This window comes from Nelumbo nucifera, chromosome 2 (assembly GCF_055504915.1).
Source record: "Nelumbo nucifera cultivar China Antique chromosome 2, China Antique-T2T, whole genome shotgun sequence".
Classification (NCBI taxonomy): Eukaryota; Viridiplantae; Streptophyta; class Magnoliopsida; order Proteales; family Nelumbonaceae; genus Nelumbo; species Nelumbo nucifera.
The window spans coordinates 51968420-52112039 of NC_142650.1; the positions used below are offsets into that span (position 1 = coordinate 51968420).

Consider the following 143620-nt stretch of genomic DNA (forward strand, 5'->3'; position numbering starts at 1 on the left):
AATGTCAATGGAAGGCCCAATCTGCCCTCATCATGAACAGCTCTCTCTCACGGTGTTACTTGACATTCCACCGTGACAAACATTTTTTTAACCTAGCCAGTCAATTGCTTTCTTCCAGAAGAGCACGAGGTGCACGACTGATGGAGCCACCTAAAAGGAGAGAGAGAGAGAAACTCTTAGCGAGTCTATGCCGTTGTGGTACCGTACGTCATTGGATGTATAAATGACAATCACAATTGTAACTCTACGAAACCATGTACTCAATGCCAAATTGCCAATGGCCAACTCTTTGCAATCTCTATTCTTTATCGTTCCCATTCTCTTCCTCATCCCATACAAGGGGACATCTTTCGTTCATCACCAACACCACCACCAGCGGGGACTTAAAACCTTCCACTTCTCTCTATCAATAAGGGACGATCAACAAGACCGGATACGTCATCGTGAACGGAGTGGTTGGACCTGGTATCAGTCAGACCACCGCCTTTCGGCACCATATTCACCTTCTAGGATATCCTATGACTGTAACAGCAAACCGATCCTCTAAAGTCGTAGGGATCGCCGAAGGCACTTCCATTATATCATCCCTTGATGGCCTTTGGAGCATATCGATCGATTGCTAAGATCACTCTTGATCAGTATGAAACAAGGGGTCATCATTGTCTATTTTAGGGGGTACACAACATAACATGAAGCCTTCGGATCACCCAGTCGTCGGGCTCGGGGGCACTCGTGACTTCATGTTTGTTCAAGGATATGTGACATCATCACCATAGTTGTCAAGGGACAAACAGTTGTTTACAAGATTGAATTCCATCTATCTACTGCCCTCCATATGCAACCTAGGCATCTTCTTGAAGAGCGTCATCCCATTGAGCCTAGTAATTAGTGAGTTATTCCGCTTTTATATTTGGTTGCCTTTTAAGTAACTTTTGAGGCAGAAACCATGTCAAGTTAAGGATACTAAGTTTCAATACTAATTTGATACTATCCCCAATGTTCAAAGTATTTGATGGTGCGCGATCTGGCTACTCTTAGTTGAAAGGCGATTCGAACTTCAATTGAGCAGCGAGCTGGACCATTCTGCAAAATAGTGAATCATTAAACCCGATGTAGTTAACCCGGCAAGGTCGCTCCGATGCTTAAGTCAGTACTTATGCTGTGAATGCGAGTTGAATGCTTGAGAACTTGAGTGCTAGTGAGTAGAATAATCATGCGTACTTTTTCCTTGAGGTTTCATGTCTTTATATACTGGAATAGTCGTGGACTTTACGAAAGATCTTCGAGATCTCCGAGCTATGTAGATAAGGTTTGTTCCGTTTTTTAAGGAGAACAATATGTTGATAAGGTTTATCATTTTACCTCCGATTTAGGCGGAGCTAAGACGAGTCTTATCGTGATCTCGATAAATTCGGGGCCCATTGGAGAGGCTTTTGGAGTCGATCATGTGACGTTTTGGCTCTTTAGCCCCAGACTGCCATTTCGATTCTTTAGTCCCGAATTGGATTGGGTGTCGAGGTGCCTCTACATTGAGGTGGTTTTTTGGGCCAAGATGATTGAATACCCAAGCTTCGAATGTTGCAAATTGGGTTCACTTGGCTGAGTTGTCACCCCTCAATCAAATCACGCCTACGTATCCCCTTCTTGCTAGGTCGTGCCAAATCACCCTTCATCAGTATTAAAATGAAATTTTTCTATGAAAAGAAGAGGAAGTCAATTCAAATAGATTCTCATACAACGGTTGTAGGGGTGCTCGTCGTGTCCTTAAGAGGACATTCTCCTCTTTCTTCTTCCTTTCTCGACAAGCATCAACGCCACGCCCGGGCTACCGCGTAGGCCTGCGGTTTTTCTTTTTGCCGCTTCTCTTATCTTTCTTTTCAGTTATCGTTAGTTTATTTCGAGTCATTATTACAATTTGCAATGAGTTGGGCCAACAAAATACGTTGTTGAGGCCGTCGTGTATGTATAAGATGTACGGCTTATGTTGATAGTGTGTTGAAACATATTTTGTTGCTAGGTGATTCAATCTCATTTGCAACGGGCTCGGGGGTTCTAATTTAGGAATTTACATCTGCACCCCATAGAGCGCTCTCTAAAAACGCCCCACATGCACATCTCAGTGTGCATCGGGAATATTTTCCATATTTGTTATCATTGGGAGATGCTATCGATACATGTTTGGGATGTATTGTAGGACGTTTTTGGGGCACACTATATGGGGTGCATATATGAATTCCCCATTTAGAGGTCTTCATTAAATGGTCAAGAGTGTGAAATTAAATCGTATTTGGCGGTTTGCTTTGATTTGACCTCAAAATGGGTAGGCCTCATGGTTTTCAAAACTGGACCGGATTGGATGGTCAGACCAAAAAAACCAAGAACTGATCAGGTGATTAATTCCGTTTTACCCCAGAATCATTATTTCATCAAAAACTGTTTTTTTGGTCAACAAATCATTGACCCATATGGTCGAACCGTCCAATGGTTTGGCTGTTTTTTATTTTTTTTTAATTTTTTAATTTTTGGTTAGAACAAGTCGTCCGTTCGGTTCGAACGGTCGGACCCTTGACCAGTTCGTTGTCTGATTTAGTTTTGAAAACCTTGATTTATCTGATTTGAGAATTTCTCAAACCTTAATTTTTTTTGTTTGATTTAGTTTTCTAAATTTTAGAAACCAGATCAAATCGTAAGTGGTATTAAACTAAATTAATATATGTACATATTTAAACATATGCATGCATATATTCATTTTATATTTTATACATTATTGTTGTTTGTTTCAATTTTTAACTTATAATTTCATGCCCTAGGACATTTTTATGTTTGAGAAAGTGTAAATGTAAATTATATAGTAATAGTGTGATACTTGTTAACATTTCAATTTGATGTTTGTATTATATTTGTTATTTATGCAGATATGTATGTTGTTTGGACTTTCTAATTGGGTGAAGCCCAATAGAATGACCCAAACTGCATCATATTGTAATAGTTTGATTTGATTTATATATTAAAATGATTTGAATTGGTATAAGAATTTCTCAAATCATAATTTACTTCGAGATGTTCTTCAAACTGCACCACAAACACCCCTGTTCGCATTCGCATAAATGAAGAATAAAGGGAGCATTCGAAGGAAAAATAGAAGAAATGGAGAACAGGGCCCAGTTGAGGTTTTTGCTTTGTAACGTATGACTTTACTGAGTTGTGGGCTGACTAGTGGACCAGCAGGTCCAGCACCACTTAGATTGACATTGAATTAACCCAAGACATAAAAGATAGTGGGCTGAGTCTGAGACTGGGCCTGCATATCATTAGGAGAAGGTAACGAGGCTATATCATTATTCATTAAGAGATCGGCTCTATTGACTATCGCGTAGACCCTAATTCCAAATTATACGACCGTCTTTAATTTTTTTCGTTATGGCTCAGTTTGGAAAGGGTATAAATAAAAAAATGCACAATATAAATATATATAAAATATAAGGTTTTACATTCTAGATATTTGTATTTATACTTCTTCCAAACTGAGCCTACTAAAATTGGATTACAGCTGAACTAAAACAAAAAGAAGCTTGTCCAAACCAAACACCATAACTGTTGAAGTTCAAACTCTAAAACATTAAATTAAACTGATGCCTAATAAAGGAAAATAACAATATGTGCAAGTGTGTTCTGGTATCCATCAGGTAACCATTCCATCTCTAAGTGGCAGGTCTAGGGTCTTGTTAACAGATTCAGTCTATTTCTATATATTCAATCAATGGGCAATGTAATATATATATAGAGAGAGAGAGAGAGAGTGTAAAACCTTAATGTATTTATATTGTATATATTTGTAATTATATTCTTTACAAATTGAGTTTTTAATGATAAGGAAAATATTTTCAATGTGTGCCGTGTCGTGTCAGTAGGGATGTGGGAAGAATATGAGGGTAGAAGATGCCAGCAGAATTGCAGGATTTCTTATAGTCGAAAAAAATTATATTATTGAAAGCGATGCGAACTTCAAGTCTTCTTCAATTCCTTATGCAGCCAATTTCTTTTCTAATTCCTTAAAATAAAAATGGACTGTAACACTCTTTTTCATTCATTGATAGGGGCAATTATTGAAGAATTGAAAGGTGATAAAGTTGAACCAAAATTAGACTGAAACCAACCATTGATGTCCCTTGCATGTGCCTGCTTTGTATTTGTAACACATCAACAATGATCACCCCTGAAACTGTCTATTTTTTATTTTAATTTGTTAAAACTATTTAAATACAAACTGTGGTAACCGATTTGTCAAAGAGTAGAGTACAAGGTATTGCGTTCTACACATTTGTATTGGCACTCCTTCCAAATGGAGCCGCTTTACTTACTAAAATTACCCATGGTTGCACATGGGGTTTTTAAGATTTCTGTTAGAAAGTTAAATTCATGGAATTCTAGCTGGTCCCTCCAACTATGTCTGTGGCTAACACAGATTCAAACAAATATTTCCTGGCTTTTGCACTCGACTGTAATTAATACTAACAACCTCTATTATTAGAAAACCCTAACAAACCCCAAACAACATTTTTTCTTTGTTGTATGTCTTAGAAAAAATAAAATGGTCCTCTACTCCTCTTTTCTTACATCCTTGTCAATATGCCACGGCCAATTCTGTTCATCTTAAACGTTACTATCATACAACATGCATCTTATTGGAATGATCATCAAATTGACTAGGTCTCCACTTTTCCAAACAAATTCCTTTATATCCATTCTTATTAATATTCATTGAACTTTATTGTTGTTATCGTGTGCGAACAATTGGATTAAATTGGGTTTCTCTAGGGTTTTTTTGTTAGAGGCGCTCTCAAAGGGATTTCTTTGGGGGTGGCTCTCTTCAGGATTCTTTGAAGGGAGCTGCCCATCTGGTTTCTCCTTCCCCTTCCTCCTTTTGGTTTTCTCTCCTTCTGAGAGAACCTTCCTCTCAAGTTTTCTTGAGGCTTCTTCTTAAGCTTCTCAATGTTTTGTTTCTCTGTTCGTGGTTCTCGTTCAAGTTCATTGTTCGTCGGTAAAGGCAGTCTTTTGGTTTCCTCTTTTGCTGTTCATAGTGAGTCTTGTTTCTGGTTCTTTGGTTGATACTGTTCATGGTGAAATCCGTTCGATGTTCTTTGGTGATGACAATCTTTTAGAATCTTCCTCTGTTAGTTTCGTTCACCGTCAGTGATGGATTGGAGATGTGCTTATTTACTTCTATTGGTGATTTGACCTCACCGCTTCTCAATTGCAAAATATCTTTTGTTTCTCCTTTGTTTTCTTGAGAAATTGTTTGTGTTTTCTGATTGGCCTTATTAGGCTATGCAGGCCCCGGCACACCAAGCTGCTGTGACTGAAGAGTGGAGAGTGAAGAGAGAAGAGATACAACATTACCAGACTTAAAAACTATTGAAGTCATTCATTCCCTTGTGAGTTGTGATGAGCTCAAACTTATCCCGTTAGTGGTCCACGAAGAGATGAATATTCAAAGTGCTTTTTCATGGCTATCTATGTTTGGACTTGTCTACTTTTCTCTTTCTCCCAACTTTTTTCCAACAAAATTTCAACGAAGAATCAAATATTCAATTAAGGTTTCAGGTGTCCCCCCCCCCCCCCCCCCCCGTCCCAAAAATAAAAAATAAAACAAAATAAAAAACTAAAACAAACAAAATTACAATTCCGAATGGTTCACCAAACAAAACTGAACCGTGTCATTGCTTAATGAAATTAGAAATTTATAGCTCATGATTATAAACCATTACAAAAGAATAATATTAATTGGTCACACTAGAGTTGTAGTGGTACACCTCAGCCACCCCATTAGAAGACAAGGAGAAAAACAAAGACCAGATTATAATAATCAGAAAGCTTTGATAAGATCCCATTTACTATTGGAAAACAAGTTGTTTCATGGCTGAATTGGGGATAAAGATATGATGGAGATGCTACGACGACTGGTATATATAATATATAACAGATAACGATCGATCAAGCTAACTAACAAAAATCATGATTGCTTCCAAGAAAAAATTGTTTATAGCTAGCTAGTAAAGCAAAAGATGAGTCGTGACATAAATTGTAGACTTCCCTTGAAAGAAAAACAGATTAAGGGGTGCACAATTATATATTGTAAGACCCAAGCCCTTACTACTTTACTAGCTTTGGCTCTTGTTGATTGAGACATTTATGCAAACATGTCTCTCGCTCTCAATCACAGGAATATATTCCCACTTAGCCTGAATCTGAAGCCTTTTACATCTTTCAATAATATATTTCCCTTCTGCTAGTTGGTAAGATATTGACAAAACTGCAAGTCTGAGTGTCTTTGATCTTTATCTTCTTAATCACCAGTTTCATTTAATTTCTAGATTCTTCTTCTATTCATACATTCTATTCTATAGTACTCCTCTCATGGGGTTCCAGTAACCAGCCCTATTAACAATAACCCAAATCATGTAATTATATATGGGTGTATTAGTTTTTAAGTGGGTTGAATTGGTACAATATTTGGAGCTGATCATATATAGCTAGGGTGGTATTCTGCTAGCATTCAATCGGACGTTCAGGATTGATCGGTCATCAGGATATCTTTGGACCACAGAATATTAAGCCCAGCAACCTAATGGCCTATGTGTCTGCAACCCAAGCCACAACCGTAGGTCTTACTCAATACTGGTGGTCAGTAGTCACGGGTCTGATAAGAACTTCATTTGTCACTGTTGGCAGAGTACAACTTAACGACACTCTGATTTGTTCAAGTAACCAAGAGATAGAGAGTATATAAGACTCCAAAGTTTAATATTTTTAGAGGATTCTCATTTATTACACCTTAGTCTTACATGAGAAAACATCAAAGAAGATATGATCCTTCTTGTATATGTTTTAATTTTGTCAGTAAAAGTAAACAACTACAATGATTTAACTCCTTTGGATCGATCTGGGTGGGTGGGTGCGTGCTTCAATATATGTATCGTCCATGCATCGAGATTATGACTGCTTTATAGTCTCAAAGCTGATGGGCTTCAACTTTAATAAAACTAAGGAGGCAGAAGAAAAGAGAGTCTATGGAGACAAAGATGCAAGAGTATCGTCTCTCAGGCCCACAGAAAGCTCTTGCCTCTTGGTCCATATACACTGACATAGTCCAAAGCTGTAAGGACTTCTCATGGGCAGAATTTTGGGCCTCATTCTATATAAAGTAGTAAACGATTTGGAAATCAAGTATGGTACCATCTTCCACTTTAGTTTGTATTTTTCCTGGAGAGAAAGAGGGCAAGTAGGGCCCAGCAGAGGTCCAGATCCATGTGAGCTATTAGGTGGTGTTTGTGGGGTGTGGGATGGGCAATGTCCCCAAGGCATTAGGCAAAGGCAATTAAGCAACGCATGACATGAACAACTGAACAATTGAACGTGGCCTACTGTCCTCCATACTTAATACACAAATGCCAGTACTTGCCATGTGGGTTTGCATGCTTCTTTAGGTTTGGGGGCCCATCATTCAATGATCCACCTTTCATACTTTCTACTACAAACTTAACCCATTATCATTTCCTGTTTTTCTCCTTTGGGTGTGGTAAAATCGTTGGGCACAGAATTAATGATATATTACTACACATTGTCACCATTGATCTGTGTATGATCGATCATGCATGGTGGGCATTCAATGAGATAGATTTGACCGACCCAATCCCATACACAGAATCCAGGTAGGTCTGCAATCTGCACCTTGAGTTCTGATTATTAATAAGGTCTTGACTCCATGTCTGCATTTTGAGTTCAGGCTCTGGACTGATTCTATCTGTTCGGCCGTTCCCATCCAATTAAGCAACACATTGTTTATATGTTAACACGTAACAAAAGATACCCGTAATGTTTAATGCATCCTTCTCATAATTTATCTGCAGTAACTCAATATAAGATATATATATATATATATATATATATATAAAGCCATTATTTTATAAAGGATATATTAGATAGTTTGAAAATAGAAAATAAGAGAATTAATAGGTTTATTATTATTATTATTATTATTATTATTATTATTATTATTATTATTATTATTATTATTATTATTATTATTATTCCATTTAGTGTAAGAATACATAATATGTTATGCATGTGTATAAATATTAATTATATATGATATTTGGATTTAATTTTCATACTCAAAGGCAAATATATATTTGGTTTTTATAATAATATAGATAGATGCTAGGTAATCAAGCTGCTCATTCAATTGTTCAATTTATTGGTATTTTGGGAAGAAACACTTCCAGCCTAGTTTAGTCATCTCTTGAACTTGTATTCTGTAAATGGTTGCTTTTAGTGTATGTACATTCTACCACTTCACAAGGGGATTAGTTATTAGTGTCCAGTCCTACATATACACTCTACCACTTAGGTCTTGTTTAAATTTAGCCTCTACCCTATTCTCCTAAAAAAGGCCTGACAAACTTTTAATAGTATTTTATTATTTAGGAGAGCTTCACAAAAGAACAAGTATTTTATTGTTTTATTTTTATTTCATACTTTTACTTTTCATTTATTTAATCATTTTGTGTGGGTTTTGGACAATAGATAATTTTAAAAGACCAAGCTCCACTCCTAATAACGGGAGAAAGAATATAACCGGGCATTCCTTTTTTATTTTCGTTCATTAGTGATAAAAAAAATTGAACACAAAATAAAAGAGATTTATATAGATCTAGGACTTAATGGATATAATTTTAGACATAAGGCCAACTAGTGCAAAGAGTTTATGTATCATCCTTAATTGATTAGTGATGAAGGAAGATTTGGCCCGACCTTGTAACCACTCAACACGTGGTAAAGGCAACGGCTCGGCACAATAGCATGCTAAGGCACGAGTTCCGGAAGGAGGAACCAGTGGTCCGAACTCCTTGCAAGGAGCCCGAACTCCCCGTAAGGAGCCCGAGCTCTCCCTTAGGCCCCGAGCCTTACGAACACAAAGGGCAACAACTCGAATTGGCCTGCCCCATGGCAGTTCGGGCCGATCTTAACTCGGCCCGAGGAGGGCGGGGTCTTGGAACTGTACCTCTTGGCAAGCGATGAGGTGGTCAGTTCGGTACTAATAAAAGAAGTAGATCGGGTCCAACGACCCATCTATTATGTCAGTAAAATTTTGCAAGGAGGAGAGACGAGGTACCCGCAGATAGAAAAGCTAGCATACGCACTGGTAATTGCAGCTCGGAAACTCCGCCCATATTTCCAGGCTCATATTGTCATCGTCTTGAGTGACAAACCTCAGAGGCAAGTCTTACTCAAGCCCGAGGTTTCCGGTCGGTTGACGAAGTGGGTCATCGAGCTCAGCGAGCTCGAAGCCACGAACTGCTATCAAGGCCCAAGCCTTAGTAGATTTTATCGCCGAGTGCACGTTCAGCCTCGAAGTCCCTAGGCCGGTTAAGCCCGAGATCCCCAGTTCATGTGAGCACGGAGCTCCCAAGCCAATAGAGTCTAAACCCCGTGAAGTAGCAACCAGTATGGCATCTCTCCTGGTTAGGACAAACGCGAACTGGGATGAGGAGCCCTGGATCCTTCATGTAAATGGCTCCTCGAATCAGCAGGGCAGTGGGGCTGGAATAGTGCTACACGGCCCAGGTGGCACGAAATTGGAATACGCACTACACTTTGAGTTCACGGCATCCAACAACGAGGTGGAGTATGAGGCACTGATAGCCGGACTGAGCCTAGCGCAAAAAGTAAGAGCAAAACACATAGTTATCTGCAGCGATTCCCAGCTTATGGTCAACCAAGTTATGGGCGAATACGAAGCACGCGAGCTGACTATGATCGCCTATTTGGCAAAAGTAAATGAGGCTCTGCTCAACTTCCAGTCACACTTTATCAGGCAAATACCGATGTCAGAGAACACTGAGGTCGACGCCCTGTCCAGGTTAGCCAGCACGAGTCACAACACCATGAGAACTGTGTACATAGAGGACTTACCTCGGCCTAGCATTCTCGGTGGGGCAGAGGAGGTCGCTTCCGTCCTTGAAGCAAAGCCGAGCTGGATCGACCCACTCGCGAGCTTCTTGCTAGATGGAACCCTCCCTACGGACCGCAATGCAGCCAAGCGGGTGCAGCGCCAGGCAGCCAAATACGTCATAATAGACGAACGGCTGTACCGACGGTCCTACACGCTGCCCTACCTGCGTTGCTTGCGACCTACCAAAGCCGAGCTCGTACTCCGCGACACTCATGAAGGTCTGTGCGGTGGACACTTGGGAGGCAGGGCCCTCGCTCAAAAGGCACTTCGACAAGGGTATTACTGGCCAACGATGAAGGCAAAGGCCGTCGAGCTCGTTAGGAAATGCGACAAGTGTCAGAAGCAAGCCAATATCCACCATCAGCCTGCCGCCGACCTCAAGTACCTCACCAGTCCATGGCCCTTTGCGCAATGGGGCATCGACCTCCTGGGGCCATTCCCGCCAGCAACAGGTGGGAGGAAGTTCCTAGTGGTGGCGGTAGATTACTTCACAAAGTGGATAGAAGCTGAACCTCTGGCAACAGTTACAGCCCGAAACATACAGAACTTCTTTTGGAAGAACATAGTATGTCGTTTCGGGTTACCTCGGGTACTGATCTCCAACAACGGTAAGCAGTTCGAGGATATTAAGTTCCAGGAATGGTGCCAAGATATGGGAATTCGTCAGAACTTCACATCGGTTGCACACCCGCAGGCAAACAGTCAGACAAAAGTAATGAATAGAGCCATCCTCCGCAGACTGAAAGCGCGACTAGACCGAGCTAAAGGGTTATCGGCGGACGAGCTACCAAGTGTTCTGTGGGCTCACCAAACTACGAAAAAAACCGCCACAGGAGAGACCCCCTTTAACCTCACCTACGGCACTGAAGCGGTAATCCCGGCGGAGATCGAAATACCTACACTGCGGCTAGAAGCATACGACAATCAAACAAACGGAGATGAGTTACGTACCAACCTTGACCTACTGGACGAGGTAAGAGACCTCGCGTACATCCGGACCGCAGCTTACCAGCAAAAGGTAGCTCGGTACTACAACGCCAGAGTAAAAAAGTGGAACTTCCGCGTCAGCGACCTGGTTCTCTGTAAGATCATGGAACCTGAGCCCGGCGTGGGCAAACTTGGACCGAATTGGGAAGGGCCCTACCGAGTAAAGAGAGCGCTCGGGGGGGCATACGAGCTCGAAACTTTAGAGGGCAAACAAGTACCCCGAGCTTGGAACATCGTTAACTTGAGACGATACTACCAATAGATCACCAAGCGAAGTGGACTAAGTCACTACCAGAGCCAAAAAGCTAGGATGCCGAACTAACAAGGACCTCGGCATGGACAAGCAAAGGCAAAAGATGCAAACTAAAAGCTCAGGCAAAGTGCCAATAACGAACTAATAGGGGCATCGACATATGGTCAGTTCGGCAATACGGCCAGTTCGGAGGAAAGAGCGACCAACACTTAATCAAAAGAAAAATCATTCCATTGCAAAATACTTTGCGTACATTTCAAAAGAAAATAACAGGCCCAGAGGTACTTCTTCACCATCAGAAGGCACTTCAACGATACCCGAAGGTCCTGCCTCGCCCTCAGAATCCGGCTCACCGTCAGCGGCGTCGGCCATCTCCTGAGTAATGCGCGAAGTGGATATGGCACTAATATCGAGCTCGGGGTACGTATTCCGAATCATCCACCGGCTTAGTTTAAAGCCCCTTCTGTACGAGTCCACCATCAGGTCATCAAAGTGTGACGAGGCGATGTATTCATTGACGACCTTCTTCTTGGCATCCTCAATGCCTTGAGAAAAGATCTGTGTCCTCTCCCTGATATCCTCTTGAAGGTATTCAACCTGATGCTGCAAATCCAGCCTCAGGTCCGCCATATGCTTCACTACAACTCCCATGGCCTCGGCATCTCTCTGAGACCTCGCCTGCCTAGCCTATGCAGCGCGAGCAGCCGCCTCAGCAGCTCGGGGAGCCGCCTCGGCAGCACGGAAAGCCTCTTCGACAGCTCACGCTTGCCTTGAGCTCCTTTCCACTTGGGCCGCCAAGGTATGGATAGAAGAATTCACCTACCAAAAGGAAAGAACAAATGATCAAAAGAACGACAACAAGAAAGACAAAAGCAAAGAGCCCGACAAGAAATCTAACTTACCACCATGGCAAGAGTGGCAGCACGACAAGCTACCCGGTTCAAAGGAAGCTCGGTCTAGGTCGCGACCTCCTCAGGATAGATGGCCTCCCTACTCTTTTGAAGAGCGTGGTTCGGCGAAAACACGCTCTTGAACTCGCCTTGGGCTCTCGAGCCTGAGGGCGCAGCTCGCGTATAAGCAGACTCAGAGTAAGCGGGAGCCCCTGTGTAAGTAGCCTCGGCATAAGGGGCCCCTGCCACTTCATGTACTGGAGGGGCCATCTTGGGCTCCCTGGGCGGATCCACTGACGAGTAGTCTGGTACCTCGGGCTCTGCATCTCGGGGCAGCTCGGCACGAGTTCGTTTGGCGACTCGCTTCCTCCTCTTCATGCCGTGAAACAGGTGCCCACCACGAGTGCTCTCTAATTCCATCACACCTGCAAAATGAGCTCGGCATAAAAAAAACGAAAGAACAGAGCAAAACAAAAGACAAACCTCTGAGTAAGGAATCTACCCGAACTCAGACCGGCCTCAATGAGCTTGGCCTCTGTCAGATAATGATGGCATTTTAGCCCAAGCCGTGCCCATTGCCAGAGGCCCTTCGCCATGTCCTTATCAAGCGTAACACCGGCGTCAGGGGCGGCCATCCCCCACCCGGTTTGGAATGGCCACCCCAATGCACTTCACACCCCGAAGTAGTCCCGTTTCCACGTCGGGACCTTGTTGGGAAGTTCGTGTAAAAGCTTAAAACCCGGGCGAGGAGACAGGTAATACACCCGCCTACGCCCGGGAAGGGGACCCGCTTGCTTCTTAAGCATTAAAATGGAAGAGAAGATCTCCAGGTCTAAAGGCAAGACCTGTTCGCAAAATAGGGAGATTGTCCCCACCAAGTTACGAATGGAGTTCGGGTGAAGCTGGCCGACAGTAACGCCGAAGTGATTCATAACCTCGACAATGAGGGGGTGGAAAGGCAGGCGCAACCCTGCAACGAGCTCCTCCCAGAATATTACGATCTCATCAGGACCGTATTCCCAAGGGAAACTGCTTGAGGGTATGAAGTAGGTGTACTCCCTAGGCAAGTTGAACTAGGTAATAAGAGAGTGAAGCCCCTCAGGCATCATGGTTGAGAGCCCAAATTTGTCTAACGTTCGACCTCGACGAGAGGACGCCAAACTACCCGAGGCGACCCGGCCTACGGATTCGAACTCTTTCTCGAGTTCTACCTCAGGTTCACTAGGACTGTCGGGGGATGCAACTCGGTTCGTAGAACCTACATCCGACCCCCTTGAAGAACCGTCTGAACTATCCGAGCTAGACATCGGAAGGAGAAGGATTCCAGGAAAGTACTCACCCGAAAAAAAGCAAACGGACTACCGGAATGTGAACGCGAGCTAAAGGCTTGAACGCGAGCTGAAACTTGGACGCGAGCTCAAGAAGCAAAATGCATGATAATGACAGCGACTGGGGTCCCCCACTATTTATACCCACAATAACCGATAATCAACGGCTCAGATCAAAGCCAATCCAATGGCCCGCAGTCGCACTGACCGCACATCTCCTGGGACCGAGACGTGACTGGCCACATGTCTCTTGAAACTGAAAAGAGCGCTAGAGCACGTCTCCTCGCATTAAAGGCGGCAGCAGCGCGTTTTTTAAATTTGAAAAGATGCCCGCTGTCACGTCTCCCAGCGGCGCGCTTTTTGAATTTTGAAATAAGGCGCGCGCTGTCACGTCTGTCAGTATTTATAGGCAGATTGGCGCATTTCCCATCTTTTTGGCGCTCGAGAAACCCGAAAAAATCCTGACGACGCGCACCTCGCGCTATCAGTCGACCAATTCGAAGTACGGGACAAATCCACTCGCGAACTCCCCGTGCCAGGGCAAGACCCTTAGCACGAGGAGTGGGGGGCAATTGATGAAGGAAGATTTGGCCCGACCTCGTAACCACTCAACATGTGGCAAAGGCAACGGCTCGGCACAACAGCACGCCAAGGCGCGAGCTCCGGAAGGAGGAACCAGCGGTCCGAACTCCCTGCAAGGAGCCCGAACTCCCCGTAAGGAGCCCGAGCTCTCCCTTAGGCCCCGAGCCTTACGAACACAAAGGGCAACAACCCGAACTGGCCTGCCCCATGGCAGTTCGAGCCACACCTCTATCCGAACTCAAGACTTCACCTTGCACACCACTCCAGCACTTTGCCTCCAGGACGCCAAACTAAACAAACCACACCGTACCTGACACCGAAGGAGTCCGTATCCAGGGGCGGTGCACCTGACTGACTTGGGATCTGACGCTTTACAGCCGCACTTCAACGGCCACCTGCCACTGCCATCTCCAGTTACAGAGATGGCTCCGACAAAGAGAGCAGTGGCGGTTCTACCCCAGCAGAGGTGATGACACCCAAACTGGCAGAAGCACAGAAGTAATCATACCCGACCTGACAGAAGCTTAGGAGTGAGTGCGCGAGCGAGGTGGTTATAAAAGGCTCTCTACCCCCCAAGAACAAGGTATGTGAACTTTGCGCCATTTGGTTTTATCTTGCCTTTGACAGAATACTAACTTGAGCTTCGGAGCAATCTCACTGGGTTCCTCCCCGGAGATTCCACACTTCCTTCTCCGTTTCAAGCCCCCTGTTGCTCCGGTCAGAGGCAAAGTCGTTGATAGGTAGGACCGGTCGAATTGCGCACCATCAATTAGCATGGGAAATCAAATCAAAATCATGTCTAGTGTTTTCGTGCAAGCAACTTCTGGCTTTGTAAGGTGGGTGTCTCATACAGGGGTAGAACCTAGAAACTATGTTTGGTAAAAAAATATCTAAAAGCCAAAATGTGCTTTAATTGAGCTAATAAATTGACTTTTCAATGAAATTAATTTCAATAATTTCTTCAACGTAGTTCAATCAATGCAGCTCTTTGAAAGTTTAAGCCCTCCCAAATGGGCTTTTAGGATCTCTCTCTTTGTCAGGCTGAGAGAATAGTTACATAGGGTTCAACTATGATATCAGAAAAAAAAAAAAAAACTTTAACCAATCATCAGTATTATAGAATGGTATTTATCAATATTGGTCCCATATCATCTCTTTCCGGCAGCATAGATTTTCCCTAGTTAATTAAATAAGCAACACAAAAAACTTATTTAAAAATATTTCACATCTTTCCACCGTATTTAAGACCACAAATTTCACATATAAAATTTTATACGCATTAAAACCACGAACTACTCTGCAAATCTTACAGAAAATTTTCAACCCACATTTTATACCAAATTGTATAGAATTCTACGTCTGCTCAAATTGCAAAAGACCTTCATCCGATTTTCAAAAATGAAGGTTCACACTTCAGAATATTGAATATTTATGTTTTTTTGAGTGTGTGTTTAATATAAATGTTGAATAATTTATATTTAGCTTGTTAATATTTGTTCAGTTTCCTTGCTAATTAAATATAATAGAAGAGATTAATTGTCCAAGGCTTCAACCGTAACCGTAGTGCCCAAGCCAATGTTGTTAGGAACCCAATCCTTTCTGGATGGGCCAATCAGGTTCCAGCTAAGCTTCATCATGATTCATGCAATGCAAGCTGCAATCTAATAAACGGTGGTCCAGACCCACACACAATTTTGGCTGCTCCATTCTGTAGTCCCCCTCCCCCATTCGCACCGGACTCGGGTCAGTCGGAGCATTGTGGTTGGTTTGTTTAACTAATATCCATAAAGGAAAGCGGTTTAGGAAAGCAAACCTACTCCACTCCATCATACCAATACCGTTTATAAAAGTAATTCTCACATGATTGTGCTTCTCTTCACGTGCATTTGTATATATTGCCAATTGCTATAACAGAGTCAAACACTGGTAACTAACTGGACCGTCCAGTTCGGTTTCTCCTGTTTCTGGGCCTTCTAGCCCCCGTGTCCTATGCTCACCTGCTTGTTCCAACCTAGGTTAATTGTAATTACGATGGCAAGTTGATGGCATTTTCGGAAGGCAGGATGAGTAAATTGGGTTAAAAAATAAAGTCAGTGTAGGAAAGTAGGAAACCAAAGTGAGCAGAGGCTCAGTTAAAACGGGCATCTCACAGTAAGATTTTTGGATGATTCTAAAAAATAATAATAATTTTGTATTGAATTTGTTTTTTTCCAAATTAATAGAAGATACAGTCATACAGATGGTGGTAGGAAATTTTGTCGTGTATCTTGTTTTTATCCCTAAAATAAAAAAAAAAAGGTTTCTCAACGTCAGGTACAGGATTAAATCTTTTTAATCAGACGGTTTTGGCCAAACCAATAGCCACTGCTGTGCTATGTGCCATCCCACTACATCTACAACCCAACGGAAAAAAGAAAAGGACAAAGGAGAAGTTCGAAAACCCTCCGACTCCAACTCCGAAGCACCCAGGCTCCAAACAACCGAGTGAGATCACATTGGCGCCCCACATAGCGTTCATTGGAAGAATCTCCCGTATTTATCATGGGAGATGCTCCCAATACACGGGTGGGAGGTGCTGTGGGGCGCCCTCTCATCACCTTAGAGTAGAGCCTTATTAGAGAAGTCGGAAGGGGGCAGGCATAGCGCCCTCGAAAGGCTAAAAAGCAAAATCGGACGGTCTCGGTCTCGTCTCGTGACGTAACCCAAACCAGGTGGGGCTCATTATTCCCAGCATTGCTTTGGAAAACCCGTTAATCAACAGTACAGGACCTCAACCTCAAGTGGGTCCCATGCCCAATTTCCCGCGTCTTTAACCGATGATACTCACCATCCGCACCCCTATTACTCTCCCTCCCGCTTTTTGCCCTCTCTATCTCTACTCTACTACTCTACCTTATGAGTCATGACAACGAAAGCGCTCGTCCTTCACCCCCTCTCTCTCCCTCTCTCTCTCTCTGAGAAGTAATCAAATCAGGAACCCACACCCACACCCGCTGTTCGACTGCCGACGACAAATCCATCCCGGAAAACCCTCTCCCACTTCTCCCTCTCTTTCTTCCTTCTGCTTCGGCTTGGGATGAAACGCATCCGCGTTTCGCGATGATCTTGTTGTCTTCTTTGTGTCTCTGCAAATTCTTTTCTTTGCCTTTAGACTACATTCATCCTAGCAGCTTCCCCTGAGTTGATGTGCCCAAACGCACCGGATCTTCTTGGAGACCCTCGACTTCCAAACAATGGTGGCCCCTACTACTGCATTTCTTCGATGCCATTCGGTATGCATTTTTGCTTCTTTTTTCCATTCAATAGAGAAACCTTGGTAACAATGTTTTTGTACAACTGTTGTTTCTTCTGCGCTTATAACCATTTTCAAGACCAGGGCATTTTTTTTCTTTGCGGGGGGTGGGTAATTCTAGTTCGTAGATCTATGGAATTCTGAGAGGTTTGTTTCAGTCCTAAGCATTTGCCTGATTTGGGAGAAGAGGATTTCAATTGTCTAAGAGGTTTAACAAATGTTATGCTGTAACAGAACATCTAGATTTACGATATTGCCCCCACCGCGAAATGATGAAATATCTATGCATGTACAATTCAAAAATGGGAAAATTCAAGACAAAAATCGCGCATTTTCTTCGAAATTCCCTTGCACCCTCCCGAAAAATTTATAAAAAAAAATCATGATCCAATCTCTTAGGTCCTTTCTCTGCTCGTGAATAGACTACAAAATCTTGTCTCGTCCGGCATTCGTAGGATACTAGAAGCCGTAGAAACTAAGGTGAGGATCGCCAGACAATTTTATCATCTTGAGAACTTCTGAAATTGGGTTATAATGGACCATTCAATTTCTTCATGTTCACTAGCCTTCTGTCTTGGTGTTTTGTCCGTATCGTCGTCTTTTATCTACTCGCTTCTTCAATTAGTCGATGCCAATGTAACAACCACAAGCTGGCAAAATTTCTAACAGTTGGTGGTTACTAATCAGCGAAACGTTCTAATTCTAACACCTGATGTCTTCACCAGTGGTTGGCAGTTTCTCAGGTCTACTTGATCGCCCTTTTCGTTTCCTTTCTCTCTTCCCTATTTTCCAAAATAAAGCCGAGGGGGGGATAAGTTTAAGTTGGCCATTAGTTTGCTGAACAGTTCGCAACTTTAGGGGGTATTCAGGAGTTTAACTCATGGGTGAGCATGCTTGCTTTCGTCAGGAGAAGACCAATTCCAAGAACTGTCAACAAAGATTTAGCCACATTATCTTGAGTTTAATGAAACTCAAGTACTACCACTTTTAGCCCGCTTAAACATAAGGCATACTCCTTGAATTCTCAAGAAGTAGTGCCCGTGGAATACAGTCCACTATTAAGGCATCATCTATTATCTTCTTAACGGAAATGAAATTAGTCATTGCAATGTCTCTCCATGGAAATGTAAAATTGCACTGTATTTGTTCCAAAATGCAGAATTTCACATCCAATCATATAATCAACTCACCCAGTAAATGAGAAGAATTGGCTGAATGAACAGTTAGAAACTCCAGCTGAGCTCCTTGTCTTGAACATATGACAATCATGGTCTATACAGTTGATATAGTGTTGAAAGAATCCTAGTTAAGTAGACATATTATACACCGTAGATAGAGCCTTGAACAGTGTGGCTATTTTAGGATTCTAAGGTTTTTTAACCTAATGATTGGAATGATTAGCATTGCCTAGGTGCTTGTAATAGAAATGTTTCAACTCTGTGGACTTTTTTTTCATTCTTTCCACTAAACCTTTTCAATATAGTTTTGCACTTTATATCGATTTGTATGAGGGTTATAGAATTCAATTGTTAGCAGAGACACATTTTCCCGGTTTTGATAGATTGCACTCTGTTTTGCTTCTTATCTACAAAATGCACATACCTCTATGGTACATATCAGAATGTCAGATTGAGAGAAATGACCCATCTTCTTTCATTATGCACTGGTTTAGCAGGAAATAGATGCTGGTGAAAGGTGAGAATATTTGGCTCTATGCTAGCAAATCTGTAATCAAGTAATGTGGAGTACTGAGAAAGTCTAAGGGTATACAATATGGAGATGAAAACAAGTTCAAGGCATCATCAGAATGATCAGATGTCAAGAACCGTAAAGGAGGTCTTGTCACCTGAAGAGAACAGAAGTCTAGACCTTCAAGACAGGTTGAAAGCTGAACAGTCTAGCAGTCAGTCAAACATTGAGGAAGCAAAGGGAGATAGAGAAGGTGATGAGACCTTCGTCCTACCTAAAACTTCCAGGAATCCACAAAAACAAGGGAGTGACAGAAAGGCAATTGAACATGACGAGCTTGTCAAACATATGTCAAATTTGCCTTGCTATCTACAACACATAGAGAGGGGAGAAAACATCCAAGAGAAGGCTTTGAATTTTGGAGTTCTTGACTGGAGGCGTCTAGAAAAATGGAAGTTTAACCAAAAGTGTGGCTCTGAGGGAAGTTCAACATCCACTAGTAACACTTCCTCATCTCTCTCAACTGTTGAATCCTTAGACGGCAGAATTTGCAATGGCTCTCCTGCTCATCAAAGGGTGCAATCGCCTTCCCTGTGTTCTCAGAATTCATCTTCCACAGATGGCCATTCTCAATGTTTGAAATCCTATGGAGCAAATTCCGTGGGCCTTCAAAGATTCAAAGCTCTCTCTCAGAATACCTCAGCTGGGCAGCAAAAGCTTCCTAGAACTGGTCTGCCTTTTGGCAGGATCTATTTCGAGACTAAGCTAGAAAAGAGTAAGAGGAAAGATTTAGATCCAAAGATCACTCCAGTAAGGTGGGTTTCATCATTAAATTTGAAAGATTGTGAGGTCCCCTTATCTTCAAAGGGAAAGTTGAAAGCTCCAGATGGTGAGTTTGAAAATAGAACAGAGCAGTTGCCTGCACTGGGCCTCGATCATCCTGACCAGCACAGCCCTGGCAGCCCCAAAAACATCATAGTCCTTTTCCCTAAAGGCTCTAGTAGTTGCTCAGGGATCTACCAGCAGTCTTGGTCTACATTACCAACAGAAGCAGGTCGCAAGAGTTTTTCTCCTGAAAAGGAGGTTCACTTTGCAGAGCTCTACTCTGACATCCCACACTCTTGCCCGCTTCCTTGTGGAGTTGAAACTAGCAAACAATCGGATATGAAGTTACCACATTCTGTAGATTACCAGGTTACAAGAGTTCCCTCTCAAGCATTTTCTTTGTTTCCAAGTTCACATGGAAGAGAAAAACGGCAATCCAAAAATGAAGATGCAGAGAGAAACAAGTCAACCACAAATCCTGCACATTCAGTTGTTATTGAACCTTCTGATAAACTGGGTTCACAATCAGCAAAAGTGGCAGCTTCTAAAGTAAGATATCCATCTCCTAGTAATCAGCCCAGCACCGGTCGGATGATAAGAAGTTTCAGTTATAAAGAGGGTTCAGTTGTACCACAGTTGAGCCCAACATATGTCACTGCAAAGTCTGGCCCAGTGAGATCAGATGCTTCTGTTTGTTCAGATAATACAAATAGAGATAAAACAAATACTAATGGCAGAGGCAGGTCCAGCCCATTGAGAAGGCTACTGGACCCACTACTGAAGCCCAAGTCAGCAAACCGTCTTCAATTTTCTCAATCATTAGAATCATCATCATCAACACGGAGGGCTTCTAGATCATCTGATGGACCATTAGATTCTACTACTCTTCAGTCAGTGAAAAGAAACCTTACTTTCTCAAATTGTGGCCCATCCAATGCCGATGATTCACATCAGGAGAAACTTCTGGCATCAACAATGCAAGCTCTTTTACACATCACAATTAAGAATGGACACCCTTTGTTTACATTTGCAGTTGACAACAATAGTGACGTTCTAGCCGCCACAATGAAAAAAGTATATTCATCTGTGAAGGATGAATTTAGCTGGAATTATACATTCTATTCCATTAGTGAAACTAAGAAGAAGAGTGGGGGATGGATAAATCAAGGAAGTAAAGGTAAAAGTCATGGTTATGTCTCAAATGTTGTTGGTCAAATGAAGGTTTCCACCTCTCATAGTCCTAAGTTGACCACACATGATTCCAAGGATCATTTTTTGGTGAATGAGTTTGTCTTGTTTGGTGTAGAACTAAGACGCACAGATCAGGGAACCCCTGACCTCCAACCAAACAGTGAACTCGCTGCTATTGTTGTCAAAGTACCAAAAGAAGGCACAGGATATTTTAGAAATGGACAGCAAAGCATTGATGAGGATGGCTCAGATACTGGTTTTGCCAATCCTTTCCCAGAAGATACATGGTCATGCAACTCTGGTGGACACATACAGAATGGGTCTACTGTTGGAACTCAAAGCCTTCCTAGTGCAGTAGTCATACTTCCAAGTGGTGTTCATGGTTTGCCTAGTACAGGAGTACCTTCACCTCTTATTGACAGATGGAAATCAGGTGGATCATGCGACTGTGGAGGTTGGGATATGGGTTGCAAACTCAATATACTAGCCAATGAAAATCAGTGCAATAAGTTAAGTTCATCTGAAGCTTCTCTCACACCAGATCGATTTGATCTTTTTGTTCAGGTACAAATTTTGTTTGGAACTGGAAGTCCTGCATTAGTACAAACTCTTTTGTGCACATCCTGTTAACTGACAATCTTTCCCCCCTTTTACTCAGGGAGGAGCTCAACAGAAGAGGCCCGTCTTCAGCTTGGCATCATTCAAGAAAGGAATCTACTCAATTGATTTCAATGGCTCAATCTCGTTGCTACAAGCATTCTCTATCTGTATAGCAGTCCTAAACTATAAGAAGCAATACAACCTTGCTGAAGCAAATAATCTGTATGAAGCAAAAACTTTATATGAGTCCGTGTCATTAGAAAACGACAGAATAAAAGCTCCTGCGGGAGCTGAACCTGGAAAATATGTCTCATACCCGCCCCTATCTCCAGTTGGGAGGGTTTAGTTCATAGGAACTATCTTTAGGTCCATCATTTTTAGTTATATCGGATATGCATAAGGCAGGAAGTGAACCACTTAAGAAGGGGCCTTATCTATGTATTTGGTAGTATTGACCTCTGCAGACTCGATGCATAAATTATTGAACAAGAAGGCACTCTGCAACCAGTCCTTTTTGTATTAGTTGTAGGGAGACTTGGGATCAAATCTTGTTATCACCAGGGTTGGTGGGGTTATGGGTAGAGGGACGAGCTACTCCCTTGTATGCAGGAAATAGTATTTGTATTCAATACAAATGTGCATTTTAAGCCCAACAAAATAAAAAAAATTGTCCATGATTATAATAATATTATTCCTTTTATTCAAGCCATCTTTAGTAACAGATGCTCTTGTTTGGAATGGGCTTGAGATGTTTTCCTGATAGTAGCAGCAACATATAGGTAATGTTGAATTTAGATAACGAGGTGGGTGGATAATGGCAACAAAAACTTGAAAGGATCAGTTTGAGGAGAGTGCAAATGCCAGTTCAATGCATAAATGCATTCTGGTTCAGTTTTGTTGGTGTTTGGTAAGAATGTATTTATGTATTGAAAGTGACAGTTTTCGTAAATTTCAAGACATTTGCATCCAAAATGAGAGCAAATTGTGCGTCCTTTCTTAAATTTTGTATTCAAAGTTTATCAATGTTAAAACGGTATATTTCAATCTCTCTGCATTCATTACAATTAAAAATCATTTGACATGAAAGCAAATTTATCAATGCAAAACCAAACTAACTTTACATTTACATGGAGCAGAATGCACCCTACATATTGTATTTTCACTTTTCCTAAACGGAGCCAAAGCAAAATGCATAGGCACATCTCATCAGTTCTTTTGAAACATGTTTGTGGTGAGTATTCACAATTTTTGGAATTTTCTGTTAATTTCTTTAAGGGTAAATTTCTTAAACTGCCCTTATGATTTAGCTAATTGACCAAGTGTACCCTTACTGTTTTAAAATTGACTAATGCTACCCCTACTGTTTCAGACAATTGACTAAGTCTATCCTTACCATTAACATCCCTTAACTTTGCGTTACATATGATATCATGTATTAATATATTTATCAAAAATTCTGAAAATACCCTTCCCACCTCCATTCCTAAAAAAAAAACCCTTTAACCTCTGCCCACCGGTTCACCCCAATGTTGCTCATCTTTCTCTCTCTTATCCCCAAGTGAAGCGTGAAAAAAAAAAGAAAAAGAAAAAACAAATAAAAGAAGATGATAAAAAGCGAAAGAATGAACAGGGTCCAGCAGACATTGAGCCTCAAAGAAAGAGAGGAAAAAAAGGGGGTCCAAGCATCTTGCTCGGTGGCAAGTAGCTTCAGAGGGTCCAGATGCTGCTCTTCACCCTCTCTTTGGCTTGGCGGCAACCATTTTATTCATCTCTCTCTCTCTCTCTCCCAATTGTTTTCAATTCTCAGACATTCTAAGTGAACGGTGAATGGTGAAACCTTCACTAGAGTGAATGTGAACGAGCAAAGAGAGGTGATCTGTCTTGTTTCATTGTAGCTGACTCAATATCTAGCTCGTCGGCGAATTAACGATGATTTCTTCATGGGCTTAGAAGAAATCGTCATCAAACTAAGGGGTTTATCACCAATTGTGGGACCCGCCAATTGTCGATGATCTGTCTTGTTTCATTGTAGTTGGTTCAATATCTAGCTCATCGGTAGATAAACAACATTTTGAATGGCATTGAGGGAAATGGTTTGCATTATCTCTAATCTTAGTTGTTCTTGCGAAGATCCAATTGGGATGCAGATAGATTTAGAGTTTCAGATAACAAGGGTTGTGGGTTCACAAATCAGACATGCCAATCTCTTGGCCTAGATTCCTCCTACAGACGATCACAAGTGGGGTTTGGGTTTGGTTGAGTGTGATATTGGTGTTGCAATAACGATAGAGCACACGTCACTCTCTCACAGTCGCTCAAATAATAAGAACAACATGAGAATGCAAAACAGAACACAATCAGTCGATGCTGACAGAGCTGTAGAGGAGATTGGTAATAACTAAGGGGTTTATCACCAATCGTCGTCGTTTCATTGGCAAGTCCCACTCAATCTTAGCTAGTTCAGTATCTGGCTCATCGATGGATACTCTGACGTCGAACTAAGGGGTTACCCCTGATCCTAGATGGGAATTGATGAGGGTAGATTTGACCCTCCATTGACATCATGACACGTGGCATCTCAAAATAGCTGGATGACACCCCGGCAGCACGTAGGTGATGACTTGCCTTAGCCAAAATGATGGAAACCTACCTCCAAAGACCTACTGGAGACTTACCTCCAGAGACCAACTGGAGACCTGGCAACCTACCTCTAAAAACCTACTGGAGACCTGGAAACCTACCTCCAAAGACCTACTAGAGACTTGGAGACCTACCTCCAGAGACCTACTGGGGACCTGAAGACCTACCTCTAGAAACCTACTAGAGACCTGGCGACCTACCTTCGCCGACCTACTAGAGACCTATTGGAGACTTGGAGACCTACCTCCGAAGACCTACTAGAGACCTGGAGACCTATCTCTAGAGACACATGGCATCCATGTAACACCTCGACATTGAGTAAGTAGATCACCCCAATAGGTTGGCTAGTAGCACCTCACCTATGGCCGACCTAAAGCACCTCGGCATGGCCAACCTAAAGAACATCCGCTTGAGGAGCGACCTCCTTTGGAGATCGGCTGAGCTAAGTAGGGTATAAGTGATGACCTACAAGGCGTGCTCGCCGACTTATTACACAGATATGTTATCAAGACCAAGTTCTCCAGAGTAATAATGCTCGATCGTTAGGCCAACCTACCCGCGCCAGAGTTATTCGGGCAAGTCGTAACGCCCGCACAGCTCCGCGAGAAGATGGGACCCGTTACAAGAGGTCTTTAATCCCTCACACCTATATAAAGGCACCATTTTCTAAGAGAAGCTATGCGCGATTACAAGCTCTCAAGCTCTCTCACTTTCTAAAATACTTTCAAAACACTCTTTGACTTAAGCATCGGAGTGCCCTCCCTAGGTAAAGACACCTGGGCACTCTAACTTTGTCTCTCTTGTAGAACAAAACATTTCAGCCATCTCTAACTCGGCCCAGCACAGCTCAGCCAATATTGTTTTTTTGTCGGTCTCTCAGAAAATTACATAGTTCTCCATTATATAGCTCGACCCAACACAGCTCGGCTAATATTGTTTCCCTGCATGTCTCTCAAAAAATTACACAGCTCTCTGTTATATAGCTCGAACATCTCCAGCTCGGCCTAGCACAACTCGGCCTAGACAAGGGAACCATCCAAATCAGCTTTTGAATCATCAACTAGTAAGGGAGCTGCCAAATTGCACATCATCAGGAATAGAGCAGAAGATGCTCGTTGATGGTCTTTAACACTATGCATAGAGGTCGCCAACGTTTTCTCAATCCGAGTCCTAATCAAAGAAGTCAGAGCACTCAAAAACGAGGGGTCATCGGGCTCTTAGAGAAATATACTTGGCTTTCCCAATCACCTGAATTAGCGGAGCAATTGGGCATGAACTAGAATATTCCACCCCACTGTATATGCCATCGGTGGGTGGCTTTAGATGGTTTAGACTTCAGCAATCTAAAGCTACTAGTTCTACCGTTGTCATTCCCGAAAAACATATCTAAAGCCAATAGTTCCATCTATATGCCTATTAGCATCATCTTATCGAACCAAAAGGGCTAAAATAGGCCCCAAACTCAAATAGAGTAATAGATACCTAATCTGGCTCGTGTTTTTGCTTCTGATTCATCTTTTTTTGTTGATCAAAGATTATTCTAATGATTTTTTTTTTACTAATCAATAGTATAAAATTTTTTGAGAGATTTCAATATGGAGATAAACCTCGGTAATCTGAGAAAGGTGTCAAAAGTTTTATTTTGAAAATTTAAAGAAGAATGATGGGCAAAATAGTCTTTTTAATCCTTCGTTAATAGACACTGACGATAAGAAAAATATTAATCAATTGTTAAAAACAATAGGGATAATGTTAGTCAATTTTCAAACAGTAAGAATACACTTAATCAATTATGGATAGTTTAAGAAATGTACCCTTTCTTTAACCATCACTTTCCATTTGAGAAACAAGATTGCATGATTGCATCCATCCCTCGATCTAAGGATTAGACCAGTCAAAAAGGAGAATCGTGCATCCAAAGAACCATGGACCATAACTTCAACGTTATTTTCCCACTGGTGGGCAATTAGGGTAGCAACCATTGTTGGGCAATAAGCATGACATCAATATCAATGCAGGGTTAGATCCTGACTAGGAGATTACAAGTCCAAACTACAAGAACATATAAGCACAAACATTACATATTCATATTGTTGATAATAAGAAATATCAGATTAATATATCACTACAAATATTTGGAAAGGTTATTATAAGAAACTTACAGAAATACAAAATGCACCACGATTAAAGTTTTTTTATAGTAGTATTTCCTCTCCTAGAAATAGAGCACATCCTCTAGCAACGCTGACCCATACTTCAAAAAGGTAACCATCCCCAGGTATAATCTCAGAAATCCAAGACAGACTCCCTTCCCACATACCTACTGTACAGATTTGGCACTCAAGGCACTTATCACGTGGCATAGCTTACATTTTATCTGTCTCACAAATCAATATGTGATGCATGGTGGATACAAATAAACCAACGACCATCAATCCTCTCAAACACATTCGTGGCAAACTGTTTACCCCAATTGCTACCTTTCGTCTTAACTACTTCTGTGCATGTTACATACCCAACATCACCTCTAACATGAACTTGAACATTTTTCAGCTCGATCTCAAGTGGGAATTCATAATCTGCCCACACAAATTCCCAGCTCCCCATGACAAGATCATAACCAGATATTCCAGACACACCAGGGTGTACGCAGCAGACATGCTCCCCCTTTGCCCAGAGGGATTGCATTGTAGCCAGATCTCCAGTTCTGAATGAATTGTAGAACCGCGCATTTGCTGCTAGAACTGAGGCCCTGCTATCCTCATGGAGAAGCCGAAGGCTATCTCTTATTTTTGCTGCTTGGGCATAGTCCTCCTCCTTGATGGCTATTTGCAAGTCCCGCTCTAAGGTTTGCTCATCCAGAACAATGCCTTCGCTGCTTAAAGTTCCCTCTGAATCCCCACTTTTAACTTGGGAGGGTCTCCATGAATGTGAGCGAGTTCGGCCATGGAGTACTGCACTGAATAAGAGCAGAATTAGAACTGTAATGGTGGAGCAAGGAAAAGTGAAAAACTACATGATGGTCAGCAACCAAGAGGATGGTTGCTAGGATAATAGGATTACATGTGTACTGATTTAGAAATACAAGCAATCTATTTGGTAGGTCACAATTTTGACAGGAAGTAACAGATACCAGCACAATGTGCAATTTGCTATTTGAATCGTATATGTATTACAATGCATACAGCAGGATAGAATGTCATCTTTTTTTTTTTGATCAGTAACATAGAATGTTTTCCTAATTTACCATCAATACCTGGTATGATGGACTCAAAATCATGAACCGTATCCTTTCAAACTTGGTGAATTGGGATATGGTTGAACACGTTATTTTCACCATATAGCAAGGTTAACTTTCATGCAGTTTTTTTTTTTTTTATGAACAGAAACTGATTCATTAAAATATTAAAAAAAAAGATGTACAAAGAGGATAGAGGGAGAGAAAATCTTTCTTAGCTCTCCCCCACCCAGATAACATGAACACAAGATTACAAAACAGCCCAAAACAAATGATCCCTTCCCACCCCCTGTTTTGCGAAAGTATCAGCAAAAGAGTTAGCATTCCTTTTCACCATTGCACATTGATTTCCATTCCTTGAGACAGCCATTTACTCCTCTCATTAATATAGTTCCACCATCCAGCCTCCTCTTCCTTTTGCAGCCACTCAATAACTAACTTTTAGTCCCCCTTAATTAGTAGTTATGAATATGCAGCTCTTTAGCCCTTTGGAAGCCTCCCAACACAGCCATTATTTCAGCCCTCAGAGAGTTTCCCACACCATTCAGACCTGAGTAGATGGCAATGGTTAACTTTCACACTTTCCTGTCTTTCTTCAAGAGGTTTTTGTGTCTACTTCTCACTTTGAATCATATTGTGTTTTAACTTGTAAGACCAAAAATCCTATTTTGACATGTGATAAGTTACTCTGTTTCTACTCAGGACACGATTATTTTTTGTTTTTTGATTGTTATTCAGGACATGATTCTGCCTTCTCCATTATTTTCTACATTCACAGAAGGTCATGTTGACACAGGTTTGAGAAGTTTTGATCAGGACTTTCCTTTGGAGAAGAAGATAATCTTTCTTGAAAAAGTACCTAACTTCTTAAAACCCAAATCCTATGGTACAGAAATATGCTTCTTGGTACAGGTACTGATAAACACTGTAAATCTGTGAGTGTTACACAACCAAGGTTGCAATTATGCATCCTGTATTTTGGTAGAAGATGGACCAACATAGTCCACATAACTGACAAAACCACTGTTAATATCAGTTAGAAGTTTGGATGTTGCACAATCAAAACTACACCCCTCCTTGCGCAAGATCCCAGAGCTATATAATATTTCTCAGTACTGGCACTAGCACCAAAGACAAGTACTCTTTAACATTGGAATACTCTTTCCAAAATCTATTTTCTTTTTCCTCTGTTTCTTTCTTTCAACTTTACACCTCTAGGTGAAAATACAAAAGGAATCAAAACATCCTCTGGGAACATCAAAAAGAAATGTTTTCTTGTAGAACCATTTTGTTGGAAATCTATTTTCTGATTTTAACTTCACTTTCTGAAGAAAATTTATTATTGCAGACTTGTAGTGTAATTATTGTTAAGTATCTTTCAATGAAGCAGCATTTTGAACATACAAAAGGAAATGTAAAGTCTTCAGAACCCTTCATGTATATAATGAGAATGAAATGAAGTATAAGCAACAAGATATTTAAATCAGAGGGCTTAGATTTGTCAGTCTACAGTTCAGCTTTTGCATTCAAAATACAACTATATCATCTTTTCATCTAGAGAAAGTTCATCCTTTACCACTATGAGATATTAGTATTTTTGGATCAGGACTTAAGAAAGTGAGATTTTATGAAATGAGAAATAGATTTCTCAGGAGTCGGGACAAATTATAAATAAAGACACCAAGCACACACCCATCTGAAATTCCCTATTGAGTCTAGCCAGTCTATTACAATTTTTTTTATTAAGACTTTAAGTGGGATGATGCTTTGTCATCTCTGAACACATCAGATCAAATGGTGGTCAAGACTTGTTTCTATGCCTTGATTTGTTAGTGTGGAAAATCAGATACTTGGGTGGCAACAAAAGGTGATTCCAATTATATGAAAGCAGGAGAATTGCCTATGAAGAGGTTGATTTAGGCATCATGTGCATAAAGTTGTATAGACAATACATTATGTCGATGTACTTATCAAAAAAAAAAAAAAAACATTATGCTGATGGAAACTACAAATCAACCTAGTCATGCCAAAACCATTAAATCATTTGCACAATGTTGTTAATGAGGCTTGCAAACAAGTATTGGGTCCTGAACTTCATGCAGTCTAAGACCGGAAGTAGAGAGTCAGCAACATTGATATGTGCCCCTTCAGAGACATCTGATAAAGTTGGAATAACACAGGAAGATAGCATGACCTCTGCACAAGCACAAATAGAGATATGTCTACCAACCTACTTTCTTACATCCACAAGTTTCAACAACAGAATTGTGGTGATATAGGACCATAGTACTGATACCAATTTTGTTTTTAACTCTAACCCAGACCCTTGTGCTTCTATTGTTTTTGTAAACAGGTCAGTGGCAAGTGTATAAGGTGTTATCAGATAAAAATCATTGCCTGATGGCAGCCAAAGCCCAAAGAAGGTAAAATGAATTTCACCTAGATCTGTTACCCATATAGGGTTTCATGTTTGTAGTAACAAAGAAGAATTTGGAAGGTGTATTCAATAGAATAGCCCCACTCCTAAAGAGCATGTTTTATTAAATAGGGCAAGATACACACATTTACATAAATGCCCCTTATGGTAGGCAAATAACAAGAAAGCCTATATACATCCTATTGCAATACAATAAGACCCTCCAAAGATTAAAGGAAATAAAATGAATACATACAACCCTATCTACAAGCTCAGGGTGATTGAAGGCCAATATTGAAGGTTGTTTTTGGAAAGAAAGAAGAGTATCCTTTGGGGTTGTTTTTCGTGATCATGTGGGTGCTTTGGTTATTATAAAAGGAGGTCCATGACCTGCTATATCAGCTCAGTTTTCTGAATCCTGGGCCATGAGATAATGTGTTTTGCTTGCAAGAGGAAAGGGCTTTAGAAGAATTATTACTGAGTTATTGTAAGCTTTTAGTGTCTTGTCTTGGTAAAGTGTCAGGGCAGTGTGAAAAGAGCTCTTGGTTTGTTATCAAAGATATTTTGAAATTGTTGGAAGGAGTCTCATATCGTGTGTCATTTGTGTCAAAGTCCAGCAATATGGTTGCTCAGTTTTTCGCTAGACATGGTCTTGTTGGTGAAGTTTTTTGTTTAGAGTTTTGTCCAATCTGCGCAGGGCAGGTCCTGGCTGCAGTGTTGAGAGAGGATATGTGTTAGTCGTTGTTGGTTGTGTTTATTGTTTGGTCCGTGTTGTTAGTGGTGTTCTTTGTTGTTACTGTATTTTCTTTTCATTGTTAGTGAAGCTACCTATATGATTTTAAGACTAAAGGGAAGAGTTGAGAGGGGTTAGAAAGCCAATTGGGTGGCATTTTCAATGAAACTTTATAATGATATTTAATACGAGGGAATTAATTCAAAAGCATTTTTAGCAAGCTATCCACAAAATGACCAAAAATTGCCTCCATAAGAAAAATTACCAAAATTGTAGAGACTGGTTTTAGATGAAATTTGGAAAGACAAAATGGGATTAAGATCTATGGAGAGTTACCAAATATGAGAGCAATCAGAGATGGTTTGACACAAAGAGGTGAAAATGAATAAAACAGGAAATACTTCAAGAATGCCTATGGCTGTAATAGGTGCTTGCAATAGAAAGATAGATAGATGTAATCACTCAATGCTCTTAGCATAAGCTATAAGAACTCAAACAAACTCAATTTGTTTATTCTCCCATGTCTTTTCATGTAGAAAATTACACTAATGCAATTATCATACTTTGACTCAAACTCAAAAATCCTTAACTAATTGAATTAATTATTAAAATTTTAACTATAATATACAAATTAGATGATTAGAACGGACTAGGGGTGAGCAGAAAAAACCGAAAAACCGAACTGACCGAGAAAACCGACTGAAACCGAACCGAAAAATCGGTTAATATAACCGGTTGGTTCGGTTTCGGTTCGATATTCTTAAAAAACCGACAGTTTCGGTTCGGTTTCGGTTAACCATTTAAAGAAAAATGGCAGTAAACCGAACCGACCAATATATATACAATAATATATATTTATATAATATAATATATATATTATATATTTTATTTTATTTTTGAAAATCGAATTGAAAAGTTCCAAGAAAAAAGGCTAAAAGTCTCAAACTGCTGACTGCCAGACTGGTGACTGCTAGTCTGTCTCTTCAAAAATCTAAACATTCAGCCTTTCTCTTTTTCTCTCAGTTCTCACTTTGTCTTTTCAACTTCAAATTCGAAACCCAGTTCTCAGTTCTCTACTTCTCTTCTCGGCTTCTCGCATGTCATCTCCGTCGCACAGCCCGCACCAACCACCAACACCAAGCGGCATGCTGGTCGGCGCCTCGCCGGCAAGCAAGCACCAACACAACACCATCTTTGTATCTCTCTTCTCTCTCTCTCATCTCTCCTCTTTGCGGCTCTTCCAGGAGCCACCTCTCAAGCTCTCACCGCGACAGCCGACAGAAACCTCTCTCTCATCTCTCTTCTCAAGCACTCAATGCAAGATCTGAACTAGGCTATGATGTTCCCCCTTTAAAAATGAGGTCATTTCTAAACCCTCCAAAGCTCCCAGTAGATGACGGCAATGATCGGGTGTGTATCTTGCATCACCAAATAAGTTAGAGATCCAGCACCCGACTTGTAATTTGTAAAGGCCTAAAACCAGCAGATCTGAAATTCAGGGGGCTAGCCAGCTAAACAATTCTCGCAAATAAACAGAAGAGTAACAGATGGTCGGCACCGATAGCAACCACTGGTCCACCGACCGTTTTAATTTTTTTTATTTTAAGTGCATAAAAAAACTGAACCGCGGTTAACCGGTTGCATCGGTTCAGTTTCGGTTTGGGTATTTAAAAAACCGATCAGTTCGGTTTGAAAAAATACCCCACGGTTTGGTTAACCGAACCGTGACCACCCCTAGAACGGACCACATAGATAACCTATAAAATGACTAAGAGATCCTTACCATCTAACGGTTGTTCAATGTTGGTCCTAGTTATCTGGGGTCTTGAGAGGGGTGGATTGAATACAAACCTTATGCTTTGCACAGAGTGGCTGCTCTCAAACTAAAATCTACATTCCCATGCTTGTTAAGCCTAGGATCTTACCAATGCACTAAGCAATAACTAGTAACCCCACTATCTAAATAAAAAAAAGAAAAAAAAAAGCGGGAAGTTTCATATCTGACCAGGATTGAACATCATATGGTTTGAAAGGTATACACAATTCACAACAATGCATTTTCATATGGGAAACAATGGTACAGGAATTCAAAGAAAAAAACAATGGTACAGGACTTGAAGGTCATTATGTGAGAGAGATCAATTTTTAGTTTTTTTTTTTGGATATGTCACATAAAATGATTTTATTATTTGAGATGGGCATAAAGTTCACAAGATAGACATCCCAAAGGATATGATGGGCTGCATAAAAAAAAAATTGCCAAGATTTGGAGAAACATAAGGTACTGTACAAGCCAATTTTGGAGTTTGGACATAATAGAACCCCCATTACCATCTACAGCTTCATGAACCACTGCATGCAACACCCAGTGTTTTAACAGGCGAGATGCATTTTGATCTCACTTGAACCAAAAGGCACCCGCACAATAGCTGAGTTTCAAGGCAAGCATGTGCCTTTTTATACTTATGGTTTTTTGCCAATAGTTCTTTATATATTTGTAACGGTCTACTAACTTAAAAAATAAAATCTCTTTTGTTGCTTGTTACTAGTTATCGTGTATGTGGGAGAACAGATGGAAAAGATTGTTGGCAAATGTTAATTGTTGATCATATGAAAAAGGTTGTAGCTCCTTGGGAGCAGGGGCTGATTACAATGTGGACCAAGGAGGTGGTCTCCTTCAAACAAAAAAAGAGCTTGATTTGGGAGCACTTCTCTTTATTTGGTGTAGGTGACTACCCCCCTGGCAGACGTTGAAAGCTTGTTCAAGAACCAATTATTTTCGATAAATACATAAGAATTAGAAAACCATATATTTGATTCATTAGCTCCTTCATTAGACCTCTCATAATCATAACTTAAGGAACTGTTAAATCTCAAACAGCAGAAGAAACACAAGTGACCATTGACAATGCAGAAAGCAATAGACTGAAAAAGCCTACACTGACTTTAGACAAGAGGAGTTAGATTATGTATAAAAGATTATCTTTATCTGTATTACGTATAGAAGATCCATAGAGAAGTCTGATTGTTACTTGTCATTCATATCTTGCTTTGAACATGTTTAAAAGTGTACTGAATATCTTAAGAGCAAATTCAAAGAAACAAAGGGAAGAATACTTACTTACTTCGGCACCAGCATTTGATCGCAGGCTGGGAAGATGATGATCCGGCTTGCACCAGAACACTCCTCGACCTCCAGAAGAGATTGCTGACACTGCATTGCATTGTTTAGAGAAAGGCCGAGTTTGGTGCCTAAAGGGCCCAGAATTATTCATGAACGAACATGGCATATTGAATTCCTGGATATCAAAAATACATGTCTAGAAAATAAAATCTCGAAATAAACATATATACATAATAATAAGGGAATCTTAAATAGGCCATTTTTCCAATTAAATTTAATAAAGAAAAGAAAACTCTCAGTTGAGAATAAACTACTGAATTAGCTCATTAACCATTACGGCAATATAAACCACAGAAAGCCCCACATAAGATGCGGAATAAAATCTACTGAACCCACGATTAGACAATAAACTACTAATTGGTGAATATATGGATATTAAAACTAATAAATGAGCCAGAAACCCCCAAAAAATAAAGAAAGAATAGAAGTTTTAAGTGCGCACGCAGGGGGCGGATGGGGGATTAGAAATTGTCGCGAAAAGGGGAAAATATAGAGGACTTGCGTTGCTGCATAATCTGGACAAGTAATGTGTCGAAAGCTGCAGGGGACTAGAAGAAAGACGAGAATTCGGTGAAAGTGCAGAGACGTTCGGAATCGCCATGGTTTACTACGAAAATTAGGAAACCATGAACTGCAAAAGACTAAAAACAAAAAATAAATGAGCAGTAAGAAAGGAAACGCAGAAGAAATATATGTAGAAATAAGAATAGAAACCGTTAGATGAAACACATTGATATCTAGTCTAGAAACTAAAAACAAGAAAGCAAAAATGCGTGAATAATTAAACTATTAAACTAGAAGGATAATTGTTGAACAATAGAGTCAAAAAAAAACGAAAAGAAATTAGCTGAGAACAAGCGAAGAAGTAGGGTTAGGGCTTACCAGACACCAGTTATGGATTTCGAACACTGCTCAAGCCTCCGTGCTGCTCAGATTCTCTTTTGGGCATTTTGCTAGAGTAGAAGATTATCGGCGGCAGGAAAGATTAAATGGGTGAGGCCCCATGTTAGTTGAGCCTTGAGAGGCCAACCAATTTGGACTGAAAATTCAGAAATGATGTGTAGATGGACCAGGGAAGAACAGGCACAACAACCTAATGGACCTATTAAGCTTGTCGGGCGACTCGGACTTGGACCTAACCAAGAAAAGCCCAGAACATGAGGCCCAATAACGAGTGGGGAAAAAAAATTTAAGGGAGTGCAGATTAGATGAGATCAAATCAGCAGCCCCCTAACTCGGATTTTTAGATACACTTATGGTGGTTGATGTGGGGCATCATTATTCGTTAAACAGCTCCTAGCACATCCATCATCAAGTGCTGCAGCTAATGCAGGCAGGTTCTTGTCAATGTGTGTGATTTTGTTTTTCAAAACAAAAACAATCGTCGAATCAGCAAAAATATACTGATATTTTGTTAGTCAGTGTGGAAGCTGTTTCTTTGTTTTTGGAAAACAAAATTCCCAACTGTCCATATCTCCATGCCCAAAAACCCCTTATGGATCAAGACCATGTTTAGAATCAATGTCGTTTCTTGAGAGGTGTTTTATAAGAAAATAGTTCTGCATTGGTATGCCATTTTCTTAGAAGATTTTTTTTTGCTGTAAATTGTTATCGATGTAAAAGTACATCCATGAAGTTCAATGCCAATGGTTTTAAATTAGTGAACTCTTGGAATGTATAAAATTGGCGTAGTATTTACATCGACCATAGATGTAAAACTCAACCGTGCATGATGTAACATCGATGCCTCACACTCCAACCAAATGCGCATGAAAATACAGACCAGAAGTGGAGTTTTATACTGGTCCGTATTTACTGATGATAGAATTTTTAGTCAATCAACATTTACACCGCAAACAAAGGCAGCATTTGGAATCATGGTTTTTAAAACCGATTCAGAGATCGAACCGGTTAGGGGTCTGGTTATTGAGTCGAACGGTTCAAACGTTGTTGACCAAAATCAATAATTTTTGGGGAAAACAGAACCAATCACCTGACCGGTTCCCGGTTTTTTCCGATCCGACCATCCGGTCCAGTTCGATTTTAGAAACCATGTTTAGAACTGTTGCTATTAACAATAAAAATAAGAAAACCATATTAACGGCATAGGTTACAAACACTGGCCACAAGATGTTTGCACAAACTTTCCTCGAGTATGAACTTCAGCTATGTCCGCAAGAAAACAAGAGAAAAACAGAAAGTGTGAAATTTTTTATGAACTTTCCCTCAGTTTTTTTTTTTTTGATATCTTATGAAGGCTACACAATGGGGTAGCCCATACCCCTCGGACACTTCTAAGTTCCAACCTAGGTGTAGGCAGGATTTGATCCCAAGTCTCCACTACAACCAACAGGCCTTATCAACCAGCTCGTTGTCATTTCTATTTCTCTTATTTTCACCAAACCTTAGCTTTTGTAATAAGGGAAAATTTAATTTTAGTACCCTGAACTTTGGGAGTAGTGTCAAATTAGTATTCAAACTTTCAAACATTTCACTGTAGTACCTAAACTTTCAAAAAGTGTCAAATTGGTCTCAACTGTCGGTTGTTTATTGAAAATGTCAAAACTACCCTTATAAAGAATACACTATTCATTGATTGAACCTGTTATCAAAGAGAAGAAAAAATGAAGTATAATAGAGGGAATAATAACTGAAAGCAAAGAAATAAATAGACAAGAATGTATTTTAGATATAAAAGTAGAAAACAATGACTTTATTAATCTAGAATTTCAAACGCCTTATCCAATTCAGTCTCAAGGTAGATAATAAGCAGTGTCTTTCTTTTAAGGGTTTTAACGTTTTTAAACAGATAATTGACGGTCGATACTACAGTGACAAGTTTGAAAGTTCCAATATTAACTTTTAACACTACCCAAAATTCAGGGTACTAAAGTAGAATTTGCCCTTGTAATAAGTAGGTCCTATTTCCAATTGAAGTTCAAACTCTTCCTTTGCTTTTGCAAGATCATCATGTCATCTACTTTTTTCTGCGTAGAAGATCAGTTCCTTTGCAAAACAACATCATTGTTGTCTGAATTTTAGAGCGATGAATGCATGGTAGCGACTAGCGAGAGGTTCTCACGAGATATTACATATTTAATGAGAGCCTCCTCGTTGAACCATCACCACTCCCTTTATTATTTTTCTTTTCATCTTCAACAGTATAGTATAGTTACAGTAGACAACAGCCTATGCCTGGGTGTTTGTTCTTCAATCTGGTGGTCTATACTCTGCAACTAATTAATGGGTGGAATTCATCAAATACCGATGAAACTCAGCATGTAATAGTACTCTTAAGGATCGATCAATAAGTGAAGATGCCGTATATACAAAACAAAAAAGAAGGATGTTTTACAATTTACTCTTCTTCATCTGTGGAGTCTGAATCGTCGACATCGACTGCAACTATCCTTGAAGAACCAACCCTGACACAGGCAGATCGAGGCTTGAGCGGAACACGGACATCAGTGGCCACGATGTCATAGCCTTCCTGCTGCTCTTTCTTCAAGTCGCCAGGTGGCAAGAAACAGTCCTTTGACAACCCCCGAATGTTAAAGTCAACCTCTTCGATTGTCCAAACCTCTTCCATTCGCGTCCTTGAGTGGGTTTCCGAGCTCTCCCCAAACCTAAACAATGAAACGGCAGTCCGGCCGGCATGAGCGATGTTTATGCCATCTATAGGCCGGTAGTCCTTGGTAAAAGACTGCATGGTGGTCTCCCAGTAAACGCTATCATCACTGCTGGGAGTTTTGATCCTGAGAAGGTGTGAGTCTTCCAGCTCAACAAGAAGCCCAGTTCTCTGGCTAAAGTAGCCCCACACAGTGTGGCGGATAATCTCCATGCTGTTACTACTTCTAGCTCTCAATGATGAGGGTTCCGCTTCCAGCTTTAGCACAAAACAGTCTTCACCCTCGATTGTCCTCTCGCCTATGCATACTGAATTTGAGAATAAATTGGCAGTAGCGGTTGGATCAAGACCCTGCACGTAGAGTATAAGAATAAATTACCAGCTGTTGCCTGGAAATGGAGAAGAGAAGGGAAAACAAACGAAGAAGAAAATTTTAGTTGATTCTTTGCATCAGGCGGTAACGAGGGCACCCTACTTATTATTACAAACTTTTTATGTGTAATAAGTAATAACCACCGTCCACCGTTTTCAGAAAACCACCGCTCATCCTTTTGGAAAGGAGGGAATGCTCCTTTTCATGGTGGATAGCATAGCGCAAGACCAGGTCTCCGTCTCCCATGCATGTTTCAAAAAATCTTCTACTTTCATGATAACATCGATGATGTGGTTTTAACATCGACTGTGAAAAGGAGCTTTCCCTCCCTTCTAAAAGGAGGGAAATTAACTCCTCCTTTGGATTTTTTCACTCTAAGAAAGTCTTGATTAATTATTAAAATAATGCAATCTAAGAACCATCAATCCGTTGATGGAGGCGAAACAAAATGTTGGATCGACAGACCAATGATCTTAACCTGAACTTGGTCAACTAAATACAAAAATATATCGATTATTTAGGGTTCTTTTGATCAGAAAAACCAGAATAAGTTGGTAAGAGTATGACTTTTTTTATTAAAATTAAGTTGTTTCTCTTTTCAAACGAAGAATAATGCAAACTCTGAAAACCAGGAATAAAGGAGTATTTTGAATGGACTTTTAACGACCCGGCTAAGCTAATTCGACAGATTTGAGTCCTCTGTCCTCTGCTAGAACTATATTCAACCCATGGAAATCAATGAAAAATAAAAGTCAAGTCACTGTCTGGAATCTCTTTTCTTCAAGGATTCCTCACCCTCATGCGCCATATCATCGGACTTCAATTTATTCCGTTCACTGGGAAAATGAAATTCTATTCTAGACCTGGTTTATAGAAAAGCTGTAAACTTTAATGAATCGAAGAACATGGCTGATAAGCTGTAAAGAGAGACTCCTTCTGTCATCTCCAGATACCAACATGAATAGAAACTTTATTTCTCTCTGCTATGGATCGTATTACTGCATTTCAGTTAAGACCCTTCTTTTTGGTGACAACCAAGTGAACCTTTTTCTTTTTTTAGTACTTAGGCGAAGAAATTTAAAAAAGGAAATCTGGTTTTATTTATTATCTACTATGAAAATTCATCTCCACCGAATCACTAGTTCACTACCCTCAGATCCTGATCCTGAAGTAATATAACGGCTAGCTAGATAGTGCCTTGAATACTGCCATTAAAGCAGTTATTTAGTTCAAGTTTTTCTGTATATACAAAAGCCATTATCGGTCTAAAGTCTAAACCCTATTGTTGAATCTCGACGATTGTGTGGAGCTCGAGCCTCGAGAGAGTGGGAGGGAAAAGGAAATACCTGCAAAGAACGACGAAGCGGTCTCGGAGGACCTCGAGATGCGTGTGAGCTATGCCATGGGGTCTGCCTCCATGCTACCTTACCATCACTCCCTGCGCTCATCTTGCATCCAGATACCAGGAGCTCCAGGCACCAGAGTTCGGGCTTCTTCTGCCACAACACGAACCCCCCCACCTCCCCTCCATGTCCTTTACTCTTAACCTTGACCGTCTTCTTGCCGTTTCCTCTGTTATTATTGTTGCTGTCACCTGTAGAGAATTCCAAAGCCATCATCTTCACCTTCCCCACGGCGTACATACTATCTATAGAGTTCAAAGCCTTCTCTCCTCCTGTGGCCGCTATGTATTGCTGAACTATATACTTAGCCATGGAAGTTTCCTGCGTATGACAAGACGGGCTTCTAACTTGGAATCGTAATTTCAATCTAAATCCTTATCAGATGAAGAATGGGTTTTACTTACAATGGGGTGATCTTTGATGTTTCCATTGATGGACTGATCGCTACGGACAGGAAGAGGGACTAAAGGGGCACCAACAACTCCCAACAAGAGCTGTAGCTCAGTGCTTCGACCTCCGACGAGAGCCGCCGTCGATGGTGCTGATCTTTGAGAATGTGATCTCATCCATGACTTCATGTTCTGCCATGATCTGCCGCTGTGTTTAGTGTTGGATACGAACATCTCTTCTGGAATTGGAACTTCAAGCACGGTGTCAAGTCCATCTTCACGATCGAAGTTGGGGCAAAGCCTCCTCATGAGAAAGATAGAGATACACGACTAGCAGCTAGCTATGTCCAAAAACCCAGAAGGCAATCCCTTCTCCTTTTGAATTTCTACTTTAAAGTGTCTTAGAAAAAGAGGAGACTTAGACTCTAAGGGACGGTCGCAGCTGGTGGCTGGTGGAGGAATTTACCAACCAACCGTGGCCCATGCTAACGTGCTCTTCTTTGTCGCCGTCGTGATCGCACGCCTCTCTCTCTCTCTCTCTCTTCCTTCAAACTTGAAAAGAACTTTAATCTTTAAAGCAGATTAGAAAACGAACCTACACTGTACTAAACTGACTTTAATTAATTCCTGTAATCTCTAATTCTCTAATTAGTGATGTTGGTTTGTCTCGGCGACACGTGCCGGATGTCGGTCTTAGTAACTTAAAAACCGATGGAAATGTGGAAAAGAACATGGTGGGGTGGATTCGATGCTGGGGATCTAGTGTGACCTAAAGTGTCTCGACTCTCGACCAAGGTTGATACTGTAATGTCTGGTTCTGTGTATTATATCCCATATATCTGACCAGTAGAGAAAATGGTGTGGGTATTATCAGCTTTGGGCCACGACGACCCTCCGAGTCCGAGGGATATATTTTAATTTTTAAGAGAGATTGTTTGTCTCCAATCATGTCTTGCACGTTCAGACCAATTAATCTATAATTCACGTTGGCATAATTAGCTCATTTCGGCCTCTTATTACCAATTCTTAATTGTTAATTAGTACTCTGATCTTTGATTAAAGAACTCATGGCCTCATGGGTTGGTAATTATGGTAGTTTTTTTATGCGACCCGCCAATCCATCCAATTAGGCTATGTTTGGTTTGAAGGAAAATATAGGGAAAGGGAGGGAGAAATAGAGAAACCAATACAAAATTTGTAAAGATTTTCTTACTATTCCCTTTCTTTCCCTACATTTTCCTTCAAACCAAACATAACCTTAATTCACTCATGTTAGTTTTAAGGTCTCAATTAATGTAATAATTTCATCTACAGAAAATTGACGGCGGTCTAATATTGGCCTTAAACCTGTCTAAAGTCAAAAACCAACCCACCAACTGTACGTAGAACTTGAAAAGATCATTTTTCCTTAGCTTGGTACAAGATTTTCAAAGCAAATTTCAAACCAATGACATATATAGTAGACAAAGAGGATCAAAATAATCTGCTTTTGCAAGTATAAGTTTGGAATCTTGATCAACAATAATGAATCCTAGGCATTCCTTAACTATTATGAAACCCACGTATATAAGTTGAACATAATAATGTAAGAGACGACATCATAAAAATAATAAAAAAAAGGTTTCTTATTGTTATGAAAAGATAAATCCAATGCATTCTTCTGTAATCTTCATATTTGATAAATAAATCAAACAGATAAGCCAAAATGTTTTAATGTCTCCGCTATGTATAGTCATTGAGTGGCCTCGCCACGAGCTCTCTCTCTCTCTCTCTCTGAAGGTTAGACTGTCAGCGATAATTGCGGCTTGACAATAGCAACAACACATGCAATAATCCGATTCAACGATGTTATCTAATCCAACTCCAACTACTGCTGTATTCCATCACTCAAATTCACTTCCCTCTACTGAACACATGAGATGAGAGAGAGATGAATCCAAGTGTAACCACCGCGCACCCCACCCCCCCAACTCTGTTTTCTCCGGATTGTGTTCCCGGCAATAGATCCATGTGGCTGTCACAAAATCCTGCTTTGCTTTAGAGAAAGCAAAAATTAAAAATGAAAAGATAAAGGCAAAGATTCGAGTCAGAGACACTAAATCATAGGAGCCTGGGCTTCTATCGATGGTGTGGTAAATAAATCCTTATACCGTTAAACGACAACACTACATTATCTGGATTCATAAACATAAATATAAGGCCCTGAAATCCAAGTTCCACAATCAATCAGCAACTTTTGGAATTAACTAACGCCATCACACTAACCACCTCGGATCCTTATTCCTACTTTTAACGTTTCATGGATGGAAATCGATAGAAAAGGTTCTTCACACAGACCCTCCATATCACCTGATCACTATACCTTAATAAATCTCTGCATGATGTTTCCAGCTGCACAGGCACAGCACATGTAAGATTCCTGGGTCCTTTTACATAGGAGACTTTAGTAGATGGTTAGTCCGGTATATTCTTCTTTCTTAACGGAGTGGTGAATTGTAAATAGGGATGGCAGTTTTTCCTATGTCTCCTATGCCCATGGAGATCCACCCTGATAATGGAATAAGGATGCGAAATGATTTTTCCTTGCAGGGATGAGGATGGAGAAATTTTTGCCCTCCATTGACAGGGATAAGATCACATCTCCTCCCCACAAGGGGACACTCCACAATGCCCCACAGCACATCCCCACCATGTATTAGGAACATCTCCCAATGATAATACCAGAACCGATGATGTTATCATCAGGAGATATTCTCAATACATAGTGGAGATGTGCTGTGGGGCGGCCCCCCGTGGAGAGGAGATGTGAACTCGGTAGGGATGGGGAGAAGACTCCCCACCCCACAGGGTCCCCAATCCAATCTCTGACCCATGGGATCAAGGACCATATATAATTTCAAACCATAGCTATTTAGGTTTTTAATAAATAATAACTAGGTTGTAAGGCTTTGAGGCTCAAAACTTGGGATTTATATTAAGTAATTGTGTTTTTCTTATAAATTACCCAATGAATTTGTCTTAATATTGTTATAAACTATGATTGGATATATTTGAGCACACTTAATTATTTTGATAGAATTGTAAATTGTAAATATTTTATTTTTATTTTTTTGAAATAAAAGATGAAATGAAATCGACATTATATAAAAAAATGGTTAGGAGTGGGGATCCCAGCCCATGGAAGACATTAGACAGGGATGAGATGAGTTTTTTCACGGTGATGGAAATGGAGAGTGGCAAACCATCCCAACCCCTAAACCCGCTCCATTGCCATTCCTAATTGTGAGCGGCGTATTATGCATTTAGAAAAATAGACCATGAAAATATATTTGAATATAAAAATATCCCATACTTTGATCCATAGTGATTTTAAAAATTCAAACCATTCACTTGTTATGTTTTATGCATTATTATTTACATATTTTTATATTTTTTAAAGCTTCATGGTATGGTATTTTCTTAGGCAAGCTGCAAACTCTGAGTATTTTCTTCACATACGATTTTAATTCTTAGTTATTTTCAAAACACATGTTTCTATTCAAGACTTTTTACATTGGGTGACGATTCTTGTTATGTTCATCTTTTTATACCATTAATTTCTTTCCATTTCTAGCCGCAAATACATAAAAGTAGAAGAAAAACATAAGTGAAAACATTATCATGCTTTTGCTTTAGAAAATTCATTTATCCAATGCAATAAGCAACCAAGCAAACTTTCCAATTATTTCCTTTTCTGTTTTTTTTCCCCCTTTGCTGGCTTTTCATCTTTTTTGACTTGAAGTGTGATAGTTTACCTGAGAATTAAAGTGAACTTGGTTTCACATCAGCGCTGCCAAATGGGGCAAGCTTGTTCCACAAACCCTCTTTTTCAAACAGTTGGACACCCCTCTATTTTTTTTTCCAAGGGATCGATACAAATGTTTTGCTGCCAAATCAGTAGTAAAGTACCGAAAAAGAAAGATTTCACAATGTTCCATTGCTTCGGTTGCAAGCTGTTCAACTCTTTGGATCAAGGTGCACCATACTTTTCCACGCTGCTTCCATTTGTTTGCAATGCAATTTCTTATTTGCATGCATCCTGATATTTTTGGCACTAATGCAAATGAAATTGCATTGCAAATAAACCAGGCCTTATGGTTTTTCTTAAATTGTCAATAATGGTTTGTTCTCTTGGACTGTCACGCTCTTTGTTCTTCTTTTCATCTCATTCATTCTTCAATATTTTTTTACCCTTTGTATTTCAGCTATGTTTGGATCGGGAGGATAAAGGACCATACGAAAAGGCACAGTTTCTTTTTTTTTTCTGAGTTCTGACTAAATACTAAACCTATTACAAAGCATTTTTAGGATCTGAACTCTTTCTTTTACACTCTACACAAGCCATGTTTTAAATTAATCTCAGTTAAATTTTACGAAATTTTCGTTTCAAATAAAAACCATCAATGTGACATGAAATACATCATGCAAATTTAGTTCCACAGAAATTTCGGAATTTCATCCAAAACTTTGGGATTTGGCCATCTATTTTAACCAAAATGTTGGAGTGCTATAAAAATAATAAAAGAAACAATGGCGTTGATATAAAATTTAACAAAATATAACATACATTTTCCCATAGCGGGTTTCACTATGATACCAGAAAGATATCACCCAAAAAAAAATTTACAGCCAATCAACCAATATCATATAAAAGGTGACCAATCATAGTTTTTCCCATAACATGTCTTGATTGGTCAAATCTCTTCCAATAACATGTCTTTCTAGTATCATAGTTTTTCCCATAACAAAATTAATAGAACAATTACAATTATCAAAAACATTCAGCCAAGATTCTGAACTTATGAAAATTTTCATTATGGACCAAGTGTCCGAAATGTCACGTTTGAGGAGGTATCGAGCTAAAGCTTTGACCCAATCACCCAACCCATCAAACTTGGGTTTACTAGTCGGATAGCACAATTTTAAGAATTTCAACATCGGAACCCGCCTCCACATGGGTTGGGGGATGGGCTTGGCTACCCTTGTGTAGCCCTTCAAAAGAAACATAAAAAAAATAATAAAAAAAAATAAAAAAAGAAAAAGAACAATTACATGGGCCTTGAGCTAGGGTTTGGGCAATCGGGCCCATTTAAAGGGGATATTTGGAACCATGGCCGTTTTTCAAAAAAACGGTACCACGTTGGATCCACATAGGTGTTTTAACAAATGCCCATGTATTTCATTGTTTGGTTCAGCCGATTATTAAAAAATCGGGCATGCCTCGAAAATCAGGACCCCACCAATGCATGAAACACCAAATTTGGCATTTCATGCATCGGTGAACCGTTTCCCCCAACGGTTGACTGATGTGTATCCTATGTGGTGCTTACCTGTCAGCATATACATAAAAAACGGTGATAAAAATCACCTTACTGAATAGTATAATATTGCTCACTTTCTACGTGGCAGAAGCGTTTTTTTTGTAAAAAACAAATCTTGAAAGCATGAACGTTTTTTCTTGAAAATCGGTCCCAAAAAATACCCACGCTTCCAAACACCATGAAAATTTAATAAATTCCAACTCAACCCGATCCAAGTTGCACCCCTAAGTAAACCCTCCCACCAGGCTTGTGAAAAAACTTTCTAAGTTTCAAGTCCAAGGCTAGTTGCAGGGCTTCAAGTAATACCTTGGCCTCACACTCCACCTGAGAGCACAATGGAAGAGGAACAGCCCTAGCAACCACCACGGAGCCAACATGATTTCTGATCACTAAACCAGCACCAGCTCTATCAGCAGAGACCGCACCACCGAAATTAACTTTCAGCGAGTTAACAGGAGGTCTCAACCAACAACTCTCATGGCGAAGAGCAGGTAATGATCTTCCAGAGAGAATGCAAAACCATCCCTTGCAAATCAATAACCTGGGCTTCAATATATGACTGAACTTTTGACACGACCAGATGACACAAAGGCCTGACGTAAGGTTATAATGGACCTGGGCCTAGGTTTTAGCACCATGGCCTAGACTGAGCCATACCATCTACTTCTTAACTCTTTCAGCCAAGTTACTATAAGCCCGATCTAAGCTTATGATGGGCCTGAGTTAAGGCCCTGTTATATATGCCCTCTGCTTCTTTCAGTAAAGTTACCAGAGAGGTCAGATGTTTTCATTTGCACTCTCATGCATTGCACTAGTGCAAATAAAATTGCATTGCAACTATTTTAGCAATGGGACAAACAAGGAGCCCATGAAAACATTTTTTTTTCATCTGTTGCCCCAACATGGGAAAATCTATAATGTCGAAAGGTATATATATATATATATATATAAAATAAAAAGAGAAAAGTTTTCTAAAAAAAAATAGAAAGAGAAAAGAAGGGAGGTGATGGTCCTCTCACCACAGAGCTCACGCGTACCATCTCCCCTTAATAGTCAATGCTTGTAACATCTCCCCTGCCCATTAAATCCTTATTTTCCTCTTAAATATCTCTTAATCCCTTTTGTCTCTGTCTAATAAAGTAGGGTGTAAATTAAATGGGTTGAGTTAGGTTAAGGGTCAAACTTATAAATACGAACCTTAGCTTGGACCCATATTAATGTCTAAAAACCCAAATTTGCCCACCAATATATGGGGTGAAGCAATCTAAACAAATCATTGCTCCTTTTGGGTTATCAGGTTTTTCCTTCGATTTTGAATTTTTCCCTCTTTGTTTTTTATTAATTTTAATTTAACATAGATTTGTTTAATGAATTGTTCTGTTTCAATAATAAAATGTAGTAAGAAAGAACTAAACGCGAGTTTTTGATTATCTTCATTAGTTCAATTTTGAAATTGTTTTTTTCTTTTTTAACTTGTTTATTAATCTCATATTAAGCACATTTTTTTGGCTTTATAGAATTATAAAATGGGAGATAACCCATTACCCCAACCCAGGTCTCTGCTACAACTAATTAAATAAGGTATCAACTATCAACTGAGTCACCATCAGTTGGTTTATGTGCTTCTTATAATAAATAAGCTATACAAAAAGAAAAATTGAAGCTAGAAATACAATATCGCATGCATTGCTCAGGTCACCATTAGCAATATTGAAAGAACATTGACCAATAAACATCCCGTCAGTTCTGATGAAAACCACCCTAATTGGTTACCACTTTGATGATACTAATTGATTGGTTATAAGTATTTCTAGTATCAAATTAATCCAACTTGACTACATTGATTAATTTTGATGAATAATGTGATCTATCATTGGGCCGGCAATTGGGTAGATTTGTTGATCATCTGCACATCCCATTGGATTTGCTTCACTTCGTAGGAAATTGACTAGTCGATTTGCCATTATTACTGCATTTGTATGTTGACGACGAATATCGTGGTCCCCCGCTTAGAAACAACAATTGAAAGGAAGCAACTAGCAATGGAGGGTCTAATAGATCCAAAGGCGAACAATTGGTTTAAGATTACCCTCGCCCGTCTCCACCACATGGTGTGCTCCAGGGTGAAAGCCATATGACTATATGAGATGGTTTTGGATGCAGAAGGAAATAAAGGATATAAATAAACAATTGAAGAAGTAAAAATGAAAGTAACGAAACTTAGCTTCAATTCGTCTCCTCTAAAAAAAGGGTTTGATTTTACGAGGACTCCTACAGCTTCTGGCCTTCTGCATTATTGATGGGTACTCTTCCTATGATGAGTTAATTGAACATCTTGTCAGTCTTCACGTTGCACACAGCCCACTGCAATTTAAAGAGAACAGCATTTATTTCTTTTGCAGATGGTGTTTGGGTACGCCTACCTTTTGCCTACCTTATTTTTATTATTGCATGGGCTTTGTACAATTAATTAACAAGCATGCGTGAGATGTAGGTTTTCTCTTTTCTTCTTCCTCGATCGTCAAGTGTTTTCTCCCTCGTGTTTTGAATGGCGGATGATTCTACAATACAAGAGCTCTCTCGCCTCCTTCTCCCTTCCTCTTCTTCTCCACTTTTAGCAAACTGAGATGATATTTCTCCGGTGGATGACTGGCAACGAAGTTTGGTCTGTAGAGTAATAACTGACAGACAATTGCGTGTTACAAGTCTTAAGAGAGATGCTGGTTAAATCCTGGAAGACTGCTCTTCACAGTGGTATATTAGATTTCACCGATAACTCATTTCTTGTCCGATTCCCAAGCAGCTATGAGCGTGACCAAGTATTTGAAAAGGGCCCGTCCGTGGTTATTTAATAATGATCTCGTTGCCGTGCAAAATTAAAAGTTGTTCCACATAAGCCACCAGAAACTTACACTTTTCGTCATGCAGATTTTTATGTTCCATCTACTGGGGTTACCGGTAGACTATCTGAATATTAATGCGGCCATGCATATTGGTTCTAGTATTGGTCGGCCGTATCGCCCTTCTGGGAACGAGACAACAAATTAAATGGAGCAGATTTATCAGGTTGAAGATTTCCATCGATATTTCCTCCCCTTTAGATCAACAGGTTCCTTATACACTTCTGGATGGGAAGACCATTAATGTTAGGGTGCAACATGGTTGTTTAACCTCAGCTGAAGCCTACAAATTCCTATCCTCTTCTCAAGAAGCTCACTCTTCCTCATCGAATTTTGCTTTTGGAGAAGTAGCTTGGAACCAATTTTGGAAGATCAAGCACCTTCCACCTCGTGTCCATGTATTCCTTTGGAGATGTTTAGTGGGTGCATTACTTGTTGAAGCATCATTGGTGAGACATAGTCAGCATATCAGTCCCATTATATTTGTTGCCTATGCGAACAGGAGGAGGAAATCCTCCCCCATTTATTCTTTATCTGCCCTACTGTCCAGCGGGTCTGGTTTGCCTCTAATTTATCTTTCCGGGTTGATTGTAACTCTCACTAGACGTTGCAAGAGTGGTTGATGAATTGCTGGTATCATGTAGATGTTCAAACATCTTCGGCTGAACTGTCTATTTTTGCTCAAGCTACAATCTACATGTGGAACATTTGGAAAACACATTGCAAAACTGTTATGAAAGGTGAGACTTTTAACCCTAATTCAGTGATTTTGGCCTCTCAATCCCAGTTAAAGTTTGAAAGATAGAAACCTAAAAGAATGGGTGATCGAATTTCATTAGACAATTAAGAGCTTGTACAAGGCTATATACGTATAAGAAGAATAATGAAAGAATTAGAAACAATTACAAGAATAGAAATTACAAATTAAGGCAAGAGCTTCATTAGGAAACTTCCAAAGAGGAGAGTTTCCTTTTTGCTTTGATTGGTCTGTCTATGGTAGGAATTCTCTCAATAGTAGCTGGTCAATTTTTAGCAGGAAGAATAGAGCTCTCTTTGGTAGGGGATCTAGAGCTCTCTTTGGTAGGAGGAAGCCAAGGGCTGGTCGACTCCTCAATATGCCCCCTCAAGTGAAAATGGGCAGGAAACACATGAAGCTTGGACCTAAGCCAGTCAAACCGGTGAGATGACAAAGGCTTAGTCAAAATATCCGCAACTTGGTCTTCAGTAGGAAGGAATCGCACCACCAAGGACTTTTTAAGAATAAGATCACGAAGAAAGTGAAAATCGACCTCAATGTGTTTAGTGTGAGCACGAAAAATGGGATGAGTCGCAAGGAAAGTGGCCCCATTATTGTCACAATAGAGAACCGGTGGCGATTGAGTTTTGACACCCAGATCAAAGAGAAGAGAGTTCAGCCACAATAGTTCCGTAGTAGCACTAGCTAGAGCTCGAAATTCAGCCTCTGTGCTAGACCGAGCTTTTGTAGGCTGCTTCTTAGTGCTCCACGAAACCAAATGAGAACCAAGAAAAATACTATATCTGCTAGTAGAATGTCTGTCATCAAGGCAACCAGCCCAATTGGCATTGGAGTATGCTATCAAGGTGTTCGATGAATGTGCCAAGAAAAACAAACCGGAGTCAATGGTTCCATTGGGATACCTCATAATCCTCTTTACTGCACCCCAGTGTTCATCAATAGGAGCTTGTAAAAATTGTCAAACTTTATTCACTGCAAAGGCGACATTTGGCCTTGTCAGAGTGACATACTAAAGGACACCTACAATGCTCCGGTACTGAGTGGGATCAGATAGCGGTTCACCATTAAATCGAGAGAGCCAGAATGAGGTGGCCATTGGACAAGAAACAGGTTTGGCCGCAGCAACGTTAGTCTTCAACAGAAGATCCAAAATATACTTACGCTGAGAAAGAAACAATCCGGTTGCATCACGATGAGATTAAATACCAAAAAAGTAGTGCAACGACCCCAAGTCTTTTAGAGCAAAGGTCTGAGATAAATTGTCAATAAGGTGAGAAACATGAGCAGAGGAGGATCCAGTAATAATAAAATCATCAACATAAACAAGAATGTAAATGGTAATTGGTTTTTGGCTATAAATGAACAGAGAGGGGTCACACTAGGAACCCCGAAAACCGGCATCATATAGACCATTGCTCAACCGGAAAAACCAAGCCCGATGAGCCTGTTTGAGCCCATAGAGAGCCTTATGAAGTTTGTAGACATGATGGGGGTAATTGCTGTCCTCAAAGCCTTTCGATTGACGCATAAAAATAGTCTCGGTAATAAATCCGTTAAGAAAGGCACTATGAACATCCAACTAGCGAATATCCCAACCACGGGAAGCTGCAAGAGCAAGAACAGTGCGCACAGTAGCAGGTTTGACTACAAGACTGAAAGTCTCAGTGAAGTTGATGCCCGAAACCTAAGTGAAGCCTTATGCAACAAGACAAGCTTGGTAACGATCAATGGAACCGTCAAGGTGCCATTTGATTTTGAAAACCCATTTAGAGCTAACCACATTCATAGAAGCATCATAGGGAACCAATTCCCAAGTACCATTCTGAAGCAAGGCATGAAATTCGGCAGCCATGGTAGCCCGCTAATGAGGAGACTTGGAAGCCTATCCATAATTGGAAGGTTCCTCCTCATGAATATGAACATCATGTAGTAAAGAAGTTGGGAGATGATGGCAAGTGGCAATTAGTGCCTGAGCCGACCTAGACATCATAGACCTTGTCATCATTGTTTGAGTGTGCAATAGAGGATCTACAATAGGAGTTCTGTCCAATAATTCCTGAATAGGGCGGGTATGCAGAATTGGTAGGGAATCAGCATTGAGAGAAACTTCCTGGTCTAGCTCAAAGGAAGAAGTAGCAGATGCCTCATTAGTAATAGATATAGATGGCAGGGGAGAAGATGATACCTTAGGAGAAGGAAGAGTTGGACATGTGTCATCACTAATGGTGCCTAAATAAAGAAGAAGAACTCCAGTGGGAGTAATAGGGATGGAAGGTGGCGATGACTGTGCTAATCCAGGAAAGGAGTGCTCATCAAAGATAACATGTCTAGAAATTATTTCTTTGCCAATAGCAAGATTGTAATAACGGTACCCTTTGTGACTATTGCTGTAGCCAATAAAGATATAGGGAGCAAAGTGAAAAACCATCTTGTGTGCATTATAAGGCCGAAGAAGAGGGTAACACTTACAACCAAACAATTTCTCATAAGGAGAGAGATTACCAAGGCTCGGAGTTGGCAGTCGATTGACGAGGAAGATGATAGTTTCAATAGCATCTATCCAGAAGGACTGGGGGAGAAAGGAGGACGCAAGTAGAGACAACGTGGACTCAATAATGTGCCGATGTTTACACTCAACACTGCCATTCTGCTCATGCATAAAAGAACAACCGAGGCGGTGAATAATACTAGCATTATCAAGATAACGAGAGAGATTGCGAAATTTGCAACCCCAATCACTCTAAAACATCTTAATTTTTGTAGAGAAAAGGTTTTCCACATGATTCTTAAGGTTAATAAAAGCATTAAACACATTCGACTTCCGTTCAAGAGGAAAAATCCATGAAAATCAGGAATATGCATCCACAAAGAAAACATAGTATTTAAATCCCTTATTGGAGAAAGTTGGGGCAAGTCCCCATACATCAGAAAAAACTAGTTCAAGAGGAGCAGAAAAAGTGGTAGTTGAAGATGGTAGATTTAAACGATGGGTTTTACCTATTTGGCAAGCTTTACACACAAAATGACAACTGAAAAAGCCAGAATAAAATAAACCAAATTTAGAAATAATATTTTTCACAACTCGAAGAGATGCATGACCAAGTCATTAATGCCATTCTTCCATATAAGTTTTCTTGCCTACAAAAGTTGTCAAATTCTCTATTTGTTTTGAACTACTCTAGGAAACTGATAGAGTCCGTCTCTACTAGGTCCTCGGAGTAAAACTCTCCCAGTATGGTCCTTTAAGACAAAGAAATCTGGATAAAATTCAAAAATCATATTATTATCCTTGGTAAATCTACTCACATATAGAAAATTTTTAGTAAGAGAAGGAACATGAAAGATATTCTTCAAGGCAAACTGATTATGATTGCAAACTAGAGAAACCGATCATGTATTATTTATAGTCAAGCATGTTCCATTACCAATCTTGACTTGATCAGAACCTTGGTATTCAGTTTGGACTTGTAGGTTATCAGCATTTGGTGTCATGTGATGAGTGGTGCCACTATCTGGATACTAGATTGGATCAAATCCGGTTCCATACGTAGAGCTGTTGTGTGAGATGCCGCTGTGAAAGGCTGTAGGATCTGCCGGATGTTCTCTCCTTGATACAAGAGATCAAATCTCTTGTAACACGTCAGTGCTCCATGCCCTGGCTTGTTACAAAGATGACAAATAATACTATTTCCTCTTCGACGACCTTGTCCACGGCTTGAGGGCTGACCACCACGCCCTTGCCTCTGCCACAATTGTTGCCACCCCTGCCTTGATTGTAAAAACTCTGAGAAGGCTAAAAACTGTTAGTCGAATTTTTATTATTATTCATTGCAAGATTTGCATTAGGACTTTCATTGGAAAATTTGTGTTGTAAAAGCCAGGCTTCATGACTTAGAAGTAACCTAAGAGCATCACTAATATTGAGCTTATCTGCATCAGCTCGATTTGTAATGGTTGTAATAAGGGATTCATACTCACTGCCCAAGCTGAATAGAATGTATAAAACCATATATGCTTTTGCTTCTGGTTCTGAGACTATAGAAAGATTGTCTGCAATTATTTTGGCTTTCTGAACATAATCGCTGATGGACAAATTCCCTTTCTTGATGTTTTAAAGTTGACGCCTGAGTTGAAGTACCTGGATCGAAAATGAGAAGAGAAAGATCTCTCCAAAGCACTCCAAACTTTGGCGGCTGTAGAGAGTCCAATGACTTGTGCTAGGACTTCTTCAGTTAAAAAAGCTACAAGCTAGCTTAGGACCAGCTTATCTAACTGCACCCAGGTGGAAAATTCTAGGTTCAGAATTCTCTTACTGTTATCAATAGGATCTGGAATCACTTCTGAGGGAGGTTTAGCCAATCCATCAATGAGCCCTGCCCATCAAATTGTGGGCTCGAAGTACTGGAAGCAATTGAGCTTTCCAGAGAAGAAAAGTTTCGCCATTGAGTTTGATTGTCAGATAATGAGAAATACTAGGAATGGAACTGATGTTCATTGGTAGGGAAGAATTCTGGGAAGAGGTTGAGCTCGAGCTCATTATCTCAGAAGCAATGGAGGTGTTGTAGGCCATGGCTCTGATACCAAGTTAAAGCTTGAAAGATAGAAATCTAAAAGAATGGGTCAAATTTCATTAGACAATTAAAAACTTGTACAAGGTTGTATATATACAAGAAGAATAACGAAACAATTAGAAACAATTACAAGAATAAAAATAACAAGTTAAGGCAAGAGCTTCATTAGGAAACTTCCAAAGAGGAGAGCTTCCTTTTTGCTTTGATTGGTCTCTCTATGGTAGGAATTCTCTAAATAGTAGCTGGTCCATTTTTAGCAAGAAGACTAGAGCTCTCTTTGGTAAGGGATCTAGAGCTCTCTTTGGTAAGAGGAGGAAGCCTAGGCTGGTCGACTCCTCAATAATCCTAAATAAACTTGATCTCGTTCAATCTCCCTTCTGCCTTGGGTACTACGTCATCTCGACTCTCTACAATTCATTCAAGGTGTTGGGAAGCTCCTCCCCCAAACTTTCTCAAGCTTCATTTTGATGGGGTTTCTAATCATTTGGTGGGTGGAGTTGGTTTCATTTTACGAGACTATGTTGGATTCTTTTGTTATGCACGTTCTATTGGAAACCCACTTCTACTCGAAGCTCAGGTAGCCCACTTAGCTCTCCTTTTTGTAGTAGAATTGGGAGCCACTTTTATCATTCTCAAGGGAGATTCTCTTACAGTTGTTGAGAGTTTGTTAACACTGATTCTCCGTCTCTGTGGAAGATCAAACGTCTTATTGAAGATAGAAAACTCCTTATGTTGAGCATCCCTCACTGTTTGGTTCGTTGGATCCCTCGTGGGGCTAACCATGCAGCGCACAAATTGGCCAAACATATGCTTAGAGGTGTAAAGTGTGTTGTGCCGGGCCGGCATGGCACAGCTCGCGGGTGGCCCACCCAAAGTGCGAGCTGTCACGGACCGTGTCGCCCTCCCCGGTGAAAAATTTGGGGGTCAGCCTAGCATGACCCAGGTCCATGCGGTCTCGTGCCATGCCATGCCGCGGGCCGGGCTGGCCCGTGGGCCAAGCCTTGGTCCAAGTCATGCCATGGACCGAGTCAAAGCTATTTTTGCCTATTTATTTAAAAAATTGAAAAAAACTTAAATTTTTAATTTTATATGAATTTTGATGTATACAATTGCTTATATATACAATAGTTAAATAAATTAGTATATAAAATTGAAAATTATTTATTTTATTAATATATTATATACTATATATTATTATATAATTATAATTTATAAAAATATAATATATAAATATATATAAATAGTACATATGGGCCTTGCTAGGCTGTGCCGGCACGCGGGCCATAGGCGGCACAACCCACTTGGTCGTGTCATGCCGTGCTAACCCATGGACTTTGAACCCCAAGCCAGCATGGCACAGGCCAACATGCCAAACTTGACACACCCCATGGGTTGTCATGCCATGCCGGGCCAGGCGATACTGCGGGGCGGCACGACCCGATTTACACCTCTACATGCGCTTTCTGTTTCTTCTCTTTTTACTTGGTCTTTGCCCACTGAATTTCATATTTGATACTTTGTCTTCAGATTGTAATACCGAGCAGGTTTTTTAATGAAAGTAAGCTGTCATCACTCTGATGACAGGCTTGTTTGCCTTCAAAAAAATAAATAAATTTTAATAAAACTATTATATATACAAGACACAATGAAGAGGAAATCTGTTCAAATGGGATGTCTTTTCTCTATGATTTGTTAGTAAAATCTCATAAACGCTGTGTTTGTTTGTAATGCAAACATTGAACTCGTGAAAATATGCATTATAGTTTGCATGGGTTTGCATCTATTTGTTTGACATAGAAAAATCCTTCCAAGAGGTTGCAAAGTTGCATTTACAATGATAACTTTCTCTTCTCTCTTTATAAGTTGTCATTTAGCCGAACAAATGAAAGAAAAAATATATACCATATATATCTATATAAGAACATAACTTTCTTTTCTCTCTTTATAAGTTGTCATTTAGCCGAACAAATGAAAGAAAAAATATACCATATAAGAAAGAGGAGTGTAGGGGAGGTGAAGGATCTCTCACCACAAGCTAGGCTCAGATGGAGCCTCCTGTTCTCTCCTCAATATATGTGTAAAATTAAAAATAGAGTTTATTAAAATGACAAAAGTAAATTTTTAAATCAAGAATCTTAATTTCCTATCGTAAAATCTCATAAATCTTAAGGTACAGACATGTCTCCTCATAAAAGATCTCCTAATTTTCTTTATTAAAATTTATACTTACTCTATTCTAATAAAAGCATTCTCAAAATTTTCTCACTTGGGTGGGGTTAATTAAGGGCCAATCCAAAATTAACCCTATACAAGACCTAAATTTTCCAATCCAAAACCTAACCAAATTTCTATTCAACCTGATTCATCTGCATGAATTTAGTTATTAATTCGCCCTATTTAACAAAGATAAATACAAAAAACAAATGCGCAGTTGAATCAAGTTTGCACCTATAACGTAATATATTCATCTATTCACGCTTAATTAGCACGATGCATGCATTAAGCCATTAATGCTTTGCACCCCAAGCTTATGGTAGAGAGGTCCCCAACGATGTACACGTGAACGTTGGTCCTGATGACCATTCACAGATACCCAGTTGAAATTACACATAGAATGTGCTTAACACGGTGTGCGTGTGCGGTGCATTTAAATTTTTACACTTAGCATTACTCTTTTTGAAATGGAAGTGGTCGGGATTTTGGCTGTTGAGTTTTGCGTGGCGACAAGTTTCTTTATTTTGGTAAGGGCACAAGGGGGCCGGGACGAGTCACTCTGCTCATTACCCACGTGGCTTAACACTGCAGCGACCAGAACCTTGTTTGTTATTAAAGCAGAAAGATCAGATCGACTGTACGCTCTAGTAGGGTGGCAAAGCTCTGTCCAACCTGGCACTCGGCTCGACCTGTCCTACTCAAAAATCCCAACGATCAGATTCTGTGCTGTGAGTCTGAATATTTTGTTTTTTCTCCTTCTCCCATAATTAAAAGAATTTTTTTCTATTATATTATGATTTTCATTTAAGACATTGTCATCGGTATTGTCCCACTTCAAATTCGGACTCAATCACTTGATCCAAATTCGATCTGTATATGATTGGATGAGATAGGTTTGAATTTCAGATAAGTTATTTTAATTTCATTTTATTTACGATATGCAATATTTAGTTCAATTTATTAATATTTTGATCGTTTTTATCTTAAATGTACTAATCTTTTACATATATAGATGCTCTCTCCGTGCAGCAAATGGAATCTACTCGTGCGAGTAGATTCCCCCGTGAGAGCTCACAATCCAGTAATTACAGTAATTAATGAATAATTAATGGAATCTACTGATTATTACAGTAATTTAATAAATATATAATTAGTGATTATAATTAATAACTATTGTTATTAAAAATATTTTTAATAAATAGATATTTACTTTAAATTAAAATTATAAATATTGTTATTAATAAATTTAGTAATTATGGTTATACTAAAAATAATTAAAAATGTTATTAAAAGTATTGTTATTGATTATTTAATAAAATATTATAACTACTGACTATTACTAATAAATACTATTAATTTAATTTAATTTTGGTAATTATTAATTTAATGAATATTGTTAATAAATCCTATTCATAAATTTAATATTTACTGTTATATTAAAAATAACTAAATAATATTATTAAAACTATCATTAATGATTATTTAATTAAATAGTATAATTATTTACTATTATTGATAAATGTTGTTAATAACATTTTGACAATCAACGGTTCGACCGTTCAGTTCGAATGGATGGCCCATTCTAACAACAAAAATTATAAGCAAAAAATTACAAAACTGTTCTGGCCACTGGTTTTCGGATCAACGGTTCGAACGGATGGTCCATTCTGACAACAAAAATTATAGGCAAAAAATAGAGTTTGTGAGGTCAATTAAGTAGTATCATACGTGTTCTGTCATTCGAGCATGTGACTCATACGACTAAAAATGGAACCGTTCTGGCCACCATTTTTTTGGGTTGACGGTTCGAACGGACGACCCGTTCTAGCAACAAAAAATTACAGAACTATTCTAGCCACTAGTTTTTTGGTCAACGGTTCGATCGTCCGATTTGAACAGATGATTCATTCTAACAACAAAAATTACAAGCAAAAAATTGAAATGTGTGAGGTCCATTAAGCAATATCATATGTGTTATGTCATTCGAGCGTGTGACTCATACGACTCGAAAATGGAATCGTTCTGGCCACCGATTTTTGGGTTGATGGTTTGATCATCCGGTTCAAACTGATAGCCCGTTCTGACAACAAAAATTAAAAAAAGAAAAAAAAATGGCCAAAAACCATCGAACGGGCCAATAGGTTAATGGTTTGACCACTCGGGTTAATGGCTCGTTGACCGGTTCAACAGTTTTTAGCCAAGGACCGGGATTGGGGTAAAACAGAACTGGTTGCCTGGACGGTTCCCAATTAAAAAAAATGGATGACCCGTTCTAACAGTACTATACGTGTTATGTCATTCAAGTTTGTGATTCATACGACTTGAAAACGGAACCATTATGTCCACTGGTTTTTGAGTCAATGGTTTGATTATCCAGTTCAAACGGATGGCCCGTTCTAATAACAAAAATTAAAAAAAAATAAAAAAATAACTAAAAACTATTAAACGGATTAATAATTTGATCAAATGAGTAAAGAATCATTAACGAATTCAACAATTTTTGGGTAAGAAGCGGATCGATGAATCAACGGGTCGACGGTTCCATTGCCTTGTGCTATCTTATAATTAAAAGTAGCTATACAATCTATGTGCTTCAAAAGCATATACATTTTGTCGATCCATTTGCAACCCTAATAAAGAGGGTCTTTGTCTCTATAGCCTCAGAACAGTTTCCATCAATTCAAATTATTAGGGCTGCGTATTTGGATAAAAAAAGGAAGGTCCAAAATAGTTCCCCTATTTAATGTTTTAACTGTCTATTGCAACCGTTTTTTCCGTTACTTACCGTGTTCTTCAGTGAATGGTACCACCGTACAATACTGGCAACAGTTGCAGCCTGCAGGTTAGTCATTAGTGAACTGGAACTCCGGCCATGGTTATTTGATGCTAGCGTCACGGAAATGTAATAAATGAAGAGGTAAAATCTCCGTGAGGAGGCTATTATTATTGGGATGGTGACGTGGATTGTGGAATAATGGCATGGCTAACCCTAAGCATGCACACCGCGCATGATATATTTGGTCATTGGACTCATCCCAGTGACTAGATGATAGATAGATCGTGTAATATTTATTGGCAATTTCACCGAGTTGGTATCACAATGTTGTAAAAAGATTATAATATTGTGACCTAACTCTCCAATGTAAATTATTCTAACGCTCTTTTGTCAATACCATTTTCAGTTTGGTTTTCTTTTTCTTTTTTTATTTATATTTTATTTTCAGCATAGCAATAAAAACTTCATTCGCCAATTAATGGTGATTCAGTTGGTAGGTTTTCTGATTTATTAGAGTAGAGACCTGGGATCAAATCTCGCTGCCATCAGGGATTGGGATGGTTAAGGGAAAGGGGATGGGCTACCTCATGAAACTTAAAAAAAAAAAAAAAAAAAGAAAACAGAAACATCATTCCATAATAAGGGTGGACCACCCCCTTGTGTAACTCCGTTAAGCAGGAAAAAAAAAACAAAGATAAATGGGATCAAATCTTGCTGCCACGGGATTGGGAGGGTTAAGGGAAAGGGAATGGGCTACCCTCTGTTGTGTAGCCCCATGAAACTTAAAAAAAAAAAAAAGAAAAGAAAACAGAAACGTCATTCCATAATAAGGGTGGACCACCCCCTTATGTAACTCGTTAAGCAGGAAAAAAAAATAAAGATAAATGGGATCAAATCTTACTACCACCAGGGATTGGGAGGGTTAAGGGAAAGGGGATGGGCCACCCCTGTTGTGTAGCCCTATGAAGCAAAAAAAAAAACAGAAACGTCATTCCATAATAAGGGTGGGCCACCCCCTTGTGTAACTCCGTTAAGCGGGAAAATAAAACAAAGATAAAAAAAGTAATTGCCCGGCCCCATAGTCTTTATATTGCCAGCATCAGCCTTGATTTTTTTTTTTAAGGTAAATCTATCTAGTTAACCTACCTATGTAGGGAGATGATTATTGGCATTTTCTAGGAGTATCGTTGTTATATTATAAATAATAAAAATTAAGATAACTTATGTTTTCTGAATTTATTTATGTCACAAGTCCTCAAAAGACCCTTGGGATGAATTTGGGTATCTAAAACTAAAAGTCAGTAGAGGTAGCGGTGGATTCAAGTCGAGCCAAGTTTTATTTAAGTATATAAAAATTTTATATATAATATTTGTATATTTATTATTTTTATATGTATATGCATATATATATATATATAATTTCAATTAAGTTTACAAGCCAAATTTTATTAAACTCGAATTTGGCTTATAATTCAATTTAGATTAAATTGAACTGAGCTTTTGACAAGCTGAATTCATAACCACCCCTAAATAGAGGTTTATATTCTCAAAAAATAGGAAGAGGCCAAAATAACTTTTTTTTCTACTGTGTCCAAGTTCTAGCCAAGGCTTGGGGAAATGGCAATCTAACTTTCTTTGTCTTCATCCATGTTTAATGCATATTTTAACCCTAAAAAATAAGGCAACCTCACGGTCCTCACCTTTCTAATTGGAGAAAAATATAAAAGTAAAAACAAACCGTTGGATCGGAATCGCATGTGATGTAGCGCCCACGCATTGGCATCAACACTAGCGTCAACCACCTGAGCATTTATTAATAATAATAACTAATAAGTAATAACTGATAACCTCTCACCCACATGGGATGAGGATGATGATGATTATGGGAGTATATCGGATGGGACTTCGTGATACTAAAGTCTTGTAATTGCCAACATGTGCGGGTGCAGCCAGCATTCCCGTAAGCTGTAATTGCGCCGCAAGGATGGGACTTCGTGATACCAAAGTCGCCACCTCCCAACGCGGCAAGCCCTAATGTCAATTCTCACTTGTCAAAAAGATGAGGGGATGATAAATCGCCTCACAACATTTGAAGACCTTGACTTCCATTTCAAATATTGGGGATGATAAATCGCCTCACCCCATGAACCAAACCATCCCTAACCGGCCAATATAACTGTCACTTCTAATTTACAAAAGTACCCTCAACTGCCAGTAACGACCCGCAAGGACTCTTTTCGTTTAGTCCATTAAAAACTTATTAAATGCGGATTACAGGTTAGGACAGTGCAGGCCAGTAATGATCCGTGCACTGGTGCAAAAAACACAGTAGCTTGTTGGCTTTACTCAGCTTCAGCATCCTCTCACTGAACAAGAAAACTAGGAACTTGGAATTTGGAAAGGGACTTCCAAAAGAAAAAAAAAAAGGTTGACAGGTAGGGTAAGGCTGTCAATGTCTCTCGGATCCTGATCTCGATCCACTTGGTTCGTTAAAGTGAGATTCTAACCCTAAATTCCCAAATGATGAATCCATTTATAAAATTAGAAAAATCATGTTAAGAATTAAAATTTAAAACTCCACGCAATAAAGTACGCCCGCTTTATATTTCTATAATAGAACATCTTTTTATATATAATTATAAATTAAATCTTTGGACTAGAAAAATAAAGGAATAAACTTTCGATATTGTCCAATCCCCAACCCGGGATTGTGAGTCCTGTCCCGTGTTTAGTCTAATCTTAGGGCAAAGCAATTTAGTGTTAATGTTTAGTCTAATCAGGTCAGAGATCAAGTTTTACTTGGGTCGGGCCCAAACTGTACTAAACCCAATCTGTTTTCGTGCCTTGAGGGTTGGTAGCATGATTAGATGTTGTTAAAGAAAATGCGAGGCCAGTCACGAGGGACATCACCTAAGACCTGCCACGAGCCTCTCAGACTGTGTCTCGGCCTCGGGATTGATACACTGTAAATTCTAATCCGGAGATCACTTTCACTGCAGTGTGAACAAATCAAAATTGATCAGAATGCTTTATGCTCCCACACTTTATTAGTGTCGAGTTTAAAAAGTCTGGTACATAAGTGCTGTAAACCAAAGAACTGCTACAAAATTTTGAGGGAAATAATCAACTCTTTTTATTAAGGTCCCATTCGTTTTAATTTAACTTAATAAGTGAGTTTATGGTGGCAATTAAATTCAGTTTGGAAGGAGTATAAATACAAATATTTATTATATAAATACATATAATATGAAATACAAGATTTTGCACTCTACAAATTTGTATTTGTACTTCTTCTGAATTAAGCCTTAAAAAAATTTGTCTCAGCAAGTTTGGTAATAGTATTTTTCTGTAATATAACTTACCCTAGTAAACAGAAAGGTGGAGGAAGATTGTTTATCAGCGAATGTGTAATCTGTCCATCCTTCAGGATGGTATTAGTTATCCCAATAATTGATACTCTAAAAAATTTTCTTACAATGGGATCCATTATAACAGCATACGTATACATGGTCAATTACCCTGTTGACCAATTTACCCCCACAGGATTATGACAAACAAATGGGGCCCAAATACTCGGGGCAATTATATTCTGCCATCCACAAAGTAAAGTTTAGTTAGGTTGAGTTTTTATTTGATTTAGGAGAGGCTTAGATGCAAATACACCAACCTTAAGATAATGGTGTTGAAAGAAAAAGAACCAAACAAAGAATAAACCAAAAAAAAAAAAGAAAAAACTCCGTCTTCTGTAAATTGGATATATTGGGATAAAAAAAAAGTTCATTAGATCAGTGAAATAGGAGCTTCCCTACACAATCCCTTGGAAGTTCTTTCTTTTTTCGATGAATAAAACAATCACTTGGGGCGCCAGCCCCAAAGCTAATTTGCCACCTGTAAAAAAAAAAATGAGCGCGGATTCACCTACCAGCAAAATTGCCGCATGTAAAACCGATTTTGAGGAGGTAGGCAGGGCTTAAACTTTTAAGAGCAGCCATGAGGGAACTTGGACCGACAGCGCAAATATCCCGCACGCCACGTTTTGAGAAGAAGACAGCCTATAGACAAAGTCCATGACAAAAAACAACACAATGTTCTTCGCTACACTCCGTAGTTTGTACATTAGATGTGACCAGCTATCTCATTGATCCATAATTAGTAAACAATTACGTACCCAACACAATCAGTTCATTAGCCATGAAAGGACAAATTTACTGAATCACCTTCTCTTGGGTGGGCTTGCCACATACTTAGAAATTCATTTAATTTGTTCATGTCTAAGTAGTTTACAAAATTCGACCAATCAATCATGTCATTAATTTTCTCAAATATAACAAAACTTTTTTCCTACCTTGTAGGCGCCCTTCTGCCTACCTAATAAATTTTTCCGGTGGTAGGACATCAGTAAAACCAATCTTGACCATTTCAGTCCTCTTAATTTGTCTATGGAGAAAATCTTCTCAACTGTTGAAATTCTAAACAACTTTTTAATAATATTCTAACATTCAAGGAGAAGATAGATGCCAAAATAGTATAGTACATATTTGAGTACTTTTTTACTGATCTGGTAAGTATCAACTTGCTCATATTCAACCACATGAGATCACCTAACATGTTTCGTTGTCACTTGGAATGAACTGGTCCGTATTGCATGAAGAGTCCCTTTGGTAAGGGGTCTGAAATCGGTCCGTTCTGATTCAGGGTTTGGTTGGATGACATTAGGATCCAATGTGGAATGACATTCTCTCAAATCTCTCACTTGGCAATGAGAATTCATTCCAATCAATTCCAATTCCCATATGAATGAAAAAGCTAACAGGTGATTCAGACTCATTTCGGGACTACCATCTTAGCTGAATCTTTAGTGTACTGTAACTAAAACGGCATAATTGGCTGGTGAAAAAGCTAGCAGGAATTGGTTTGGGTAAAGTAAAGGGATAAATAGACTGCATTCCACCTCAGAAATCTGAAATTACAGCCCCTCAAAGTCTACTAGTAGCCCCCCTTATAAACTGCATCCTTCCCGTGAATTTGGCATCAATCTATCCATGGTCAGAATTCATCCCACCTGTACATAGGGCTAAGATTTTCTGAGGTGGACTGAATAATGAAATCCCATGTCTCTCTAGTCTCTAGTTACTGTAGAATAAAAATAAAAGGCCATGTATTGCTTTCCTAGCTTTGACAAGCCAAAACTCCTCCAAGGTCATTCCCATGTTTATCATAAATGATCTAATTTTTTCCTTTTCTCCTGTGAGCTCTATCATGTGTTCGACAAAATGTCACTCAATAAATGATCTAATGCTCCGATTGCTCCCGACTCCTGTTAATCAACAGCTGGTTGAAAGCTATTTCCATAACCGCTCTTGGGCTGCTGGGCCTTCTGGAATGGTCCCTTCAAAAAGGGTAAGACCCTAAAAGTGGGAAAGGAAAAAGTAGAAGAAAGAATGCTACAATAAGTTCTAACCACTACATGGTAGTTATGTCTGGTAAGCACTTATATACAAGTATAGAAACGTTTGTTCTAATAAATTCAAAGTCACGCATGCAAAGATGAAATGTTTTGAGCAAGTCCAAAGGTATTGTTGTGTTCTTGTCTTTTGGATCCGAAACGATGTTCTTTTAACTTCTAAGCCATGTGTATAGTTGACATGACATATCTTGGCCATGAAAAAAAGGAAAATAGAAAAGATCTTACTATGTCTCACATGTTTCGAAAATTCTTCAAATTCTATGATGATAATCAAAGAATGACCATAACTATATTTATGTATTATTGTGTGTTCGAGATTTACTATTATATGACATACTAGCGGGGCAGGTGCGGTGCATGGAATGGGACATCCTTCCTTGTTCCTCGTCCCCATAAGTGAAGACACTCTATTCCATCTCGAGGCAATCACCTAAAAAATCTAATTTATGGATATTTTACAAATAGGATTATGAGAATTTGGAGGTATTTTAGGAATTGAATTATGAAAATTTGGGGGTATTTTATAAATAAAATTATAGGATCCTAGGATTAAAAGAATATGAAAAAAACTTAAAATATTTTAAAAATCAATATAAATCTATGGATATTTTACTAATTTACCATCGAGTTCGGGGAATTATATGTAAACCCCATCCCTAATTTGGGACAAAAATATTATCCCCTATCCCCACCCATAGATTTAAATCGAGTTATTTATTTAAAAAAAATATATTAAATTTAAATTGTAATTGATAAATTATTTTATTTAAAAGAATAAAACTCACGTCACATCACTAAAAATTTTTATAATGAATCTTTTATTTGAATTATGAAATTGAACCAAATATATTAATATATATAGGTCTCAGATTTTTGTAAGCAAATAATCATTTTTAGGGTTCAGCTATGATCTTGGAAAAACTTATAACAAATCAATTGACATCATGATATATAGTGGTAACCAAATACCAATCAGGTGGATTTTCATTAAAATTCGGGGGGGGGGGGGTGTAATTGGTAAAAGCTTTTTTGATAATATATATTTCCAACATCATAAATAACCACATGTTTTAGAAAATTAGCTATTATTATTATTTTCATTTTTAAGTTAAGTAACAATTCACTCACTCCCTAAATGCTCTTTCTTGGAAAAATAAAATGCCACTTGTCTAATAAAAAAAATCTCTGGTCTGAAGGCTTTGTTTTAAGCAACTTTTAACAATTCCCTCCTCTTTGAAATGAGCCGAAGTAAACTTATGGATGACCTAGTTTGGATCTCTTTTTCAGCAAGGTTAAAATGTGGGCAAAGGGGGCAAAGGGTGATTAATATGTTTAATAATTGGCAAGTGGGTAGATAATGATGTGGAGATTCACATTGCAATTTTTTTTTGATAAATCTAAACAGTGCTACACAAGCCTGGGGTAGCACGTCCCCAAGAATCACTATTACATATAAAACCTAGAGGGGGAGGGTGATCCTGGATATTAAAATTTAAAGAGTTTGAAGGACTGAATTGGGCCTGATGAGCAAGCCAATCAGCAGCTTGATTCGCCTCACGAAAGACATGCCGGTACTCTAAACCAAACTCGAACTGGGTCTTCAAAGCAGCGCAGTCTTCAATGATGTTTTGTATGCTCCACGGCGGTTGAGTTTCTCCACGAAGACAGGAAATGATGAGCTTGGAGTCCCCTTCTATGATTATGTGACAATCTTTGAAGTTTAAAGCCAGATTATGGGCTTCTCATGCAGCCCAGGGCCATATTAATTGTGGCTTTACCTAGATAATATGCCTTCATATCTAAAACTTTCCCACCATAATTTTTAGCAATGGTCCCCACAGCACAATTGAAACCATTCATACAAGATGCATCAAAATTAATTTTGATTGTGTTGCATTCTGGGGACTTCCAAATAATCGGTTGCCACTTCTTTGATACTTCTCTATCGGGTTCATTTTGATAAACTCTTACATTCTCATAAAAGGCCATTCTTGCTTTCTCTAAAACCTGAGGAGGGGGAGTCTCCACCTTTTCAAAAATCTTTTTGTTTCTACTCTTCCAGATGAACCATAATATAAAAGCTGTTTTTTTTAATTTGTATTCTTGTCCGTAGTTCGAAATTCTCTCCCACCAAACCATCATATTTCTCATTCATCTTTTGGACTGTCTATGTTAGGGCAGACTGATGAGGGCGGATTTGGCCTTCCAATGATATTGTGACACATGGCAGCCTGGCCCTGGAGCGACCTGGTCCTGGCGCGAACTGGCAGTCTGGCACAGGCGCCGACCTGGCGGCCTGACAGCTTGGCACAGGCGCCAACCTAGCGACCTGGCACATGCGCCGACTGGTGACTTGCAAGACGTGCTCACTGATAAATTCGGCATGCATATCCTAACACTCCCACGATCCTTGGAAGTTGGCCCACGTGCCAAACGATCCGGAGGGTGGTCAACGTGCATGGCGATTACCTCAGGGAATCTCAGACCACTTAGACGACTTCTCGGATATGGTGCGTGAAGCCCACGCCAAACAATGCCTATATAAAGGCACCAACGCCAATGACATGGGAGGGGGGGGCAAGTAAGCATATTCTAGCTCTCATACTTTGTGATTTTTAGCTCACAGTCTGCTATGAGAGAACTGACTTAAGCATCGGAGCGACCTCGCTGGGTTAGCCACCCCGGGTCCTCTGACATTGATTCTTTGCAGGTCTCTAAAGAGTTACGAAGCTCAACAATCAATCCAGCTCACCACCAGGCAGCTCGGCCCTCTAGTTAGCTCGTCACCTAACCTGCCTAGCTCGGCCCAGTCAGCTCGTCACCTAATCTGCCCCCAGCTCGGCATCCAGGTCCTCATCCAGCAAAAGTTCACTTCGGCCACTTGGAAGCAGACTGAATGACAAGGTACTTAGCACAAAAAAATTGATACATCACCAAAAAGATGATTCATCACAGACCATCATCCAAATCTGTTTAGAATAAGTGCACTAGTAAAAAATTTGATTGATATCCTCTAACTCATCACATCTATCACAAGTGTCCTCTAGGTTAAACCCCTTTTTCTTCAAAAACTCCCTAGAGGGAAACCTACCCCTTAAAAGAAGAAGAAAAATTTTAAGGGGCCGTTTGGTTTGCAGCTGGAATCGGAATCAGAATCCTCCGGAATCAGAATCGGAATGGTTCATTCCTGGCAACTGTTTGGTTCAGTCAGGAATCGGAATCGGAATCAGCCAAAGTTTCCAATTCTGCCCCCAATTCGTATAGTCTCTGCAAAGAGAAAAAATTGCAATTGGAGCTAGACCTTTTGCTTCATTTTCACTCAACTGTAAGGTGCTGCAATGAGAAAAAAATGCAATTCATTAATGGGACAATGGCACATCGTCAGATTTCCAAGATAACACAAATTTCTATTCTAACATCAAGTACTGTAATCAATTGATCCTTCAAATCAGTAGAAGTAATGTCATGCAAATATGCCAAATATGCACTGTAATTTACAAGGGTTTTTCTTCTCAATTTCTTCCTGGTGTAATTTCAACACACCAGCTTCAGAATTCCTTCAAGCCTTACACGTTAACAACAAAAAATATAGCAAACTGAGTTTGTACAATAAAATCTAGTATGCTCCCTTGGTTGGCAAAGCTATGACCCATTTATCAAGTTTTTTTGTCTGTTCTTCTATTCAAATGTGGTGCTTTTTGATCCGGAGGTTGAGAAGGAACCCTGCTGAAGAGCCACACCAAAGCTACACCAACCAGAGCACCAGAAAGACGAGCAATGTGGTTGACATTCTGCAAGTGACCCCCGCTAAAACTGCCTGACATTCCAGTTGAAGCTTGTGCTGCTTCCATCACCTAATTACCATTGATGACAATAGAAAAAGCTGATCAACATAGATTAGAAGCAAAAATTTGAAGTTAACAATACTGAATCCAACATATAGAACCCAAAGGGGCTAGAAGGGCCAGGGGCAGACAAAAATGGCTTGGTTTGAAGTAGTAATAAATGATTTAAGTGTTCATAATTTAACAATAGAGTTTTGGCTTTATTTGGGGTGGATCTGAGCCATCCCTAACATTGAATAATGCTTCTCAACTAATTGGAGTATTACTTTTCTCCATCAGTTCACAGTCATAATCTTCTCTACAACAATTAATTTACCTTCATTAGGAGGTGGGTGGGGGAGGGTAAAGCTTGAGCTGATGGGGATAATGGCATCTTTGGCTTCCTTGGCAAAGAACTTGAAAGAGAAGTTTTGGGGAAGAAAACATACCCATGCAGACAGAAAATCTGATGAGCAAATGTTCACAAGCATCTAATGTAGATAAAACAGAAAAAATCGGAGACACAAGTTCCCCCATACTTTGGCTGGATTGAATTGTAGGAGACGGCCTAGGTGCAGAGGAACCATGCTTTACTGTTGGAGAAAAAGGAGCCCGGATAGGAGAGATAGATGGACCTGCCAAATGTCTGTAGGATGCATGGCAAGTTATAGGGAACTGTTTCAGGGGGTCAGGGGGTCTTGTTGTCTAACTAGGGCCTGGAGGAAAAGCAGAAATGTTGTGTTTGGTTTTTTTTGTCTAATGTGATTAGTGTTGTATTAAACCAATGTCTTTCATTTGTTTGTATTAAACCATGTATACTAGTGTTGTCTAACTAGTGTTGTATCAGTGATCACCAAAACTTCTTCTTTGCATCTGAGTTGTTCAAAACTCATAGCAGAGGTTTAGATACCATGTATTAAACCAAACACCAGTTTGTATTTAGAAGCAGCAAGAAGAGGTTTTCCATCACCCTCTCCTAAAAGGAAACACAGCTTGGTTCAGATTCTTATTCCGCATTGGGAAATTGCCTCTCCAACCCTCCACCCCTTCTATATCTCCTCACAAATTCCAAATCCAGCCGGGCTCGATTCTTTCTTAATTTTCAGATCAGTGATCGACCCTTTTGCTTTTCATTCTTCCAATTCATTCTCATAGTCTGTAATTCTGCTCTCTTGCCTGCAAAGTACAAACCATCTCTCATACTCTATGAAGGTTGTAAGGGAGAGAAGGTATGCTTTACTTCTAGCTGCAAATGACTCTTGTGCTAACTTGATTGATTCAATAAATTTGTGTCCTCTACCAATCATTCTCCCCAAAGCCAAATCCTGAAACACACAAGTGTTGGGGGAAAAGGTTATTAAACAATTCAAGGACTTTGTAATGCAACTAATATAGAGAAGACTGATGGACATCTTGAGAACATGGTAAACATCAGATAAGCAAAGGCCCATTGGTAGGGAGATAACTTCCTACTTGGTAATAGTAGGAAAGAATCCATCAACAAGTTTAGCTTTATCTCTGAAAAGGGAAGACTCACTAGTCATGTGGTTTGTGGACCCTGCTCCAAAGATCCACTGTGATTGAGAAGTGAAGTTGAGACATAAAGAGCATGGTACTTAGAAGACCATGTTCAACCTATTTGAGAACATGCCCAAACTGTTTAAATTGATCATGTGTGGTACTTAGAAGACCTTTAGATATAGAGCCCATAGGTTGAACTAGAGAGGAGATACTTTGATTTGGTTGCTGCTGACTTTCTTGCTTAGTTGCAGAGGAGGCAATAATAGCTGCATTAGGCCTTTTACTTTGCTTCCCTTGGAACTTCTTAGGCTTACCGGTCATGTTCAAACAAAACTCTTTTGTGTGTCTAGGCATCTTAAAATGGTGCCACCAAAGCTGATCCATATCATTTTCACCCTTCTTTTGCACTTCACCCTTCTTGCCTTCACCTTTAAATAATAAGGCCACCTGCTCCTCCTCAGTGGAATAAATAGCAGTCTTCCTACTTTCCTGGGACTGAATCAATGCAAAAACTTCTTCAAGACCTGGAAGCACTTGACCATCCAAAATCTGAACACAGATAGGTTTATAAATAGAATTCAGATCTGCTAGAAGCCAAAAAAAATTCTTTCTTGGGAAATCAACTCTTTATAGGCTGGAGCATCCTTCTCACCCTACCAGTTAATAGTCTTGTAATAGTCCAAGTGTCCACCTCCTTCCACATGCAAGCCGTGCCGTGACTCAATTTGGAGGTGGTAAATCCAAACAAAATGTATTTGTTCTGAATATGTTGATTTTGCTTGGTCCCAAATCTTCTTGGCTATTTCTACCCACGTAAAATTCTAAGAGTAGGCTGAATTGAAGATGTAAGTCATGACATAATCATATAATTTTTTTGCTCCCACTTCTCATAATCAGCCCCTTCACTAGCAAGTTTCTTAGCATTCCCAATGAGATACCCCAACTTTTCCTTATCTCCAGCAATCATCTTCACACTCTTGGACCTTTCCTAGTAGTTTAGTCCATCAAGAAGAACAATGGACACAGGTAAACCCATGCCTGCCCATTCCACCACCAGAAGCAACTTGCCCTCCAGAACAATGGACACTCTTGGACCTTTTCAGGTCACATAGTCACATGACTGTAACAATTGAAGAAAATAGCACCACTGCTATACTAGGAGAGTCAAAACTGATCCAAAGATACTTACGACATGTTAACACTTGCACCATGCAACCACAGCCACTGTAACTCATTTAGTACACCATATAAAACCCTTGATGAAGCTCACCTTTTTGACTGCAGAAACCTATCGTTCTTATGTGACTGCAGAAACCTATCATTTAATACACTTTGGGTGAAAGTCTAGCAATGTGGCATGCAATCAAGGTAAGGTTTGTTTCTATTAGGGACCCAGGAGAAGATGATGCCAACCCAGAATCAAAATTTGATTTAGGAAAGGAAGACACATCTCATACATCCATATCAAAGCACAACTTCCTTCTAAAAGTGAGTGAGTGGTTTGTTTGGTTCAACCTCCTTGGGGTGCTACAGAGAGCTGGTCATTGCCTAAAACAACCACCCATGAACCCTTAACATTATATATATATATATATATATTCATCACATAACAAGCATAACAGATTGTCCATCTTATATAAATTACTCCCTCATCTCTGCAAGAATAGAAGCTACTAATCCTGAGAACTTGTTATTAGCTTTGCCACAGACCTGATGCATGTTTTTTGCCCTATTTCAGCATTTTTACTACCCTTGCACTACTTGCCTAGAGAAGCTTCTGTTTATGTTTGGTCTCCCCTTACTAATCTCAGATTGTCCATCTCATATAAATTCACTTCAATTGGGGGCATCTGTGCATGTCAGCTCAGTATCCTCTACCATGTCTTGACTCTTCCCTCATGGCGTCTAGGGCTGCTAATGGCATCTGTTTGTCCAAATTCCAGTTCGATTCCATCCCATTAACGTTATCTGAATTTGATTGTACTAAATATAGATTCAATACCCCAATCTGATCTCATATACATACGTCTGCATGGAACTAATTATTCATATTTAACAGATGAAATTCTGATAATTGAACTAATTAACATGGGTATTTCCCAATTGAACAAAAAGTGGGTATTACCCAAAAAAACAAGCAGAATACAAAATTGATCCATTATATAATCAGCAAAAAGAATAGGAACATGCTGCAAGTCCCAAGACAAATTTTCTGGTGAAAAGAAGACAGCTGAAACATAGAAAACCTGATCTTCCCACCATACAGGAAGAAAATTAGATCCATCTTTATTCCCTCGGTGAATAAGGATGATGAACTTATTTGGCCAACTAGCAAATTTGGCTTTAACTTCAAGGCCTAACAGCACCGCCTTGGTTGGGGAATTGGGATTTACTCCCTCAGAGAATTCTTCACACTGACTTTATAGACTCGGATCTGTTACCACAGTTGTTCCTACATTTCTACCCATAAGTAATTACAATTGAACATTGGGAATATCTACATTATCATTCATGAGAGATGTTCACAACGCACGGCGGAGAGATGTTCACCATGCGGGTAGGACATGCTGTGAGATTGGTGTGAGGAATAGATCCGAACTCTGGCGGGTCTGGACAAGTGGACAGATAGATTTGAAAGGAGGGATTAGTGATCCGTTAGTCTCGAGGCCTGGATGGGCCCCTATACATTTTGGTAATTGACCTGAGACAATGGGGATACTTTTGGGATATAGGTTTTCATTTTTTTAACTTTTTTAACCGCCCAAGCACGGGGTCAGTCAGACCAGAACCAACTTCGTTAATTATTAAAATCAAATTATTTCCCCCATTGGGTTTAGTGTGCTTTTTCTTTTATAATTTTCATGTACTTGAGCCAGTTTTGCAGGAGAATTCGAATAGCGTTAATGGCCTCTTCTAAAATGCTCTGATCTGTAACACTACACTCCTCCTCTCTCACTTACAGAGAAGAATATTTGCCTTTCCCCCCTCGTTTTCTTGATTTTATGTTTCCATTTTTGAATTTAATTAGAAAAAACATTAATTTTCATTTAAATTTTTATTATTTTTAGAATATTTGCTGGATTTCTTATTTTTCGAGTCCCTCTCGTCACACCCTTCCTCCTCTTTTCCTACGGGGGTCGCGTAGAGCCGATCCTTCTTTTCTCTTTCAATGTTCTTCTTCTTCTTCTTCTTCCAACTGTCGATCCGTGTTGAACCTGCGTTCGTGTAGACAAACAGAAAAGAGAACGAGGGGATATATCTTCTCTTTTTATTTATAGACGAAAGAAGCCTCTCGATCTTCCGCCATTGAAGCCGTTTTCTTGCTCCGATCGCGAATCTGATCATTAGATTCGAACTTTATAACTTGTCTTCGAGACATTTTTCTGCTTTAGATTGGAGAAAACTGGTTAGGCGATTGGACTTCTAGAGAAATATTGGTCTCGATTCTGCTTCGCGGTTTGTTTCGTTTGAAAATTTTCAGTGGTCTTTTCTTTTTTATTTTGCTGTAAATAGAGGACTTCGATTGAAGAAACAAGGACGAGGAGGTTGCCTTTTGGAGGCGATTGGGGGATTTAATTTTCAATTTCTGAAGGACCGGTTTCTGTGCAGTCGTTGATGAGTTACTTCTGATATTGTTTTTAATGATGTCGACCTTAATCCTCTGGTTGTGAAGTAATATGGAACTGATTGCAAGATACAAAAATGACGCTTTATATTGCTCCCGAGGCTTCAAAGGTTCATTTCTTCTCCTTTTAATTTTTGCTTTTTTAACATCCGTTTCACTCTATTTCTATTACCCTCTTCTGTGCCTTTTGACTAATATCTATTGTTCTTCCTTTTGAAGCTATGGAGAAGATTTTATGCGGAATTGTTGATAGAGATCAAAATTCTTGCAGAGAAGTGGAAGCTTCTTCTTGCTGGATTGATTTTTCAGGTTTTTCTTTGCTTTCTGACAGTAACCTTTTATGAGTTCCGTTGTTTGTTGCTTTGCTTTGCTTTTCTCCATATTTCTCTTCGATAAAATGAGAAAATTTTGTCAAAGCTCTCGGATGCAGAAATCATTAGGTTAATAGGTTCTGTTTTAAAGTTCAGTTCCTCTGGGACATGCTTTCGTTTGAATTCAGGGCCTTTAAGTGCTAGCTTTGCTGCTCCATTTTATTTATTTATTTATTTATTTGTTTGTTTGGTTTTTAGGGGGAGGGGTCTGAAAAATTTTAATCTCAATTGAGAGGTACCTTTTATGGAGAATTGTTTCTTTGATGGTTAGTGCATATTGCATCATTTTTTGTCCACTTGCCTTGTTATCAAATTACTCTCCTTTAAATGCATCTGAAGAAAATGTTCAGATGCATTTCCTGGGATGGCTGGCTTTACTATATGTTCCATTTGTTTAATCAAAAAGCAAGGATAAATTTTCCTGGGATGGCTTTAAATTCGAAGTTATTCCTATGATAGTTAACCTCACTTCTACCAATCTCATTATAAATCTCACAGAGCAACTCAAAGTTGTAGCGTACTTACTCTACTGCCGCCTAATACTTAATTGCATCAATATTTTCTTTTTTCAACAGGGGAATTATGTTGGTTTTTGTCCATTTGATGTAAATTTAACAACTTGAAATGCATGTTCCAAATTAAAATAAAAAATCTTCCGTATATATGATGTGGTTTCTTATATCAAAAAGTTTGTTACAGTTTTCTCTTCTATTTTTCCTTTTCTCTGGACTTGGTTTTCTTGTTTTTTATTTCTTACACCTTGCTAAATGTTTAAGGTGGGATTTTTTGGACACTCAAACTTTATATATTTGCTTCTGTCCATAGTACATTCATGGGTTGGCTGCACGAGGAGTTCATTACTTACATCGACCAGGACCAATGCTTCAGGATGTTGGGTTCTTTCTTCTACCGGTGTGTGTTTTTATTCATTGTGGGATTTGGGTCGTGATCTTTGTTGATTTACTAATGGTAGGAGAATATGCTTTCTTACATTTGTGTCTTTTAGGAGCTTGGGCAAGATAAAGCTTACATCAGTGAAGTTTTTTTCTCCTTCATCTTCTTATCCTTCTTCTTGGTAAGGTTCTTCTTTTTTTGTTTCATTTATTTTCTTTTTTTAGAATCCACCAGTTGTTTTTGGTTCATAAAAATCTAATGTTGGAGCCTCCATAAAAGAATTCTATGGAGGCTCTAATTTTCAGGTAACTCTCTTAGAATTCTTCTTCTATATGTGAAGACATTTAGAGCATCTATATATAATGCTTTTTTGGAGGCTGTTGCGTCCATTCAAATTTGTTATATTTGACTTAATTTGCTATACTGAAAGTTCATGAGATTCTAAATACTAGAAATTTAGATAATACCAGTAAATGAAATTGCATTTATATAAAAAAAGCATTGAATTTCTATGATTCTATCATTCTTTCTGCTGACTGCACAAATTTGTCCCTTTTTAGCCAGTTTAATTGGAAGTTAAATGGCACATGGACTTTGAATCATTGGAATACCGAAATGGCAGGGTCATTGGAAATCTCAAATTTCATGAACGTCATTCATCTCTGTATTTGACCTCATTTGTAGGTTTTTTGTTGCATGTCCTAGTAATGTATATTTTCACCCAGTCAAATTCTTTACTTTTTAATATGACATGTGGATCAGTGGTTATTTGCTAGAAGATGAAGACTTGTAGATCTTCAGCCTTCACCTAGCCTTTTTGCATTTGATTGGCAAGCAGATCACTGGTTGGTTGTTAGAGGATAAAGACAGGTTTCGGGCTACGTTCGTAGATTACAAACCTTCACAAGCTTTTAGCAACCTCCAATCTTTGAACTTCAAGTCAATTTTTCTTTCTATAGGAAAAAACAGAGGCAGTTACTAGACAACATTTATTGCTCAAGGAACAGAAATACTCAGAAATTGTTAAAATTTATCTGTTGTTTAAATATATTAAGATTTTAATCATGATCGGCCATTCCTTTTGGAATTCTTTTGAGCCATGTGGTTATCAAACTTCTGTTGGAATTTCCTTAAATCTTTTATTTTCTGAATGTTTGAGGGAATGATCTTCTAAAGTTTGAGGAGAGAGGAGCTTTTTTGTGAGGCAACAAAATACTTCCTCGTTGGTGAGGTGCAAAAATTTGAAACTGTGTGAATGAACAAAATAACTGCAACTTAATATAAACTCTGAAGTTACTTGCAAAAATGTAAAGTAGGACTATCTTCTATAGAACTATCAGGTGAACTGTAAATGGTAGGCAGTTTTCTCAAACCTAGTGTTCCAAAAATTTTCATTAGAAAGATCTGCTGACAAGGGAGTTGCATGTGGGTGCCAACCATTCATCTGCTTGCACCCTTTTTTAGGTTATAATCTGCTTGCACCCTGGCACATGTAACTGCCTACCCCTACATGTCTGGTACCCATTGGATCTAATATAGAAAGGATTCACAACTGTTTTGTCTGATTTTTTTTATAGGAAATGGTAATTTTCATTAATTAAATTAAAATGAGTACAGGGGTTCAGTCCTCAAAAGATAGGGAAACTAACCCCCCATACTCTTCATTGTTACAGTTCAGCTGAAAAGAGTTCACCCCTGTTGTTTGGGTAAAGTATCTGCTAAACCATTTTCTGATCTTCACACCCATCTAACAGTTACACCCAACTCCCTTCTCTCATGGCCTGCCTGTGAATCCAAGTCCCCATACTACCTGTTTGCAACCACACTGTAAGCAGTTACGAATCTCCCCCCACTTCAATCTGTTGTAGATGTAGTTGTCTTGCCAATCTCAGCCCTTGTAGGAGTGCTATCACTTCAACTCTCAGAGAATCACCCTCTCCTATTAGGTTCAGAACATAATGCCACAATCTACCCTTCACCATCCCTTATCACTCTACCTATGCTGGAAGGACCTGGATTGCCTGCCATAAGAACTATCAAAATTCAGCTTCAATCTTTGACATATAGATGGGAACCAAACCTCCTGAATAATATACCTTGAGGATGAGGAAACCACCATTGCATTCCAATTCCTTAAATATCATCAACAGAAAAATCCTTGAACAGGTCCAGTGTTTTAAGCCAATGAGCCACTCTGAAAGAAATGCTGTCAATTAACTCTTCTACATAGAGGCTGTGTGTGCATATTCATTAATTATTGTATATTGTTCATTTATGATCTGTTATTTTGCAACTATATGCTATACTCTGTAAGAAGCCTATCTTGCCATAGTGCAAATTACTAGCTTTGGGTGCTAGAATGAAAAGAAGACACAGAAAACATTTTTCAAAAGTTGGGCATAAGTTCAAGGTATACATTTGCTAAAATTAGTATATATATTCTGTTGACCATATTTGTTAATCTCTATTTTCTTTTTCATTATTCAATGAAGTTTTTGTTACTCATACAGGAACTAAACTCTATTCTGAGTCATTGTTTTTTCCTTCTATTATTTTAAATTCTTAATATGGGTTCTATTTTGTTGCAGTGGAGTTTTCACCCTTTCGCTTGTCACAGTAAGAAGATATATACAGTTCTAATATGGCGAAGGGTTCTAGCATTCCTAGTTGTAAGTTCAAATTATTGCATGTACAATCAATGTTTTCTGCTATTTGGAGGTTCTCCTAATCTAAGTTTACTCTTTAGGTTTTTCTCTTATTTTCGTTGAGTTCATTTTGCTCTTGTAAGTGGTCACCTTTGTCATGAACCACAGGTGAATTCTTTGCCTGTGGAAATCCTTGATTTCACTGCTAGTGAAACATGACCCTCAATATATTTTGGGCTAAACTCTATCAGTATCTGATAGGATAATTATCTACCAAAACCTGGGCCTTGGCCTATTTGTGTATGTGGCTCTGCCGAAGTGTCTAACATCTTAATAAAACCTGTCAAGAGTATCAGTACTAAATGTTTTTTATTCATGTCATATCATCCAACATCAATGTAACAATATGTTTATTTCCTGCAGGCTTCTCAAATTCTCCGTATCATTACATTTTATTCAACACAGCTTCCTGGACCAAACTACCACTGTCGTGAGGTAAAACATTGAAAAATATATACTATGTATGTTATTGTGGGCTTTATGGCTAATGTTTTAGTTTAGTTATGCATAGCTTATTTGATTCTCCAAGTGCTACCCTCTCCAGGGGATATTTTTTAAGTCTGGTACTTCACTTTTTCACTTGCAGGGTTCGAAGCTTGCCAGGCTACCTCATCCAGACAGTGTACTTGAAGTGTTATTAATTAACTGTAAATAACCTTGTACTATCGTTTCTTTGGTTTCTCTCTTATTGCTCAAAAAAAATTATTTTTATGGTTTCATCTCATATTTCAAGAAGTAATTTTGATATTCATTTGTTCTATCCTGACTTATGATGCAGTCCCTCATGGTGTAATATATGGTTGTGGTGATTTGATTTTTTCATCTCATATGATCTTTACTCTAGTTTTCGTGCTCACATATCAGAAATATGGCACACGAAGGTAGGTCCTTTTCTGTCTCCTTTTAAAATTTTCTTGACTTTCTATGTGTGATCTATATATATGGAAGCACATCATGTGGAGGGAAGATTTGGATAGTCCAGGTTATCTAACTCTGAACTCCCTGGATTGGCTTCCTTGACATGCTACAGTTCATGTCATCTCTATATCCTATGCACTGTATTCGTTCCCTGGTTTAAACCAGCTCATGAAGTTTTAAATACGAGACAAAAATTGCCCAGAAAAAGGGGGCTTTCTTGTTGCCATGTGGTACGGAGCTGTTGGCACGAAACATGCTACAGCCTTGTGGAGCCCATCTGGGCTGACAACTAAGACCGTGCTGTTTAAATATCCCTTCTCTATTTGATTGGTAATAATAAAACAATCCATATATAAAATGTTCCACCCATTTAGTTGTTGGTGTATAATGTTCTAATTTTGGTTGTATTATGTTGATATATGAGTTTAGGTGCATCAAGCAACTTGCTTGGTTATTTGCTGTTGTTCAGAGCCTCCTTATTATAGCATCCCGCAAGCATTACACAGTTGATGTTGTTGTTGCATGGTAGTTGCTCTCTTTCTATTATCTTTTCCGGAAGGTTACAAATTTTGTTATTATTAAGATTGACCTGTTCATTCTTCTGCAGGTATACGGTAAATTTGGTGGTATTCTTTGTGGATAAGAAGTTGCCAGGTGCAAAGTTGATACCTTTTTTGGCCATTCCTTCAATTTTTACCTTCATTGCTCAATGCTGAAGATTTTAGGCACTGTAATGATTTTTAAGTTGTAACCTCCATGCAGAACTCCCTGACCGTAGCAATGGAACCTCATCCCCGTTGCTTCCATTGAGTACCAAAGACAAAGACGAACACCACAAACTCCTGAATGGCAATTCTGGGGACACCGCAGACTGGGTATGCCAGATCAATTCCTAATCATTTTGTTGCATCTTTCTCTCTCTCTCTCTCTCTCTCTCTCTCTCGCTGAGCCTTTATATTTGTCATTTCTATTCCTCCTGAGACAGAGAGCACAAGTCAATGGCAAGATTCTAGAAAATGGAAATATGGTCCATGCTGAAACAGTGACAAATGGCACGTAGATGTTGTTAGGCACTAGGCACTGAGATTAGTTGCAAGTAACACTGCAGTTACGAGTGTTACAATGGACGCTGCTTTTTAAACCCATACGACCTTGACTAGCTCAGCTCAACTGTGTGGTTGTGGTTGGGCCAGTGACAGACATTGTGTAAACCTGATCGGTATTCTTGAATTGATGGAAGTTTATGGGTTTTTGTTTTTCTAACAGTTTTGCTCCTTTTATGGCTAATTCCATCCATTGTCACCATGTAAACATGGAGTTCCATATGTTTCTAATTGCATCATTTCACCAAGCAAATAGGGTGCATCTGCATCAATCTGTTATCCGTTGAACGATTGTTATTTTTTCCTAGCTGACATGGAATATACCTGTGTTGTCCATGTCAGCACCCCTCTCTATCATTTCTCATTATTTTTCTTTTTTTCTTTTCTTTTTTATGATGTTTTTAACATAATCTTTATAGCAAAATGCTATCTCACGTTTCTCATTACTTAAAAACTTTTTCCTAAAATATTTTGTAAATTGTTCACTCCCAATTACATAACATTTTTACCTGAAAACTCTCTCTCTCTCTCTATCCACCTTCCAAATACATGCGTTTTATTCCCATTAATTTAAACCACGCTGAAGCACCTAGTGGAAATTCATCTAGGCTGCATTTGGATGCGATGTAAATTTTACATCAGTTTGGCTTTGTATGCATTTGGGAAAAGGGTGTAATTATTATCAATGTAAAACTATGCTTTAGTTCAGTTTTGTGTGCATTTAGATGGAATGTAGTTTTACGTCGATAATCGATGTAAAATCTCATCAATCCTAAAGTTTTACATCGATTTTACACTTTCACCCATCACTATTCTCAAAAAAAGCAACTGGTTCAGTGTAAAACGTCATAGTGTATTTTTACACCGATTCCAAACGCAGCCTTAAGTTCAATTTAAAATTTATACAAATTCATAAACCTATTAAAAATATTAATTTTATATTGGTTCGACTATGATATGAAAAAAATATGATATCTGAAAAACATCTTACCAGTCAACTAGAATCATAAATTTGGTTAGCCAATCAGGTGTTATTAAATCTCATGGATGGGTTTTGATTGGTTAAAACTTTTTCGATACCATGCCTTTTCTGCATTATAGATTTTCCTAATCAAGTACATTAATAAAATTTTGATTTGATTTTAATTTTTCTTAATAGAAGGTCATTAAAATTAAAATATTAATAAAAATAATAATTAATATAAGTTCAAAGTTATAATTCATTTTTATTAATTTAAAATTAATACAACAATTGGCCATTTTGACTAAGACATAACTCAAAAAAATAAATAAATAAAATAATGTTTGAGTTGTACTTGAACTGATTTGGCTCAATCCAAAATGTCATAGGACTCCCTTCGCCTCAATTTTGTTTAACAAAGTCAGTGCATCGTAAAGGTCCCAGCTAATGATATATATCTAGCTAAAAGGATGGAATTAATGCTGAAACACAAAATAATGGCACACAGAAATTTCAATAGCTTCTATTCTCAAAATCAGTTTTATGGATATAAAAAGAAGTCGCTGCACATAAGTTGAATACAAGAGGGACCTAGTGGGCAAAAATTCCTATTTGAGGAACTTTTCTGCAAAGATTTTGATCTACATTCCCCAGGTATAAGAGAAAATTTAGAAGTGCCCCTATTACTAATTCTTCCAATCACTCGAAAAGAGGGTCAAGACAAGAGAGTTAAATCCAAGACTTGGCATGGGTAATTGATATGATTGATTAATCATAATTAATCTATATCCAGCCTGCTGAGATGAGCATTCTCTGCAGATTGCACAGGCCACTAGGAAGGATCCTTTCCAGTTTTGATATGCCTGCTGTAGTAATCAAGGGGAATATGGTCTTGCAGGGTTGAAGGCTGTTGGACAAAGTAATTTGTGTATCTACCAAAATACGCTTGAAGGTCTTCTATCTGGATAAATGTAACGCGACAGATCACATAGCTGATCTATGTTACCTCCTGCTGGCTGCTGCTTCCTGCTTGATGTCCAACCTCTACACCCCTTTCAATCCCATTCAAGGTTTAGATCATTGGAAACACAAGTATCAGAAATGCAATTTTAAGAGCTTCATCTGGATATGCTTGATATGCACGGATACAGTGAAAAATGTAGGATACACATTAGGAAAACTCAAGGCATGTTCCAAAAGTTAAATAAATCCAGGCTAGGAAACAATTGGAAAATGTTGAAAAATGATAGAATAGCTAAGATATGCATGTATATCTTAATTATTAGGAAACCAATATAACTATGGTTAATGTTTAGAAATATTTAAATTTTTAATCAATTGTTTCTTAAAATTTGGTAATAAGCATGCATAAAGAAGAAAAAACATAACTTCAAGTTTAAACTCATATTGTTATAACAAGTGATTGAAGCATAGGAAGGTGGTAGATTTGTTTACTCTCCCCATGTAAATACTTAGGTTCAACTTTCTTTGCTTGTAACCTTTTGCAACTATAGTATTTATTGAGTTTAGTTAAGGAACTTAATGGAGTTATTGAGAGGAGAGAGAGAGAGTTACTGACATGACATAATGAGGAGAGAGAATGGGAGTTAACCAAAGAAACAAAGGGATATGAATTTGAGTTAATAGCTTAAATATAGAAGCTACTGAGGTGAATATATAGGAGTTCATGAGAAACAAATTTCAATTTGAGAAGTCTTAAAAATTAGAAGCAGCCATTGCATATCAGTAAGCTTGAAGGGAACTCATCCGCATTAAATACTTTGAAGTTTTACAGTTGTATTGATTTTGGCTCCATAGATCTTTTTGGTGGGACTGGCTGAATAGTGAATGTTGGATTGTTGTCTCATTATATGTAAGCCCAACACTTAACTCCGGGCCCATAGGACATGGAAGCAGTCTGGGGCTCCATAAATTGTCATGTGTTCACACTTTCAGGTGATTAGGTTTAGGACCCATCATCAATGGCCTCACATTCATGGCAAAATTGGAATGAAACATTATCACATGCAGTTGCATAAATTTGGAACAAGGAGGAAACTTCTACCATAATTCATCAAAAAGCTCGAAAAGATAAGGCGTGGATTAGATTATGGACGAAATTCATCTTATTATGCTGGTCTTGATGCGGCATCAGTCCTTTACCCCCTGACCAAAGACGTCCACATCTAAACAATTTTATTTAAAAACAGTTTTATTTTCAAATTTAATACGAAATTAAGGTATAGGGAAAATCTATGATATCGGAAAGACATGGTACCCAAACAACTTTGACCAATCAAAACAATAGCTTGAATTTTGATGAATACAGAATACCATCCGATCAATCACCTCTATTATGATATTGGTTGATTGCTTGTATATTTTTCCGGTATCATAGTTGAACCATAACTCCATAAGTATATCTGTATAAGTAATTGTTTCTTAAATCAAATCTTAGGGTTACAATTTGGGCAGGTTCGAATTGGGATTTTGTCAAAATTTTAATGGGCTTAGCCCAAAGGCTTTAGCCCGAGAAACTGTAAAGTGCTAATTGGGGCCAATCCAAGTTACTTTAACTCATGGAGCTGAAGAAAAAAAAAAAACACGAACTGCTCCTATCAGCAATTCAGCATAGTTGTTTGCGTAGGATGGCAATTCAAGGAACTCCAATCCACTCCACTGGCAACACTACTTTTGCCTTCGTATGAGGAGGGGGCTTTTAACCACGTCTCTCAGCTTCCAGGTCATTTCAAAATCTTAGGCTCCGTTTGGAAGGAGTATAAATGCGGATATGTAAAATGCAAAACCTTATATTTTATATTATTTCATATGTATTTATATTTGTATTCTTTCTAAATTGAGCTTTAGGGACTGTTTGACAATATGGTTGGTTTTATTTTTGAAAATAAAACCAACTGTTACATCAGCAGAAACAACCGTATTGCTAAACAAAACACCCCATAGTTTTTGAAGATGTTATGTCAGTCCCCCTGTTTTGTTCTTTGGGTTTGGGACAAATAGGCTATGTTCTTCCTATCTTTTTACACCGTTTTCCATAATGATTAATAAAATTTTAAGGTGATTACCACTCCACCTGAAGTAAAATTTGGGATATTAAAATAATATATGGATCAATGTGGACTCTATTCAGAATGTAAAAGGTTCAATCAGGGGGTGGCCGAGTGGAGCCCATCCCCCAATCCATGTTTCATTAGCTTTTGAGCCCCAACATAAAACCCTGGCTCCGCCCTGGGTTCAATGCTAATAACAGGTTCGTTCTGGTTGTTAAATGAGCCAAAACACATTAAAGAGGCAAATTTTGCTAATAACAGGGAGAGGCAAACTTCTCCCTGGGTTCAATGCTAATAACAGGTCCATGTTCACCCCTCTCACTCTTTGACATAAAACCTTGTTTATTTGGGCCCCCGGTCTTGGTCCTGGTAATCCAACTATTTTACAATTTATGCTGGAGACCCTTCATCATGTGCTTTTCTCTCCCATAGATAGGGAGGAGGCGGGCTGCTTGATCACATGGGCTTTATCCCAACTGTTCAGCTGAGGAAAGGGGAATAAAGTATAGTGGGTTTGAGGCCCATCCTATTGTTTGGGACTTGAGACTGTACATGGTGCGTAAAGCTCCAAACGGAATTAGGGGTGGCCACCAGCCGAGTTATTTATGAATTATTCGAGTTTAGCTCGGTTTAGTTTCAACTGAACTTTGAGTCGAATTTAATTTAGAGGCTTATTTATTAATTGAGCCGAATTCGAATGATAATAAAAATAATAAGGGTAAATCTTTTAAACTATTTCTACTGTTTGCGAAATTAACTAATTATATCCTTATTATTTGAATATTCTCTAACGTACCCTTACTGTTTAGAAAATTATCATTGCTGTTAAAATATTAACTATTCCTACTGTTTTTCGGAGGTGAATGCTTTGCATACGGAGGACCTAAATCTTCGGCGTTGCAGATGACGGAGACGTGGAGTTGATCAAGCTTGTCAGAATCGCCGACGGTGATGGAAAATTAGATGGAAAACTTGTCCGCTCCTTCACTGTCCTTTTAGCAGCGGCAAACCCAGTGGCGGCGAGTTGGTGAACGTCGCCATTGCTTGGATATTTTAGAGGATTAATTACTGACCTCAAGCCGCCGGATGCTGACGGAGTTAATGCCTACAAGTGTTTGACGGGTGAATTCGTCGTCTCTTAACCAAGCAAACTTGTCCCCTACAAGTTCAAGTTGGAGGGATGTAGTAGATGTTATCCTTTGAACGACAGCACAAGGAGCCTTGTGATCATGATTTTAACATCAAATTCCAGTAACCAATTAATGAAAACTCAAATCATCAGCACTGTGTATTAATATTTTGATCATGACTGATATTGGACAAGGGAAGAAGCAATCAATTAATAATAAATGAATGGAATGGGGGTTGGGTCACGGGTTTGCTCATTGGAAACGATAGTGGGAGGATGAAGATGAAGCGGAAGAGGAAGAGGATGAAAAGGAAGACGAAGAAGCAAGTGTGCAGCGTATTGCAGAAGAAGCGGATGAAGATGAAAATGATGTCGAGGATGACGATGGAGAGAGAGACAATTACCGGAGGAGGGTTGAAGTTAAGGATGAGTCTGAGAGTCACGGAAAGAAGCGAAAGCTTAAGAATTTAGGTTACGAGTTTGCTCCTCAGGTAGCAGCACCCTCTGTTGCTGTCACTCTGTTACTACTGTGCCAAAGCCATCCTTCAGTGGCCGGAATTCCCCAGCTGATTGAACAGAGCATGAAACTTTTGTTCTCCTAGATGCTTGAGGTGATCGGTTTCTTCAGGTTGGGAGGAAGAGTCCTCGATCTGATGAATGGCATAAAGTTGCAAACAAGGTTTCTCCAGGTTTGTCTTCTCTTCTTATGGCACTCAAATTGCCTTTGTGAGCAAAGCTACCTTCAGGCCTCAGCTGTCTAGTGAGCAATGTAGAGGCGCTGGCACCAGGTGAGCTTTGACTACCTGCAAGGATGGAGACCCTCAATAAAAAAGAAAAACCTCAATGAAACTGGGAATTGCAAATCTTGAAGAACAAACAGAGTTGGTGGAAAATTAGATGGGAGAAGGATCGTGGTGGTGAATCTTTTGAAAGAAAGATTTGTCGGAATTGCCGGTAGTGATGAATAAGGGGAGAGAGAGGTTCTCTTCTTTGGCTTGGTAATAAGCTCTGATCCTTACTTACTGGTCACCGTTGTCTTGCCGACGTCAAGTCATCCCCCTTCCCAGCATCTCTATAGGTTAAGAGGAGAGATTGTTAGAAATAGTAAGAGTAGAGTTAGTCAATTGTTAGAAACAGTAGGGGTACCAATAGAATAGACAATAATGAAACAGTAAGGGTATATTTAGTTAATTTCACAAACAGTAGTGGTAATTTAAGAGATTTATCTTAATAATAATAATAATATAGATATAATATTTTTATTTTTATAATAACTAATTATTATAATTCTTAATTTTTTTATTTTTATAAAATATTTTTCTCAAATCAAACTCCAACTTACTAGCTTTTGACTCAAACCGAGTTCAAGCTCAAAGTTCTAACTCGAGCCCCGTACTACCTTGACAAGCCAAACTCGAATAACTAGCTATTCGGCTCAGCTCAACTCGACTCAAATCCACCCCTAAACGAAACAATTTAGAAGCAAAAGGCACATGAAAATGGATCAAGCTATGCACCACCACAACCCAAAATTATATCTCCCTGATCTGATGGCATGATGAATGCTTCTTTACACCCTTTTATCATCATGGAGGCATGTCTAAGTCTAACAACCTCATTCCCTTTTTCATTCTGTTTCAAGAAAAGAAAAGAACGTACTCCCTTCACCCATGAAATGAAAGTTTAAAACACAGAGTGTGCGTGTTGGGTGTCATTATTACTCCCATACAAATTTACTGTAAACTGATGCATAATGATGCCTATTTATTCTACTTCTCTCTTGTTCAAGGCCCAAGTCTTTTCTTGGATGTTAATTAAATGAAGGTGGTGATAAAAAGAAAAGAAAATCATTCAGTCAGTTTGCCGGGCGTGAGTCTCTCTGTCTCTTCTATCCAAATGCTAGGCTTTAATTGAAGCTAAAGACATTGCCACCGGTTCGGATATTACTTCGTACAAAGGGCGTTGATGGGTCAACCGGTTGGATTAATTCCAACCCCCCAAAAAGCAGCGAACCCCCAACACAATAAATTAATTCCGAATCTCCTACCCACAAGAATTCTACTCATGACTACCCACATTACACTATCTCGTGCATTGGAAACATCTCTGCGTTCATAATAATGTGTAAGAGGATTATGTGGGTAGAATGGTCGTGGATAGGAAATTTGGATTTGATTTAAAAAAGCCTGATAAACCCATAAGAAAAGCTCGACCCTTTTATTTGTATTTGCTTATTGGAATTATTTGGTGTATTTTGAACAAAAAATAGGAAAATTCTCAATTAGTATCTTGTACTTTGGACCTAGTGTCACTTTGGTCCTCCAACTTTAAAATACGATAATTCAGTATTTGAACTTTTGAAATGTGACAATCTAGTACCTATTGTTAACTAACCGTTAGGTGGCAATTAAAAAAGACACAGATGCCCTTCAACTGTCATTTAATTTGTTTATCAACCATTCAAACATTGATAAAAAATTAACAGTCTCAAATCCTTACTTCTTCTATTCATGAAAGTTGGAGTCACATTTGAATGGGCACTCTGGTGACCTCAACTTTCTTGAATAGAAGAGTCAAGGATTTAGGACTTAATTTTTTGTCAATGTTTAGATGATTGATAAAGAAATTTATATAACATTTGAAGGGCATTTGTGTCTTTTTCAAATTTCACTTAACGGCTGGTTAACAATAGGTATTGGATTGTCACGCTTTGAAAATTCGGGTAACTGAATTTCTTTCTCTCTTAGATTGCCTTATTAGATGCTGCTATGATCATGTGTAGTATCTTTGATTTGGAAGTCAAAAGTCACAGCAAAGTCCTCATTGACATCATGCATGAAAGGTACGTAGGTAATATTACCACCCCTTGGGAGGTCGCTTATTCTATGAGATGGATTCAATCTCTCCTCGCGTCTAGGTTAATGGTTTTTCACACCCTCACCTTAAGACTGTGTTTGGTTTAAAGGAAAAGGTAGCTAGGAAAAGAAAAGGAAATTTGTACAAATAACACAGCCCAAGAGAAAGAATCAAATGCGCTGATATTCATATAACGAAGCAGGGTTTCCTGCCATATAAACTCACTTCAACACTGTCCAACAATCCAAGGGCATTGCGTATTCCCGTATAGCTGTCGCTTGTCTACCTCCAAGCCTGCCAACTGGGTTGAGTGTTTAAGGGAGCGCGTGTCTATGGGTTTGGGGTAAGGTGGGATATGTCCTCCCATGCTGGCTGTGTTTTCTCTGCCTTTTGATAATGGTTACATGGCCCCCCTCCACCTGGAATAGTAAAGTTGGAGATGAAAAAAATGTGATAAAGTTGTATGAAAGGTTCAAACTATCTAGTGTATCGGTTTATATTGGTACTTTTTTTAAGTTTTATTTATTTATTTTTTTAAACTGGTTCAAAAGAATTGATTTAAGGTCTGATTACCCTCTGAACCAATGTCTGAATCGATACAATCCTTAAAAGGCGTATTAGAAAACCATTGGCATGATACATATCAACCATTATAGATTATACTAGTGCCCGCGAGAGATCCAAGTCGTTATTCTCATACAACATTATTATTGTTGTAGTTGTTAAAGATGACGTGCATATGGTAAAGTCAATAAGGTTATTCTCACCTGGGATAGAATCCTAATTCACCTTCCTCACCCTAACCGCCTAATTTGCCTAGCAAATACAAAAAATCAAAACAAAAAGGAAAATAATAAGAAGAAACAAGAAAAGAAAACTAAAAGGACCCAATAGAGACCACTATGTGAAAATTCCTCTGTATATATGGGGGCCATTACATAATGTAGTTTTTTGGACATATGATGTAATATAGTGATGCAAATTTTTGGAGGGCCCATTGGTTCTGGCCCTTGTTGTACATTTTTGCTCCATATATGTATGATGCAGGAGAGTAGTTGTACTGAAACTCTTGGAAAGCTTTGAGAATAATGCGCAAATTATGTTAAAAATCATTCAACCATGCTAAGTTTTATGATGAATACTTTTTTAAGTTGGGATCCCTCCCATGGCTGCAGGTCTTGATGGCTTATATGTATAATCTCAATGAGGGGAGGGGTTACAGATACGGAGGAAGGCTACCCCATTGCATAGCCTCATGGAGAGAGAGAGATGCCATCTTTTACCTGTCATTTCCATCCATCATGTATCAACAAATGAAATGAATCCATTATCAAATATGGATAGTGATGTGCTACCAATAACTTCAACCCTGTCTTAACAAGTCATTTTATTTGTAAATTACTTTTTGAGCTCGAAAACAACAAAATCATATGTATATTGATTTTGTCCATAAACAACAAAATCATATGCATATTGGCAAACATCCGCCTTGTTTTATGATGAAATGTTTGAAATTTTTGGTATTTTGGACAATTTTTTTGTTAATTTAATTTATTTTATTGATTTTACATTATTTTGATGATATTCTAATTTTTGGGGGGAGGAATAGATGATGGAATCACAAATTTTCAAATGAAATCTCACAAACATATTATTTGGGCAATGAATCCCATTAACATCTAAACCAATCTCAATAATATCAAACAGTTGAATGAAGTCAAATTTACAATCAAATAAATAATAAAGCTCAGTTTGGAAGGAGTATAAATACAAACATATAGAATGCAAATATATACAAAATAATACAAATTATAAGATTTTACACTCTATATATTTGTATTTATACTCCTTCCAAACTGAGCCTAATGGACGGAGTTAGCTGGGTTTTGGACTGGTAGGTTCCGATCCATTCTAACTGGACAAGTGCTATTGTGCAGCTTACATTTGCACCTCATAGATAGGGCACTCTCATTGTAATTGTGCCCGTCTTGTCAAGCCCATAATTTTTATTTCTTACTGGTTTTTGTTAGAAAAAGATGCAAAGGTGCCATTGGTTTTCCCTGGGCGGTTATATAGACAGACCCCTGTTTCTGATAAAGTAGAGAAAAGAAAATAGGTTTTAACCAGATGATTGTCATATTCTTTAACTATTTCTTTAGGAATTATAATAAATAAGTTTATGCAAATCTTGACAAACTTTACCTCAAAACATAATGGACCGATATGACCCATGAAAAGACATAGTATAAAACAAAGATGAAATGCTTTTTTGGGTCACACCTTGTCTGTAACGTGAGCATGTCAAAGAGTTGCATTAAGAGAGGGTAGTAGTTTGATAATTGCTGAAAGTGGTAGAACTGAATGTCTTATAGCTTTGTCTTTTATTAAAGAAACTAAGGGTCCGTTTGAGATGCGAGTCGATATCTTTATTCATTATTTTCGATGGTTGGAAATGCGCTTAATTGTTTTTATATTGGGTTCAATTTGGAAGGAGTATAAATGTAAATTTGTAGAATGTAAAACCTTGTATTTTGTATTATTTTGTATGTATTTGTATTTGTACTCTTTTCAAACTGAACCTTGGTGATTCTGTTTCACCTTATGTTGGTTGCAGTTCTTTTTTGGTTCTCCTTTATCCATAGTCTATACTTTGTTCTTTCTAAGGTTTTCTATCTGCGATTTTTTGCTTGGTACTATGATTACTTCCTTGTATTCATACAAGTTTCTTAGTTTGAATGAAATATAATTCTTGCCTTAAAAAAAAACTAAGGGTCCATTTGGTTCGAAATCAAAATCAAAATCCTTGGGAATTGGAATTGAAATAGTCTATGACTCTATTCCTATAGTCTGTTTGGTTCAGATGGGCATGGGAATGAAAATTGAAATCAGCATGAGTGGGATTTCATTCCCAAGGGACAGGGAATGGCCATTCCCTCAAATGGGGGAATGCCATTCTAACAGGAAGAGGAATGGAATTCTAATTCCGATTCTAGACTCCTATTCCTGCAAACCAAACGGGGCCTAAGATGTTTGATGGTATGTTGATCATCAATCCAATTTCAGCTTCAGTCATAACAGACAAAGCAATAAACAGCTCAATTGATCCACTTCAACTGTTATCAAACAGCACCTTATGCAGAAGAGTTGTTTTCTTGTTCTTTTTGGAAAAGAATCATACATGTTTCTAGGAAGAATAATCAACGGATTGTAAAGAAAGCTTGTGCAAAAACTGTCCCTTTTTTTATAAGCCCGAAGGCAATTTCATTGAGTTAAATCTTTCAATAGTACAGGTAAAAGAAACGGTGGAAAAACATACCAGGTATTTGGTCTAGAAATAGTACAAGCATGTTTTGCCATACAATGAGCAACAGAATTACCCGTAGGATGAATAAAGGAGATATGGAACTGATCAAACTCAAGCCGCAACTTCCTGCAATCAGCCAAAACATGATGCAACCTCCAAGGGACCTCTAGAGATTGGTCCAACAGGAACTTAACAATTTGTTGAGCATCTCCTTCAATCCAGATCAGCCTAATTCCTTCGTTAACAGCCAGCAATAAACCCTCCCTAACTGCCATAGCTTCCAGAACTTCTGGGTGATTACGAGGTACGTTAACAACCCGGCCCAAGTAAAACTCTCCTTTATGATTTCGAAAGACAACACCAATGCCTGATTGTAAGTCATTGGATGCTCCGTCAAAATTAATTTTAATCTGGGTTGTTGAAGGAGGCATCCAGGAGGTGGGTAGATTTGAGACCGGACCCGTAGTCACTGTATGTTCAGTTTCCTCTGGGTTGGCAATTTCAACGAACTGGGCCGAAGCTCTATTGATAATACTTTCAGGAATAAAAGGATCCCCACACATAAGGGACTTACATTTGGCCTTCCAACCATTCCACATTAAGACGGCCCCAAAGCTGAATATGGATTTGTCATTATTTTTCCATAGCATCGACAACCACTCACCCAACTCCCTGAATTGCCCAAAGTCCATTTTTGAGCCCAAAACAGAACCAAACCACACCGGCCTCATGGCGGGACATAGAAGAAAACATATATCGTCCAATTTAGGAGCATGTCTAACCATGACAGCGCTGGTTGGTAAGCAATGGTTCAAACATCTCCAATGAAAAATGAGAACTCGAGGAGGTAACTTACTACAGCTCCAAAACTCTTTCCAAGAGACATCGGGGAAAGTCCAGCCACTATTAGAGGAACACGCCTCATCTCTGCATAGAAAGCGGTATGGTGATGAACAAGTGAGCTAACCTTTAGGAGAGTGTGTCCAAACCCATCTGTCACAAGCGAAAGCTGGATTCAATGAGAAGGGAGTACGAAGAATAGCTTCCATAGTATTAGCATCAAAAAGAGCTTGAATCTTAGAAGAGCACCAACAGCCAGTAGTTGGATCAATGAGTCATTCCCTCAAATGGGGGAATGCCATTCCAGTAGAAATAGGAATGGGATTCCGATTCCATCCAACCAAACAGTTGGAATCGGAATAGCCCATTCCGATTCTGATTCTAGACCCCTATTCCCATGACCAAATGGGGCCTTAGTAAATATTAAAAATGTGTTTCAATTCCACTTAAAAATCCAACTTAATAAACACTAATAAAAATAATAAATTTAAATATAAAAGTATTAATTGATAGGTTTAATAATACTATTAGACAACTTATGAGTTGAGACCTTAATAAACGCTAATAAAAATCCAAAAAAATCTGAAAAACCTAAACATAATTAAAAAATATTGAAAATTAACAATATTTTATATTAATAAGGGTATTTATTAAAAATAATTAAAAAGTACAATTAATAGTATTTTATTATTAAAAATACCAAAAAAATATTAAAAAAACCCAAGCCAGAATTTATTGAAAAATATTAAAAATTAGTTGTATTTTTACTAAAAGAAAATGCAAATTAATTTTATAGTGACTAATATGCAAAAATAAATGATGAAAATACTGAAAATTATTGAAAAATACTCATATACAAAAATTACTGAATAATAATAAAAAAAACATCAAAAATTAATTAAGAATCCAAAAATTCTGAAAAACATAAAGCTTAATTAAAATACTGAAAATAATTAAAAAAATTAAATTAATTGTATTTTATTGCAACACATACTAAATAATAATGAAAAAATAATGTATTTTATTATTAATAGTAATGTAATTAACAATAATTGTTTTAAAAAATCTAATTAATAGTAATTTTTATTTAAGCTATAAATAGTAGAAATTTACATTTAATTAGTTTTATACAAGAAATTAGCAATATTTTTGAGAATATGATAATTTCCAAAAATTACTATATTGTAAATAAATATAATAATTTAATAATTACAATATTTTAATAGCTAACAATATTTTAATAATTAATAATAAAAAGTAACAAATTGTTTATAACTTAACCTAACCCAATTAGATTTATAAATTTACAGGCTCAAGCAACTATTTTCTTTTGAGTTAAGTCAAGCTGAGATATGCACCATGCCCACACATTATCAAGGATAATCAAATTCGAAGTCTAATTGGGTATCAAACTTTTGGAATCCAATGATGGCTTTAGTGGATAGGGCCCAAACTAAACAACCCCTAATAAGCTCAACTTGAAAGTTATATGCATATATGTTAAATATTATTATATAATATTTAAATAACAAATTTTATATTAATATATATAGAAATGTTATATATTTTTTATACTATACTAGAATTAAATAAAAAATTTAATTTGTAAAAAATCATAGCTTTATAATTAACATGGGCCTCTTTATCAACAAAAAATGTGCAAGCCTGAGCACAAGCCTCGCCCAACCATCGGGCCTAGATTTTGAGCCCAAGCCCAGCCCTTATATAAAGCCCGAAGCTCGAGCCCGAGCCCGAAGCCCAATCTGTACACAAAATGTCTTATTTTCAGTATACTTTTATAAACTAATATTATATTGATTTAGTAATAATTTATTAAATTAATAAAATAATTTATATTTCCTAATAGTAAATTGATATTTATTAATAATTTAAGAAGCATATATATATATATATATATATATATATATATTTATTATATATAACATAAGTACTTTTTTATATATGTAATAGTATCGGGCCGGGTTCGGGCTCGAGCCCGAGCCGGGTTTATTTGAGAAAGCCCAAGTTCGAGTCCATGGGCCAGGTTGTCGAGCTACCCGGCTCATAAATAGATCTAATTGCATATATAAACAATTGTATACATCAAAAATCATATGAAATAAAAATTTAAACATCTTTTTTATTTTTATTTTTTAAATGGACCTCTCATAGCTTGGCCCGGTCCATGGCCTGGCCCAAGGCTCGACCAATGGACCAGCTTGACCCATGGCACGGCACGGGCCCGTGTGGGCTAGGGCCATGGGCCGTGCCGAACTGACCCACCAAATTATCCCAGGGGAGGGAGGCATGACCTAAGATGCCTCGTGGGCCAGCACGGCATAGCCCGCACCACATGCGAGTCATGCCATGTTGGCCCAGCACAACCTGATTTACACCTTACTTGAACCCACCCAATATCGGGGACGGGACGGGGAAATTCGAGGATTCTCCATCCTTGATGAGGAGTGGGGTGCCTTGCCCCTGAACTCGCCCGACATTGAGGAGTAGTTGCCTTGCCTTGAACCCACCTGACACTGGGGACGAGGCGGGGATGGGGTAGAGTGTATTGATTATGGAGTAGGGACAGGGATGGGTGCTAGGGGTGATCATTTCAGCCCGGCCTAGAAAATCCAAGCTTAGGCCTAGGTTTTAGGCTTGATCCAGATATTTATAATATATATATATATATATATATGTTATTTAAAAATATTTGATAATTGATGCTTTATATATTAAATAGAGATTAATAAAGATTTGTACGAGATTAAAGATTTTAATCCTATAGTCTTAGATCTTACAAATTTCTAATCTAGCATTTAATGAAATATAGAAATTACTAAACCATAATCTTCTCGGCTCTCTCTCTCACCAATTTCACAAAACCACTGCCGCGCCCAATCTCCCTCTCACACCAGAAGATGAATCTTCTAGTGATGAAGGCTCCATTAATGAAGATAAATTTGTAGTTTAGAGTGGTTGCAAGTTTTGGGTAAAATTGAAACCATTTTCATTGTTTTATTACTTATTTATTTACATTAATCTGAACTATTTTTTCTTAGTTTGTTACTATCTTTTTTATTTCACTTTTTATTTGTAGGAGTTGAATGGAAGATGGAGCTCCTTATAGAGATGTTTAAAGTCCTTTTGTGGATATTACATGACAATTGATGATTATTTTTTGATAGATATTATAGGTTCTAGGCTGATTTTTTGTTGATAGAAGAATTGGTTTGTTAAAATTATAATTTTTAGCATACTAATGACCAATTGAAACTTATAAATTACAAGGTATAATTATTTAATTTCTTTTATGTTAGAAGCTTTTATCTTGATATTAAGTTTAAAGTTTCTTGCATGTTATTATAGTCTCCACGACAAGTGAAAATAAAAGCACAATTGTTTAATTTTGGAACTGAAATACAATAATTAGGCCCAGAATCTTGGCTTGGCCCAGCCCGGGCCCATGCTTATATTTTTAGGCCCATAATGTGGGTAGGGTCGGGCCCGGGCTTAGCCTAAGCCCGTTGTTATGAAGGCAAAGCCAAGCCCGACCATGATCACCCCTAATGGGTGCCCTACCCTAAACCCACCCAGTTGTCATTCCTATATATTTGTTAATTATTAGTGAAATTAATAAAAACTTTACCTTTTGTAATTATTTTTATTTATTTAAAGTTAATCAAAATTTCATTTAAAAATAATAAAAATAACAACAATTATTAAAATTACTAAAAATTATTAATAAAACTAAATTTGTTAAATAATATTTGTTCATATTAAATTAGCAATAATTATTTTCTATAAATCAACATTAAATGAAAAATAAAATTATTAACATTTTAGATATTAACAATAACTTTGAATACTTTTAGTTAATTAACAAAAAAATTTGATTATTAATTTAATATTAATTAATAGTAAATAAAATTATTAAATCTTTTAGATTATTAGACCCAATCCAATCTAATGAATACTTTGCACCATTTTGGAGCAGTCTAATTCAATGTCCGGACTGTCCAATCTGTTCAAATTGATTTTAATTTAAATTGGTTCCAATTCAAACTTGGTCCATTGACACCTACATTCTTATCTTCTATTAATGGACTAAATATAGGTTAAATATGATCCAATCCAATATAAATTCATTATGGATGGACAAACACCAATCTAATTTAATAAATACTTTGGATCTTAAATCTAGACTAGTTCAATATATCTTATGGTCCATCCAATTTGTCCAAATTTATTTAGATTTGGATTGGGTCCAACCTAAAATCGGTCCATTAACACCCCTAGTTCCCTATTAATGGAGGTGTATCCAACTTTGTAGTAAAGTTTTTTTTTTTTTTTTTTTTTTTTTTTTTCAATTGACGTGAAAAGGGCTTGAGTGTTGCGCATCCAAAACTCATTTATGGAATCTATCTATCTATCTATCTATCTATCTATCTATATTAAAGGAAGGTCGTCATGCGACAACCCCCCACCATTCAGACACGTGGCAACCTCATTTTTCTGGAAAAGGTATTTAAGAAGGGGTTAGTTATATTTTCAAATAAAATTCAAAATTCAAATCACTCTTTCAAAATATTTATTAATAGATGCATGCTCAACCAAATAAGAAGCATACATGGTGAGACCCATTAAAACTACCACAAACACAATTCAAATATTTACTTCGGAAAAGTATGGACAGGCCTACTGCAGATTTCTGAATTCACCTGCAAATTTATAAACATTCAAAAGGTTAAAAACCCACATTCTATGCACCCATATCTACGGTAAATTAGCATCAATTCTAAATTGACACCTGTCCCAACTGTACTTTGGGCCTATGAATTCTAACCTTGGGCTAAATGGTCATTCTCCTTACTTTTCCCTTTCATTCAAAATCTTAAAATAGATGCATATTATATTTTTTCTTGAGAAAATAGATGCATAATCAACCCAATAAAAAAATACATGGTGGGACCCATTAAAACTATCATAAACTCGGCCAAATTGTCTCACACTTCTCGGTAATTGAAATTAATTGACATTTACTCAAAACCGCAATTATTGAAATTTGCGGCTAATTGAAAATAATTGACATAGGTCATTAAAGACAAATTAAATTGATTTGTTTTTATAGGCAAAACAGGTATTTTTTAAGTCACCCATACAATCTACGGGTATACATAAATTGACCCATTATGTCTAACCTATAAACTATACGGGTCATACAATTCAACTTGACCCGCTTTTTTGATAAGCCAACTTGACCCCTTAATTCAATAAAAAATTATTACTTATATTTAACAATTTATAGGCACATAAGTTAACTCATTTATGTTTATTCTGTACACCATATAGGTCATTAAATTTAAATTGACCCCTTAATTCAATTAAATTTAATTACTGTAACTTAAATATTTAATACAATTAATAACTTATCTAATTAAGCTAAATTAATAACTTAGTAAATAAAATTAATTATTCAATTCATTAATACATGTATGTAATTAATATATAAAATATACATTATTAAGTTTATAAAAGGAAATACAAAATGATCCAATAAATATTAAAAATGATTATTCCAAAAAAGAAAACGATTGAATAATTAGTAAAACGGTTAAATAACCAAATGAAGCTAATAATTTAATTTAAGTTAATTAAAATGTGATAAAAAGTTAAAAACAACTATTTAAATAAATATTAATTGAGTATGTATTATATGTATATATGTGTGTATTAATTCTTAGCATTACCTATATTTCTATACTCTCATAAAATACTCAATTATCTAATGCTTCTTAAAATATCTCCACCTTCCTAAAATACTCAAATCAAAATTACCATAGAAATACTGAATCACAAACAAAATAATAGTTGCCCTGTACTTAAGATTTTGCCATGCCTACTACATAAGTTAAAAAGAAGAAAAAACATAAAATGTTAATTGCAAATTAAACCTGATTTAATTTTCTAAGTTAAATGAAAGCCAAAATTAAATTTATCATATGAGGATAAGTTGTGGTCTCAAATGAAATAATAAATGATGTGGGCCATTCTTTTAGAAAGAATCTTTTAAATCAAATAAAAATCTATAAAAATGAAATAAAAAACCTAACCTAAAATTTTAAGATAGAATATTTTAAAAATTTGAAATAATTCAGATCATGGACTCGTACTTAATACAGGGGTCATGACTAGTTGAAGGAAAGAAGATAGAGCACCATAACACCATTACGGCTTTTCTAGCCAAAAAGTAGTAAAAAAAAAAAAAGAAAAGACCACAGACGTTGGGCGGGGCAAAGGAAAGCCAAACAGCTTTCAATTTGTCAAAGTAGAACACCTTTTATGGGTCAAAGGCTCAACGAAGCTACGGTCAACATTCTTAAATCATTCAATTACTAGGGTGAAATTGAAAATACTGAAAACACAAATACTTTGTTAATAAATAAATAAATAAATCGTTGTCATTAGTTAATTAATTAATATTAGTTAATGTAGTAAGTTGATAAGACGAGTCTACATCAATATTAATCTTTGGCTTATCTTATCTGTATTCCGTATATTATAGACTGTTTTGTTGAACGTTGAAACAGGAAGAGGACGGGAGAGGTGGAGGATATTTTTTTATTTAAATAAAAAAAACTCAAATATTTTGCCCAGTCTACCCTAGAAAACGACTTAACTATAATCGTAAGTCGTAACTCTGCCGCCGACGTATTAACCGTTCATCAGAACGGGGTTCCGAACCAAATTGTTCTGTAAAAAAATTAATTAAAAAATATAACAGAGAGAGAGAGAGAGAGAGAGAGAGAGAGAGAGGGAAGAGGTGGAGGAGGAGGTGGTGGTAGGGGTGGTGGAGGGGGAGGAGAGGAGGAGGGAAATGATGAGGTGGAGAGAAAGGAAGAGGAAAGCAGAAAGCTGGAAGGAAAAGGTGAAAAGGCAATTTGCTGCTTATACGTAGAGAGAGATAGAGGGAGATACAGGAATAGGTTATAAGAGAGAGAGAGAGATTGCTTAATCAATTATTTTATACTTTTAATATTACAGAGAGAGAGGGAGAGTGAAAACTGAATACACAGACGAGGGGGAGAGAGAGAGAAAGAAAAACCTTGGATCTACAGATCTCCTCTCTTTCTCTCTCTTTCATTCGCTATACAAAACCCTTTCTCGCTGTCATTCCTTTCTCTTCTCTTTTTGTGCTTCCTCAAAACGTTCCTTCTCTCCCTCTCAAATGAAAACCCTCCAACCCTGTGGTTTGAGAGGATTACAGGCCGTCTGATCTCTGATTTTCTTTTCCTGTGCCGTTAGATCTCCGGCAATGGGAGCCTGTTGCGCCAAATTCTCCTTCTGCTGGTGGCAATCTAACCTCAAATCGACCAACCTCGAATCCTCCGATGCTGGTAAATGTTTTGCGTCTTTCGACTCTCCAGATCTTCTCTGTCTGCTTTACACTGAAAATTCTGACGACATCGACTTCTTTGGTTTTCTCTTTTTGTTCCATGGGTTAATTGTTTGCAGAGGGCGGTGGCAAAAACGACCGTGAATTGTTGCCGGGTTTCAGTGAGTTCAGCTTGGAACTGCTAAAGGTTGCTACTTCTGGCTTCTCTGCCAATAACATCGTTTCCGAGCACGGAGAGAAAGCTCCCAATGTTGTTTATAAAGGAATGCTTGAGAATGACCGCTGGATCGCCGTCAAGCGTTTCAACAAGTCCGCTTGGCCCGATTCTCGTCAATTCCTTGTTCGTTCTCTCTCTCTCTCTCTCTCTCTCTCTCTCTCATACAGACACGCTCCTTATGGTTTTCGTTTCTATCTGCATTTGATATGTTTCCTTTTCCTTTAATATTGTTGTTGAATCTTTTATTTCGTTTTGAATTTTAATTAATTTGGTCGTGCCGCAGGAAGAAGCCAGAGCGGTGGGTCAGCTTCGTAATGAGCGGTTGGCGAATCTGATTGGATGTTGCTGTGAAGGAGATGAGAGATTGCTCGTTGCCGAGTTCATGCCGAATGAAACCCTTGCTAAGCATCTCTTCCATTGTAAGCTTTTATTACTCTTTAAGACAGATCCCTTAAGACTTTTTGGTCCTCGCGATATAATGTAGGGTGTAAACATTGCTGTAATTTCCACTGTTGCTGCGCTTAGTGGAAAATCTAACATGAAGAACAGTCCTTTATTTGTAAATTTCTTTTGGGCTGGGTGGATTGGTGGAAATGGAATGCATGAGATGCCAAACTTTTAACAAGAAATGTGAGCTTTAATTGGTCAAAGAATAAAAGTAGACTGCTTGAGCCTTAATTGGACAAAATCTAAAAAATCCTCTTGCTAAATCCTTAAATTGATTTTTCCTTTATCAAATTTAACTTTGGACTCTTCAATGGTTCTTATGTGTATTGTTCGGTTGAAATGGTTAGGGGAGACCCAGCCCATGAAATGGGCCATGAGGTTGAGGGTTGCCCTGTATTTGGCACAAGCTTTGGAATATTGCAGCAGTAAAGGGCGGGCGCTGTATCATGACCTCAATGCTTATCGAGTGTTGTTCGATAAGGTAAGTTGTTTCTTCATATCTCTTTTACCTGTTTCCACTTCCAAAAGATCATCTTCTTTTCATTGTCCAGTCCTTATCGTAGTCAGCACTTGACAGGATGGTAATCCCAGGCTATCGTGCTTTGGCCTCATGAAAAATAGTAGAGATGGCAAGAGCTACAGTACCAACTTGGCTTTTACTCCTCCAGAGTACTTGAGAACAGGTAAACATCCTATGCAATAGAAATAATTGGTTCAACATCCTATGCAATAAAGAAGGATGGTGGTCCTTGGAGGCTGGCTCACTCCCTGGCTGGGGCTAGAGACACCCTAGCTCTCATCAATGCAAACGTGTTTTGGATTTCTAGGGAATTAAATATTAGCAGACAGTCTTGCAAAATCTGGTGCTCGTTTGGATACTTTGAATAGTGATCAATACTTGCCTATGTAGTTTTTGAGGAATCTTCACTGCTCTTTGCTTTCTCAAAAAAGGCCGGGGGGGGGGGGGTACACATACACATGGTGGGCTCTAGAAATATTTCTTCTTGATCTTCCATGACAGTTCCATGACTTTGGAAATATCAGCAATGGCAACTATTTCCTAGCTAGGATGCATAGCAAGTTTTCAATGATACTTTAGCTCAAAGGTATCATAGTTTCATAGGTAGAGAACGGTTTCTCACTGTTTTCTAATATAAGCTAGCAGACAAGATTTAATCATTATATTGGATATTTCTCCAACTGGACCAAATGAGTAATTTCTTTTCTCTATGAATGACCCAAATGGTGCCTCCCTAGATCAGTAGGTTGTTGGTTTTATTTCTCAAATCCTTTTCTATGTGTATTTCAGATTTATTTTTCTTCAAATCCCAACAGATGGTGGATAGAATAGCCAATATGTTCAATTTGAGCAGATGCTATTGTTTTCTTATTATTTCTTTGGCAGGTAGAGTGACACAAGAAAGCGTAGTATACAGTTTTGGCACTCTTTTGCTTGATCTTCTCAGTGGGAAACATATTCCTCCAAGCCATGTAAGCTTTCCTGTTCATTCTAAGCTTTGTGGTAACTCACTACTTTTCTCTAGATATGCTTTGGAACACTTGACTGCAAAGTTAAAAACTGTAAGCTCATGGTCATATTGATAGCCCAAGCAATGTTTTGAAATTGTAATCATATTGTAAATTGTAGAGAAAGTTGAATCAGTTGAAAAATACTCCTACAGTAATTCAGATAATGCAAGAAAAGAAGAAAAGAGAGAAAGAGAAATAAGAAGAAAGAAGTTTCAGCAATAGGTTGTGGAAGAAGAAAAGAAGGGAAGAGAGAAAAGAAGAATTCAAACCTCTCTCTCTAGCTCCCTTTCATTACTTTTATTAATAATTCTGAGTACAATTACTTGGATGGACAACACTAAAGAAATAATTAAAGAAAATAAAAGAAGGCCTATAAGGCCCATAACTAAGAAATATAACTTTTAAATACTACTTAAAAGAAATAAAGAACACTAAGGCCCATTCGGTCCATTCACACTACACACCCCTCTTCAAGCTGAGCATAGATGCCAATCATGCCCAACTTGCTTACATAATCTTGAAACTTTGCTTTTGGGACTCCCTTAGTTAGATGCAATGAAAGGTAGGCACACCTCTCCCAAAGCCACTCTTTCCTGTATAAAGTGTCTATCTACCTCAATGTGCTTAATTCTATAATGCTGAACTAGGTTGTGAGTAATGTTAATAGCAGCTTGGTTATCACAATACAACATCAGTGGCTCGTCACATGAAACACCCATCTCATTAAGGAGAGATCTAAGCCATAACAACTCCGAAACACCATAGGCCGAGGGGTGGATTCGAGCTGAGTCGAGCCGAATAGTACTAGGCTCGAGCTTGAGTCGAGCTCAAGCTCGGTTCGAGCCAAAACCTTGATCTCGAGCTCGGATCGAGTAAAAAATGCATAAGCTCGAGCTCGATTTTGAGAAAAATATTTTATAAAATAAAAATTATATATAAAAAATTTTATTTTATATTTAAAAATTTAAGAATTATAATAATTAATAATTATAATATTTTTATTATATATATTATTTTCTATAATTTTATTATCGAGCCGACTCGCTTAATAATCGAGCCACTGAATTGGGCTTGAGCTCGATTGAAACCAAGTCGAGCTGAGCTTTTCACGAGCCAAGCTCGAGCAGCTCATGAAAATCGTTGATACCCCTACATAGGCCATAGCTCTATACTCTGCCTCAGCTGAGGATCTAGCAACCATTGATTGCTTTTTACTTCTCCAAGAAACAATATTTCCCGCTACCATAGCACAATATCCTGATGTGGATCTCCTGTCATCCACATTTCCTACCCAATCAACATCTGTATATGCTTCTACCTTCATGTGTCCATGTTTAGCAAATAATATACCCTTCCCGGGGGTTCCCTTAAGGTAGCATTACACCCTTTTTGCAATAGCCATATTTGTGTCTCTAGGAGCATGCATGAACTGGCTGATGACACTCACAACATATGAAATGTCTGGACGAGTCATATATAGATAAAGAAGTTTTCCCAGTAATCTTTGAAACACTCCCCAATCAGCTAAAAGTTCATTAGCTGAGAGTTTATGATTCACATCAATAGGGGTAGAGGTAGGTTTAGCACCAAGTTTTCCAGTCTCAGTAAGAAAGTCTAGCACATACTTCCGTTGAGAAATAAAGATACCTTGGATCTAGCAACCTGAATGCCTAGAAAATACCACAACTCCCCTAAATCTTTAATTTCAAATTCAGAATTGAGAAACTTCTTGAGAGCATTAACTTCTTCTGTATCATTGCTGGTAACCACAATATCATCGACATAAACTATAAGAAATGTCACCGGAGTGCCTTTTCTCTTAACAAAAAGGGTATGATCTGATTGAGTCTGAGTATAGCCGAAGTGAACAAGAGCAGCCCTAAACCAGTCAAACCAAGCACGTGGAGATCGTTTCAGGCCATAAAGTGATTTCTTCAATCTACACACCTTACCCTGCATTTCCTTGCCATGTATACTAGGAGGAAGGGACATGTATACCTCTTCAGTGAGATCACCATTCAGAAATGCTTTCTTAACATCAAGTTGATACAAAGGCCAACCATATCTCACTGCTAAGGATAAAAGAACTCTCAACGAAGTCATCTTAGCAACTGGAGAAAAGGTCTTAGTATAAGCTATCCCATATACCTAGGTATATCCCTTGGCAACAAGCCGAGCTTATACCTCTCAATTGACCCATTTGCACAATACTTGATAGTGAAAACCCACTTGCACCCAACAGGTTCCTTCCCAGTTGGCAAGTCAACAATATCCTAGGTATTGTTTTTATGAAGAGTACTCATTGCATCCATCTCTCCAATCTGGTGTGGCTAAGTCTTCTGAAACAAACTTTGGGATGGATTGAGAGGAAATGGAAGCTAGAAAGGCATAGTAAGATGGGGACAACAAGCTATAGGAAAGATGTTTGGAAATACAATGAGCTGTACATTTCCTCTTACGTTTTCTCAAAGCAATGGGTAGGTCAAGGTCTGGAAACGAGGGTGTTGGTAGATGAGGTTATGGACATGTCCTCTCTTTAGTAATCGGGAGCGCCTGAGACTTGATCGGAGGTGTGGGATCACCTCTCATAGGATGAGTGGAAACAACTGGAGGACAAGTAGGAGGAGGGGGAGGAGCAAGAGGGGAAGACCTCAAAGGAGAGGATCCATCCACGGGACTGGGGGTAACTATGGAGGGTTCAACACAAGATTCAACTGGAGTTGGCAAAGGAAGGGATAAAGAAAACAACTTGAGAGATCTCTCCCCCTTAGAAGGATGGCTATAAAAAGGAATTGACTTTGCAAAGGTGACATCCATGGAGATAAACCAGGTGCCACTAATTGGATCAAAACAACAATACCCTTTCTAAGTGGAGGCATAACCAAGGAAGATACACTTCTGAGCCTTGGGGTCAAACTTGTGTCTTTTGGAATTGGGAATGTGGAGATAACAAGTGCAACCAAGGACTTTCAGAGGAATAGAGAAAATCTCAACATTAGGAAAGAGGACTTCAAAAGGAGATTTTAACCCCAAGACTCGAGAAGGCATGCGGTTAATAAAGTAGGTAGCTGTTAAAATTGCATCACCCCAAAACTTCACAGGAACATGGGTAGCAAAAAGAATGCTCCTTGCAACTTCCACAATGTGTCTATTTTTCCTCTCCGCTACTCTATTTTGTTGTGGAGTGGGAGCACAAGAACTCTGATGAATAACCCCAAACTTCTCAATATAGGAGATAAGGTCCTTCTCAAAATATTCCTTAGCATTGTCTGATCGGAATATTTTGATGTAGGTATTAAACTGAGTGAGTATGTGTTCATAGAACTGTTGCACAAGTTTAGTTACTTCAGCCCGAGAGTGCATAAGGTAAATCCAAGTATATCGTGAAAAATCATCAATAAACAGGATAAAATATTTATACTCACCCAATACATGGTAAATGGTAAGGCCCCCCACACATTAGAGTGAACAATATTAAAAGGAATAATTGATCTTTAATTCTTTGAAGGATAAGTGCTCTTACAATGCTTTGAGAACGCACAAGACTCACAATGAAGACTTGATGGACTAATTTCTTTAAATAACTCTGGAAACAACTGACTCAATGAAGAAAAGGACAAATGACCCAAACAACTATGACATAACAAAATACGATTAGTGGACTCAAACAAATGTAGTTCTCTTAGGTTGTACTTGGCTCTGCTTAGGCATGTCTAACAAATAGATCCCATTCGCCTCATGGCCATTCCCAATCACCTTCTGAAACTCCATGTCCTGAAAAACACAATATGAAGGAAAAAAGGTCACACCGCAATTTAGGGATTTAGTCAAATTACTAACTGAAAGCAAATTGGTATTAAGTTTAGGTACATGAAGAACAGACGATAAGATCAAGGCATTAGAGGTCTTAATGTCTCCTTTTCCCGTGAGAGGGGCTAAGGAGCCATTAGCAAGGGATATCTCTCCTCTAGTTTGCTCCATTGAGTAAATGGATGCAAACGATAATCAAATTAGGGCTTTACTAGGCTAGATTTACTGTTCTAAGCAAAAAACAACCTTTCAACCCCCTAAAATTAGGGTTTCATAGGGTCTTGCGGGATGGGGGGAAAGAGAGAAATTTCAACCGCCCCTTCCAAAGGTTCTAGAATTCAATCCAACCAAAACTGCCCCTAATAGAAATCAAAAGGCTTACTCTGATCCCTAAGCGCCTGGTTCAAACTGTCTCTATGACCTGTAACAAGGATTCTCCAGTTATCTAGGGTTTTCGGGAAAAATCTCCATGAACCTGCCCCGGGCTTCAACTAAGGATGAAAAACCTCCACAAAACTCTCCAAAAACCTTCCTAACTGGGATTCATAAGTAGTTGATTGATCACGATCAGTTCTCCATACACACTATGTATGGGCAAAGAAAGGAGAAAGAAGTCGAAAGTGAGAACCCGCTCTGATACTAAGTTGAAAATTACACCTACAGTAATTCAGATAATGCAAGAAAAGAAGAAAAGAGAGAAAGAGAAAGAAGAAGAAAGAAGTTTTAGCAATAGGTTGTGGAAGAAGAAAAGAAGGGAAGGGTGAAAAGAAGAATTTGAACCTCTCTCTCTAGCTCTCTTTCATCACTTTTATTAATAATTCTAAGTCTGAGTACAATTACTTGGATGCCCTTAATGGGGTGGCCAGCACTAAAGAAAATAAAAGAAGGCCCATAACTAAGAAACATAACTTTTAAATACTACTTAGAAGAAATAAAGAACACTAAGGCCCATTCGGCCCATTCTCACTACAGAATCAAATTGAACTGTGAATCATATCATAAATTAAATATAGATATATTAAAATGTTAAATATATATAGGAAAGTGACTTTACCCTATTATTTATCAAAAAAAAGAAAGTGTCTTTACCCTATTTTTAATCTATATCTACTGTATATGTACTTAAAATGATAGAATTTACCACTTATACAATAGAAACCTAAGATGATATAATCAAATTTGACTCAAAAACCAAACAAATCTAAAAATGGCTCTTTAACCTACATATGATGGAAAATAAACTCAATTTCTAGTCTTAAATAATCTACATAAATCATTTTCTAGTAAGACTTAAAAAAGTCTCCCTTGGCAAAACTAAATATAAACAAAAAAGAATAACAAAGTAGAGAACTAATCCTTAATTGAATTTATTTGAATCATAGAAATTCTATAAATTGTAAGGTTTATGAATCAAAACGTAGGATTCAAACAAAAATTGTAAGATTTTCACAGAAAAGGATTCAGACCTAAGATTCGAATAAAAACCCATGGGATTTATGATTCAAATTGTGAATTGTATCATAAATTGTAAGATTTTGACAACATTGAACTAAGAACTATTAGCATCTTAACTACCATTCATTTGCTGGGAAGGCTGAAAGAATGTCCTTAAGGGCAAATAAATACATGCTCTGCTGGCCCATAATGCAAAAAAACATTCAGCAAAGCTCAAACTGGTTGCATATCAGAATGACAGAATCCTCTGCACGTGTGCATTTGTCTTAAGTAATTGGGTCTAACCATCTATGTTCATACTTAGTCATAGGTGCTTACACATGCATGCATGGGAATGTATTCTGCTAACATTAAATGCCAGTGCTTTTCTTAAAATAAAACTTCTAAAATTAGAGATGGGACTAACTATATATATTTGTTTTCAGGCACTTGACTTAATACGTGGAAAGAATTTTTTGATGTTGATAGATTCTTGTTTGGAGGGTCACTTTTCTAATGATGATGGAACTGAATTGGTTCGATTAGCTTCTCGTTGTTTACAGTATGAACCTCGTGAAAGGCCAAATGTGAAGTCCCTTGTGACTGCCCTTGCTTCACTTCAGAAAGACACAGAGGTAAATAATATTACTGTAATCTGTTTTGAACATTTAACCACCCAACCCGTGTCTGCATGCTTGAGCAAAAATGATAGTGCACTAAAATGTTTGAAACAATGCCTAAACATCTGCTACCTTGTGGATATATTTTTTTTCTAATTTTGGAGACAAAACTACAAAATTCTGAAATTGCAGGGCTAGGAAGATTCCTTGCCCCAATTCTGTTTTCAATCTAAAGAAACTCTGATTCTTTTAGGTTCTGTTATGGTGTAAATCTCCTCATCAAGTCTCATAACTTGTTAAGGATATATACTATATTATCCTATCAAATTCTCTTATTTAGTCTTTATAGTTTACAATTGTCATTAAAGTAATAGTTGGACAAACATTTTATTTATGCACAGTGCTGTTGGCACTTTTGGAAAAATACATATATATTCTCATTTCTTGTTATTTTGCAGGTCTCTTCATTTGTCTTGATGGGTATTCCACAAGGAACTGAATCACAGTTGTCATTAACACCTTTAGGTGAAGCATGTTCCAGAAAGGATCTTACTGCCATACATGAAATATTAGAGAAGGTTGGGTACAAAGATGATGAGGGTGTTGCCAATGAGGTTAGTGACCATCTATCCTGAAATCTACTTTCTATTTCTCATGAGCAGTAGCTCTAAGTGGTTTTCCATTTAACTATTATTTTTTATTAATAAAATTTAATGCTACCTTTTCAAAAAAGAAAAACCAAACTAGTATTTATTTATTTATTTTTTGAAATCTATCATGCTGCTCTTTTAAGCCTGTGAAATGACTCAGCAGGCCAGCAAGTGTAACTTTCCCGACTAAGAATAATGACTTCTGTTATAGTGCTAGTGCCTTTCTATTTTGCAATCAGAGCATTTGAAACACATTTTTCCTTCAGTTACATGCATGGACACATGTATAGACATTCTAAATTACAAGGAAAAGGAAAAAATAGGTACTGATCTACCATGAAAGATACTGAAATTTGAGTTTGAGACTTGAATTTAACTTCTATTGTATAAGATTATAAGTTAATTTGTATTATTACTTGAACTGAATTTCCCTATGTCACTTTACTGTTAATATTGATGATTATTGCATATCCTGCAGCTTTCTTTTCAGATGTGGACCAATCAAATGCAAGAAACTTTGAATTCTAAGAAACGGGGAGATGCTGCATTTCGTGCCAAAGACTTTGCAACTGCCATTGATTGTTATACACAGGTAAGTCCTTTGCTTGGGAATTCCACTAAACTTTTATCTTTTTAAGCAGAAACTCCATTTGGCTAGGCAAGCTGCAAAAGTATATCTGCATCAGATACCAACAAATTATCAGACATTTATCGGAAAGTCTGACCAAAAAAAAAGCATGGAACATAGTCTAGAATTTAGACTAAAATTAGATTTCTGGCACATGCTTAGATCAACAAGTTTGCACCAGAAAGTTCCGATGTTCAACACGTTTTATTCATTGATTTTCCAACAAAAAAGAAAATGACACATTTTCTTCATTGACAATTACGAATGATAGAGACATGAAAGAGTACCTTTTATAGTCTGTACAAAGAAACGTCATTTCTTCCAGCACCTTCTCTTTCAAGACCATAAACTAGTTGATCTAGGAAATATTGGAAATAGAGGTTCAGCGTGGATGCCAAAGATCTTGCTTACCGATACGCCCCTCTAGGGGTTGTATTGGGTCAGACCATGGTTCAGAGGGTGGCCGGGACTTAAACCAATCCCTCTGAACTGGTTTTGAAAAAAAAAATAAAACAAAAAAAGCACTGATACAGGCCGATATGCCAGCCTACGTCGATACTTTGAACCTTGATGCAACAAGCGTTGATAGAAGAAATTATATGGACTATGCAACTTTTTGACTTGTGAAATAGTACATATTAATACTCCCACCCCCACCCCCACCCCCACGGCTTGATAAACACTTATTTTGTAACAAGCCAAGGGAAGTGTTGTAATTTGGCTCTTTTGCAATGAATCTCTCTTTGCCAAAACACACACACACAAAGGAAGTACTGGGTTTGGATGAACTTGAGTTGTTGATTTAAAACCTTGTTCTAGAATATCTTCATCACTTCAAAAGAGTGTAGCTTGTTCTTAGATGATGCAATATCATGGACATGGTATTGGATTATTATTATTATTATTATTATTATTATTATTTGCATCATCGATTCAAAAACCTTGTTCTCTTTTTGATGGAGTTGTTATCATTATTGTTTCAGTATGGATGTAAATGCACCTTTGATCTGATTGTTGTGCAGTTTATTGATGGCGGGACCATGATATCACCAACCGTGTTTGCTAGACGCTGCTTGTCATACCTGATGAGTGACATGCCACAAGAAGCACTTGGAGATGCTATGCAAGCCCAGGTGATATCCCCTGAGTGGCCTACTGCTTTCTATCTTCAAGCAGCTTCTCTCTTCAGTCTTGGGATGGATACTGATGCTCAAGAAACCCTCAAGGACGGTACAGCTTTAGAGGCAAAAATGAATAGAAGAAACTGAAAATGTATAGGATTTTTGGTTCTTTTTTTCTTGCTTTCTTTTCCTAGTTAACTTTGTTCTCTTTGTTCTTCGCTGTTGTATTTATCTTCTTCCATTTTTTAAGGATCCTTCTCAGTTCTGAGTTTTTGGCACACGTGAGGACTCTTCCAAAATCTGAAAAGCTTTTGTTGGTTCTAATGTTTATTTTACATTGTCACCATTAATTCTTTGTTTTTCATTTTCATCCTTTTCTTTTGTCATGGGGGATTGTAGTCTCATCTCACATCAAATTTACCCGTTTCTTGATTTTAATTTTTGTCTAAAAGCATTTCTACAATGGAAAGTTACTTTGTTGGGGTCTGGATAAATCGAATGAACCAAATACAATCTAGTTGCTTGATGTATGCACATTTTCCTCTTCTCGCAAGAAATCGAATTTTGAACTCTAAAAAGCTGTTATGATGATGCTACTTAATCCGCGAAGGTAAGTCACATCATGAACTTTGGAATGTGGCTGTCGCATTAATGGATTCGTTTCTCAACGCCCCTGGATTGAGTGCCCTTCCATTTGAACAATTCAATTGACTGTGGTTTCATGGTCAGAATACTCAGAACTCGGGATGCTAGACACAAAAGCAAAGTTCTGTTCGGTATTAGCGTGATGCTGAAATCCTTAGGAGAACATAGTACGTAGTACCCGTTGTAACAAATGCGAATACACAAATCATATAACAGGCAACACCATTCAAATTTGCTCAAGCAATCCTCATCCAAGTCTAATAGTAGGGATTTTAGCCACTACTATGCTCCAAAAGAATAACCCACTGGTCCATTAGATGATTGGATTTCATCATTGGACTGAGAATACCCTTTGGAATTGTAAATATGAGATCGATATTGAATGTTTTGGTTCCATTGCTGTTCCGTGGAGTCAGAGAGAGAGCATCGGGAACCATGCCCGTTCTCGGACGGGACATCAATTAAAGCTGTGTTTGGTTTGAAGGATAAAGCAGGGAAAGATAGGGAAATCTTTACAAACCTTGTATAAGTTTTCCTACCTTTCCCTACCTTTTCCTTCAAACCAAACTTAGCCTAAGAGTTTGTGTTGAGCTTCATTTTCAATTTGCCCATTGCCGAAAAGTTCAAGCTCCCTACTTTTACTCTTGCTGTCGCTGACATCGAATCTGAATGAATTAACTATTCCCAATTCTTAATTCAAAAAATAAAAAAATCTTTGTTCTTATGTAATGTACCTTTTGGACCTTCTGGTATACCTTTTCATCTTTTTTTTTTCTGATAATTGATTTAAAAAAAAAAAGCACTAAGAAACCAAAGAGAGACATGGGTCTAACCAAACAGGAGGGGAGTGAGTCTCATATGCATCGATCAGCCAATAACTTTAGCCTACTGAACGATGATATGAGGCTTGGTACAAGTTCCAAGAAAACAAAATTATGCAACTTTTGGAGATATTTCTTAACTTATGGACTAAAAATATTATGCAATGAGAAAAACTCCAAATTCCTTACAAGAAAACAAAATTTGTGTAAGTTTCTTGTTTTATGGCAGCAACTAATACTAATCTATTTCAAGCAACTCAAAGGTTGGACTTCTCAAGGAGAAAATAGGAAAGCAAAACCTGCTTTATAATTTTCAGTTCGATGCTTCTACTCCTAGAAGCAATAATGATTAGAAAACATGAAAACAAAAAGAGAACATAAATTATTCAAACCAGAGCAGACCAAAACTGACTTTACATTGGGGGGCGATTTGAACCAAGAAGCTGTCCAATTAAATTTGTCACCTACAAAATAAATAAACCCACTTGCTCAGATCCATAATAAATATTATCCATTTGTTTGGAAAAGAAGAATATCACATTCATACTGCAACACCACAATGCAGGTAAAACCAACCAATGTAACATTCCTGGCTGACCTACTTGTTGAGAGAGGGAAATGGAAAACTGAAGCAACTGACTCAATCATGAAGGTCTATGCGCTCTGCTAACAATGAAAAGAGAACATAGTGCAGAAGAAAGGGTAGGGTCTTCTTTTTTGAAGGAACAAATAACAAATTGCATTAAAAAACTAGAAATGCATATGCTAAGGTAGACGAGAGAAGAATAAGACCGTTTGATTACATGCATAGAAGCACCTGTAAGAAGTGATCTGATGCCAATTGAAGGGGCTAGAACTAGAAGGGCCAGTAGGCCAAAAAGGACATGAGTAGAACTGTAAGAAAAAAATTAAGCACTGATAATTTAACAATTGATATGACATTAAACAGAACGGAATGGGAAAACAGGATTCATGTAGCCGACCCCATATAGCTGGGATAAGGCTTGGATGATGATGAATATTAAAAAAACTTGAAAGCTCTGTGCATCATCACAGGGAGTAACAAGAACAACAAAAGTGTTGTCATGAAAAGAGATTCTCAACATCCAGCATTGTTTATCCTACATATGCCTAGTCAATTTAAAAGAAATTGGGCAAATATGATGAAAATAGTATCTTTAGTTAATTAAATAGTTGCCTATAGAGGGAGGCACATATGCTAGCAAAATCAGCCTGGAGACCAAGGGGGATGAAAAAGAGAAAAAGAAAACAAATCTATAAGAAACAGAAGCAAGTGCAACTGTGCAAGTATGAAATGATTCTTTTTCCAATGTTTCTGCAGAGAAAGGTGTGAAAGAGAAAACTTACTAGCAATTTAACAGGTGTAGAATCAATATTTAAAATCTATATATAGTTAGGGCCAGCCAATCCAATGTCCAGCACAAGCAGTACTAAAAATGCAAATAGATATACAAATAGTTTACCTGCCAATATTTCGAAACACATCGATCAATGCAACTATTTTCCCCCATATTGAGCTCAGTTTCCTTGTACCTGGAGTAGCAATAAGGGACTTCAGGTTCAGGTGGTAGCCTCTTTTAGGATCCTTTGTCTATATACGTATATATTGAAATGAACTGATTTTGGAATTAATTGTATCACAACACATAGAGTCCTCAAACTGTGTTAAAAATCTCTACACATACTTCAAAAATATAATCAAGCATACCTCTTGTCAATGCATTTATTGAAACATGTGCTTGTAAGCCTGAATGAAATAACAAAAACAGATAAAAAATAGTTTAGTACCAAAATGGAACTTAGCATTTAACACAGAATTGTCGGTGGCTCATTAATTAATTGTAATACCCAGTCCCTTGAAAAGCTCATCAAATCATGATTTTCAAATTAACTACAATGATGGCCCCAAAATCAGCAGAAAGAATAATACACATGTATATGGTTTCATGTTGTAAAACATCAACCTACTTATTGAACAGCTCCACCCGATACTCCATTTCTTTCTCTGCCATCCCAAAGATCTGCATGAATATTAAAGTAAGCTTCTAAGCACGGACTTACGTGAGAGGAAATCTGACATATAATTTATTTCGCTGATATATAGTTTAGCATCATGAAACCGAATAAAACCTAAATGAACTATAACTATCTACTATCGACATCATTACTTGTACAACATACAAAGTTTTTAATTATTCATCATCACTTGTACAACATATAATAAAGGCTCTCAATTACATGACAGCAGGAAAGCATTGGCATACAAGGTACATTGTACTACCTAACAATATTTCAATATGCCCACTAACTTTGCCTCACTATTCTGGTCCAGTCCCTAGATGAGGAGTTACAACTTTAAACTTTGATGGCAGTGCACTCAGCAACCCTGGAGCTGCTGGCATTGGGGTTGTGATCAGGACAGGTCAGGGTGGGTTTGTTGGAATTTTAGTGGCCCTATTGGGTCAGTTGATATTCTCTTACTGGAATCCAAATTGCCAACTGTTTGGGCATCTTGAATTTGACCATAGAAGGAGATTCCATAAACACTATAAATTGGTTAAGAATGAAAGAAGGTGGTCCTTGGAGGCTTGCTCATTTCTGTATGAGGCTAGGGACCTTTTAGATTCTACGAATGTATCTTTACTTTTGATCCCAAGACATCTAAATGCTCTAGCTAAGTCAGGGATTCTGAGAGATATTTTGTATAGCGACAGAAGTCTGCCTTTGTAGTCAGCATCTTAGTTTCTTTGTTGTCTTCTTTCAAAAAAAAAAAAAAAAATCAATATGCCTAGAAAAAGAGAAAATTGAAACATCTGCAATATGCAATCAATCTGCATCTGTATTAGTTATAAAAGCAATTGATGAACTTGATGAAAATCTAGTTCAATCAACACATAAAATGAGACAGGCCAAGACGATGATTATTGACATTCAAGTTACTTCAGCTTGTTATTTCTTAGCAGATATGTTATTCGCATAATAACAGTCAAAATACCTGTTCTTTGTCTAATTCAGTCGGGGCATTGTTGGCAGCCATCAGACCTGAAAATGAAAGAAAAGAGAAAACCATAAGATATGGAGAATTTAGTAGAATAGAAAAAAGCACTCAAAGAAGCTATGGAAAGTTCAGATTGTTACACAATCTATTACACAATGAATTAAACCATCTTACTAGTTGCATTAGGGTTTTAGGCTCTACAATATGATGATTCTAGATTCTAGGATTTCCCATTCGATGTTTTGCAGTTCAGAACTAGACTAAATGAAATGAACTTACTCCTTGTGAAGCTCATAACTCAGGGCTTCTGGTTCAACTTATCTTCTTAGGGTTTGGGATCTGATCGGGCACAAAGCAGAGCCAGTAAGAGAAACAAAACCTACAAGCAAGGTTTTGAAAGGCTAAAGGTATCTGGGAGGGGCGGGCTGTAAGCTTCAAATAAAAAGGTTTTTAAATTATGAACATGGGCAAATTGTGCAGTTTCAGACCCCAATTGTCTTAGCTTTTTTTGCATCTTTTTCCAACAGTTTTATTTATATATTGGAATCTGAATTGCAACTCAAACGTAAAGGGTATGACTGGTGAACTTTTTGATAAGAATAACTGTGGAACAGCCTTACAAACAAAAACAACTCAGAAAACAAACCCATTGTAACCATAAAAAGTTTACTAGTCTTTAATGCATGATCTTGTATTCATAGTCTAAGGAAACTAATTTTTTTATCAGCTTATTTGAGGAAAAAGATCCCAACCATCATTCTATATTCTGTTTTATGTCAACTAAAAGCATTCCATACTCTGTTTACACCATATCATAGTTTTCATTTGACTTGATGAGTTTAAAAACTATGATCTAATTTTGTACTTGCAATGTTATATAGGGCAGTTGGCAAAGAACTTTAAGTTCAGTTTTAGTTCAACGTGGTGATTGGCAAGTCCTGTGAAACAAGACAAGAATTTAGTTATTCATTGATCTACACCCAGAGATCAAGCAGGGGCCGGTACACTTTAACTATAGGTGTATTTCTCAATTTTATCTATATACATCTTTTCTTTCGTTATTCATAGATTAGAAATAAATCTTTATGTAGTAATGAAAGACTAACTTCAGAACTCGTATCTATTTTCCCATTTTGAAAGCTTTTCTTGGTTTTCAATCTAAAAGTTATCTTATAGAGAGATAATGGTTCCATTTCCTAATCATGCCTACTATTCCGTAATGGAGAGGCCTTTTCTGAGAAAGAGCAAAAGGGCAGAGGAGGCGAAAAATGAAGACTTTTGTCGGTGCTCTGTCTTCTGTTATGGGTATCTACATGAAGATAAATTCTTTGATTAACATAATTTAAGGGAGAGAAAAACCTAAAACAGATTTCTGCATTGAATCTACTAGAACTCATACCAACTAATTGCTGCATCATATATTACACAGTCTTGCCATCCTCTGGAAGAAGAAGATAATGAAGAAAAATAAAAGATGGAGTGGACTTACACTTAGATGTTAAGAGTTGAGATGTTCGGCGGTCTTCGTTTCTCGGAGGCCTGTCTCTCTCCCCAGTCGACTATTTCCTACAATCCTACTTCGTGCAGGTTCAGCCAATGCCCTAATCGGCTAATGAAATCCCCCCTTAGGTATGTTATACAATATTTCCAATATTACCCCTAAAGATTTAAGAATTTCTCGCTTCTAAAAAGAAATGGTTAAGAGAAACGCGCGTACTCCGACGGTAACTTCAAAGTTTCGAATACGTGTGTTCGTGAGACGCTTGAATAAGGGGTATAAATGTAATTTGTCAAAAATTAGAGATTGGGGTCTCAGACCAAAACCTCGTGTCTCTCTCTCTCTCTCTCTCTCTCGCCGCAGCCCGCAGTTATCTAACTTCTGCTAGACTTCTCCCACCGTTCCTGAGCTTGGCAACCGGTGACTCGGAAGAGACCGTTAGTACAGCCGAACAAGTCTTAACTTCAAACCTTTCAAACGTTGTAAGCTTTATTCATATCTGATTGTTGTTTTTAGTTTTGCATTTTTTTAGTTTATTCCAATCATTCGAATGTTGCAGGAAAGTTCTTATGTTTTCTTCTCTTCATTTGCAAAATTTGTTTTATGATTTTTGTTGAGTCATGGGTAAACTGGTTCTTGAAGGAGATGAATGTGTTTCCAACCAGTTCAGTCCCACCGACGAAAATTTCATACTTTTTACTAATTTCTTTTTTTCGAAAGAACTTTCTAAAATTTTGAATAGTCTCTTCTGGTAACCTTTCCAGATAGTTCCTGAAGACGATGAATGTATTTCCATCAAGTTTGGTTCCACCGACCAAATTTGATGCTTTTATTGGTTTGGTTCAAAAGAACTTGTAAGATTTGAATAGTCTCTTCTTATTAACTTTCCAGAAAGTGTTTGTTAGATTTATTCTGACGGACATGCCATGTTCACTCTTTTGTTTATGTTACACACACACACATACAAACAAAAGCAGTGTTATTGTTTGATTCAAGTTCCAAAGAACTTGAGTTCGAAATTCCTTTGTTTATATGATCATTTATTCATTTATGTTTTTCCAACATAAAGATGTATTCTTCTTTTGCATGTTATATACTTCCCTTGTATTATTTTTTTTTCCTTAAAAATGTGTCTTGAGGTTTACGTCTCAGACATCTGGAAGTCCTGCCTTGCCTCATACCCCTGCATTTTTAAACATTGGTATTAAGAGTTCAATGGGAAATATTTAAGGAGAAAATTCTGAGTAATTGGGGCCAACACAATTGTCCATGTGGTATTTATTTTAAGAGATTAGGGATTTAAGGAATGAGTAGGAACTATGATGGGAGAATTCAGACAGCAGTTTCAGAGTCAAGTAAACTGGGAGAATCCGATAGCAGTTTTAGAACATTAGACAGCTTTACGTTTGGACGAGGGAGAAGAGAGAAATTAGGATTTCACATAGGAGGGAGGGAGGATTTGAATTCCACATGTTTTACACAAGTTGTGTGGAAAAACAAGTGGGGGTTGCACCAGGTCACAGACCATTGGCTCTGATAATGTAATATTGCAATGTAAGACATAATACATAAAATATAACATGGTTTTCAAAACCGGACTGGACCGGAAAAACCGGGAACCGGTCACCTGACCGGTTCCGTTTTCCCCCAAAACCGTTGATTTTGGTCAGCAAACCGCTGAACCGGCTGGTTAACCGTTCGAACGGTTTTGACCATTTTTCAATTTTTTAATTTTTTGTCAGAATGGGCCGGCCGTTCGGGTCAAACGGTCGGGCCGTTCAAACCGGTAAGCGGACCCCTGACCGGTTCGTTTTTTAAAACCATGATATATAATGTTTAACTTGGCAGAATCTCAGTTAACTCAGATGGATTGCAAGTTAACTCGAGTCAACCTTTTACTGATTTTCTAAGTATACTGGTTTTAAGACACTGCTAAATCCGTTGTGTGTGATTTATCTTTGGATCAATGTTGGGACACATTGCATGTGCAAGGAGATTCTGAACCATGATTAGGACAAGCTCCACCTTAGACATCTACAAGGTCAGAAGGTAATGATTACTCAACTGGAACTGAGCAATTGATAGGTTACTGATGAATAAAATAAAAAAGGAAAGAAAAAAGATGACAATTGATAAGGTAACAAGTGGAAACATATGATTAGGGGAGAAACAGGAAAACCGGAAGCTTCATTCTTGTTTCTCATTCCATACCAAGGAAGACTGGAAGAGAGGAAATTGAGAACAGTTTTTTCCTCTCTTAGGTATATGTAACAGAATTTTGATCATTTTGGTTTCCAATCTTTATAATCTTAGATGAAGGGGAGAAAGAGAAACCCTATTAATAAGCTTGTAATAGAAACCTAACTGAGATGGTTGATTTAGGGTTCAGATTCTTTTCTGTGAGAGTAGCTTTACTGGTTAAACAAATAGATCTAAATACCAAGAATTCTGTCTAGCAAATAACAAATTAACAAATTTGTAAAAACATTATTAAGAACATCTATTTTTTCCTGATTTTTATTATTTTCTTTGCAGAAGAATTGTTTGCAATGGAACATGGGTCCAGCAAGGATCTAACAGCATCAACATTCTCTTTGGCCGATGAGGATCACACTTTGGCAAACTCTGTCAGATTCACCTTGAATCAAGAGTTAGTATTCTTAAATACATGTAAAGCTACTTATGTATTAAGCAACACTCACTGGTCTTTGATTCTTTCCATCAGTCCATCTAAATTTTTACCTTACCTTTTCAAAAAAAAAAGGCTTCCTTTTAAATTCCATACAATCTGTGTATTTTAGTACACATGTTTGTATTCTATCTCAATTACTTTTTTCTCTTGATTTGAACTTGTGATTTGCTGCTTTAATCACATGTTTAATGGTCTATGTCTACAGATGTCTTGAACTAATCATTTGACTGTTGATAGCTATATTGTATGCTCTCCTTTTGTTCTTTCTCATTCAAATACATTAAGCAACCCCTGTTGTCTTATGGTTTTATTTGTCAAGGGCAATGACCTGATAAAAATATATCATTTAAACTGATCATGTACTTATCCGAAGTATGTGAGTTGTATTTTGATTGACATACTCTGAGGACAATAATTTCTTTTCATCAGCATTCTGAAGGTAATTCTTCTCATCATACTAAACAAATAGAAAAATGAGCTGTACATTTTCAGGTTACTGGGATTGAAACCCTAGGTAACAAGGTTTGATGTATTGATACAATCCGATACACCGAATTGGGCTTATTGGACTTTGTATCAACATTCTCTCACTTTTTCTTTTAGTTTTTTTTTTCCCCAAACATGTTCAGGTGGGTCGGTTAAATGCCTGGCTACCCCCTGAAACAGGTCTCACCCCAAAACTCCCCTTATTTCGCGTATCGGTGACCCACCAATATGATACATACCAATACGTGACAACATTTTGAACCTTGCTCGGTAAGACTGTTGTACTTTTTATTAAAACTCATTGAAATTGAGCTCACAGTTATCTCCTAGTTATAGTGCATCATTTAGCCTGGATATCTGACAAGCACCTGCATGGTTGTTTCTAGTCTTTGATGCATTTATTCAAGTCAATTCAACTAAGCATTGTCCCCACTATATGGGGATGGCTACACTAATGTCTCTTTAACACTTTTATCTATCTAAGTATTAATTATTATTTTTCTGATTACTTTCTTTGTTTTCTTTTTATAGTCCAAGGGTGACGTTCTGCGGGTACAGCATTCCTCATCCTTCAGATGCTCGGGTCAACATAAGGGTCCAGACAACTGGTATTACATAAATTTTGTTTCAGGCAGTTTATCTTTTTTCTCAGGGCCATTTTGCATCCATCCTGGGAGATTGCTTGCTTTAAATCTCATAGGCCTTGCCAACTCTCAATATTAGAAACCACAAACTATTTGATCTTTGAGTGAAACTGATGAATGATGACAAATACAGAGAGATAAATCCTCAGAAACTGCCATGTTGTCAATATTGTTGACCTTTTAATTGGAATCTAAATAAACTTTATTTTGTCAAGGCAAAAATTTCAATTGTAAAATCCATCCACTGTCTAATAAACTTAAGGGAAGGGTTAGAGAAATCACAAGGGCAACCAAAATTGTCATCCCTGGGAGTTGCAGTAGGTGTTAGAGCTGCTGCAGTTGTTGAGGTCTCAAAATGTCAGCCCGGGGCAGGTTGATGAATGGCAATGGAAATGGGAGAAAAGTGGTGTCTTCTCTGTCAGATCCTTTTGTGAGGAACATCTGTTACCTTGGCAATCTGATTTTCCTTGCCATGTGATTTGGAAGCCCAGGATGCTGGATGCCATCAAAAGTGGGTTTCCTAGTGTGGACGGCTGTTGTGGGTAGGTGGGTGCCTCACAAAGGAAAATTTGACAAGAAGGGGCTTGCAGAATGAAGACTGCTCTTGTGGACTATGTGGTTTGGTGCAGGAATGTGTGGATCACCTATTTATACATTGTGAGGTGGCTCATTAAGGTGGCTGGTCTGAGTTGGGTGATGCCTAGGAGTCTAGGACCCTTAAGGAGGTGCTGCTTGCTTGGTGGTTCAGAGTTTTAGAAGGAAAGGTAAGCAGATCTGGGAGCTGGCCCCAGCTGATTGTTCAGACCCTGTGGTCACAGAGGAACAGGAGGGGGTTTTCTATAATCGGTGTAAGGCAGTGGATGAGCCAGTTAGGCTATCCATGAGAAGAGTTGGGTCATGGGTGTAAGTGTCCAAAGAATTTCAGGGTCAGTCTTTTGGGGGTGGGGGTGGGGGAGCTGTTGCAGAATGTAATATTGTGAGAGATTAATGTTATAGTGCTACAGGGGTTTTGCCCCTGCTGAATTTATTGTACTATATTTCTGTTTGGAATGAATTTTACCTTCTCTTTTATCAAAAGGAAATCACAAGGGCTACCAAAATACAAAATAAATAAGGGTTGTGTTTCAACAAGGGGCCTCAGCATCTCACCTGAAGATTAACTTTTTACCAGTGAATTTATGTTAGATAGAACATATAGCAATCAGAGTGGGGTTTGGATCTTAAGCAGATAATAATCTGGTTGTGGAAAAACTTCTATCATTAGCGGTGCTGCTTAGGCACCACCACATCATTCTAAAAGAAAAATAAATTAAAAAAAAAAATGAAATGCTATTCCGGGGGTAGGCCAGATGGTCATTCAGCCATTAAGGAGCACTCAACCTACTTAATGACTTCTTGACTAAAAGATGAAGGCAATAAGTCATTCAAGCTAATCCATTAGGCAGTTATCAAATGCCCTCACTTGACTCCTTTAATGTTATGATGCAAAGAGAAACCCCTGCCAATCGGGCAGGATGTTCTAATATCTGAGAGCAAACTATCATTGATGTACAATAGTCAGTACTGAACAAACACCACCAGAGGGTAGTCCATGTACAATTCTTTCTCTGGGTCTGGTAGCTCCACATTATAAATGTGATCTCCCAACCTATTCCTTTCTAAGGGCCCTCTGAAATATCATGCACCCAATCTATACACACTTGACTATCTCCCTTTCTCCCATTTGCCTGCAGGAGACCAAAATGACCTCATCATCATGGCCTCTACAAGTTGCTCTAACTTCTAATTTCTAGATTTAACAGTAAACAATCCATCAAAGTTAAAGTTTCATGGTTCTTGAAGGAGAAGGAATCCAATTTTCTAGAGTTTGATGTTTGTTAAAGAACTTAAAAAAAATGCTCCCAACCGGATATTGCTGATGAGATGAAAAGAACCACTTCTTGCACTTGTAAGTTCATGATCCAGTCTGATCCTTCACATGAAGATTTTTGTAGGCCATGCAGCAGAAAATGTGGCAAAACTACCTGCTAAAACCAAGGTTCAAAGTATCGATATGCCCCTGTGTATTGGTAGGGGCGTATCGGTACTAAAAAAGCGCTCAATGTTTTTTTTAGTTTTTTTTTTCAAAATATGATTTTTAGAGATGTTTTTTAAGTGTTTTTTTATTGAAATAAATGGGGGGTCCCGAAACACTTGTAAATAGGTGTATTGAGACCAAAAGATACAACACGATACACCCAATATGGGGCATATCATATCGATACTTTGAACCTTGGCTAAAACCTGATACAAAATTGTTTACCCAATAGTGATTGTTAGATGATTCATTATTAGAAATGTTATCACTCAAAAATGACTAATATGATTTCAGGAGTAGGCATATGACATTGCTTAATCACTCATGAAATGTAAGTGCTAAACAAGCCTTTTTTGGGGTTTTATCCTCTTCGCCTGGAGTATCTCTGAATGGATATGAAGTACTTACTGTTGTATCCTAAGAGTGGAATGTTATTAGTTGATGCTAAATGACAGACATAAAGCCTATTTATGCATTTTCTTTGCAGAGGCAGACAGCTGTTACTCTGCCATTCCACTTCATAGTTGATATGCCTCTGGTTGATCTTATCAGCATGCAAAGTTGAGGTGTCCATCTGGTTGCAATTGGGATGTCTGAAGCATGGTTGCTTGTCAATCTGTTTCCAGCATTAACAAGGGCTCCTATTAGAAGCTATTTTCCACCCGTTTAGCAAACTTCTTTCTTAAATAAGCCAAAGATTTTATTAGGGGACAATTTCTCTTTTGCCTTTTCTGAATTTTGGTGTCTGAGTTCCAGTTAAGGTTTTTTCCATTGAAAAGAGTGAACATTAACTGAGACAACATTTGTTGTTATTTGGGTTTTGCAGGTGATCCAGCAAAAGAAGTATTGAAAGATGCACTCCAGGATCTCATGATTATGTGCCAGCATGTGAGGAGCACTTTTGACAACGCTGTTGCTGAGTTTAGAACAAGTAAAACTGTTGAAGACATGAAAATCAAATAATAAAATAGAAAGTGTTGCCACCTTCTTTTGCACCTTGATATCAGTCTATTTAAAGCCACAGGAAACAGCATAAATAGAAACTCTATTTCACATGTTACCTCTTTTTGATAATGAAGTTTCTCTTTTTATGTGATACATTCCTGCATGCTTCTTCCATTTATAATGATTGGGATAAATCTTCTTCCTTGAATGTTTCGTTTGTCGGCTTCAGAATTTAAGGGTAAACAAAAACTCAGTGCCACCAACAGGTAAATCCCTTCAGGAATACATTCCAAGTGAAATTAATCCAATCTGATTATGGTAACCCTAGCTATTGAATTCACTTTGATCACTCATTGATTTTGTAAACGTTGTGATAAAAATTAGCAATAGCTGTAATCGAGTCAAAAGATATGGATTCTGCAGTCGTCCATGCTATGCAAGTTGAATTATGGAAGTATCACGCTATTACCCAACGTCCCACTGTATGGTACGGCAGGTTCACCTCTAAACTGGATGTATTTCATTTTCAGGTTGCTAATGGTATATTGGAATTGGTTTAGATTTTGTTGGAAATGAACTCGTTTGGTTTATTTTGTTTGGTTGTGTTATGCTCCTTCAACTTCAAAGTGTTCTCTTACCTCATCGTGGGCCCAACATACAGAACAACTTTTTCACTGGGGGCGATTTCTATTTATTGCAATCCTGAATTGACCTCCTCCTTTTCCTTCTGCTACTTTTATTAATTAATATACATGATTGTGTGATATTTCTAATGTGCAGTTGGATGCTATATGGTTAGAGTTTATCTGAGTTGCAGTTGCTCACCATATGCATGAATTTGAAAGATTCAGTATATTTTGAAAATTTAAAAGAAAACTTTGACATATATTGAAGTCAATTTATTAAAATTCAGGGTATCTGACGTTCAAACGGACGTTGAAAAATAGCAGATAATCTGTCCTAATGAATTAAGTGTTGAACAAGTGCTGGATTCAACGACTTGCACACATAGAAGGTTAAAGTTCCTAAGGTGGTTTTGTGAAGAGGAACACTCCAAAGTCTCCAACACTCAAGTCAGTCAAGAGAGTGAAGTGGTTGGCTAGGCTGAGTCCCTTGGTGTTCACTACATGTCTTTATCTAATCTGAGACTTGCGGTTTTCACCATCGGCTCATAGGTTAAATGGCAATGCGCCGCATCAGCGTAGTCTCGCTCTTCTGAATTGGGGATATGTCATATGTGTTGATCCTCAACTCATCCATGTGCATCCTTTCAATTTATCCATATGGCAGTCAACCCGAACCCCATTTATGTGCATATGAAAAAATACATCCAATACTAAGGTGATGTTTGGCATCGATAATGATTTTTCCTTTCAATTATCCAGAAATCACCTTAGTGGTTTTTGAAAAATCATAAAAAATTGTTGTTTGTTATTATTTATGCCATGTAAATTGATTTTTAAGAAATCGATTTTGAGTCTGTTTGATACTGATTTTCAAGGGCTGATTATTTTTGTATTAGAGTTATTATTCAATGCCATGTCCTCCTCAAAACAACGGAATCCATTAAAAATCAAGAAATCACCAGAAAAGGTGATCACTGAAAAGGGCTGATTTCAATAATCGATTTCTGGCTGATTTTCCAGAAATTGGCATAATCGACTAATCAAACAAGAAAAAAATCACTGATTCTTCAAATTCTAATGTGGCCCACGTGATGTCGATTTTTAGGAACTCATCGTCGATGCCAAACATCACCTAAACCTGACGAGAAAAACAAAATTATGCACAACAGAATGGTACTAGAGACAAAAGATTTCTATTCCTCCTATTAAGTTTTTCTTTCTTTTTTATAAGAGGTATAATTTTTAGGGAAAATTTCTGATCAGTCCCCAAACTTCCACAGTTCAGTACCCGGACTTTCAAAATGTGACAATCCAGTACCTGCCGTTAACCAGTCCGTTAATCAGCCGTTAAGTGACATTTGAAAAGTCAAAAATGCCCAAAGAATGCCATCTAATTCTCTTTATCAACCATACAAATATTGACAATAAAATGAACAGTCCCAAATTCTAGATTCTTCTAAACAGTCACCAACTTTTTTGAATAGAAGAGGGTAGGATTTGGGACCCTTGAGTTTTTTGTCAATATTTGGATGATTAATAAAGAGAATTAGATGGCACTTAAAGGGTATTTTTGATTTTTCAAATGTCACTTAATGGCTGATTGACGAACTAGTTAAGGACAGGTACTAGATTGTCACATTTTGAAAATTCAGGTATTGGATTATCGCATTTTAAAGTTCGGGGATCAAATTGCCACTCGAGCCAAAGTACAGGATACTGATCGGGAATTTTCCCTAATTTTTATTTTTAAGGCCAGATTATATGCAACACTCTGTTCGGTCCTTGGCAAAAGGCCGACTTTATTCACCAAAACAAATAATATGGTCGGTGTTAGTGTTCTACCGGAAAACAACTGATGAAGAGAAAGAAAAAGAAAGCTAGCATGGATCAAAAGAAGCACTTTCAATTTCAAATAAAAGTAAAAGACCACTCTGAAACTTTCTGAATCTCGATTTGACGGGCCACTGCAAGCAAGAAGCAACTTCTTCGATTACATTTTCTACTATTTATTCCCACAGGAATGCAACGTCTCTTACTCCCTATTCCCTCAGCTCTGCGTTTGCGGTTCTGCCTATTAACAACTTTAAATCCTTCGTAGTTCATACAGGTACAGTGTTCCCAATATCATCTTTCTCAAAATCGTTTAGCCTTACTACTGTTCTTTTTCTTCCCCATTTACCAAGGGGTCAAAAAGGAATACTCTTCACTCTTGCTATAGGGGTTCTTGGAATAAGCTGAGAATAATCACAATCCAAGGGGGGTGTTCTCCCATGTCTGAATTTTTCCCCGTTACAACTTACAAGTACTGACTTCTGGAAAAGAAGAGTCCGAAACCCACGGATCTGTAACCTAATTTGAAAAAGCAAAAACCCAGAAAATATTTTCTTGGTTATATACCATGACTTTAAACCTAAAATACATTATTGCACTATTGTATTTTTTATTTTTTAAAGCATGTTCAGACTTAGTGGTTTGAAATTGTGTTTAATGCAACATGTATTCAGATACAGAATGGAATTGAAGGTCCATTTGATTGACAATCAGAATTGGAATTAAAATCAAAATCTGAATAGCCTATTCCCATAGCCTACTTGGTTCATAAAGGAATTAGAATCAGAATTAGAATAGCTGTAATGGGATTTCATTCCAGGAGTTCAAATCCAGCCCCCACAACGTCCCACAGCACATCCCCGCTGTGTATTCAAAACATCTCCTGATGATGATATCATCATTTCTGATATTATCATAGAGAAGTGTTCTCAATACACGGCGAAAATGTACTGTGAGATATTGTGGGGGGTTGATTTGATCTCTCATTCTAGAGAGGAAAGGAATAACAATTCTCTCAAATGGAGAAATGCCATTTCGACAGGAATGGGAATGAAATTCCATTCCACCCAACCAGACAGTTAGAATGATCATTTTAGTTCCTATTCCAAGCCCTCCATTCCCGTAAACTAAACAGACCACATGTGCACTCTGCATCCTTTTAAACAAGATTTTTTAATTAAAAAATGGGTTCGCTTATGATGCCAAAAAGATATGCTACCAGAAAAACTTATAACCAATAAACTGAGGGTTTGACTATGATACCAAAATCTACATTTTGTTTTGAGAAAGAGAAAAGGAAAATGAAAATCTATGATGACGGAAAGACAAAAACACATCCAATAGTGAGTTTTTTATTTTTTCGTGAAACAAGAAAAAAAGAAAAAAGAAGAAAAGAATAAAAAAAACTCATGTTGGAAAATACCTTCAAGGATATAGTTTATTTTGGATTTCAACTCTAAGATGGAGCATTGAACTTAGCCGGGGAAAAAAACTATCAGGGTGCACCAACGGGACTCTAGGTCTGTCTAAGTAACCGACATTCGAGGGCTTTTCTGTAAATACATGTGCAATAAAGGGACAATATATGGCATGGGCATTTTGGCTTCCGTTTGGTCTGTCCTTTTCCCTTCGGCGTCATTGAGTTGGGCCAAGAGGCCCAAGACATGAAGCTACTGCATTTTCATTGGTTGCATTATATCCTTTCGAAAGCTCATGATAAAGAAAACAGAAGGTATAACAAATTTCTGTGTAGGATAGATACATAAGGCGGTAAGCTCCGCAGGAGGCAGGACCATCTTATTTTGTTGATTTTTTTTTTTTTTTCAATCTTCCTTTTCCATGTGTGCGTGTGTATCTGCATTTCTGCAATCTGTATTGACAGAAAATTGCTGTGCAACAGAAAAGCAACTAAATGGGCCTGAAGAGGAGACACCCAGAAGAGGATTCCTAGTTCCAGGATTCTGAGAAGTCATGTCCACTGTAAAAATAAAGGGAAGTCTCTCGTTCACCATAAATCATAATAGCATGTGTGGAACTAGTTATTATGAAGCATACCCTTGGCCTTACTCCATAACTGTAAAGTCTGAGCTCTGATCTGAAGGTTAGTGCAAGAAGTCGATTTGCTGCCTTGATGCATCACCTTATCTTGAGGAGAGAGAGGGCCGCCCCCTGCAATCAGTCTGCCCAGACCACCATTGGAATATGGAAAGCAGAAAAGGAACAAAGACAAAAAAGAACAAACCACTCCAGGACATACAATGGAAGCAATAATGATACATATAATATTATATGTCCCCTTAAAAAAGGCAAACCAACAAGAATATAACATCGAATATATGCCAGCGGATGCTCTGAATAAGACTGGTAAAAAAAGAAAGGAATATAGATAATATTCATATATACTCTAGACAAGGATTGAAGGACAAGGGTATAGGGGCAGTTACCCTTACAGATACTGAGGCTTTAAGACTTGCCTGATTGCTTCTCATCCATCATTGAAGGAGAGGGAGAGTGGATCTACTTTATGGTGTTTCACGCTGGTACGTTGAAGTGAAAAAGCCAAGAAACGACAAATGCAAAGACCATGCAGGCCAGCAGAAAATTCAGGAAGCGGTGGCCATGCCAGAAGCTTCGAGTCTCAGAAGGTGGAGAAGCAGCAGCTGCAGCTGCTGATGCTGCTGCAGGGTTGTTTGTCTCATTCCACTGCTCCATGAACTCGGTCTCGTTTGCACCAACAACATTGCGTGCAATTGAACCACAAATTTCACATGTCCTGTAAAGAGAAATAATGCATAAATAAACAGAGAGAGAGTAAACGCATAAAGCAAGAGAATACAAAGGACTAATTCCAAGTGGAGCTAAATGCTCAAAAATGCATGGTCTTACTGCAAAGAAGGTGACTATATATATGGCCTTTTATACAAAAACTTTGATCTAAATCCAAGTGGGGAGCTGTGGTACGTCCATGTTACTCAACAATATGGTCTTCCTCAACCAAAGAAAGAAAAGTTCACCACAACCACCACCAGCAAGATGAGCTTGGAACAATGAAGAAGATACAAAGCCAATTCAACTTGACAACTTTTAATATTATGATACCCCTCGACGTACTTTGAGTTTATATTGGCTGGTATTTAAATATGTGCATATACACATACCCATATGCTCAGATTTTACAACACTAAAATTCTTATTGGAAATACCTATCTTATGATGTGTTCAATATTGTATCTTCATGGACATGCAAAGATAGACTTTCATGATGGACAGTTCATTTTTGACATCAAGACCACATGCCTCCAAGATCATACAGGTAGACCTTTTCACACCACTGAATCCTAAAGATTCAGTACCAATGAACACTTTCCTCAATTAATACAATATACCACTATGATACCAAAACCTGTAGAGAATTAAAAAAAAAAAAATCGTTATTTTGTTTTTCTCATGTTCGTCAATCCAGCCATGACAAAGGCCTCCTTAAAGCTAGTAGTTAAATTTCTCTAATCTGACAAGACACTACCATGTAAATGAAGAAAAGCCAAGTAACATTCTTGAAGAGCAATACCAATATTTTACTCACATATACACCTTGTTGGTATTAGCTTTCTGAGCATGCTTACCTAAAAGAAGCAGTGGTTTGTAATGCTGCTAAAAATAGAAACATCCTGCCCTTGAGCCAGAGGCTATTGTATTTATCCACACCGTCCAATCAACAGGTCAATCTCTAGGAATAGCCACCACAGTATAATACCACACCAGCCAGCTGATCCAAGTTATCCAAAAATTGCATGCTTTCAAACGGTCAAAGAAACAAATAAAAAGAGGAAAAGGAATAAGAGATCTACTCATATACACTGATCATCCAAAAGGATGAGACTGCTAGATGGTTAGAGTGACCATGTTATTGTTGTGGTTACTCTACCTGCAACAGCTAATTAATGAAATAGCTCCTCATTTGGACCTGTCTAGAGCAATGAAAAGTTCCACAACTTTCTGAGCTTTTATTTTGCCTTACCACTTTACCAGTTAGGTTTTATTCTTTAATATTGGAGAATCTAAATAGAGTTATTTCCCACAAGGATATAACTGAATTAGAAAACCTTCAAGAAAAAAGAGTGTGGCTAGGGCAGGAATCAATTGGTCAAATAAAGAGTTTATAAATTTCAAGTATTTTTTGTATTTCCCAATAGTTGGGGTATTTTGGTCATTTTGCATGTTCTTGTAGGATTAGCCATCCCTATAGTTTCTATATGTGTGTGTGAGAGAGACAATTGTACCTGACATTTGAGTAAGTTTTCCGCATACCATGCTAATGGTGAGTGATTCCTCATTCCTATAAACTCTAATGATCTAGGCACTCTAGGTTTTCTCTCTCCATCTTTCTAATTCTGCAATCAGCCATTAAACTATCAATAGCCCATCAATTCTTCATCTAAAGAGTTTACTCAACTGAAATTTATTAAGACACATTTTGCTTTAACTATATCAAAATCCAAATTTTTCTGTCATTTTCATCTTTCTGTCAAACTACTTCCAATTGCTTTCATATTTGGTTCCCTCCACGGGTATACTACGAAATTCCATCCCATAAACTCCATCGAAAACCCTAATTTATAGCATTCTGACAATTTTTCTCACAAAGAGAACTTTTCATCCTTTTCTTGAAAACTTACTCAGAATGCCTTCAAATTAAACAACCCATTACAATCCTTTAACTTGAAAGCTTCTACAAAGTTCAATATAAAAATTCCATCACTACATTAAATTTTTGAATTTTTATTATTTTCATCATCCTGTGAAGAATCTGCAATCCTTAGCAATTTGACCTAGGAACTAACCCCAACATATCCTCATCTTCAATAACTAAAACATTTCTAAACCCTATTATCGCCAATCAATTTGTGATTAGAGCAAACAGCCCTACATCAATGGCGAAGGGAATGTACAGCCAAATGCATCTCTGACACAGATAGTGCTAGGCCTGGAGTTAACAGGTTGAGATGCAATTCCAGACCTAACTGAAACTTGGTAAATTCCAGACCTGCAGGCCTAGCTTGAACAATCTTGATACGTTTGAAAAGGGAAAAACAAGATATAATAGATGTAATAATTTCAAATCAACTTCAAATCTTATTGACTATGAACGGAAGAATTATTCAGCACCATGAATCTCAAAGAACAATTATTTTATGAAAGCTTGATTGTTCCTTTCCCAGTGGGAGAATTTGAAAACACATCTGCTACTGAACAACTTGCATTGTTAATGTTTGCTTCAGAATAGCTTGCATAATGAATATGAAGACTGAAAAAAGGTGGAAATGCTGTAAGCTTGGATAGGCTGGTGAGGCAGGGGCAGTGTAGGTCATATTGGTCTTAGTTGCTATATTTGTGGTTAATGTAATATCTGGATGTATTTTTCTGATTCCTATTATCCTCTGATCTCTCTATGATTCTGTATTTGATATTTGAAAGGAGTTCCTTTCTACTGCTATCAAGGAGTTTGTTTCCACAATTCTGCTGTTATTAATTGTTTTCATTTCTTTTTCTTGAAAAGAAACATTTTGTTTCGGAGAGACTCCAGAATTGAAGCCCTGAAATAAATACTATACCTGTTTCAAAGCCTGTGCTTTTCTGTCTCTTTATTTCCCCTTATAACTCCAATAGGTTAGCAGGGTACAGAACCATATCTTACAACATAATCCCTTCCCATGGATAAAATACTTTTTGCTTCAGGTAATCAAAAACAAAATCAGGAGTCACTCTATTAGTCTAGACTTTCCACAACCAGACATGTGCGACAGTATTAGTTTTTCAAGATGGCATCATCAAGTTGGCTTATGTTGTTAATGACATAAGCAGAAAGGGTGTTAATGGGAAAGGGATGGAAAACAACTTAGGCATCGTTCACCAAAAAAATGTGATGGTGATAAAGTCTGGGGCTGACCCAAACTCATGAACTCATCCAGTGCCTGGCCCTTTGCCACCCCCTAATAGAACACTGCCAAGAAATATTTGCAGTTGAAGGATTATGCTAACAGAAAACATAATCCATAGAGATATTAAATAGGAACCAACTTTTAATTGGATAATTCCAGAAACACTACTGAGAAAAAAAAAAGTGAAAAAAAAAACAGCTGGATTGCAATATGCCTATAAAATAACTAAGGGCACTAATTAAATTTTTTTGGTTTCTTGTCTTCATGATAATGATATCAAAATACATGAAACTGACTAGATTATGTTTTCTATACAATTAGACAAATGAAAAGCTATACCAAAAGAAAACATGAAAACAACATTTCAAACCATGAAAAATAAAAAGAGAGATATTCACATCTGCACCCATTAGTCATATTAACCATGTCATAGGTATCTAAATTCTTCCATCTGTCCAGCTGGCATGCTGTTCCACTCCACTAACCTATAAAGTACTCAAAGGCACTTATTGGATCAACAATATTTGGATGAACATATCATTCATTCCACATTTCTATGACCACATAGAATTGTCCTTTTAAACAAAAACAATGCAATTTATACCTCCTAATTTGCAACAGAAAATGCAGATGATGGAAAAAGGATCTCATCGGGACTCTTTGCAATGCAAAGCATTATGAACCTGGACTCTTTAGAATGCAGTGCATTACGAATTGATGATTCTACATGAAAATTTCATGCAGTTTGTTATTGTGCATACAAAATGATGGTTCTGTGAGAAATTTTTGAGTATTTTCTTGGTTTAAAAAACTCGGTTTCTTTTAAATATACGATTGATCCAACTTTTCTGGGGCCAAATGCAATGTTCTTTTCACCTAAAAATTATGTGATTCATCATTTTGTCAAAGCAGAACAAAGTGATGATGGAAGATAGAGGTGACTTGGACTCTTACAATGATATGCATTGTGAAATAATGTTCCGTAGGAAATGCATTTGGCACTACATTAAACAAACGGAATATCTCAGATTTGCAGTCAGTGAAGAAGTAAGAATACCATTTTGACAGTATCTCCAAGTAATAATAAATCCCTCGTCTTGATGCTGATCACATCACTAATGGCAAATCAATACTTGCGTAAAGCAAAGGAGAAACCAGAAAGGAGAGGAAGAGAAGCTTCCGCTGCTGTATTGGAACTCCAAAACAAAGAAGAAAGGAATCATTCTTTCAGTTAAATACACAAGCAGAATTTGTTGGTGCTTTAGCTTTTGCTTTATTTCTATGATGCCCTTTGTCTGATATAATCTGCTTTAACTTTCTCCTTTTCTATATAATAAATCCATGACAAAGAAGCATATTGCGTCCTATTTAAGTTTCTAAAACTATGTATTTTATCTTAAGTGAGATCCTTAAATCTCAGTCCCCTAAAAAATGAGCTCAACCTCTAAGACTTGAGCCTAAAAGCTTTAAAATCAAAAGGGAAAAAAATCCAACTAAAATCCACGAAATTACTACGATAAATATTTCCTGCCTCAACTTGACAGGAATATACCAATACAGGGGAAATTAATATTTTTTTTGAGGGATGAAAATTGACAAATTCACAGTATGGAAAAGATGAGGTACAATAAGAAGCTGAAGTCAAATTCACAGTATCCGTTTTTTTTTTCTCACAAAAATTGAAAATTTGTAACCAGAATGCAGTAATACTTGAGTTTTTACTTACTTGTTTCCCCTTATCTTGAACCAAGCCTCGGCGCATTGCTTGTGAGCAGCAGCCAAATCGTCCTTGCAAGAACAGCCCAATTCAATAGGAATCCCAGATTCCTGATTAGTGCTTTCCAGGCTCAGATGACAAATCCTGCAATCCTTGTCCACTTTAGCCGAATGCACCTTAATTTCCGGAACCCCACTTTCCAAATCTACCTCCACCGAACAATCCGACGCCGAAGAATTCCGGCGGTGGCCTGAAGTCCTCCCAGTCTCGGGATCGGACACACTGGAGCACCTATGCTCTTCACACGACCCACCGGCAGTAGAACCGAACTGGGAGTGCCACGATCTGTCGTCAGCATCGGAGAAGCGTATGCTTCCCTCACTCCCTGCGTCGCTTGCAGCGACAGAACGACGACGACCTCCCCTTTCCAAATCAACATGGGAGTGCGACTTCTCTACAGTTGCCATTTCCAAAACCCAGGACCTGAAACTTCATGTAAGTGCAATGAGCAGCTTGAGACTCTGCCGCAAAGGGAGAACATGAAAGCCCTCCAAGGTTGAAATTTTGGAGGTCTCGTGCTCGAACACTTGTCGCTTCAGGAGCAGGATAAAGTCCTAAAAAATTCGAGCAAAATCTGAAATTGCAGAGATTACAACAAGTAGGTATTTGATCAGTTGATCACTTTCTCACCTCTCAGTACCTTAGTTGCCTACTGACAAACAGAGAAAAAGGTGTGCAAGAACTTCAGTTTCTGCAACAAATAAATAGCAGGCTACAACTAGAGAAGGATTGGAGGCAAACTACAGACTTTTCTGCAGAAATTCATGGCTTGCTCTGTTCTGATTTCTAACAAAGAAATCCGGATTCAAGCCAGGACGCACACATTATAAAATGAGAAAAGGTTCCGTTTAAAAAATGGGGTTACATAGAAAATTTGAGGGAAATGTCTCAGAGAGAAAGCTAACGCCGATTACCTGTATATATATTTCCATGGAGCGACGAGAAGTTCGAAACAAAATTAATTTTACCTTTTTATAAAGCTAAAAGAAAAAAAAAAAACTTATTTGTGTCAGTCAGAACTCGGAAGAACTACCGAGGAAAATGAAAAATATACCAAAAATTTGGTATGATATAATGATTATCCCATTTTTAATGATAAATGTATTTTCTCAAATGACTGATTTAGCCGTATCATCATAGACAAGAACACAATAAGTTCTCTATTTATAATAATGAAATAATGGATTGAAGAACCCTAAAAGGTCAATGGAAATAATATTTTAACATTTAAACACGTGTCAATTCTATCATATTGGCTGCTATTTGCTTCGCTTCGGAAGAGTTGATAAATAATCATTAACACTCTCAAAGTAACATTAACAACTCGACCAGCGGGAATTATAGAATGATACGCAGGATGACTCATTTGCTGATCTCACATGTTTCATCGCCGACATCAAGAAAATTACGTATACGTTTGCGATAAAAGAATATTATATAAAATAGAAACAAAAACGCTCCCAACGCGGTTCTAGCAAGCCACTACTAAACGTACATTGCGAACATTTCCATTTTCATTCATACGAGATATTCCTGATGTAGGGCTGGAATGGAGGGTTGGGACGTTGTTGGCACTCAAAATTGGTAGATGATCAGAATCCGTGGGGTGGATGGACGATTTATTCTTCAAAATCATCATCGCAATTCGCAAACAAGCAGATGCATTGACTCTCTCAATGCTGCCAACCTCACTAACTTTTGGTCACTGAACGGGCTGATTTAACATTGAATGGACCTTTATCATTTTGTCCATTATTTTAAGGGCGGTAAGATGCGGCTGAACTGGCTGAACCGAATGACTTGCTATTTTGTTTTTTAATGAATAAAATAATGATATTAAATAATGAGAAATGGAGAATATAGAAATCAACCCAACTTTAGCTTGGGCCATATTACCAAAAACTGCAAGGGTTCTCAATTCAGCAATTTCATCTGTTATCAAACGGTCCATACTTCATGGGAAAAAGACATGTAACCAATAGAGACATCAGATCAGATAGCACCTACAGAGTACAGACACACCTCTAACTGCACTATCATATTTACCACTTACCGCTGCTATACAGTACAGACAAGTAATGAGTAATGAACTAATGACCATATATAAGGTTTTGCAGTAAACATAATTAATTCTACTTGCATCCTTCCCAAACAAAACCTTACAAAGTGAAAGTTGAATCACTCAACGTCGTCCCTCCTCCAAATATGGAGGCGCAATATCAAACCGGTATAACTGCATATTTCCATGGTAAGGTGATCAGTAGACCTCCCAGGTCCCAATCCCATGCATCCTGACCTGCCCTTGCCCCTTGAAGCTGTCAATGGGTCGGGTGTAATTTGAAACGTACAGGATGGAGATGTTAATCGGTTTTATGATATGGATCCTGAACCAAACCCATTTATTAATTAGGATAGTCAAGTCCTCATTATACTTGACATCTATCTATCATAATAACAGCTTGGTAAGTGTCTTTAACACTATAATAATATTTTTATATGTTATTAATTAAGAACGAGTTTGGATTCATTTATTAATTGGAATACAAACCATAAAACCATAACTATCAATAAAATGAATTCACTTCTGCTAACACTGTCCTAGTATATGGTTAAAATAGAAAACCATGGCCTTGGATCTATTGCAGTGGTCCCATTTAAAAGTTATTTCGTCTAATTTAAGAGTTATGACAATAAATCAAAAATTTTGATTTACTTGTTTCATTCCAGGGTTACAACACTGTCGTAGCAAATGTAGGATAAAATAAAATTGGATCAGTTGGTTTTGGTTCTTCTATTAAATAGATGGACCCATTGACAGATCTACTTGTCTCCAGTTCTCCACCCCGTACGTTAATCCTCTGTCATGTATAATATGTGATAAAAAAAAAAAAACTGAAAATTAAATTCTCAAAGTTTCCTTAAAAAATAAGTTCAAATAACAGAGAAAAGCAACGTAGTTGTTTAGACTCAGTTTGGAAGAAATATAAATATAAATATGTAGAATGCAAAATATTGTATTTTATATGTATTTCTACTGTATATATTTGCATTTATACTCTTCCCAAACTGAGCCTTAAGGATCAAAATGAACAGCATCAATAATGTTTTCTTTCCATTCCTTTATTTTTTGCAAGTTAATAATTATTTATTATTTATTATTTTTATAGTGATCCTATTCTTTGCGTCTTGTTTGTGTATTTTATTCTCGCATGGGTGAAGAGAAAAGTAATTTGTTTTGTTCGTTCTCAGTGCCATGCATCGGACCAGAGAAGGCATGCAAGTTTTCTTTATGGGGAAATCTCATTAAAACCCACCCCACAAATTTTTATTTTATATTACAATTTGTATAGGCATCAATTCTCCCAGTCTTACTATTCTTTGATGATCAGAGAAGGCGAATTTGGGTAAATCAATATCCTCATTTTCAATTTCAATTTTCTTTTCTTTTTTTTGGGAAAATAACAACCACACTTTGTAATTGAATTTACATGTCCAACTATACAAGAGTCGGACCAATCAAAACCACTCCCATCCTGTGTATTTTGATAATTTATTTTGTTTTTTCATATATGCCTCCCACAGCTCGGTCTTTATGCCTGACTTTTTAAGGATTCCAGGCTACGCAAGCATGGCCCACCCACGCCTGTGTCCTATACGAAAAGGCGCACTAAAGCACAACGACCCGCAAAAATGTTGGCACGGCACAGTTACGGGGTGTTCACAGTTATGAACCATGGGCATATTTTATAAATCGAACTGATAGTACTGGTTTTTCCATTTTTTCAAATCGAAATCAAACCAGTATCACCGGTTAATCAGTTCATTAGTTTTGGTTTTTGATTGGTTTGATTTTTTGGTTTTTATATTTATAAATTATAATATATATATATATATATATATATAATATTATATTATAAAAATAAATAATATATAATATATTATAAGTATCTTAAAAATATATAATATATTTATAATTAGATTATTATAAATATAATATAAGTATATATTTATATATAATGAATAAATATTTATACATAATATATAGAAAATATGTGATATATTGAAAATATATAAAACACACATACACACATATATATACCGGTCGGTTCGATTAACCACCCGTTTTTTGTAGGTTAACCGAAAATCAAATCGGTCTTTTGATTTTTCAAAAATTCCAAACCGAAACCGAACTGATAAGTTCAGTTAACTGCATTTTAGGTTCGGTTTGGTTTTTCATGAACACCCCTACGCACAACCCACTTTATACCTCTAAATTTTCTTCCATTAACATACACCTACTAGTACCGTTGAAATGAATAGCCACTGTCTTCAATCTAGTGGGTTCGATCATTGACGGGCGATACATTCAAAGGAATTGGGATCTGCTCCTCACAGAGTGCACCTCACAACCCCACCTACCATGTACTAGGAACATCTTCCCATGAATAACAGCACAAAAGATGGGAGATGTTCTCAATATGTGGTGGGATGAGGTTGTGAGGTGCACTCAATGAGAAAGAAGTAGAGTTCCATTTGTGGTCAAACCTCTAACAATTGTTGACTCAGGTCAAGAATCTATCAAACTTACCATTGATCTTTTGACCCAAGGCCAAGGAAGTAGCCACAAAAAAGGAGTTGTAAAACATTAAGGGGGCGTTCTTTTTCTGGATTTTGAGAGGGGGAAAAGTTGGTCGATGGGATTTTGATTCCCATTGACCAAAAATCCCATGTTCTTTTTTTAGATTTATGTGGGGAACAAGGAAAGTTTATTTTTTGGGTATGTAAGTGATACCCATTTCCTAGGTGGATAAATAACTTTCCCACCTTGGGGGAAAGTTGTCAACACTTGAAAGGGACAAAAATGCCCCTTGTAATAATGGATTTTTATGGATAAAATGGTCATTGCCTTATTTACATGGGAAATAAAAAAACATGGGTAAATGCATTTATCTGGATAAATCTTTCCTGAGAAACAATTACCTGTGTAAGTGTATTTACCCGGGTAAATAACTAACCAAAATGCAAACAGGGCCTAATTGTGAGTAGCTGAAGAGTAGCAAGTACAATTTGAGTATGGTCACAAAGGTCTATATAGAGGAAAGAAGAAGGCCAAGAGTATTCTCACCTCAAACAGGAACTCCTTATCTACTTATTTTTAATACGTGTGATTATTATTTTTAAAGTAAATTATTAAAATAATAAATCATAATCAAACCGTTTTAGGTCTTAATTTTTTTAATAAATAGGAGTATTACTCAGATTGGCCCAAATTAACATTTTACACTGCTTCTGAATTGGGCCTTCAAGTCGGGCCCATTCAAATTTTGACAAAAATCCCAACTCGAGCCTACCCAAGGTGCACCTTTACTAAGTCCCTACTTTCCTCTTAAATTTCACTAAGTTTTTATCATTTATTAAGATGCCCCTATGGTTTCACATAAATACTAAAAATTACCCCATAGTTTGTGTATTATTAAGATGCACTCTCCACTTTGCATCCACTTTGCTTAATGCACCTTTTCTTTAGGAACCATTTGTATATCTGTTTAGGAATGCTTTTTTATTCTGAAAATACCCATAAAATGTTTCATATCACTCTTTTAGAAATAAAACCCTCCCCCACATTATTGTATTCCAAAAATAAAACAAAAAGTAATAGGAATAAAATAAAAATTAAAGAAAAATAAAGGAAGATAACCAATGAAAATAAAATAGACAATAATAGGAAATACTTTTATTGTCTATTTTATCTTATTTTCATTTTTTGTTATATTCCTTTATTTTTCTATTTCAATTTATTACTTTCTGTTATTTTTATATTATTGTCTTTTTTCTTATTTTCTTGTATTTGAAATTAACATTGAGGTTATTTATTTTTGCTTAATTATTTTGTTCAAACAAGCTTTAAAGTCTAAAATGTCATTTTACACTTCTGCCTAAGAAAACCACCAATAAGTAAAAGTTGTCGCAAAGTAGAGGGTGTCTTTAGAAATATGCAAACTAAAGGGTAGGTATTATAAGTAATTATGTGAAAACGATAGAGGGTGTATTGTAAATAATCCATTTTACTCTCTTCGGTAAAGTAAGGGTATAAATTATAAGGTTTGGATTAGGTTAAGGGCTAGCCTAAGACCAAACTTAAACTGGAACTTAGCATGGACTAAGCTGATGCCAAAATCTAAATTTGCTACTCCAAACCTAACCAATGTTCTATATATTCATCCCTATGCATTGTATGGGATCACTTCCTTGTATTGTATAGATGAAAAAGAGCCCTCATTATAACAGGGATGAAGTGCCCTTTTAAGCTGACATTTGTCAAAGTTAAACAGAGAGAATGTGGACTAATAAACAGAGATACAAGTGATAACATTATTGGTATGGATATTTCTAAATTTTGACTTGCCACTATAGGGAATGTGGACCAAATTCTGGGCAAATGTCCAATTGCCTATCATGTTTATTATTATTATTATTATTATTATTATTATTATTATTATTATTATTATTATTATTATTATTATTATTATTATTATTTTGAGGACAGATTCATAAAAGATGAAGTGGGGGTTTTATTTATTTTCATACTTTCATACTGTCAAAATATATTCTCAATTTCTTTCCTTTTCTTTTCTTTTTTATTTACTTATATTAATCATTTGTCCATTTGAATTTCCAATTACATATTTCTAATAAGACAAGTTTCAAAGACAATAACTGACGAGAAAGAATATAAGGGAACTTTGATTTTGTTCTTAATTGATAAATTACCAATACAAAATGGGGTCTATGCTAGATTTAGAACTTAGTGGGCAATAACCTTAAAAACAAAGAAAACTAGTATAAAGAGTTCATTTTATGTGTCCTTTCAACTGCCCTACCTTTTTGGGTTCTATCATGTTCAATAAGAGTGGGCCCCATTTCTTTCTCTCTCTCTCCTAGAAAACCCACTTCTGAGTGCCCTTTTAATCAATCCTACTCCGCTAAAACGGATGGGTGTTAGGGAGTTCCTCGTTGGAGCCATTTTAGGTGATGTTTGGCAATGGATGATGATTCCTCCTTATTGATTATCCAAAAATCACATATAGAATTAGTTATTCTTCCTTGAAATCATCCTTTTCTTCGAGACTTGTCAGATTTCATGTCATCCTCCAAAAATCAGAACCATCTAAAAATCGGAGAATTACGGAAAATGGTGATCCCTCAAGATGGGCTGATTTTAGGAATCGTTTTTCTGTTGATTTCCCAAAAATCGCAAAAATCAACCAACCAAATAGATTAAAAAAATCACCGATTCTTCTTTATACCATGTGGCTTTGACATGATGCTGATTTTTGGGGAATCGATATTGATGAGGGGTGATTTGGCATGACCTAGTAAGTAAAGGTTATGTGGACACGATCTGCCCGAAGGATGACAACTCAGCAAAAGGAAACTAGTCAACAGAATTTAAAGCTCGGGTGTCGGTCATCTCGGCATAAAGGCACCTCGGTACCTAATCCAGTTCGGGGCCTAAGAACCGAAGTAACACATAACCGATTCCAAAAGCTTCACAACAGACTCCAAACCTCACGGGATCATGTCGCGTAAATGGCTGGCATTATCTCCTCCCCTCCCGGATCAAGTGGAGACGATAGATTTCATTAACCGACACGCTATAAACGGATCAAATCCACTCAGGCCGAAGACCCCATAACTGTTTTCGTGAGGTCCATAGCAGCTCAGCTATATAAGGGCATCAACCCCTCCGGGTCCCAGGTATGCGCGATTATCTACTCACTAGTACACTTATCATTCAACTTTCAGCTCGCAATACTAACTTAAGATCAGAGCGACCTCGTCGGGTTTGCCACCCCGGGTTCTCTGAGCTTCACTTTTTTGTAGACCGGACCAGCTTGCCGTGCAGCCAAGTTCCAGATCATCCTCCAGCTAGGAGCATCCAGATTGCGCACCATCATTTCACCAGTTTTGGAACTTGATGTCTTCGAACTGCTTCCCGTTATCGGATATCAACACCCGAGGTCGAAGCGACACACTATGTTTTTTCAAAAGAAGTTCTGTATGTTGCGAGCTGTGATGGTTACTAAGGGCTTGGCCTCCACCAAGTTCGTGAAGTAATCTACTGCCACGTCCAGGAACCTCCTCTACCCGGTTGGTTGCTGGGGGGAAAGGTCCAAGTATGTCTATCCCCCATTGAGCAAAAGGCCATGCGGGCTGGTGAGGTATTTCAGATCGGTAGCAGGTAGCCGGAGGATGTTGGCATGCCTTTGGAAATTACCACACTTCTTGACGAGCTCGAGGGCATTTGCCTTCATGGTAGGCCAGTAATATCTTTGCCTCAGTGCCTTTTGGGCAAGTGCCCTGCCCCCTAGGTGTCATCCGCAGAATCCCTCATGGATGTTGTGTAGTACTTGATCCGCTTCTAAAGGTCACAAGCAACATAGGTAGGGGAGCATGAAGGGTCTCCTATATAGCCACCCATCAATCAAAACATATTGGGCTGACTATCGCTCTACCCTCCGAGCTACATTGCGTTTTGTTGGCAGGGTCCCATGGAGCAAATAATCGACGAGCGGGTCTATCCAACTCGGTTATGCTACTGACACGGGAGCGACCTCTTCTACCCCCCTGAGAATGCTAGGGCGAGGCAGGTCTTCGATATATACTGTCTGCTTTGTGTTCTCGCTGGTACTAGCTAATTGAGACAGTGCATCGACCTCAGCATTCTCGGACCTCGGTATCTGCTTGAGGAAGCAAGAGTGGAAGTTCGGAAGAATCTCTCTGACCTTGGCTAGGTATGTTGCCATGGTCTGGTCACGAGCCTCGTAATCACCATTAACCTGGTTGACCACCAACTGTGAATCACTGCATACGATGAGGTGTTTGACTCCCATCTCCTTCGCTAGGTTGAGCCCGGCGATTAGTGCCTCGTACTCTGCCTCATTGTTCGATGAATCTGAACCAAAGGGCATACTCCAGCTTCACCTTGCTTGGCCCGTACAGTATTAGTCAGACATCACTACCTTACAGATTTGACGAGCCATCTACGTGGAGGATCTAGGGCTCCTCGTCCCACATCGGCCCAACCCTGACGGGGACCGGCGTGGCATTGGTTGGTGCCTTTGACGTATTGGCGGGCTCAGTCAGTTCCAGGGTCGGCGTGCTAAACATGCATTTTGCGATGAAATCCGCCAAGACGGATTTGATTGCTGAGCAAGGCTCGAACAGGATGTCGTATTCGCTCAGTTTGATGGACCACTTTGTTAATCTTCCAGACACCTCGGGCTTGAGCAAAATCTGCCTTAGAGGCTTGTTGGTGAGGACGACAATAGTGTGGGCCTGGAAGTACGGGCGTAGTTTCCGGGCTGCTATGACCAGCGCGTACGCTAGCTTCTCGATCTCAGGGTACCTAGTTTTAGCATCCTGCAAAACTTTGCTAACATAGTAGACGGGTCGTTGGACTCAATTACTTCTTTGATTAGTACCGAGCTGACTACCTCGTCACTCGCGGCGAGGCACAGCTTTAACTCATCTTCTTCTTTAGGTCGGATTAGAACCAGTGCAGTACTTAGGTACCTTTTCATCTCGTCAAACGCGAGTTGACACTCCTCAGTCCATTCGAAGTACTTGTTCTTTTTTATTGCCTTGAAAAACGGCAGACATTGACCCGTTGACTTAGATATGAACCGGCCTAGGGCGGCTACTCGGCCAGTCAGCCTTTGGTCTTCCTTTATTTTTCGGGGTGGTCTCATATCTAAAATAGCTTTAATTTTTTTCAGGTTGGCTTCGATGCCACACTGGTTCACTATGTAGCCGAGGAATTTACCTAACGTGACCCCGAAGACACACTTGTTCGGGTTTAATTTCATATTATACTTCCTTAAAATTTGAAAAACATCATTTAAATCATTTAATAAAGAGTTTGAAAATTGGGTCTTCACGACCATATCATCAACATAACACTCCACTTTATTGCCGATCAATGGCTCAAAAACTTTATTTACAAGTCGTTGGAACATTGCCCCAGCATTTTTCAAACCAAAGGGCATAACTTTATAACAGTACATCCCAAGTTCGGTTATAAATGCGGTCTTGTCCTAGTCAACAGGGTCCATCCTAATCTTGTTGTAACTGGAGTAGGCGTCCAGAAAACTCAGCAACTCGTGCCCCAAGGTTGCGTCTACTAGGTGGTCAATTTTGGGCAGTGGGAAGCAATCTTTCGGGCAGGCTCTGTTCAAGTCAGTGTAGTCGATGCACATGCGCCACTTTTCATTGGCCTTCTTCACCAACATCGGGTTGGCGACCCAGCTTGGGTGATGGACTTCCCTGATGAAGTTTGCGGCAAGGAGCTTCCCGACCTTCTCATCGACTACCCTCCACCTTTCTAGGGCGAGGTTTTATTTTCTTTGTCTTAGTGGTCTGACTAGAGGGTCTACATTAGGTTTGTGAGTTATTATTTTAGGGTTGAATCCGGGCATCTTTGTCGTGAACCACGCAAAGATATATAGATTTTTGAGTAAGAAACTTACAAATTGAGTTCGGAGCGGTTTGCTGGTCAAGGTGTCGATCTGAAGAATTTTGGTCAGCTCGGTCTCAGAAACTGGTATGTGGATCGTTTCTTCTGTCGGGGCGGCTCACTCCTTTTGTATGCTCTGCTGGTTGTTTGAGCTCGATGTCTTCCACCAGCTTTTCCTTTCCTTTCAGGGCGGCCACGTAGCATTTACGGGATTCGAGTTGGTCACATCTTGTGACCTCTACACCGTAATCAGTTGGGAACTTCATCGCTAAGTAATAGGTGGACACTATAGCACGTAGAACGTGTGTGATAGGCCGACCTATAATTGCGTTGTAGGGGGGTGGAGTCGCGACCACCAGAAAAGTGTGCTCGAATCGCATGGCGTTCAGCCACGTGCCTGCCTCCACTGGTACTGTGACCTGGCCAAGGGGTCTGACCTCTTCTCCGTTGAACCGTACCAAGGGTGCGCCTACTAGCTTCAGGTCGCTCCGCTGTAACTGCAGTTTATCGAAGGTCTCCTTGAAGAGGATATATGCTGAGTTGCCCGAGTCCACTAGAATTCGCTTCACTTCGAGGTCGTTGATTCTGAGTTTCACGACTAAGGTATCATCATGTGGATATTGAATCCCATGCATCGCCCTTAGTGAAGTAGATAGGTTCTTCGAGCCGAGGTCGCTTTGGCGGGTTTTCGTCATCATTCTCCAATTCATGAACTGGTGTCCTCCCTGTTGTTGATGTGCACCCTGCAATAATGGACCCGCCGCTAATCATATTAATCACACCGCAAACTGGTTTCTCCTCTGGTAACTGCCAAGGTGATTGCTTGTTATGCCTGCTAGTCTCGGGGGCGTTCCTTCTCTGGTCTCCCTGACGATCTTCCTGTCGGTCTCCCTACCCTCTCTCTTCCCGTAGGATGTAATTCTTCAGGTACCCACGGTGGATGAGTTCCTCGATCTCGTCGTGGAGATTCCTGCAGTTCTCCATGTTGTGACCGTGATCCCGGTGGAAGTGGCAGTAGACGTTTGGGTTCCTTGTGGTCGGGTTTCCCCTTAGCTTGGGTGGCCATCTAACAATGGAGGAGTCCTTGATAGCCATTAGTATCTCTCCTCTCTTTGCGTTAAGGGGGGTGTAGTTAGTTCGCTCTATTGGAGGGGTCTTGGAACGTCGACTTGACTTGTAGCCACGCGAGGGGGACTAACTTATCGAACGTGGGGATTTGCTTCTTTTTCTACTCGGGGACTTACTTTTCTTTCTTTTTTGCTTGTTGTTGCTCGTTCCTTCATCTTCTCTCTTCCTCTTTTCACCTAGCGGATTGTCAATCTTCTGGTTGATTTCCTCATCGGTGCCGATGAACTGATCAGCCAGCTTGAGGAACTCGGTGATGTTCTTCGATTTGTTTGCTACCACGTGCCACTTGAACTCTCTGTGGGTG

The 143620-nt window shown here is 38.1% G+C and overlaps 9 protein-coding genes, 1 long non-coding RNA gene and 1 pseudogene across 27 annotated transcripts in view; 6 read left to right on the plus strand and 5 right to left on the minus strand.

Annotated features, from left to right (window-relative positions):
- Positions 1-3025, plus strand: part of LOC148802213 (uncharacterized) — a 7752-nt pseudogene extending 4727 nt beyond the window's left edge. The window contains exon 1 of the transcript XR_016082838.1: positions 1-3025. This exon is cut by the window's left edge and continues 4727 nt beyond it. The product of XR_016082838.1 is annotated as an uncharacterized LOC148802213 (transcript).
- Positions 3026-4629: 1604 nt separating this feature from the next.
- On the plus strand, positions 4630-5592 carry LOC148802214 (uncharacterized). 2 transcript variants are annotated; one of them, XR_016081807.1, is made up of 2 exons: positions 4630-5229; positions 5326-5592. It is a non-coding gene; the product is annotated as an uncharacterized LOC148802214 (long non-coding RNA). The 2 variants fall into 2 exon arrangements; XR_016081806.1 differs by having other exon boundaries at positions 5335-5592.
- Positions 5593-16895: 11303 nt separating this feature from the next.
- Positions 16896-22357, plus strand: LOC104601156 (uncharacterized). 2 transcript variants are annotated; one of them, XM_010264389.3, is made up of 3 exons: positions 16896-17327; positions 19023-21616; positions 21711-22357. In XM_010264389.3, the coding sequence occupies exons 2-3, from the start codon at positions 19121-19123 to the stop codon at positions 21996-21998; spliced, it is 2784 nt and encodes a 927-aa protein (XP_010262691.1). In that variant the 5' UTR covers positions 16896-17327; positions 19023-19120; the 3' UTR covers positions 21999-22357. The 2 variants fall into 2 exon arrangements, with proteins under 2 accessions (XP_010262691.1, XP_010262692.1); XM_010264390.3 differs by having other exon boundaries at positions 16927-17327; positions 19020-21616.
- A 4000-nt stretch (positions 22358-26357) lies between these two features.
- Positions 26358-34930, minus strand: LOC104601157 (Nuclear transport factor 2 (NTF2) family protein). 9 transcript variants are annotated; one of them, XM_010264391.3, is made up of 4 exons: positions 34746-34930; positions 34306-34504; positions 33801-33978; positions 26358-27246 (listed from the first exon to the last, which is right to left on the minus strand). In XM_010264391.3, exons 2-4 carry the CDS (start codon positions 34462-34464, stop codon positions 26675-26677), a joined length of 909 nt encoding a protein of 302 aa, XP_010262693.1. In that variant the 5' UTR covers positions 34465-34504; positions 34746-34930; the 3' UTR covers positions 26358-26674. The 9 variants fall into 9 exon arrangements, with proteins under 9 accessions (XP_010262693.1, XP_088754295.1, XP_010262695.1 ...); XM_088898169.1 differs by having other exon boundaries at positions 26358-27251; XM_010264393.3 differs by having other exon boundaries at positions 34366-34504; positions 34746-34886.
- Positions 34931-37103: 2173 nt separating this feature from the next.
- On the minus strand, positions 37104-40076 carry LOC104601158 (uncharacterized). The gene is made up of 3 exons (XM_010264396.3): positions 39672-40076; positions 39211-39588; positions 37104-37842 (listed from the first exon to the last, which is right to left on the minus strand). Exons 1-3 carry the CDS (start codon positions 39963-39965, stop codon positions 37222-37224), a joined length of 1293 nt encoding a protein of 430 aa, XP_010262698.1. The 5' UTR covers positions 39966-40076; the 3' UTR covers positions 37104-37221.
- A 31750-nt stretch (positions 40077-71826) lies between these two features.
- Positions 71827-78822, plus strand: ATIPCS3 (Inositol phosphorylceramide synthase 3). 2 transcript variants are annotated; one of them, XM_010264397.3, is made up of 12 exons: positions 71827-72781; positions 72891-72980; positions 73868-73954; positions 74049-74117; positions 76525-76605; positions 77005-77076; positions 77228-77288; positions 77420-77522; positions 77989-78084; positions 78167-78213; positions 78322-78434; positions 78545-78822. In XM_010264397.3, exons 1-12 carry the CDS (start codon positions 72749-72751, stop codon positions 78617-78619), a joined length of 927 nt encoding a protein of 308 aa, XP_010262699.1. In that variant the 5' UTR covers positions 71827-72748; the 3' UTR covers positions 78620-78822. The 2 variants fall into 2 exon arrangements, with proteins under 2 accessions (XP_010262699.1, XP_088754374.1); XM_088898248.1 differs by having other exon boundaries at positions 72149-72781; positions 73819-73954.
- An 11118-nt stretch (positions 78823-89940) lies between these two features.
- On the minus strand, positions 89941-90675 carry LOC109114935 (uncharacterized). The gene has a single exon (XM_019198392.1). It carries the CDS (start codon positions 90673-90675, stop codon positions 89941-89943), a length of 735 nt encoding a protein of 244 aa, XP_019053937.1.
- Positions 90676-97621: 6946 nt separating this feature from the next.
- On the plus strand, positions 97622-109023 carry LOC104601160 (serine/threonine-protein kinase BSK5-like). The gene is made up of 10 exons (XM_010264398.3): positions 97622-98217; positions 98336-98556; positions 98717-98852; positions 99228-99361; positions 99458-99563; positions 100286-100371; positions 106101-106289; positions 106733-106888; positions 107403-107516; positions 108575-109023. The coding sequence occupies exons 1-10, from the start codon at positions 98136-98138 to the stop codon at positions 108818-108820; spliced, it is 1470 nt and encodes a 489-aa protein (XP_010262700.1). The 5' UTR covers positions 97622-98135; the 3' UTR covers positions 108821-109023.
- A 1246-nt stretch (positions 109024-110269) lies between these two features.
- Positions 110270-114790, minus strand: TIM10 (Tim10/DDP family zinc finger protein). The gene is made up of 6 exons (XM_010264399.3): positions 114648-114790; positions 113156-113202; positions 112129-112181; positions 111869-111907; positions 111624-111693; positions 110270-110603 (listed from the first exon to the last, which is right to left on the minus strand). Exons 2-6 carry the CDS (start codon positions 113195-113197, stop codon positions 110553-110555), a joined length of 255 nt encoding a protein of 84 aa, XP_010262701.1. The 5' UTR covers positions 113198-113202; positions 114648-114790; the 3' UTR covers positions 110270-110552.
- A 167-nt stretch (positions 114791-114957) lies between these two features.
- Positions 114958-121653, plus strand: RPC14 (RNApolymerase 14 kDa subunit). 2 transcript variants are annotated; one of them, XM_010264401.2, is made up of 4 exons: positions 114958-115138; positions 117195-117306; positions 118366-118442; positions 121382-121653. In XM_010264401.2, the coding sequence occupies exons 2-4, from the start codon at positions 117206-117208 to the stop codon at positions 121516-121518; spliced, it is 315 nt and encodes a 104-aa protein (XP_010262703.1). In that variant the 5' UTR covers positions 114958-115138; positions 117195-117205; the 3' UTR covers positions 121519-121653. The 2 variants fall into 2 exon arrangements, with proteins under 2 accessions (XP_010262703.1, XP_010262702.1); XM_010264400.3 differs by having other exon boundaries at positions 114962-115138; positions 117192-117306.
- Positions 121654-125627: 3974 nt separating this feature from the next.
- On the minus strand, positions 125628-132810 carry LOC104601163 (uncharacterized). 5 transcript variants are annotated; one of them, XR_016082963.1, is made up of 5 exons: positions 132587-132810; positions 131622-132246; positions 126431-126729; positions 126012-126136; positions 125628-125934 (listed from the first exon to the last, which is right to left on the minus strand). XR_016082963.1 is itself a non-coding variant. In XM_010264404.3 (3 exons), the coding sequence occupies exons 2-3, from the start codon at positions 132077-132079 to the stop codon at positions 126489-126491; spliced, it is 699 nt and encodes a 232-aa protein (XP_010262706.1). In that variant the 5' UTR covers positions 132080-132246; positions 132587-132810; the 3' UTR covers positions 126217-126488. The 5 variants fall into 5 exon arrangements, 2 of the variants coding, with proteins under 2 accessions (XP_010262706.1, XP_010262704.1); XR_016082962.1 differs by lacking the exon at positions 132587-132810 and having other exon boundaries at positions 131622-132556; XR_016082961.1 differs by having other exon boundaries at positions 125671-126136.
- Between the last annotated feature and the right edge of the window lie 10810 nt (positions 132811-143620).

What these genes read in the sequence shown, in the direction of transcription:
- LOC104601158 (XM_010264396.3), bottom strand. Translation starts at nt 39,965, where the DNA reads ATGAGGAGGCTTTGCCCCAACTTCGATCGTGAAGATGGACTTGACACC. An exon ending in ACATCAAAGATCACCCCATT is followed by an intron (nt 39,589 to 39,671) that starts GTAAGTAAAACC and finishes TGTCATACGCAG; the next exon opens with GAAACTTCCATGGCTAAGTA. An exon ending in CGCTTCGTCGTTCTTTGCAG is followed by an intron (nt 37,843 to 39,210) that starts GTATTTCCTTTT and finishes CTCTACGTGCAG; the next exon opens with GGTCTTGATCCAACCGCTAC.
- LOC109114935 (XM_019198392.1), bottom strand. Translation starts at nt 90,675, where the DNA reads ATGGACTTTGGGCAATTCAGGGAGTTGGGTGAGTGGTTGTCGATGCTA.
- RPC14 (XM_010264401.2), top strand. Translation starts at nt 117,206, where the DNA reads ATGGAACATGGGTCCAGCAAGGATCTAACAGCATCAACATTCTCTTTG. An exon ending in AGATTCACCTTGAATCAAGA is followed by an intron (nt 117,307 to 118,365) that starts GTTAGTATTCTT and finishes TTCTTTTTATAG; the next exon opens with TCCAAGGGTGACGTTCTGCG. An exon ending in CATAAGGGTCCAGACAACTG is followed by an intron (nt 118,443 to 121,381) that starts GTATTACATAAA and finishes TGGGTTTTGCAG; the next exon opens with GTGATCCAGCAAAAGAAGTA.
- TIM10 (XM_010264399.3), bottom strand. Translation starts at nt 113,197, where the DNA reads ATGGCTGCCAACAATGCCCCGACTGAATTAGACAAAGAACAG. An exon ending in CTGAATTAGACAAAGAACAG is followed by an intron (nt 112,182 to 113,155) that starts GTATTTTGACTG and finishes ATATTCATGCAG; the next exon opens with ATCTTTGGGATGGCAGAGAA. An exon ending in GTGTTTCGAAATATTGGCAG is followed by an intron (nt 110,604 to 111,623) that starts GTAAACTATTTG and finishes TTTATTTTGTAG; the next exon opens with GTGACAAATTTAATTGGACA.
- ATIPCS3 (XM_010264397.3), top strand. Translation starts at nt 72,749, where the DNA reads ATGACGCTTTATATTGCTCCCGAGGCTTCAAAG. An exon ending in TGAAGTGTTATTAATTAACT is followed by an intron (nt 77,289 to 77,419) that starts GTAAATAACCTT and finishes CTTATGATGCAG; the next exon opens with TCCCTCATGGTGTAATATAT. An exon ending in GTTGATGTTGTTGTTGCATG is followed by an intron (nt 78,085 to 78,166) that starts GTAGTTGCTCTC and finishes ATTCTTCTGCAG; the next exon opens with GTATACGGTAAATTTGGTGG.
- LOC104601156 (XM_010264389.3), top strand. Translation starts at nt 19,121, where the DNA reads ATGGAGATGAAAACAAGTTCAAGGCATCATCAGAATGATCAGATGTCA. An exon ending in GATTTGATCTTTTTGTTCAG is followed by an intron (nt 21,617 to 21,710) that starts GTACAAATTTTG and finishes CCTTTTACTCAG; the next exon opens with GGAGGAGCTCAACAGAAGAG.
- LOC104601163 (XM_010264404.3), bottom strand. Translation starts at nt 132,079, where the DNA reads ATGGCAACTGTAGAGAAGTCGCACTCCCATGTTGATTTGGAAAGGGGA. An exon ending in TTCAAGATAAGGGGAAACAA is followed by an intron (nt 126,730 to 131,621) that starts GTAAGTAAAAAC and finishes TTCTCTTTACAG; the next exon opens with GACATGTGAAATTTGTGGTT.
- LOC104601157 (XM_010264391.3), bottom strand. Translation starts at nt 34,464, where the DNA reads ATGGCGATTCCGAACGTCTCTGCACTTTCACCGAATTCTCGTCTTTCT. An exon ending in ATCCCCCATCCGCCCCCTGC is followed by an intron (nt 33,979 to 34,305) that starts GTGCGCACTTAA and finishes TTTGATATCCAG; the next exon opens with GAATTCAATATGCCATGTTC. An exon ending in AAATGCTGGTGCCGAAGTAA is followed by an intron (nt 27,247 to 33,800) that starts GTAAGTATTCTT and finishes TATTCAGTGCAG; the next exon opens with TACTCCATGGCCGAACTCGC.
- LOC104601160 (XM_010264398.3), top strand. Translation starts at nt 98,136, where the DNA reads ATGGGAGCCTGTTGCGCCAAATTCTCCTTCTGCTGGTGGCAATCTAAC. An exon ending in ATCGAGTGTTGTTCGATAAG is followed by an intron (nt 99,362 to 99,457) that starts GTAAGTTGTTTC and finishes AGCACTTGACAG; the next exon opens with GATGGTAATCCCAGGCTATC. An exon ending in ATGAGGGTGTTGCCAATGAG is followed by an intron (nt 106,889 to 107,402) that starts GTTAGTGACCAT and finishes CATATCCTGCAG; the next exon opens with CTTTCTTTTCAGATGTGGAC.